Source organism: Cynocephalus volans, chromosome 10, assembly GCF_027409185.1.
Source record: "Cynocephalus volans isolate mCynVol1 chromosome 10, mCynVol1.pri, whole genome shotgun sequence".
Lineage (NCBI taxonomy): Eukaryota > Metazoa > Chordata > Mammalia > Dermoptera > Cynocephalidae > Cynocephalus > Cynocephalus volans.
The window spans coordinates 32,584,074-32,718,251 of NC_084469.1; the positions used below are offsets into that span (position 1 = coordinate 32,584,074).

Genomic DNA, 134,178 nt, shown 5'->3' on the forward strand with positions numbered 1-134,178 from the left:
TCCATCCAGCAACCTCAGAATATTCATTCTTCTGGGCCGAGCCCGTGGCGCACTTGGTAGAGTGCTGCGCTGGCAGTGCGGCGACGCTCCCGCCGCGGGTTCGGATCCTATATAGGACTGACCGGTGCACTCACTGGCTGAGTGCCGGTCACGAAAAAACGACAAAAAAAAAAAAAAAAAAAGAATATTCATTCTTCTCATCAGCACATGGATCATTCTCCAGGATAGACCACTTATTAGGTCACAAATCAAGTCTCAAAAAAGTTCAAAAAAATTGGAATTATCCCATGTATTTTCTCAAGCCACAATGGATTAAAACTAGAAATCAATAACAAATGAAATTCTGGAAACTATACAAACACATGGAAATTAAACAGCATTCTACTTAATGACATATGAGTCCAAGAAGAAATCAAGCAGGAAATCAAAAAATTTATTGAAACTAATGAAAATAATGATACATCATACCAAAACCTGTGGGATACTGCAAAAGCAGTATTAAGGGGGAAATTTATCGCATTAAACGCTCACCTCAGAAGAATGGAAAGATGGCAAGTGAACAACCTAACACTTCACCTTAAAGAACTAGAAAAAGAAGAACAATCCAAACCTAAAGTTAGCAGATGGAAAGAAATCCTTAAGATCAGAGCAGAACTTAATGAAATTGAAACCCAAAAAACAATACAAAAGATCAATGAATCAAAAAGTTGGTTTTTTGAAAAGAAAATAAAATTGACAAACCATTAGCATGGCTAACAAAAAAAAGAAGAGAGAAGATTCAAATAACAAAAATTAGAAATGAAAAAGGTGATATTACAACTGATTCATCTGAAATACAAGGAATCATTCGAGACTACTATAAACAACTATATGCCAACATATTTGAAAATCTGGAGGAAATGGATAAATTTCTGGACACACACATGCTCCCAAAACTGAGCCATGAAGATGTAGAAAATCTGAACAGACCAATAACAATAAAGGAGATTGAAGTTGTTATCAGAAGGCTCCCAACAAAGAAAAGCCCAGGACCAGATGGATTCGCAGCAGAATTTTACCAAACATTCAAAGAGGAATTGACACCAATTCTTTACAAACTATTCCAAAAGATTGAAACAGATGCAAATCTCCCAAACTTATTCTATGAAGCAAACATCATCCTGATACCAAAACCAGGTAAAGATATAACCAAAAAAGAAAACTACACGGTGATATCCTTGATGAATATAGACGCAAAATTCCTCACTAAAATACTAGCAAACAGAATACAGCAACACATACGTAAAATTATTCACCACGATGAAGTGGGATTCATCCCAAGTATCCAAGGTTGGTTCAACATATGCAAAACAATAAATGTGATACACCATATTAATAAAATCAAACACAAGGACCATATGATCATTTCTATAGATGGTGAAAAAGCATTTGATAAAATTCAACACTCATTCATGACAAAGACCCGCTATAAATTAGGTACAGATGGAAAGTATCTCAACATATTTAAAGCCATATATGATAAACCCACTGCCAATTTCATCCTGAATGGGGAAAAGCTGAAAGCTTTTCCTTTAAGAACAGGAACTAGACAAGGATGCCCACTCTCACCACTCCTATTCAACATAGTTTTGGAAGTACTAGGCAGAGCAATCAGAGAAGAGAAGGAAATAAAGGGCATCCAGATTGGAAAAGATGAAGTCAAACTGTCCCTGTTTGCAGATGACATGATCCTATATATCGAACAGCCTAAAGCCTCTACAAAAAAACTCTTGGAGTAGATAAATGATTTCAGCACAGTAGCAGGATACAAAATCAACACACAAAAATCAGTAGCATTTCTATTCTCCAATAGTGAACATGCAGAAAGAGAAATCAAGAAAGCCTGCCCATTTACAATAGCAACCAAAAAAATAAAATCCTTAGGAATTGAGTTAACCAAGGATGGGAAAAATCTCTATAATGAGAACTACAAAACACTGCTGAGAGAAATTAGAGAGGATACAAGAAGATGGAAAGATATCCCATGCTCTTGGATTGGAAGAATCAACATAGTGAAAATGTCCATACTACCCAAAGTGATATACAAATTCAATGCAATCCCCATCAAAATTCCAATGACATTTTTCTCAGAAATGGAAAGAACTATCCAGACATTTATATGGAATAACAAAAGACCATGCATAGCCAAAGCAATGCTGAGCAAAAAAAATAAAGCTGGAGGCATAACACTACCAGACTTTAAACTATACTACAAAGCTATAATAAGCAAAACAGTATGGTACTGGCATAAAAACAGACACACTGATCAATGGAATAGAATAGAGAATCCAGAAATCAACCCACACACCTACAGCCATCTGATCTTTGACAAAGGCACCAAGCCTATACACTGGGGAAGAGACTGCCTCTTTAGCCAATGGTGCTGTGAGAACTGGATATCAATATGCAGGAGAATGAAACTAGACCCATACCTTTCACCATACACTAAAGTCAACTCAAAATGGATTACAGATTTAAATATACACCCTGAAACAATAAAACTTCTTAAAGAAAGCATAGGAGAAACACTTCAGGAAATATTACTGGACATAGACTTCATGAATACGACCCCAAAAGCACGGGCAACCAAAGGAAAAATTAACAAATGGGATTATGTCAAACTAAAGAGCTTCTGCACAGCAAAAGAATCAATTAACAGAGTTAAAAGACAACCAACAGAGTGGGAGAAAATATTTGCAAAATATACATCTGACAAAGGATTAATATCCAGAACATACAAGGAACTCAAACAACTTTACAAGAAAAAAACAAGCAACCCAATTAAAAAATGGGCAAAAGAGCTAAGTAGGCATTTCTCTAAGGAAGATATACAAATGGCCAACAGACATATGAAAAAATGCTCAACATCACTCAGCATCCGGGAAATGCAAATTAAAACTACACTGAGATACCATCTCACCCCAGTTAGGATGGCTAAAATCCAAAAGACTCTGAATGATAAATGCTGGCGAGGTTGCAGAGAAAAAGGAACTCTCATACATTGTTGGTGGGACTGCAAAATGGTGCACCCTCTATGGAAAATGGTATGGAGGTTCCTCAAACAATTGCAGATAGATCTACCGTATGACCCAGCAATCCCACTGCTGGGAATATACCCAGAGGAAAGGAAATCATCAAGTCGAAGGCATACCTGTTCCCCACTGTTCGTCGCAGCACTGTGTACTATAGCCAAGAGTTGGAACCAGCCCAAATATCCATCATCGGATGAGTGGATACAGAAAATGTGGTATATCTACACAATGGAATACTACTCAGCTATAAAAACGAATGAAATACTGCCATTTGCAACAACATAGATGGACCTTGAGAGAATTATATTAAGTGAAACAAGTCAGGCACAGAAAGAGAAATACCACATGTTCTCACTTATTGGTAGGAGCTAAAAATAAATAAATAAATTCACACACACACAGAAAAAATGCCAAGTGGGGGAAAGAAGACATAACAACTACAATTCCTTGAAGTTGATACGACAAGCAAACAGAAAGGATATTGTTGGGTGGGAGGGAGGAGAGGGAGGAGGGAGGGAGGTTTCGGTAATGGGCCACAATAATCAACCACATTGTATATCCATAAAATAAAATTTAAAAAAAAAAACAAAAAGAAAAACCAAAACCCTGAGCTGCACAAAAAACCTTCCCTAGGGAAACTACAGCAAAGCAGCAATTTAGCTCAACCGCAGAGTTCAAGTACTGGTTCCCACAGGAAGTTCCCCAGTTTTAGAAGTAAGCAAAGGACAAAAAATTATTTCCAGCCCAGGCACACCACCAGTACCTTGGGACCTACCTGGGGACACAAGGCATGGATCTGGGGACTGGACCCCCCCTTCCACAACCAGGCACCCCACGTCAGCACCTCACGGCTTGCCTGGGAACCCAAGGCATGGAGAAGGGAACTGGATCCCTCTCCCACAACCAGGCACACTGCCAGCACCAAGGAGCATGCCACAAACATCACCTCCATGTGGATGGCCCATCACAGCCACCACAATAACATGGCAGCTGCAAAAGCGGCTAGATGCTACAACCACCACACAGATGGTCCACCAGCCACTGGACTGCATTGACACAAGGAGAGACACTAGCAGAGATAAAGAAAAGAAGAGGATGTCTCTCTCCACAAAGCCCATTTCAGAGTGACAGAAGAAGCATCTGCTCTATGATAATATTGGGGGACCTGATCATACCTCTCAGCATTGGACAGATCATCTAGGCAACAAATCAACAGAGTAACCATTATTCTTTCAGAAGGAGAGAAGAAATCTAGGGTAATTAGGCGGGTGGGGGGAGGGAGAAGGAGATGGGGAGAGATTGAACAAGGGGCATAAAGAATAATTATAGTAATATTGATTTGATCAACATGTCTCAATGTTGAACCCCCAAAATATGTATAATCAATTTTGATTCAATAAATAAAATAAATTTTTAAAAAAATTTTTTTCTTTAGGCTTCCAGTCAAAATGGTGGAATAGACGGTCCCCAGCGTCACTCTCTCCCACAAATCAACCAATTTACAACTATTAAAAAGCAACAACATCCAAGCTGGGGCCCCTAGAGCTCAGGGGAAGAGGAGGAGAGACCTACAGAGTGCATGAAGTCAGGAGAAGCCACAATGAGAGGAAGAAAAAACCACTCTGGCTGTTTTGTGCCCCAGCCACTTCCAGGCCAGAGTTGCTGAGCACATGGAGCAGGAGCCAGCAAAAGCCACAGCTGTGTCCTTCATATGAAGCTGCTTGGAGCTGACAGAGGAGAAGAGGGCCTTGGTGGCCCCCAGGCCAACAAGACCACTAATTGGGTTCCCATGGACCCACATAGGAGCGAAGAGCCACAACAACTGAAAAAAAAGGAGCCACTCATAGGCTGGTGAGTCATCGCACAGGACTGGTGCATGGCCTGTCCCGGGGAAGCGTTTGGAGCATGGGTAGTTGGGGAGACAGGCCCACTGGGACATAGTATGGACAACTGATCTGCACCCCAATCAGCATAGGACCACTCAGAGGAGACTGGTCAGGAATATAGAATTGCATGGGGTACAGTTTGATAAAAAGACTGAGGCCCAAACCAGAGCTTCTACACAACCCAGCTGTACCATATATCACTAGACCTGGAAGTACCTATAAAGTCAACCATTAAAATCTGAGCTAGACAAAAAGCCTTCCATAGGGAATCAGCAGCAAAGCAGCAATTAAGCTCAATCACAGAACTCAAGTACTGGTCCCCAGAGGAAGTTCCCCCATTTTAGAAGTAAGCAAAGGACAACAAATTAGTTCCAGTGCAGAGTTTAAGTCGTGGGAACAGCAAATAATCCAACAGAGAACTGAAAGAAAAAACAAAGTACTAGCAACCAGAGACAAAGCTTGATATTAAGTAATAGATATCTAATTTCACCAAAGAACACCTATAACACCTAGAAGGACTGCAAGTCCCCTGGACTACCAAGCCAGAAAGTAGGCTCAAACATGCCCCCTGACACCCATAACCAGTCCTGAGGGTGGGAGACGAGGGCCTCGGCCACACCCCCCTGACACACACAACCACCCCAGTGATGACCACCAAGCTACTGCAGGAAGTGCTGCAGCTCTCCCAAGCTGGGACCTTGGCCACGCCCCCCTTGACACCCACAACGCACCCAGCAGTGACCATCAGCCACCACAGGAAGTGCCCTGGGCTCTCCAGAGCCAGGGCAGAGGAGGGCCAAGCACCTCGGCCATGCCCCCTGATGTGCAACCAGTCCAGTGATGACCACCAAGCTGCAGCAAGAAGGGCCCTGGGTTTCTGAACTGGGGTGCTGAGGGGCAAGGGCTTTTGCCACATCCTTCAACATCTGCACCCAGCCCAGCAATTACCAAGCCACTGCTGGAAGCCTCCTGGTCTCAAATGCGGAGGGTGCCACAGGCCTCAATCCCACCCCTCCTCCTTCCTCCCTCTTCTATCACATTTCCTTCCCCTTTCTCTTCTCCCCCTCTGTCCCAACTGCTCTGCAACAACATCCTAGAATGTAGAAAAAATATATTAATAAAATTACATTTTCTTTAAGAATAAATAAATAAAACAAAGGTTGCTACTGAGGAAAATAAATAAATAAATATTTTCTTTAAACTTACATCCAGTTTTGTAACCAGATTTATAAAAATTATTCAGACTTATGCCAAGACTTCCCATTTTGAGGTTTTCATTTTACTTCATCTCTCCGTGAGCTAACATTATTTCAAAAAAAAGGAAGAGACACAGTGGTATTTGTAAATCAAAACATTCTCAGAAATGTAATTCTATTGCCCTTTGCACATAAAAATCAACTTGGACATGTGCACAGTAAGTGAGTGGTAAGTTTTTTGTTGTTGATATAGAGACAAGCTTTACTCCTTTGTTTTCTGGCATTTAGTATTGCAGGGAAGTCTCTGGCCAGACCAACTTTTGCTCCTTTCTAAGTAGCCCTTTTAATTCTGCCTAGATGTATTTCATCAGGATGCATCTAGGATCAATTGACTTTTAACATTTTACCTGAGAACAGTATACCTTTCAACCTGCTAACCCGAGTGGATCTAAGCTCAGTGAAGTGTTATCCTAGTGAAGATGTTTTAACTGCAGCGTCACCTCTGCCGGCTCTGTTCTTCTCTTTGGGAGCAGCCAGTTTCCTTACCCTAAATCTGTGTTCTCTCCCATCATCTATTATTTTCCCTCCCACTCTTTTCATTGCCCATCCTTTTTTCTCATCTTTTGGTCCTTTTCCTCTGAATTTGAGAGTTTTCTCAAGTTTGTCGTCTGTGTCCCTCATTCACTTTTCCCCAGTTTCAATTCTACTCTTTAGCGCTTCCTAATTCTCCTTGTGCATGTTGAGTTTCTGAGCAATTCTCTCTTCTCTCTCTCAAATACATGCTAGCACCTTTTCATCTCACCCTTTTCTTTTTTAAGGCACTCTGCTCTTCCTTCCAGGAGAATTCTAGTGATGTCACCAAAAACCTTCCTGAAAAAATCCTACAGTAAATATTTCTCCAGAGCTCTGTCTCTTTCTTTCAGTCTTTGGGACGATGTGCCCCTTCCCTTGTTTGGAGAAAAATTTTCAGAATTCCTATATTGTCCCTATAGTGTTAACATTATTATTATTTCATCCATACAGAGTTGTATAAAACTAACATAACGAGTACGTGTGGACCATCCCACACACACAGCTTTTTTTTCTCTTTACTTATCTTCAAAAAAAAAGTACCATTTCTCAGACTCAATATTGATCAGCTTGTGGACAAATACACAGCTTGTTCTTGGCCCCACTCTCTGTGCATTGGGACAGTGGCTGGATCCCCTCTTCAGGACTACAGTAAGAAGGCTCACTATTCAGGGCATGACATTTGCTCGGTAGTTCACCATTAGCACTGGTGATCCAACAGTACCTCCCACCATCGCCTCCATGAGGACCCAGACTCTCTGTCGCCACTTCCCAGTCCTCAAGCTTCTTCCTCCTGCACTGTTTCAGAATAACTGCTCTCTACAAAATTTCCCTAATGGGCTTCTGCTCATTTATGGTTTCAGTTTCCTCGTGGCCTTTGCTCACTCTCTCCTTTCGTACATCTCTCAGTTTGGGGCCACCCTACATTCTGATGATTCTCTTAGGTTGTCTCACAGACAAATTTCCCATGAATGAAGAGCCAACCATTGATCAGCCATCATTCAGTCACAGTCCTTCTGTGGTCAGAGCTCTCACCTCAAGCAACCTTATAGATCTCTGGCTACATGTCTGCCTTTGGGTCAGCTATTCATTCCTCCATCAATCAGCTGTGGCCTGAATAATAGGGTCTGTGTCAGGCAGCTATTGCTGTGTAACAAAAAAAACCCCCACAAAGTCTTAGTGAATTACAAATATATGCATTTATTTCATTCACACGTGTATGGGTTGCTTGGAGGTCAGCTGATCTAGGCTGGGATCCAATCTGGGACTTTTCCTTGATCTTACACCTTCCTTTTTCCAGTGGGTTAACACAGGCATGTTCTCCTCATAGCAATAATAGTGGCAAGTGGCAATATGCAATGCCTCTTAAGGCCAACGCTCAAAACTGGGGTATTGTCACTTCTGCCCATATTCCATTCTGCCCATATGGTGAGAGGTACATTCTATCTCTAGTGGGAGGGACTACAAAAATAGCATAGCAAAGAACATGAACACGGGGAGGACTGGAGAACTGGAACAAATAGTCCCATTTTTACGGCAGGATCATGTGGTCATATCATAGGCTTTACACGTGGTAAACTGTCTGCACAGAACCTCTCAAAGGAAGCTGCACAGATGATGACAGGCAGTCTGTGGCTTCTCAGAAACAGCAAGTGACAAGTTAAAGGATACTTCTGCAATACTTAAAAGTAACCACTACCACTACTAGGATTTGAAACACTCCTTCTAAAACACAGGAGAATGTTACAAATTATAAAGAAAAGGGACAGAAAAACATCAGAAGCAACATGGAAATATTTTTTAAAGCATTAAACAACCCAACATATGCAAACCCAATTTATCAGTTATCACAATAACTGTCCATGAATCAGAGGCAAACAGCTGGGGGAGGTTCAGAGTATTTTCTTTTTTCAGGCATCCTCTGATTCGAGAGGTAAATTCTTCACATATTTTTCCTCAATCCAGCTCCTCTGTCTTATGATTAGTAGGGATTCCTCCCAGATTCTGGCATCAATTTTGAGTGGTAAGTTCTCTCCGTTTTCTACGTCTCTGTAGTGGTTTGAGTGGGCTACTGGGAGAAGCTACATCTGAGGTCACTGGCTGGGCACCACTTTCCGTGTGACATCCTCATCACGTGCCCTTTGAAGTCCTGCAGCACTTCCTGCTACCCTCATCTCTTCCAAGGCACTGCTCCATCCTACTTGGGCTCGGGTTAACTCTGCAGGAGCCTTCACTCTCCTGTTTACTCCTGAGACTCACATCTGGGTCTCAGTCATACAACCGAATCCCTACAGTATCCAGCACAAGGCTCTGTCCATAGCAAGAACTTAATGAATGAATCTCTGTGTCAGAAAAGACTCTTCACAAGGTGGTTGAGAGAAACACAATTCAAACAGGTTCACATAGTCAAAACTTTCCAAAGAACGATCGGGCTTCAGGCATAGCTGGATCTGCAAATTCAAACAATGTCATCCAGACTTAGTCTCTTCCCATCTCTTGATTGTTCTTCCCTCTGGATTGACTTCCCTCTAGAACAGGTCGCCCTCCTTTGTGGTGACAACAGGCCACCAGCAACTTCAGCACCCCAACAAAAACAAGTTCTTTGACCTCAGAATACCAACAACAACAACAACAGCAAAAAACCCTGAATTTGACTCTCATGGGACTGGCTTGGATCACATGGCCATTGCTGAATCACACACTGAGTCAGAGGGATGAAATGCTCTAATCAATCAGGCCTTGGTCTCGAACCCACCCTGAGAAACAGGTCGTGGCTTCAACAGGAGGAGGATTCAATAAACAAAGAATGAAAAGGAATGAAAGGACAAGGAAAGGCCACCCTCGTCTTTCTACTTTCTCTCTAGGAAGAACTCTCCCTGTTGGACTAATGGTGACGATGAGGCCACCACACATCTGCTTAGAGCTTCTTACTTTACAAAATCCTTCCCACATTGTTGCATTTAATCCTCACAACCAGCCCACAAGGCAAGTGGCAACATTATACTCTTTACACAGATGAGGCAACTGAGACCATGGCATTAAGGGACTTGGCTAAGTCACAAAGCAGGTAAGGAACCAGCAGAGGGGCTGTGGAGAGGTGTGTGCAGAAAGGACAAAGGCACTGACTCCAGGCAACTTCCTTTGTGTGTCAAGCTCCCCCACGACATCCTCCCCGTCACCTCACAGGCTGCAGCCCCTCCGCCTCCTCCTCGGTACCTGCGTCCTGTGCCTCTCGCCCTTATCATTCTGATCATGCCAGTTTCTGCCACACCTCTTCCCCGACCTTTGCTCCCCTGGACCTGAGAACCTCCAGCTTGCTTTCACTTACTGCCTGTCCTTCCCAGCATCCTGCCATGTGCACAGGAAAGTGTGCCCGCTGTGTAGGGCTCTCCCTCATCCCCCTCTCCCTGGTCTGCATCCTGGCCAACACCCTCCTGCTGGTGCCTAATGGGAAGACCACCTGGACCAAGGAGAACCTCACCTCGCAAGTCTGGTACATGGCTGGCTTCATCGGCGGGGGCCTGATGGTGAGGGAGCAGGGGCCGGGGCCGGGGCCGGGGCACCACTCTAAGGGGTTCTGAACAGTAGGGAGAGGAAGAGAGGGAAAAGGACAGTTATCTGGGAAGGGATAGCAATGGCATGGTGGGGACAGCTAGGAGCTGGCCAACCTGCCCCCTACACGCTGACAATCCTGGAAGAACCCCAGGATCCTGAGCTGAATGTCTGAGGGGAACGGGAGGGAAGGGAGCCTCACTGCTCCCAACAGCTTCCCTTCTAGATAGGCAGCATGTCCTTCCTGCCCTTCCCCACCCCCACTGTTGTACAAATGCTGGAAACACCTCACTACAAGGGTCAAGGCAGAAGCAGCGGCTGGCTGTGTGCAAGGTTATTCAGGGCACGGTAACAATAGGCATGGGGGGAGGGGTGCAGTGGAAATATCTGGAGCCAGGGAGTGACATCACAGATCGGTCACTCTACCTATCAGCTCAGTGTTCCCCTCCACTGCCTCCACCTGTCTGGATGTCCACTCTGGGCTGGGAGCTAAGGACGAACTCAGAACCTAGGTCAGTAAGGCAGAGAAGGTGCCCCAAATCCTCCTAGAGACCAGGATGAGTCAGAAGAAGTGGGAGAAGGGGAGACCCAGATATCTTGGACTTCCTAATACCCATCCTCCAACTTCCTCCCCATTTAGAGGAACTTTTGGATGTTCAACCTAGTTTAACATCTTCATAGGAGAAAGACAAAATATCTACCCAGCACAGTTCCCCACTTCTTAGGATGGTTAACTAATGATATTCTCCAGGACAGGTCTCACCTTTGTCCCTTTTGCTGGTCACACCTCTATTAGCTAAATGGGGATAGCTCTCCTTTGACCAACAAATCCCCTCTTACCCTCTGGGGTCTTCCCTCCTACTCCCTTCCTCCTGCATGGATTCATGGCTGTTGGACTCCATCCATCTGACCTCTCTCTCTCTGAGATGTCACACTCCTCCCAGACTTACACACTTACCCAGTGTCACATCATGCCCCTTCTCCAGCCTAAACCATCCCCACCTGCCCACAGTCTTCCACCCAATCTAACCAGCCTGCTTCAAAGGAGAGCTCTGAGGCTGCCCTCTCAACATAATCATTCACAGCTGCCTTCCTTCCACCTCTGTGCCCAGAGTCACTCTCAAGAAGGACCACACTATGCCACAGGGACACAGACAAGGTCTCTGCTCCCCTTGAAGCTTGTATTTCCATTGGTGAGGCAAACAGAATCAAAGAAGCAAGACTGTAAGCCCCATGAGAATAAGGACTGCCTGTTTTATTGGCTGCTGTGCCCAGTGTCTAGACCAGTGCCTTGCACTTAACAGGCACTCGATTAATAGTGGCTGAATAAATGAAGCAAATAAACAGGCAAGAAAATTTCAGATAGGAGTTGGTACCATCCAAAAAATAAAGCAGAGTTCTACCATAAAGAGCTCCTATGGCAAGGTGAGGGGGTACTTTTTATAGCATTTTCAGAGAATGCCTGCATGAAGTGATGTCTGAACTGAGATCCACACAACAAAAAGAAGGTGTGAGCGCTGCAAACAGACAGCCGGTGCAGCTGAGGTTTAATGAGATGAGGTCTGAGGTGAGTAGAGGCCAGATTGTACATCCTTGAAAGCCACAGTGAATAATTTAAATTTTATTTTAAGTACAACAGAAAACTACTGAAGGACTTTTAAACTTTTTTTTTTTTTTAAAGATGACCAGTAAGGGGATCTTAACCCTTGACTTGGTGTTGTCAGCACCACGCTCAGCCACTGAGCTAACCAGCCATCCCTATATAGGGATCCGAACCCGTGGCCTTGGTGTTACCAGTACCGCACTCTCTCGAGTGAGCCACGAGCCAGCCCCTAAACTTTTTTTTTTTTTAAATATTTTAAAACTTTTAAAAAGTTTTTTATTTCAGCCATACAGACTAGTGTCCAGATCCTTAGTATACACAGCTTGATGAATTTTTACAAAGTGAGCACACCCACTGAACCCAAAAACAAGAAACAAGTACCCTGAACCCAAAACAAGAAACAGATCATTACCAGAATCCCAGACACACCTCTCGCCAGGCACTACCCTCCATCAACAAGGGAAACCACTATCCTGTCTTTTAACCCCGTAGACTAGTTTGGCCTGTTTAGTACTTCATATAAATGGAATCATACAGTGTGTGCTCCTTGTGCGTGACTGCTTGAGCACAATACTACATTTGTGAGAGCCATCCATATTATTATGTGAAGCAGTAGTTTTTTTATTTCTTGTGCATTCCATTGTATAAATATACCTCAATCTATTTAAACATTCTACTGCTGATGGACATTTGGATAGTTCCCAATTTGGATTTATTGCAAATAATGCTGCTATAAATATTCTTGTAGATGTCTTTAAGTGAATAGACATGTGTGTTTTTGTTGTTTACCCAGGAGTAAAATTGCTGATTCTTAAGGTGTGCAAATATTCAGTGCCAATAGATACTGCCAAACAGTTTTCCGAAGTTCTTGTACCAATTTCATTCCCATCAGCACAATGTGACAGTTCTTGTTGTTCCACGCCCCACTGGATTTAAGAAGATCCCTCTGGCCATTGTGTGGAGAATGGATAATAGGATGTCAGCAATTGATGCAGAAAGCCCAGACTGAGGTCACTGTAATTGTCCAGGAGAGATGATAGTGGCTTGGACTAGGCCAGTGGCCATGGAGGTGGAGAAAAGTGAGCAGATCGGAGCTATAAACTCATTGTTTCCTCCTGTGTTTATGATGCCCCTTTTCTTGTCATTAAGACAATTAGATGGCAGAGGCTGAGACAGAGAAGCTCAGACCACAAAGGGAAGTAAACACTTTGACCAAAAAAATAAAAATATGAAACAAGTAGGCCATTCAAAATTGATAAATCCAAAAGGTAATTAATTCTAGGTGTCTTTGGTTCCAGGCATCTCCCAGTTGGTGACCTAACCAGAGAGGCTAAGCAAGGGGGTTAGCACCGGCACTAAACCTGCCATGAGACAGGAAGAGGGGACAGTATCCGGTGGAAAGTCAGTTTAACTCAGCAGGTGTTTCTCTGAGGTTTCTCTGAATGATATAATAGAACAAAAACTCTCAGCCCCTTTCTCGTAGAACAAAATGTGGCCCTGTATGGTGTGTGCCAGACAATACGGAAGCAAAGATCAAGACAGCTGGGGAAGGGCTGGCCAGTTAGCTCAGTTGGTTAGAGTGCTGGCTTACAACACCAGGGTCAAGGGTTTGGATCCCCATAAAAGCTAGCTGCCAAAAAAAAAAAAAAAAAAAATAGACAACTGTGGAATTCCAGAGATGGGAGATGAGCAAAGAACTTGGCCTGATGCAACAAAGAAAAGATAAGGCTGGAGTTGGAGGGTGGAGCCTCAAATACCTTGCTAGAGTTCAGTCTTGATGGGCTGCTCTGTGAAGAGTCCCTAAAGATTTGAGCAGAAGAAAGACCAGTTGAAAGCTATGTTTAATCTGGTGGTGGCATGTAGGATAGAGTGTGGGGTGGCATGGGACAAGAGCTATGGGAATTTCATAGGAATGCTGAGAAAATTATCCTCATGGGAGCTGATGAGGGATTGCATGTGGGGAAGAAGGAAAGAGGACTGACATTCAGCAGTCATTTAAGGAAAAGTCGAAAAGACTTGATGTCTGGCTGGGCATAGGAGGACTAAAGTTTTCTAGCCTGGGTGACCTGGAAGATGATATTTTTCCACTGATGGAGAAAAGACAGTCAAAGGGAGGTGGATTTGGGGAATATTGGGAGGTCAGTAAGAGGCTGGCTGAATTCGAGCTAAAATCAAGACTCACGTGAACATATCCTTCAGGCAGTTAGGTTTGGATTTGGAGGCATCACTTTTGGAGGTGATTATTGGCGGATGAAAAAGCTGATTCCCTGGAAGGGGATGGGCTTTGTGAGGAAGACCACAGAGAGAAAAAAAGAATAGGGACCAAATCTTGAGAAATCCTGCATCCACATCATAATATCCACTAACATACTCTTCCACATCCCACCATAATCCCAGCTCACAAGACACTCCAACACCAATATTCCTTCCTGATGCTGAGGGAATTTATAGTTATTGAGCATTTACTCCGAGCCAGTCTTGACACGAAGTAAACCTGCTATCTCATTAAATCCTGAGAACATCCCTGTGAGGTGGGTCTTGCAGACCCATTTTACGTAGGACAAAACTGAGACCCACAGAAAAGAATCAATTCAAAAAATGTGAGGTAGTGCAGGGTTGGCCTTAAATCCAGATCTCCTGACTCCCATTCAGGTAGACATCTACTAAGTGTCAAGATTTACGGGGAATATAATGATATGGGACCCTATACTTCAGAAGGCTACATAGTGATAAATTAAGATAGAGTCCCACAGTGCTCCAGGAGAAGCACAGACCAGGTCTTCCTATAGTCCAAAGGGCTGAGAGGAGATAAGCACTGATGCCAGTAAGGCCTTAAGGATCTGGGGGGACGCACTATGACACTGACTCTTGTCCCACAGGTACTGTGTCCGGGAATTGCAGCCGTTCGGGCAGGGGGCAAGGGCTGTTGTGGTGTAGGCTGTTGTGGAAATCGCTGCAGGGTAAGATCCAAATCAACAAGGGATTCAAGACTAGGTTTCTGAAAGTGTCCTCTCAGAGCCACAGCACCCTCTGTAGAATTTCTAGCTACAAGAGCCCCTCTGCAGAGTTCCAGGCTCTACGTCACCCCGCCCTCGCACCCGCACATTTTAGGTCTCACCGAACCCGACCAGAGGGGACTACAACCCCCATGAATCTCAGCGGCCTCTGGCTCTGAGGGTTAGCCTAATTCCAAGCCCCGGGGGTTTCATGGGAAATGTATTTTTAACCAGACTCAATCAGAGCGCGGTAAATGGGGGCGGGCGGGGAGGAGCTAGGTGCCGTCGGCCCGAGAGTGGGGAAGGAGCGCCCCCACTCAGCTCCCCTTCCCCACCGCATCCAGATGCTGCGCTCGGTCTTCTCCTCGGCGTTCGGGGTGCTCGGGGCCATCTACTGCCTGGCGGTGTCGGGAGCCGCGCTCCAAATTGGACCCAAATGCTTCATGAACGGGAAGTGGGACTACCACTTCAAAGGGACCTCGTAAGACCTTGTGCCCCCAATGTGCCGCCTCTCCCCACCAGCCCTCCCCACGTGGACCTGGAAACTTGAGCGGGACTCGACTTCGGAAGAGCTGCCTCCACGTGGGCCCAACAAGCCTTTTGCAAATCCCCTTCGACGGGGGCGGGGGGTGGGGACACGCCGCGTGGCCTCCTTTTCTCAAGTGACCCTGCCCCACCCACAGAGGCGCTTACTTGCGCAACCAGAGCCAGTGGGATCTGTGCGAGGAACCGCCTCACGTGGTCGCTTGGAATGTGACGCTGTTCTCGCTGCTGGTGGCCGCCTCGTGCCTGGAGATCGTGCTGTGTGGGATACAGCTGGTGAACGGGACCCTTGGTGTCTTCTGTGGGGACTGCAGGGAAAAGGAGGTAGGACAGCGTGGGGTGGACTTGGAGAGGGAACCTGCTCGCTCTTGGCTGCTTCCTCGATTTCTCTTCTCCGCAGGGCGCCCCTCACTGAGGCTCCACTGACCGCCCCGCATCCGCCTGCTCGCTCCTGCCCGTGCCCTGGACGGCTGGAATAAACTGCTCTGAGCTCTTCCTCGTCTCAGATTGTGCCTCGTGCGAGAAGGAGTGTGTGAGGTTCTCCACGTACACCGGGGCTTGGTGTAAAGCCACTCTTGTGCTTGGGGCCCCCCGCGCCGCTGCTTGTTATTTTCTTAACAAATAGTTATTGAACTGTCAGGTTGCACTGGAAACACAGTGGTGAACAAGACAGGCAAGTTCAAAGAACTTAGCATCCTAGAGGTGGGAGATGGGCAATTTTTAAAAAGAGGCAAAAAATTATTTCAATTGGTGATAAACGCTTTTAGAAAACACGTTGGTAATGGATAGATATTGATTGATGGAGGTACTAATTTTTACGATAGGAAGAGGCTGAGAAAGTGAATTTTGAGCTGAAATCGGGTGGACGCGCTGACCATCGAGATACCTGGGGGACTCCAGGGAGAGAGGACAGCAAGAACAAAGGTCCTAAACGGGAATCCGAATTTAGACAAGCCATTGTTTGCGTTTTGTAGGGGGGTGGGGGGGGAGTGGAAACTATGGAAAAGGGCCGAGCCCGTGGCGCACTCGGGAGAGTGCGGCGCTGGGAGCGCAGCGACGTTCCCGCCGCGGGTTCGGATCCTATGTAGGAATGGCCGGTGCACTCACTGGCTGAGTGCCGGAAAAAAAAAAAAAAAAAAACTATGGAAAAGACACGTTAGCCTCAAGCTCTAGCGTGAAAGGCGATGTAGCATTGTCGCCTCCTAATTTGGTCGAAGTTTTAAAATCTTAAGTTACTGGTGGTTCAGTAAGGAAAGAACCTGGCTCTTCACGGGGGCGGAGTGTCTGCAGACGGCCTCGGAAAGCCAGGGACTTCCTTTACTTGTCCGAAAAATGACGTTTACGTGCGTTTTTCAGGACTATGCGTCCGTCACTTTCAGCAGTCTGCCGAGGACCCCTGAGACCAAACCCGAATGTAGGCCTGGTTCAATGCCAGTTTAGGAGGGAAACAGGGAGACGCAGTTTTCCATCCCCCAAACAAGCGACATCAAAGCCAAGACAGAGCAGCTTTAATAGCCGGAGGTGCGACTGGCCTCCGGGCGGGGCAGCCGGCGGCGGTGGCGGTGGCGGTGGCGTCAGCTGCGGCAGCAGAATAGGCGCGCGTCGTTAAGCGCAGTGTCGTCGCGGAGGCCTCTGGGCCGCTCGATCTTGGTCTGCAAGCCGCACGCGCCTTTGGGGCACTCGTCGCTCCAGTCTCCAAAGTCTCCCCAGCCCAGGCCAGGCCCCTCCAGCTCCGCGCCGTCTGAGCAGCGGAAGCGTACGTTGTTCGCCGCCGTGTTGTCTCCGGGGGTCATGGGTGCCTCCACGCGAAGCGAGAAAGCCACTAGGAAGCCGCCGCCGGGACACCACAGCGGCTCAGTCCACGCGCCCCACCTGCAAGCGAGCGGGAGGCGTGCTGGCTCCGCTGGCGCCCCCTACCCACCTCTAGGCCTCCCCAGCCCTTGGAACTTTCGAAGCCACTTGCTATACGACCCGGATGGGTTGGGTCTAACCACCCATCGCCACCGAGGTGCGGAGGGGTCTTCCATACACCTCCCAGCTAAACAGCCCCATAGCTCTGAGGAGCCCGCCTGCAGAGAGGGGGGACGTGTAACAGAGGGTAGAGAACATACCCTCACCCTAGGGTACCCTGTTTGCCTCCCACCTTCCAGACTGGGATTCCACCACGTGCGTGTTGCGCTCAGCGTTCCCCCGCGCGCAGTGCAGCCGAATCCCATTCAGAGCCGTGTCGTCACCAGGAATGCCTTGGGGGGGCTCCACCTGGGTGGCGAGGAGAGGAGTTAAGACGAGTCAGGGGTCTGCCATTCTCTGCTCCGCGGTCTGGTGCCTCTCCGCCCCCTCCAGGACCTAGGCCTGAGCCCCCACCTTGAGCGAGAACCCGCTGGCGAAGAATCCGTTCGGACACATCTCAGGCCAGGCCCAGTCGCCCCAGGGACCCCCGTTGGTCACTTCAATGACCAACGTGTAGCCGCTGGGTCCGTCTGCGCACGCATGTCTGCAGCAGGTCGCCCACAGTAACAGCAGCAGCAGCAGCAGCTTGCCTCCGGAGCCCCGCTCCATCCTGTAGCGTCTGTGAGCCAGGCCTCTTACGTGGGTTTATACTAGCACAGTCCCTACAAGAGCTCTGATTGCGGAAGGACCTGCGGATTAAGTGAAACCCAAAACTAATCCGCTCCCGGAACTCGGCAGACTCGATTCAGTGCTCCGGAAGACAGAGGCTCCCAGCGCTACGGGAGGAGGGGACAGTGACAGGAGAAATGAAATAACCACCTGCTGAACGTTTACTATAGACCATGGAGTGTGGTTAGCGCATTGCAGACGTATTTTATTTAATCCTCACAACAATTTTAGGAGGTGGGAATTACCCTTCCTATTTTGTAGATGAGAGAACTGGGGCTCAGATATAATCAGGGAAGGTGACAGCAAGCAAGCTGGGAAACACGCCAGCACTGGGAGCAGAGACCAGGGGTAGGCATCAGGTGATCTCACGGGAATCCCCCTAGAGACGGGATTGGTCTGGAGCAGCCCAGAGACCTGAAGGATGCGAGGGGGTATCAGAGTGAGGATAGGGCAAGAATCCACAAACTGTAGGAGCTGGGGTCTTCTTAAAGATGGGGCCTTGACTCCTTAAGAATCTGGGACACCTCTCCCCATCCCAGAAGAAAATATACACTGAGAGACAGGAACAATTCCTAAGAAGTTTATGGACAGGGGACTGAGAACCCCTAGGAACAGATGACACTTCTTCCATTGATTCCTGTATCCTTGTATCCTTTCCCGGAATGCCTTGACACCCCATGACCGTCAGGTGGACTACTAATTTGCAAAACAAAAAACAAGCAAACAAAAAAACCTGACTAAATTCGTTGGGGGGCACCACCACTCCTGTGATTTGCCTGCCCTTATACACATTCCTTTGTTTATTCAATAGTATTTATTTAGCAATAATGTATTTTGGCCCAAGCAATATTCTAAGCGCTGTAGGCGACCAAGAAAAACAGGGGCCTTGTCTTCATTAGAGCTCACATTCCTGTGGGGGAACCAAATAATAAATTCTCTCCCAATGGAACCTGAGCTCTGTGAAGGCACTTTTGTATTCTAGAGGCCTCGTACAGAGCCCGGCATGCGGAAGTAGTTACTATTTTTCTTTTATTTCCTTTTTCTCTATTGTTTTGTCTTGTTTTTCTTTTTTGGAAGTAGTTAATAAGGTTGGTTTGATGAATGAGGAGCCAATTTGGAGTTTAAAAAGTTAAACCACAAAAATGTAAAAGGATAAAGCCTAAAGAATATGATTGAGAGGTTGTGTACCCAGATCAAGACAAGGTCCCCTGGGGATAGGATAGAGAATTTAGGAGTGGGTGTTCCCCGGTTCCCAGAGGCCCCTCAGGGTGCTCGAATCTAATGAGTAAGATTTATGAGGCAATTATGGTCAGCTTTTCCATTTACAGTGTTTTCACATACATTATCATTTAATCCCCACATGAGGCTTGCAAAGTACCTATTATAGTCCTCAATTTACAGTGGAAAGAACTCAAGCCCAGAGTTAATTTAGGGCCCACACCATTGCTCAGAGGAGCTGGTTCTGACCCCAGCTTCTCTTCCGAGTACCTCGGCTGCCACAAACTACGACCCGGCCCTACGGGGAATAGAAATATTGAGAGGTGTCATCGCCGCCACATCCCCCATATTCCCTTCATCTGATCCCGAACCATAGGTTAGCTGCCCTCTGGGGCAAAGGGCACAGGGGAGGAGGACTCAGTAGGCTAATTATTAACCCTTTCCGCCGTAAGGCACCGCGGGCTTCTCTCGCCTCCTGGGGGCGGAGCGACAGGGGCTAGCTAGGGGCTGGTGAGAGGGCGGTGGTCCCAGCAGCAGCCAAGGTGGTCGTGCTCCCCGCGGCGCTGTTTCCGCCACGCAATTCCTCAATCAACCTTCGCTCTGCTGCTGCTTTTTTCTCAGTGCTCGGAGCCCTTCACCTGCTCTGGGAGGAACCCAGGAGTCCAGGCCCTCGGGACCCAAGCCCCCTTCTCGAGCCCTTGCCGCTCCGCTTCTCTTCTCCCCGGGAGCCTTATCAGGCTTCAGATCCGGGACACAGGGACGCACTCCGGAGGGACTGCCGCCCTTCCAAGTACGCTCGGGGCAGGGCTGGGCCTAAGGATCTGGTGAAGGGCAGGTCCTCTCTCTCGTCTCCCCTCTCCCGCCAGAAGTTGGTAGTACAGAGAGACACCAGCTAGACTTCAGAAAGAGTTTCTTCGGGCTGATCCCGTGGCGCACTCGGGAGAGTGCAGCGCTGGGAGCGCTCCCGCCGCGGGTTCGGATCCTAGATAGGGATGGCCGGTGCGCTCACTGGCTGAGCGCGGTGCGGCTGGTCACAAAAAAGACAAAAAAAAAAAGAAAAGAAAAGAAAAAAGAAAGAGTTTCTTCAGAGCCCCACTGGGCTGCTTGCTCAGTAGGTCCAGCAGGCTAGGGGTTCTGCTCCCGCCCCTTCCCTCATGTCTACCCCCCCAGGTCCGGCAAGAGTCGGGCCCCCTGATCGCCCCTGGGCGGGAAGAGTCCCCGTGTCTGGGCCCTCAGGGGATACTGGGCCTCGTGATGCGGCGGATCCGCGCCAGCGTGAACCCCTAAAGGAGATGCGGACTTGTCGCAGTACGTGGCAGGATGGAGGGAGCTAGGTCAGGCGAGTGGTCTCCCTCCCCCAAGCCAGTCCCGCCTCCTTGTGGTTCCATCGCCCTCTCTCAAATCATCTCCCCCATCCCACCACCAAACACACAGGTTCCTAACTCTCCTCGGCTCCATCTTCGCCTACGCCACAAGCGAGGCCTTCACCAAGGTGGCAGCCCTCGAGGCTCGGGTGCGGGCGGCCCTGGAGGCGTGGGAGCGGCGCGCGGGCGGAGCTGCTGGAGCGGCCCGGGACCATCCCCCGGACTCGGCCCGGTCCTCGGGCTCACGGACGCTGCTCTTGCTGCACCGTGCGCTGCGCTGGTCCCAGGTCTGCCTCCACCGGGAAGCCCGGACGCCGGCGTGCAGTGCGGCGGCGCCTACCGCACGGTCCTGGCCCCGCACCACCCCCGGCTCCTCCGTCAGGCAGCCCGCCTCGCATTCCTCGCCTTCCCGGGACGCGGCCGCTGGCTCGAGCAGGAGTGTCTGGGAACAGAGAGGCGGAGGCGCGGGCCGCCGGCACCCTGAGGATGTCTACGACCGCACCCGGGGACTGCTGGCCGAACGCGATCTGCTCCAGCCGGCCTAAGGAATGAGGCGGCCGGGGACAGACCGGGAAGGCAAAGCCCTGGGACAGGCTTAGCGCAACCCAAGACCACGCCTCGGGCGCTCCCCCGGGACTCCAGGGGGCGGGCCGCCTCGATGTCCCGCCTCTCGGTGACGTCATCGCAGCTAAGGCACGCCCACGGCGGGGATGGTTTTGAGCTCCTTCCTCTATCCTCAGTCTCTGGAAGATGGGAAGGGCCGTGAGGAATCAGAAGTATTCTTAAGCAGCTGTCGATGTAGGGCATTCTGTGTGATGACGGCAGGAGCTTAAGGGAAATGAATATGTGGCTGGTGCGATGGTAGTGGGTTATCAGAACTTATTAACATTAGTGTCACTAAAGTTGGTATGCCACGCCCCACTGCTAAATTTGACTGACTTTTTAAAAAAAGAAGAAAAAAAGAAATGAATGTGAGAAGATGTGTTATCCACGCTCCCCCTGGCCTATCTCGACTATTCCCGTGCCAACTGCACCGCCAAGTCTCCAGCCCAGACCTGTTCTCTCAGCTCCAGCCCTATACAGCCAACTCTATCCTGGACACTTCCACAAACGCCGCAAACACCAACGCATCCAGCGCGGATTCCACCACCTTTCCCCCAAAGCTGCATCTCCTGCTGTGTTCTCTGTCTCCGTGAATAAATGGCACCCTCTCCCTTCAACTACCCGACCCTAAAACCTGTGCATCATGCCTCACTCCAAAAAGGTGCTCAGCTCGGCAATGCATATTTGTTAAATGACTCCTTGGCCACTCCCACAACAATAGTGACCATGAAAGAACTTGACCATTTCATACACTGATAACTCCCAAATTATAACTCTAATCCACTTTCTCCTGGATGCCAAAATATTATATATTTTTTGTTTGGCAGCTGGCGGATAAGGGGATCCCAATCCTTGACCATGATGTTACAGGGCTGCCAAAATACTTTACATATACAACTGCCTATTCGACATTTCCACATGGATGTCAACTAGGCATAGAAAACCTAACATGTCCAGACCTTAGCTTCTAATATCCCTTCCTCCCAAAATACTCCCTTCATAGTCTTTGCTTGCTCAGTAAATAACAACTCATTCTTCCAGATCCTTAAACCAAAAACCTTGTCATCCTGACTCTTCGGTTCCTCTTCACCTCATCATCCAATCTGAGAATCTGACCATTTCCCACTTTCTCTTTCTCCACTGCTACTGCACTTACCCAAGCCATCCTTAAATATCACTTGGATTATTACAATAGTCTCTTAATTGTCTCTCTGTCCATCCTTTCCCTTCTAACAGTGTATTTACAATAGAGCAGGCAAAGTGATCTTTATTTATTTATTTATTTATTTATTTTAAAGATGACCGGTAAGGGGATCTTAACCCTTGACTTGGTGTTGTCAGCACCAGGCTCACCCAGTGAGCTAAGCGGCCATCCCTATATAGGGATCCAAACCCATGGCTTTGGTGATATCAGCACCGCACTCTCCCGAGTGAGCCACGGGCCGACCCCAAAGTGATTCTTTAAAATGTAGATCATATCATGTCACCTTTCTGCTCAAAATCTTCCACTGGCTTCCTATTACTCTCAAACTAAAATTTTTAAAAATTTATTTTATGTGCATTTTTTTTGTTTGTTGTTGTTGCTGTTGTTGTTTGTTTGCTTTGTTTGGGTTTTTTGTGGCTGGCTGGTCCAGGGATCCAAACCCTTGACCTTGGTATTATAACACCATGCTCTAACCAACTGAACTAAAAGGCCACCCCAATTTTTTAAAGTTTAAGCAGGAGATTTTCTAGATCATGTTTTCAGTGAGAATGACGTAAAGTTTTGTAAAAGTCCTACACTTGCCAAATTGACCTAAATATTCATTAAATATGTCAGGCAGGGTCTTGCCTCAGTACCTTTGCACTTGCTGTTCCCTCTGTCCAAAATGCTTTTTCCCCTAGTTGACAAATGGCTTCCTTCCTTAAACTAGTAAAGGAAGAGCAAACTAAATCTAAAGAAAACAGAAGGACAGAAATAATAAAGATTAAACTAGAGATAGACAAAACAGAGAACAGAAAATCAATAGAGAAAATCAATAAAACCAAAAGTTAGTTCTTTGAAAATATCAACGAAATTGACAAACTTCTTTAAAAGTTTTTTTTTACAAATTTTATTTACACAGTAATTGTTTTGATGGGTTTTAGTGAATTCCTTGTATTTACATTTTATATACACATTTTACTTGAAAGGTGAAGAAACTGTACAATACAAAATAAAAAGAAGGGCCGACCCCGAGGCTCACTGGGGGAGTGCAGCACTAGTAGCGCCGAGGGCGCGGGTTCAGATCCTATATAGGGATGGCCGGTGTGCTCACTGGCTGAGCGTGGTGCGGAGGACACCGTGCCGAGGGTTACGATCCCCTTACCGGTCAGGAAAAAAAGAAAGAAAAAGAAATAAAGTAACTTGGGTCCAACTCAGGAAACAAATACATAAAAGTAAGATTAAATTTTTGCAGGTAATATAACCTCAATGAGATTACTGCCAGAGGTTACAGTCCCTCTACCAGGGACACCAGTACCAAGGAAGTAGTTACCAGAGTTAAAAGGTCATCCTAAAACCTATTAAAGATCCTCAATATTTTATTTAACCTATTAAAGACCCTCAATATTTTATTACATTATCAGTTTCCACTAAGCAAGCCCTGTGACAGGAGTTAACTTCTGAGGGTTCCACAAGTAGACCCTCAACTAGAATGACCCATGGGGTAAAAATATATGGTCATCCTCTGGTCCCATACTCCTAAAGAGGCAGTCACTACATTAACAAGGATCTCAAGCTTGTTAGTCTGAAGACTACCATTAACAAAAATAGTGTGCTTAAGAGTTGTTTCAAACCAAACGGCAACATAAAAAACACACTATAAATCTAATTATTAACCAAATAGCATGTTATACAGATATCACTAATAATACTCAAGTGATTTAGTTTAGGTTCAAAAGTTAAACACAGTATAATAAATTTAATGTCAATTTACCAATGATTAATGCTTCCTTTATCCACAATGCCATCAAAGTTAGACTCAGAAAAAAGTTAATTTTACCTTTTTATTTTACTCTTATTTCCACTGGTTAGAAAAAATTATGCGTGGTGTTTTACAAGTCATGGACTTAGCTATGTATTAAGATTTCATTTTTATTTATTTATTTTATTTTTTTTTTTAATTTTTTTTTTTTTAAATGACCGGTAAGGGGATCTTAACCCTTGACTTGGTGTGGTCAGCACCACGCTCACCCAGTGAGCGAACTGGCCATCCGTATATGGGATCCGAACCCGGGGCCTTGGTGTTATTAGCACCGCACTCTCCCGAGTGAGCCACAGGCCGGCCCAAGATTTCAAATTTTAAACAGAAATTAACAAATTTTATTTCTACAGACAGTGGAGGTTTTTTTGTTTGTTTTTGGTGGCTGGCCAGTAGGGGAATCCTAACCCTTGACCCTGGTGTGATGACATCACGCTCTAACTATCTGAGCTAACCGGCCAGCCCCTAATGGAGTTACTTTAACTAAAAAATTTAAAGTCTTGCCAAGTAGAATACTATTTAAGAACTCTCAGGATTCATTACTTTTAACTCTTACCAGTGAAAAATCTCATTTATATTTTTGGGCTCACTCTCAACGTCAAGTCTTCAGTCCATTAAAGTGCAAAGAACTTTCCTTCTACCAGTTATTTACTTTTCTTAATGTTAAATTACTAGATGAACAATTTGTTAGTCTAGAAACAGAAAGGTTAAAATTCTTTAAGTGACAGGAACTCCTTAAGGAGGAGAAAGAATTTCCCTTCAAAAACAATAGACACAATACTGTGGACAAACATCAAAACAATAATCTCCAACCAATATTTCCAGTTCCCAGGTAACCCAAATTTGCCCAACCTATGAATGAAGTTACATGACATCTTCAGTGACTTAATTACAATCAGAGTGCTTATTCTTGGTATCTTCAAAAGGTTAGAACTGGAGATAATATCTGTACTATAGTATTTTAGAGGTTAAATTAGTATTTAACAATCCTACTCTGACCTCCAAAGTACCTTTGTGATAATTATTTTTTAAAAAAGATGTAAAAATTTGGAATATCTCCAAAGCTATTTTAAAAATTTATTGCATTAAATTGTTCACTCCAAATTATGGAGTATGAACTAGCCATTGAAACTTTTTCCTTTGAAAAATGGCTCTACTTACAAAAAAAAATTGACAAACTTTAGATGGACTAAGAAAAAAAATAAAGAAGACACAAATTACTAAAATCAAGAATGAAAGAGAATCCCTGTACCAGCCAGGCACCAAAAGGAAAAAGAAAAAAAAAAGTAAAGAAAGAAAGGAAAAGGAAGAATGAAAGAAGGGACATTACTACCAAACTTACAGAAATAAAAAGGATTATAATGGAATACTATACAAAATTATAGTCTGACAAATTAGTTAACCTAGATGAAATGGACAAATTCCTAGAAAGACATAAACTAACAAAATGGACTCAAGAATAATAGAAAATCTGACTAGACCTATAACAAATAGAGACTGAAATAGTAACAATAATAATATAAACTTCCCACAAAGAAAAACCAAGAATGAAATGGCATCACTAGTAAATTCTATCAAACACTTAAAGAATTAATGACCATCCTTTACAAACTCTTCCAAAACAAGAGAAAGGAAGACCTCCTTACTCATTTTATGATGCCAGTATTACCCTGATATCAAAGCTAAAACAAACAAAAACTACAGACCAATATATTTTATAAATGTAGATGCAAGAAATCCTCAACAAAATACTAGCAAACTGCATATAAAAAAATTACACCCCGTGACTGTAGTGGATCGAATTATGTCCCCCCAAAACTCACTGAAGCTTGAATTGTGCCTCCAGGTTTCATATATTAGGAACTTGGCCCCCACTGTGACTGTTAAGAGGGTGGGGCTTTGAAGAGGTGATTAGATTATAGAATCACACCCTAGTGAATGAATTAAAAATGGCGGTCATGGGCATGGTTTGGAGGGCTTTTAAAAGGGGAGCATGAAGAATCTGTCTCTCTGCTCTCTCTACGCCATCATTTTGCAGTGGGATACCATGCCATCACTGTCACCACCATCACCACCACCAAGGCCTTCACCAGCTATGTTCTCTGGACTTTGGACTTCCGAGCTCCGGAAACTGTAAGGAATAAACTTCATTTTCTTTATAAATCACCTAGTTTCAGGTATTTTGTTATAAGCAACAGAAACAGACGAATACAATGACCAAGTGGGAAACAAAATTGGTTCAACACATGAAAATCAATATAATATGCCATATACATAGAATAAAGGGGGGAAAAACCCATGATCATCTCAACAGACTCAGCAAAGCATTTGACAAAATTCAACATTCTTTCACGATAAAAAAAAATCAACAAACTAAGAATAGAAGGGAACTTACTCAAACTGATAAAGGGTATCTATGAAAATCCCACAGCTAACATCATACTCGATGGCGAAAGATTTTTCCCTAAGCTTTCCCCTAAGCTTTTCCCCTAAAATCAAGAATAAGACAAAGATGTCTATTCTGGACATTATATTCAACATAGTACTGAAGTTTCTAGCCAGGGAAAATAGGCAAGAAAATGAAATAAAAGGCATCCAGATTGGGAAGAAAGACATCTCTATTTGCAGATGACATGATCATTTCTATGGAAAAGAACATATACATAGAAACTACCTTTTTGGCCGCTGGCGGGAACAGGGACCTGAACCCTTGACCTTGGCGTTACAAGAACACACTCTAACCAACTGAGCTAACCCACCATCCCTTTTCCCTCACCCACACACACAAAGCAGAGCTAATAAATGGTTCACCGAAGTTGCAAGACACAAGATCAATATAGTAAAATCAGTTGTATTTCTATATACTAGCAATGAACAATCCGAAAGTGAAATTAAGAAAACAATCTCATTTATAGTAGCATCAAAAAGAAAAAATACTTGGGAATAAATTTAACCGAAGTAGTGCAAGACCTGTACACTGAAAACTACAAAACATTGTTAAATGAAATTAAAGAAGACCTAAATAAATGGAAAAACATTCCATGTTCATTAATTGAAAGACTTGTTAAGATGGCAATACTCCCCAAATTGATCTACAAATTCAATGCAATCCCTATCAAAATTCCAACAGCCTTTTATGCATAAATGGACAAGCTAATTCTAAATTTCATATGAAATAGCAAGGGGCCTAGAATAGCCAAAACAATCCTAAAAAGGAAGAACAAATTTGGAGGATTCATGCTTCCAGATTTCAGAAATTACTACATTCAGGAAATACATAGTGACAATGATTGCACAACATTTTGTATGTACTAAATGTCACTGAAATTGGGTTTCAATTTCTTGGGTATGACTCCAAAAGCACAACCAACCAAATGAAAAATGGATAAATTGGACTTCATCAAAATTTAAAACTGTGCTTCAAAGGACACCAATGAAGGAAGCAAAAAGACAGTCCAAAGGGAGAAAAATATTTACAAATCATATATCTGATGTTTCTAGTACTCAGAATATAAAGAGAACTCTTACAACAATAAAAAGACAAATAACCCAATTTTAAAATGTGTAAAAGGGCTGGTCGGTTTGCCCACTTGGGAGACTGTGGTGCTGATAACGCCAAGGTCAAGAGTTCAGATTCCCGTACCGGCCAGCAGACGAAATATTAAAAAATACACAATTAGGACATGGAAATATGCTCAACATCACTAATCATTAGGGAAAAGCAAATAAAAAAGATGCACAATAACAAGTATTGGTGAGGATGTGGAACCCTCATGTTACCGGACTCAGGTCCAGCTGCCCGCCCCTTTGAAAAGGAGAGAAAAAAAACCTCAGAAGTCAAATGGTTGGTGATAGAAAAGCAGATGTATTCAGCTGAAGGAGATGGTAGGGTATCCCATCTCAAAGATTTACATTTACTGAGGGGTTTTTAAAGGAAGATTGAAGGAATGGAAAGGGGGAGGAGAAAAGCAGCGGAGAAGGAGACATGAGCTACAAGCGGTCCGTATCTGTGAGCCAGGTACGAGGTCTCACCAAGGCCTCATCTGGTTTCTGTCCTCATCTTCGTTGTTATCTCAGGACCCTGCAAGATTTTGATTTTCGCCAGTGTACTTGGCTAGTGCCCAAGGTCAGCTTCCAGTCGTTTGGCCTTGATCATTTCTCAAAACTCTACAAATCTCAAAGAAAGAACTGTTAGCTTTGCAAAGTACTAATTAGTTTCTTGACCTTGTTTTCCTACTTAGTGAGCAAGATAAGAAAGTCAGGGGACAGGAAGCAAGAGTGGAGAGAAAAAAACTGTCCTTTTAAAATTCCTCCCCCTCTCCGCAGCCCAGGCAGCTTTAGATCCCAACATGGCTTCAGTCCTGCTCACTCCAACACTCATACGTGCCTGGTGGGAATGTAAAACGGTGTAGCTGCCGTGGAAACGTTGTTGGTTCCTTAAAATAGTAAACATAGACTTACCATGGACCCAGCAATTACATTCCTAGCATATACCCCTAGGTGTACAAGAGAAATGAAAACATAGCGTGGTCATTCTAGCACAGAGACTCTCTAGTCCATCTTGTGGGCCCTTTGAACTACAGCTCCAATCAGATACATCAGTCCTATCAGGATAATAAGACTTTTTGAGGTCTTTTGCAGACTGTCTTTTGCTTCGTTTGTTGCCTGCCGCACTGCCATCAAGTGCTCACTGTCGCAAAAGGAGTCCCTATACGATTTCTTTTCCCTTCTGCCGTAAACCGAGGTGCAGCTTCGCTTCCGAGAAGCTCAGAGCGCGACTGAAGAGCGTGACAGTGCGTTTTACGGCAGTTGCTTTGTGGCAGCACCGGAGGAGGAAGATGGCGGCCACCTTAGCAGCTGCTAGAGAAACCCGGCCGGCACCGGCCTGGGGGCCGGAGGCCATTGCTCCAGACTGGGAAAACCGGGAAGTCTCTACAGGGGTGAGATAGGAGTCGGGGTTCAGGAGATGTGCACAAGGCCTGACGCGATGGAGGGACAAAACCCTGAGTGGGGTTGGAAGAGCTGGGGACGGAGAGGGAGGAGGGGAGGTGGACCGTGTTATGTTCTGGGCCGGGGGAGAGGTGTCCTGAGGATGCAGGAGTAGGGTGATGCGCTAGTGGTGGGAGGTGGAGGGTGGGCTGAAGCGTGGAATCCTGGAATCCTGAGGGGTCAGTGAAGTCCCTGGGCTTAAGACCGGGGTGGGTGTTTTGGGATTTGAGGGTTAGAATTACGGTATTCTGCGAGGTATTGAGGCCCTCATGAGATTTGAAAACGGGTCGGTGGCGCGCGAATTTTGTATTCTTGGAACTGGGTAGAGCAGTCATTGAAGTATGCAAAAGCTAGAAACTGTAAACGGGGGCTGGCAGGTTAGCTCTCAGTTGGTTAGAGCGCAGCCTTGTAACACCAATATCACGGGTTCGGATCTCCACGCCGGCCAGCCACCAAAAAACAAAAAGTAAAAGAAAATGTGTAAAGGCCTACACTCACGTCTTTTTCCCTTTTTGCAGACTACTATCATGGCCGTGCAATTTGAGGGGGGCGTGGTTCTGGGGGCCGACTCCAGAACAACCACTGGGTGAGCTCAGGACAGTTTTGTAAAAGATCTTCCCATCTTTCCCTTCCTTCCCTACCTGCCAGCCCGTCCTTATCCTCCACAGACCACTGTGGGAAGAGAGGTTTCTCCCCTCCCTGGAGATAAGGATTTGTTCCAGCTTCTACCACTTCCAGTTTCCCTCATCATTTGGTGAAATTCTTACACAAGCCTGTTCTGCATCCAGCCTGATTCCGTTTGGATGAGAACTACTGGACAATACTGGAATTCCTGTCGCTGATCCCTGAGGGAGTGGAGAGTGGTGGCATGGAGTTGGGAGGCATTTGGGGTCCTTCCCTCACTAGTCTGCCATCTTGCAGGTCCTACATCGCCAATCGAGTGACTGACAAGCTGACTCCTATTCATGATTACATTTTCTGCTGCCGCTCAGGCTCAGCAGCTGATACCCAGGCAGTAGCTGACGCTGTTACTTATCAGCTTGGTTTCCACAGGTGCTTGTGGGCAGGGGAGGAATAAGTATCTGAAGGGAGTTGGGACCTGAGGAGTTAAATGCCCTGACTCCCAGATCCTGACACCGCTTTCCCTGTGACTCCCCTCATCTAGCATTGAACTGAATGAGCCTCCACTGGTACACACAGCAGCCAGCCTCTTTAAGGAGATGTGTTACCGATACCGGGAAGACTTGATGGCAGGAATCATCATCGCGGGTTGGGACCCTCAAGAAGGAGGGCAGGTCAGACCCTCTTCCCCTCCAGAGCACTGGAGCCATGCCTTTTATATTCTCCTCACCTCAGCCATTTTCTATTCTCTTTCCGTCTTTACATCACTTACTCTTAGTATTAACTCCTCAGACCAATCTCTAAATGGACAGGTGAATGTACATGTGTTGTGGGGAGGGTACAACTGGTGACTCTTCTCCCTCCATCTGGCAGGTGTACTCAGTGCCCATGGGGGGTATGATGGTAAGGCAGTCCTTTGCCATTGGAGGCTCTGGGAGCTCCTATATCTATGGCTATGTCGATGCTACCTACCGAGAAGGCATGACCAAAGAAGAGTGTCTGCAGTTCACTGCCAATGGTGAGAACTTGGGCTTCTGGGCCTGCAAGCTTCAACACCAACCCCTCCCACCCCATCCATGCCAACATACCTCACTCCTTGCAGAGATCCCAGCATCTAACTCTGAACCCACTTTCTCCTTTTATCCATAGCTCTCGCTTTGGCCATGGAGCGCGATGGCTCCAGTGGTGGGGTGATCCGCCTGGCAGCCATTGCAGAGTCGGGGGTAGAACGGCAGGTACTTTTGGGAGACCAGATACCCAAATTCTCCATTGCCACTTTACCACCCCCCTGAATCCTGGGATTCTAGGATATGAGAGAGACCCCATACCAATGCAAAATTTAATAAACAGTTTGTCAGAGAATCTTTGTGCTTTGGGGTTCTTTTCTTGATCTCAAGCCTGAACTTGTCTGGCCCATACCTGTTTGTGCAAACCACTGCACTGAGTTCAGAGGGAGTTGGAGAGGTGACAAAGAGTTTATGAATGCCCCATTTCTCACTAAGCCTTTGCATGGACAGTTTCCAAACCTCCAGACCACCTTGCCCCACACTTTCTTCCCCCGACCATATCCAGGTCCTTGAGCTACCAGTTTTGTTGATGTGGGGGCTGTCAGCAATACTCCTTCCCTGTTCGAGCCTGGGTGGAACTCAGAATTCTCACTGAGAGTGGGCTCACTTTCTCCCACTCTCCCTTCCGCCAGTCATTATGGGTGACTACTGGCCCTAAGGCCAGGAGTACTCTCCTCCCACCCCAGCTTCATGGGTAAAGCAGTCTATAGCCCTTTGGGTGGGAGGCTTAGAATAGACGCTCTGAAGCTGTCCCCACTCAAGCCAGGGACGAAATGCAACTCAGTGGTGATCATTGACAGTGACACAGTCTGTCTTCCCTCAGTCTTCTCTTCTCCAGTCTGTGGATCAGAGAACCATGGAAACAATATTTGAAAACCTTATTGTGAAGCATAATCTTGTCCCGGAGGGTTTTGAAAAATAGGAAGAAGGTGTTCTGAGAAGATAGGGAGATCCTGGATTAAGTGAGGAAGAGCAGAGAAGGATCTCTGACCCCAAACATATGTACCTCAACCTTAAAATAACTTAAATAAAATGCAGAACTTTGCCAACACCTGTTTTCCCAGTCCTCCCTTTTTCAAGGTGTCATCTTTGATTCCTCTCTCCCTTGCACTCTACATGCAGTCTAATCTGGAATCCATCTACCCCTCACTATCTCCACACCACTGTCCTGTTCAAGCCACCATTATCTCTTGCCTGGAAGATGGCAACAACCTCTTAAATGGCCTTGCTGCTTCCACACTTGCATAGTCTTGTCCCCATATAGCAAACAAAGTGATCTTTATAAATGTTTCCATGCTCAACATTCTTTAATGTCTTATCATTCCACCTAGAATAACAGTTTGACTCCTTCCCATGGTCTGGAAGGTACCATGGCTAGGAGGTACCAACAGGTACCCTAACCATGACACTCTAGTCACTGTCTTTTTTTCTATTTCCTAGAACCTCTGGGATTTTGCATGTACACTTGCTGTTTTTTTCTGCCAGGGACTGCTATTCCATCATTTTTTTCTAATAAACTATTTTTGTGTGTGTGTGTGTGTGTGACTGGTAAGGGTATTGCAACACTTGGCTTGGTTGGTGTGAGCGCACCGGCCATCCCTATATAGGATCCAAACCTGTGGCCTCAGCGCTCCCAGCGCCGCACTATCCCGAGTGAGCCATGGGTTCGGCCCTCTAATAAACTATTTTTTAGAGCAGTTTAGGTTCGCAGCAAAATTAAATGGAAAATACGGAGATTTCCCATATACCTGTCCCCCCCACACATGCAATAGCCTCTGCCACTGTCAACATCCTGTGCCAGAATACCATTCTGGTTAGAGTCAGGGAGCCTACACTGACGCATAATCTCCCAGTTTTCACATGGCTATACTCATCACCCAGGTCTCAGCTCAGATGTCACCTCATCAGAAAGGCCTTTCCTGACCACCTGAAACTGAAGAGATGCCATCCTTCCCATCCCTCTTGCATTACCCTGCTTAATTTTCTTCATAGCAGCACTTAACCACTATCTTGCATTATGCTTATTTGTTTACTTGTTTATTGTCTCCCTCCCCCAGGGAATTCTTTCTTCCTGGTTTATTGATAAATCCTCAGTGCCTGGCATGGGGTAGACACTCCATGTTTATTGAATGAATATATTCCCTAACCCCATCTGCTGTCCTACCCAGCCCCCAACCTCCCCAAACTGCTCTTACCACATTCAACTCTGAAGCTAGGCTTCAGTAATCTCTTACTTTCCTGCTAGTCACTACTGAGCTCTGCATTAGATCAGCTGCCTCATATTCATCATTTCTGTGTCCCTACTCACACCCCATGCTATGTGTGTCCCACCTCAGCCCCATAACCCAGCCCTAGTGCCTTGGCCCCCATCTACTCCCCTTCCCCCCACAACTCCCCCCCCACACACACACACATACACACACTACTTGGCAACTGAACATATTTAATGAGAACGTAATGAGGGACTTGGGGGAGTTGGACACTGGGATCAGTGAGAAGTTGGGGGAAGGAAAGTTGCCAAGGCTTCCTGGAGATTCAGCCCCTGATAGTCCCCTTCAGATGGTGGAGTCATTGGCCGATGCTATGTCATGCAGCTGGTGGCGGAAGGAGAGTCGGGCTTTCCTGCTGAAGTAGGCACCAGCCCCTGGGGAGGGTATCCCTCCCTCAGCCACAATGGGGGCTACAGCTGGGCTGGGATCTGGAGGGACAGCAGGATTCCTGCCTAAAAGGGAAATTGGAGGAGGAAGAAGGAAGTTATAGGTCAGTGTTCAACTCCCCCAATTCCTGACCCAGGGTTGAGGAGGAAAGAAACTAGGAAAGATGCCGGGGGACCTTGGGGGAGCGGTGGTGAGGAGAGACAGTGGCAGCAGCAGGAATAGTGATAGGGGATGTGGAGAGAGCAGGGCTGGATTCACAAGCGTGCACCCTGACAGTTGCACAGGCATGTGCACCCCCAGAAGGGCCCTGTGCTTAGTGTGGTACTCTACTGTCACCACCTTGAAATTATTTTTAACAAGGGGCCCCACTTTTTCATTTTGCACTGGGCCCTACAAAGTATTTAGCCAGTCTTGTGAGGACATGAGGGATCCACTTACCACCTAGGGAGACATGGTCCTTTCCCCGTCACTGGTTTGAACGTTTATCTTTCTCCCCAGTGCAGTTGTCTATCTGTGTCTTTCTTGTCTGTCTGTCTGCCTGACAGCCCCCCTTTTCCCTCAGTCTGCCCTCATACCTGCTCCTCTTTCAGTCCCCCGCTGTCTCCGGCACCCACACCATGGGAAACACCATGCCCCCTTCAGACCCATCGCAACAATGGAGGAGACAGGATGCTGGAAATGGCCAGGAGGGCCCCAGGGGGAGGGGTGTGGTTTCCAAGCCCCCCCACCGTGGGCAAAACTACTACTTAGTCTCAGACCGCCTGGTGATTATAGGCGCCAGGGGGTGGAATGGGGAGAGGGGGGAGAGGGAAGGAGTGGGGGGGATACTCCCATTCAAACACCTATTGTTTTGTGCACCCTTAATTTGGGGGTTCTCTTTGATCTCCATGGAGAAGCAGAAGGAGATTGGAAGGGATGGCATGGCAGAGACAGAGGTAGAGGTGCTGTGACAGACAGATGCAGTAAAAATTCAGTTCAGCAGTGCCCGGCGACTTGGTGCCAGGCTGGACACTGCTAGGATTTCAGTTTTGTGTGCCCGAGATGTAGAATTTTAAAGGACATTCCATTTTTTTAGGACAAGAAACTTTACTACTCAGGGAAATGTTATGTTCTCATTACATGGTCTGGTAGCTCTTGTCCCCTTTTATGCAGATAGTTGTAATTGGTTAATTATGCTGTGCAAGGTCAGTACTAGGGACTTTTATATGTTATCTCATCTCATTTCATAATGTCAATGATCTTTTGAAGCAAGTATTATTACTATAATGATTTCACAGATGAGGAAAGGAAATCACCAAGAGATAAGGTAATTTGCCCAGGGTCACACAAGTAGTTAGCAGCAGAGCAGGAACCATGCACCACCACCCCCAACTCTACTCTGAGTCAGTCTGACCCCAGACTCCACTCTGTTAACTAGCACACTGAGCTTCCCAAGCATGTCCACAGGCTTTGATGCCCTCAGCAAGGTCTGGGGTGGCCAGACCCAGGCTGGGAGACTTGGGTCCAGAGCACCCTAGCCAGGGACTCTTAAGTGCCCTGGAGTGAAGCTGTGCAAATGTTCTACCATCATTCCCTAAGGATGCCATGATGTGGAAAAGGTTAGGAAGCACTGCTGACTATACTGTACTGCCTACTTAGACAGAAATCCATTTGCTTTTTATTTTTTAAATGAACTTTATTGAAGTAAAAATGTACATACAATTTAAAGCACACATCTTAATGTACAGTTCCAGGAGTCTTGACAAGTGTACACAACCATGTAATCACCATCCCAATCAAAATATAGGACATTTCCATCACCCCAGAAAGTTCCCTTGTATGCCCCTTTACAGACAATCTTTTCCCCATGCCCTGCCACAGGCAACTACTGATCTAATTTCCATTACTATAGATTGATTTTCCTTGTTTTAGAACTGTACATAAACAGAATCACATAGCAGTATTCTGTTGCGCTAGCTTCTTTCAGCACAATGGTTTTGAAGTTCATCCATGTCATATGTATTAAGTTTGTGCGTTTTTAAAAATAGCTTTATTGAAATATAATTCACACTCCATAAAATTAGCCCTTTTAAAGTATACAAGTCAGTGTTTTTTACTATATTCACAGAGTTGTGCAACCATCACAACTAATTTTATAATATTTTCATCACCCCTAAAAGAAACCTTTGTACACATTAGCAATCATTCCCTGTTCCCCCTTCTCATCAGCCTCTGGCAAGCAATAATCTACTTTCTGTCTCTATGGATTTGCTTATTCTGGACATCTTACAGAAATAGAATTTTACAATATGTGCTATTTTGTGTCTGGCTTCTTTCACTTAGCATAATGTTTACAAGATTCATCCATGCTGGTAGTAGGATGTATCAGTACAGTACTTAGTTTCTTTTTATGGCTGAATAATATTTCATTGTATGAATATACCACAGTTTATTTATCCATTCATGAGTTGGTGGACATATGTTTTCAATTCTCTTGGGTGTCTATCTAGGAGTAGAATTGCTGGATCGTATGGTAACTATGTTTAACATTTTGAAGAAATGTTTTCTAAGGTAGCTGCATGATTTTACACTTTATTCATTTTTATTGCTGAGTAATATTCTATTAGAATATAACACAAATTAATCAAAATAAAAAACTGCTCTTCAAAAGGCACTATTATTAAAGAAATGAAAAGATGAGCCACATTCTGGGAGAAAATATTTGCAATATATATATCTTGTAAATGACTTGTGTCCAAAATACAAGGAGACTTCAAAAAGTTTGTGGAAAATGAAGTTAAAATATAAAATAAAAGATATAAACTTTATTTCTCAACATAAGCTCCATCAAGCTCAAATGATGTACCAGCTGTTTAGTCCATCCCTAAAGAACTGAGGGTCCTGGAAATTTAACCGTGTCAATGCAGTCTTTTTTACATTTCTAACTGAAGAAAAATGGGTGTCTTTTAAAGATTTTTTAAGATTAGGAAACAAAAAGAAGTCAGAAGGAGCCAAATCAAGACTTTCAGGTGGATGCTTAATGATTTCCCATTGAAATTCTCACAAAATTGCCCTTGCTTGATAAGAGACATGAGCAGGAGCATTGTCATGGTGGAGAAAGATTCTCTGGCAAAGTTTTCCCGGGTGTTTTTCTGCTAAAGCTTTGGCTAACATTCTCAAAACATTCTCATAATAAGCATATGTTACCTTTCTTTGGCCCTCCAGAAAGTCAACAAGAAAATACCTTGAGCTTCCATAAAACTGTTGCCATAATCTTTGCTCTCAATCAGTGCACTTTTGCTTTGACTGGTTCACTTCCGCCTCTTAGTAGCCATGGCTTTGATTATGGTTTGTCTTCAGGATCATACGTGTAAAATCATGTTTCATCTTCTGTTACAATTCTTCAAAGAAATGCTTCAGGATCTTGATCCCACTTGTTTAAAATTTCCATTGAAAGCTCTGCTCTCGTCTGCAGCTGTTCTGGGCACAACAGTTTTGGCACCCATTCAGCAGAAAGCCATCAAGTGGAAAGTTTGCTCAAATTTAATTTTTCAGTCAGAATTGTGTGAGCTGAACCAACTGAGATGTCTGTGGTACAGTCTGTCATTTCTGCTGTTGATCGTTGGTCCTCTTCAATTAGGGCACGAACAAGATTAATTTTTTCCTCACCAATTGTGGATGGTCTGCTGCTGCAGGCTTTTTCTTCAACCTCATCTAGACCCTTCTTAAAACAAATTATCTATTTGTAAACTGCTGATTTGGGGGCGGCATTATTCCCATAAACTTTTCGTAAAGCACCAATGATTTCATCTTTCTTCCACCAAGCGTCACCATCAATTTGATGTCTGTTCTTGCTTCAATTTTAGCAGAATTCCTGTTCTGATAGGGGTTGTTTTCAAACTGATGTCTTATTCTTAGCGCCTCAAACTAGATACTGATCAGACAAGTTATAACAAGTTAGTACATTTATTTTGGTGCAAAGAATTTTCAAATTCATGCATATTTTTTCGTAATATGCATTTTCCATGAACATTTTGAAGACTCCTCATATATAGAGAACTCATAATAATAAGACAAATAGCATGATTTCTAAAAAATTACCAGAAGACTTGAATGGACACTTTACAAAAAGCAGCTATACAAATGGCCATTAAGGACATGAAACATAGTTGTATTAGTCCATTTTTGTTGCTTATAACAAAATACCCGAAACTGGATAATTTGTAACAAAACAAAATTTATTGCTTACAGTATCAGAAGCTGAGAAGTCCAAAATCCAGGGAACACATCTGGTGAGGTGACTACAGTAATGCAGGGTGTCACATGATGAGAATGGCGCAGAGTAGAGGGAGTTCCTCATGTGCCCTCCTTTTAAAGTCCTCAGAACCATCTTTAACCACCGTTAAACCATTTATTTATTCATCTATTTACTAGGGCATGGTCCTCACAATCCAATCCCCTCTCTAAGGACTTTCAACTACCATAATAGGATTTCCCATCCGCAACTGTCACAGTGGGGGCATTCAATCTACAGCAATGGTCAACATCATTAATCTCCAGAGAAATGCAAATAAAATTGCAGTAATGTGCCTGTTACACCTATCAGAATGGCTAACACTAATGATTGACAGCATCAAATGTCAGCCATGCTGTGGAACTACCAAACACTGATTTTGGTGTTTTTTTCCCCAACGCTTGACCTTGGTGTTACAAGGTTGTGCTCTAACCAGCTGAGCTAACCAGCCAGCCCAACTGGCATTGATTTTGAAAATGTAAAACGAAACAACCACTTTGGAGAAGAGTTTGGCAGTTTCTTTTCTTTCTCTCTCTCTTTTTTTTAATGGAGCTTCACGAATTTACGTGTTATCCTTGCGCAGGGGACATGCTTGTCTTCTCTACTGTTGCAATTTTAGCGTATGTACTGCCGACACGAGCACTTGGCAGTTTCCTATAAGTTAAACATACACTTATATGACCCTGCAACTCCACGCCTAGCTAGATACCCAAGGGAAAAGAAAATATATATCCACAGAGAGGCTTTTACAGTAATGTTTACTGGAGCTGTATTCAAACGGACAAAACTAGAAACAACCCAAACGCCTATCAAAAGAAGAAAGAAATCTGCTTTAAAAAAAAAAAAAAAAAAAAGTATCTTGTCTTTTAGTACCTGAACAAATTTCCTGTTTCCCCAAGACTGCAAGTTCCGGGACAGCAGGGTACATGTCTTTTGTACGCTCAGTGTCTGGCACAGAGCAAGTGCGCAATGGGGCTGTTTGGTGAACGAATGAAAGAATGCAAGTATTCACACATTAATTAAACATGTAGCCACCCTCTCCCGGGCCTTTTCTTCCTTCATTACTTCCATCTACATACGCTGTCTGGAGTAGGCCCTCTGTGGTTTGCAGCGGGCCCGGAAAGGGGGCACCAAGAGGTCCCCGCCAAGGAGGCGCGTCCCGCCTGTGTCCGAGGCAGCTCCAGCCGCTGGCGAGGCCCGGGGCCCGAGCGGAGGAATGCGGACAGCGTCGACCGCACACTGGTGGCGTCAGGGCACGCCCGGACCGACGGCGCGGGACGCACGGACAGACCGGCGGATAGCGCCCGCCCGACGCGCCGAGCGGGGCGCGCGGCTCCACAGCGCGGAGGGCGGCCCCGGGGGCCAAGGGCGGCGCACGGGATGGCAGGGTGGGCCGAGGGCGGCGGGGGGCGGGACAGGACGGACGAGAATCCCGCGGAGGTGAGGCCGGGGGCCGTCCCGCCCCCGAGGGCAGGCCCCGAGTCCCGGCCCCGCCCCGGCCCGCTGGGGTGTGGGCTCTGGCTCGGGCTCGGGCTCAGGGCTGCTCCCTCTGCTCGCGAACCCGCGCGGGCGCCGGTGCCGGGCTGCCAGGGTGAGGGGGCCGGGGAGGGGGCGCCGCGGGGGGCTCCGGGCCCCGGAAATCGGGCGGGGACGGGAAGGGGCTCGGGCTGTGGGGCCTCCTGACTCAGCCGCGCGCTCAGATTTCGGGGTTTCTTTCCCGGGCGGGAGAGCGCGTGACTTCCTCATTCCCGCCTGGACCCCCCGCTCCCAGCCGGCCTGGCCTGGCTTGAGCCCCGGCGGCCCGGGGCTCTCTCGACCACTCGGGGTCCCTTCCCCTGACTTCTGCGCTGCCCCACTTCGGGGCCATCCGGGCCTGGCTGGAGCTCCCCCGGGCCTTGGTTACGGGACTTGGGGTGGGGCAGAGGGATTCTGGATGAAGGTCTGAGGTAGAGGACGGAGCTGGGCAGGGGGGGGCGGCAGGGCCGGGGGTCGCGTTGCAGACCGATGGGGCTGTCATCAGAGAGAGAGGTGGGTGGGGAAGATGACCCCTCACGGTGTGGAGATGCAGGACCGTGAGGGGTGAGGAGGAAGGTAAGGTTCTGCAGGGCACATCGTCTCCCTGAGGCCTCCCCCTGTTCCTAGGATGACGGCGATCCCAGAGAGCCTCTTCTCCTCTGGGGACGAGCTGGACTCCAGCCAGTTACAGATGGAGTCCGATGAGGTGGACACGCTGAGAGAGGGAGAGGACCCAGGTACACAGGGAGTACGCCTTCGGGGAGGGGAGGACAAGGGGACTGGGGCCTCCTGGGGTCTACACTCTTCGGTTTTCTTTCCTCCCAGCTGACCGAATGCACCCTTTTCTGGCCATCTATGACCTTCAGCCTCTGAAAGTGCACCCCTTGGTGTTTGCCCCTGGGGTCCCTGTCACAGCCCACGTGGTGGGCACTGAAAGATACACCAGTGGATCCAAGGTGGCTGGGCTGGCACCAGGAAGGGGGGGTAAACGGAGGGCTGGCCAGAGTGGGGAGAAGGGACCCAATCAGGGGACATCGATTCAGTTCCTCACACCCCCCAGGTGGGAACCTGTACTCTCTATTCTGTCCGCTTGACTCATGGTGACTTTACCTGGACAACCAAGAAGAAGTTCCGTCATTTCCAGGATCTGCATCGGGACCTCCTGAAACACAAAGTCTTGATGAGTCTGCTCCCCCTGGCCCGGTGAGAGGAACAGGACTGCTTCCTGTGAAGGGCAGGGCCCCTTACCCTGTGACAGCCATCACTCCTTTCTGCCTGTCTCACCCCCAGGCCACAACTTTTCCTCCCCAGGCACTTTTCTCCCTCCCAGCTCTGGCCACTGGGCCCCCTCCCCTGACCTCAATTACCAGGAAACTTTCCCTGCTCAGCTCTCCCTGTCTGTGGTTCTGTGCCAGTATCCCAGCCGGGCTGAATGCCCAAAATGCCCTTGGCAGCCTCTCTGCTTCTCATGTCTCCATTCCCAGAGTTGGGGGCCTTTCTTCTGCCAGCCTCCTCCCCTCCTCCAAGACCCCATCTCCAGTGTTTCAGGAACCTGGGCACCAGCCTTCCAGCTCTTACCTGACCTCACCCCATCCCTTTCTTAGCTTTGCCGTTGCCTATTCTCCAGCCCGAGAGGCAGCCAACAGAGAAATGCCCTCTCTACCCCGAGCAGGTCCTGAGGGCTCCACCAGACGTGCAGCCAGCAAACAGGTGCGAGCAGACACCAAGTCCTCTGGGAAGGCATTTGGTGTGCAAATGGCTGTGGTCCGATCTATCTCTTTCTCTCCCCACAATCCCCACTTCAGAAATATTTGGAGAATTACCTCAACCGCCTCCTGACCATGTCTTTCTACCGCAACTACCATGCCATGGTAAGGTCCAGGAACTGGATGCCTGGGTCTTTGGAGGTAGAGCAGGGTAATCAGACAACCCCTAAGGGGGCAGAAGGCCAGGGTCGGTAGGGTCTGAGGGGCTGAAAGCCACGTCTCACCTCTGAGCCTTTGTCTTCCTGTGCAGACAGAATTCCTGGAAGTGAGTCAGCTGTCCTTTATCCCAGACCTGGGCTGCAAAGGACTGTGAGTGTCTGACACCCCTCACCAGCCTTTTACTCTCAATCTGTCACTGCCTGAAAATGGGGCAAGCAGTACAGGGTGGATTGGGGACCTGGAATCTTCATCCAGCCTCTCTTCCTTATTGTCCCTACAGGGAGGGGGTGATCCGGAAGCGCTCAGGTGGCCACCGTGTTCCTGGCTTCACCTGCTGTGGCCGAGACCAAGTTTGTTATCGCTGGTCCAAGAGGTGAGGGCTGGGGCCGAGCAGCTGGGCAGTGGGTGGGGGTGAGGAAGGAGATCTCAAGGGCAGGTAGGAATGCACGGAGCCCTTCCTCTCCAGGTGGCTGGTGGTGAAGGACTCCTTCCTGCTGTACATGTGCCTCGAGACCGGCGTCATCTCATTTGTTCAGCTCTTCGACTCTGCCTTCGAGGTGCAGGTGGGGAATAGGAACACAGAGACACGGTATGGGGTGCGGATCGATACCTCCCACAGGTAAGGCCTCTCCTGTGTGAGAGACACTTGGAGAATAGAGAGTCAGCCATGAGGGGAGTTGAGTAGGAGAGACCACTGGAGAAAGGAAGTCTTTGCCACCCCCCTGGATTCGGCCACAGTTTTGTATGTTGTTTTGTTTTGTTTTGGTCTTGGTTTTTGTGGCTGGCCAGTAAAGGGGTCCAAACCCTTGACCTTGGTGATATCAGTACCATGTTCTACCCAAGTGAGCTAACCGGCCAGCCCTCGGCCATAGTTTTGAACCGGGGAACTGGTCCAGCCAGATGCTTGGGACTACTCTTAGAGTCTGGGCCCAGAGAGAGGAGGTTAGTATAAGGCTGGGAAATGGGCTCCCAATATCAAAGAAAAGGAACCCCATTTATTCATTCAACAAACCTGAGTGCCTGGTACAATTCTAGTTGCTGGGACCCAACTGTGAATAAGGCAGTTACATGCCTTGTCCCTATGGAGTGATTAGGGACTAAGGGAGGAAGAGGAAAAGAGGTAATAGCCTAAGGGGAGAGGTCTCTGGACAAGACCATAGATTTGAAGGGAAAGGATTAGAGATCCATCTCATTGTTCCTGTCCAGGTCCCTGATTCTCAAGTGTAGCAGTTACCGGCAGGCACGGTGGTGGGGCCAAGAGATCACTGAGCTGGCCCAGGGACCTGGCAGAGACTTCCTACAGCTGCACCGGCATGACAGCTATGCCCCACCCCGGCCTGGGACCTTGTCCCGGTGGTGAGACACTGACGTCTCTTCTGAGCTTGTCTGTGGCCTTCTTGACCTGTTGGTATTTTCCGAGTCCTTGATCCTCTTTTTTATCTCCTCTGACCTCTTATGACCTCAATGATCTCCCCCACTTTGACTTTCTAACCTCCTTAACCCCCAATCTTTTAATCACATTGATCTCCATTCCCCTTCTGATCTTTCTGAACTTTCTGAACTAACCCCCAAACTTGATAATCTCTGACCCCTGACCTCTCTGACCTCCTGTGAACTTTTTAACCCCCTTTACCACACTGACCCTCTCTATGTCCTCTATGATCTCAAATTTCTCTGATTTATTCCTTCATTTACTAAACATTTTCTAAGCACCTACGACGTGCCAGGCCCAGTGCTGGCAATAAGACACAGGCTTCTCTGGTTTATGGAAGTAGGTGACCTAACCATGAAACTATGTGAACTTGACATCCTGGTGATAGATACAGGGTAACGAGCACAGAGGTGTCCATCTGCCCCAGTGTGGGAATGTCAGGACTGGCTTCCAGGAGGCGGTAGCCCCAAGGTTTGCCTTAGCAAGATAATGAAAATGGAGAGAGGCAGTCCAGGCCAGGAAGATAGAAATAGCCTGGTGTGTTTGGGAACCACCAGGACTGATTATTGTTGCAGAGTGAGGATAAGCAGTCAGAGAAGAGTCTGGGAGTCTCCCCTGCATTTGTTCTTCCAGGGTCCAGCATGCTAAGCTGAGGAGGTTCAACTTTATCATAAGTGGAGGGGAGTCATGAAAGGAATGTTTCTTGGAGTTAGTGTTGAGATTTTTTTTTTTAACATAAGAACTAATAATAGCTAATACTTATGTAGCATTTACTATGTGCCGGGAGCTAAGTGTTTTACATGTATTAACCTATTGGATCCGCACAACAACTCTATGAGACAGATATAGCAGATATCTCCATTTTACAGATGAGAAAACTGAGGGAAGGAGAGGTTAAGTAACTTGCCCAAGAACACATACCTTGTAAACAGTAGAAATAGGATTCAAATCCAGGCAGTCTGGATCAAGACTCTGCTCTTAACCACCATACTAGACTGTTAGTTATTTAAAAAGTCAAAGAATACAATAACACATTAAGTAAAAAACTGAAGTCCCTACTCATTACACAACTCTTTGTCCCCTCTTCTACTTTCCCCACGCCCCCTCCCCACAATCTCATTTCTCTTCCCAGAAGTAACCCTGGCAACAGTTTGATATTTATCCTCCTAGATCTCTTCTTGCATATTTTCATATGTACATGCAAATGTTACTTTTTGATTTAACATAAATGAGATCATGCGTCCTCCTCTGTGACTTATTTTTTCACTTAATAAATGTGTTAGAGATTAGACATTTAGGCTATTTTCCATTTTTCACTCTTACAAACAATGCTGTGATGAACACAGTCTTTGTCTAAGCATTTTATAGGATGTATTCTTAGACATAGAATTACTATATGTATTTACTGGTTTTGAAGGGTATGGCATTAAATGTTTTGGCAGATACTGCCAAATTGTCTTCTAAAAGTTCTATATAACCAATATATATTCCCATAGTCTATGAGAATACCTACTTCCCCATAGGCCAAAAGTGAAAGTTACCAATGATTTTAATTTTTGCCAATCTAATGGATTTTTTAAAATGTTATTTCATTTTAATTTCAATTTTCTTGTTTACTAGTGAAACTGAACATCATTTCCTATGATTGACAATTTTAACTTCCTCTGTGAACTGTCAGTTCTTATTCTTTACTAATTTTTAGTTGGCTTATATGTCTTTTTCTTATTGATTTGTTGGAGCTCTTTATGTATGATGTACTAATGCTCCCAGTCTTTAGTCAATTTCTTTAGTTTATTATGTCTTTTGTGATTTTTATTTTTACTTAGCTCATACTGGCAAATCATACTGACAAACCCCACTTTGATATATCTGATACCATCTGTCCTCTCTGATCATTCCTGGTCTTTGGCTCTGGTGTCACCTCTGACCCGTGACTGTCCTCCGGTCTTCACTCTCCAGAGCTTTCTGGCTTCTGACTCCCCTGACCTCCTTGGCTTGGCCTCCCCCCAGGTTTGTGAATGGGGCAGGTTACTTTGCTGCTGTTGCAGATGCCATCGTGCAAGCTCGAGAGGAGATTTTCATCACAGACTGGTGGTGAGTGGGGAAAGGCTCAAACAAGGAGGGGCAGGATAGGGCCTGTGGCAGATCAGTGTATAGGTCAGAGGAGGGAGTAGAAAGGGAAGAATGGCTGGTTGTCGGGGGCTTAGCTTGCCCCTCACCCTGTGCCCTGAATCCCAGGTTGAGTCCTGAGGTTTACCTGAAGCGTCCAGCCCATTCAGACGACTGGAGACTGGACATAATGCTCAAGAGAAAGGCGGTGAGGAGAGTGGTCAGGCTGGAGGGCAGGGGTGGTGGGGGTTGCCTGTGGGTGGAGATTGATCAGAGGAATGGTAGCGCGGGGCAAGGTAGAGAATTTGAGGCTTCAGGAGAAGGAAACATGCCAATTCTATCTCAGTGTCTGTCAAACATCACCTCCTCCTGGCTTCCTCTTCCCTAAGGAGAACTGACACCTTGCTCTTCAAGCTCCCTTCCACCTGACATGAACTTCTCTCCCAGTGTCATTACACTTTATTGTGTTGCCTGGGGTGTGCGGGTCTCTCTCTCTCTCACTGGTTGGTATCACTAGTTCCAGTACAAGACACAGTGCCTGCCAGGTAGGGGCATCCATGGATGCCAATAGGCAGGAGGAAGGATACATGGATGATGGAGAGTGGGTGGGAAAGTGGAAGACAGGTGATGGAAGGGAAATGGATGGAAGGATATGAGTTGGAAAGGTGGAGGGACAGCAGGGTGGATGGGTAGATGGATGAATAACAAATGGTAGATAAGGGGATGAGTAAATGGCTGGGAAGATGGAGAGAGAGACAGTGAAGGGCAGGTGGGGAGGTGTGTGGATGGATGAGTGGGTGAGCAGATAGATGACATTCAATGTAAGTTTGCTGCAAGCATCAAAGCAGGGTGTATATGGCAAAGCATCTAGGATCTCCAGGCAGGGTGGAGGGACGTACAGGAATCCTGTGCATGGGGAAGGGTTTGGGAGGGTAGAAAGGGACCACTCTGGGAGAGGCACTAGGACCTGATTCCCCCACTCATCACCAGGAGGAGGGTGTCCGTGTGTCTGTACTGCTGTTCAAGGAAGTGGAATTGGCCTTGGGTATCAACAGTGGCTATAGCAAGAGGGCTCTGATGCTGCTGCACCCCAACATAAAGGTGACTCTGGGGCCTCAAAGACACCTCCCACACCACGGCCCTCCTCACCACACTTCCCCATCCCCCCATCCCTCCTCTACCTGAAGTCCTCATCCTCCCATCTTTCCATTCTCCCTCCCAATGCCTCCTCAGTCTTCCCTCACCTCAACCCACCTTCATGAACTCCTCCATACCTGCCCCAGGTGATGCGCCACCCAAATCAGGTGACATTGTGGGCCCATCATGAGAAGCTCCTGGTGGTGGACCAAGTAGTTGCCTTCTTGGGGGGGCTGGACCTCGCCTATGGCCGCTGGGATGACCTGCACTACCGACTGACTGACCTTGGGGACTCCTCTGAATCAGCCACCTCACAGGTAATTCTCCCAAGGCCTTGCTGAGCTCCCCAAACTCAGGTGACCTAAATCCACACCCCTTCCCAGCTCCAGCCTTCCCCCTCCAGTCATCCCAGGCACTTCCCACCCTCAGAGTTCCTCAGCCTTTCTGGGACCCTACGAACCCACTTTGAAAATACTATATAACGCAATCCTTCCCCATTCCTCTAAGGACATCAGATGCAGCTGAAGGAGAGGGCTGGGGAATCATACCCTCTCTGTTTCATTCTTGCTCTCTCTGTCTCTCTCACGCTCTTGCAGTGCTCTTATCTTCTCTTTGGCCCTGGCTCTGCATGGCCCCCATGACCTCTCCTTGCCCCTGGCTTGGGTGTGTTCCCCCTACAGCCTCCCACCCTGTGCCCAGACTCTCCAGCCACCCCAGACCTCTCTCAAAACCAATTCTTCTGGCTGGGCAAGGACTACAGCAATCTTATCACCAAGGACTGGGTGCAGCTGGACCGGCCTTTTGAAGGTGAGGCCTCTCTCTCCAAAGCCTCTGAGAGCTGGAAGTGGGGGGCAGAGTTGGGGCTGGGACTGAGAATGGGATGAGATGGGTCGAGGATAGTGTAGCCTTCCCTCTGGCAGGCTCCTCTCCTCCCTGCCTCAGGTATTCCCAAGAGACCAGCCCTGTCTTCTCCCCTGACTCTCCGGACCCCCAGATTTCATTGACAGGGAAACCACACCCCGGATGCCATGGCGGGATGTTGGGGTGGTTGTCCACGGCCTGCCTGCCCGGGACCTTGCCCGGCACTTCATCCAGCGCTGGAACTTCACCAAGGTGCTCACTCCCTCCAGTGGGGGCTGGAGGGAGGGAGAGAGGGAGGCAAGGACAGTTTTCCACCTTCTGCTAACTCTGCCATCCCACCACCTCAGACCACCAAGGCCAAGTACAAGATACCCATGTACCCCTACTTGCTGCCCAAGTCCACCAGCACTGCAAACCAGCTCCCCTTCACGCTCCCCGGGGGTCAGTCCACCACTGTGCAGGTGAGGCATCTGGCTTCGGCCATCCCCTCCTTCCCTTTCCTTCAGCCCAGTACCCCAGCCCACTCTCCTTGATGTGACAGCGTCCTGCACTCCTCCTCTCCTGGGGACAGGCACCACACCATATTCACCATCCCTATAGGTCTTGCGCTCAGTGGACCGCTGGTCAGCAGGGACTTTGGAGAACTCCATCCTCAGTGCCTACCTGCACACCATAAGGGAGAGCCAGCACTTCCTCTACATCGAGGTCTGATTGGGGTGAGGGTGGGGGAGAGATTGGGATGTCAGTGGGATCAATAATTGAGGGCTGGTGTAGATTCTCCTGGAGCAAAAACAGAAGTCTGGGGCCAGGATCTAGGCTGAGACCTGGAGTCTGAGTGGGGGCTGGGGGTGGGAGCTGAGGGCAGGGGCAAAGCCCAGGCTACTGATGTCTGTCTTTGGTCCCTGCCCCAGAATCAGTTCTTCATTAGCTGCTCAGATGGGCGGATGGTCCTGAACAACGTCGGCGATGAGATTGTGGAGAGAATCCTGAAGGCCCACAAGTAAGGTGGACTGTCAGGAAGGTGGGGACTGTGGGCGAAGTTTAAGCCCAACCAGAGGGAGCGGGGCTTTAAGGACCTGTCACACATCTTACTCCACCCCTCTTCCCAGACAGGGGCAGTGTTTCCGAGTCTACGTGCTTTTGCCCTTGCTCCCTGGCTTTGAGGGGGACATCTCCACAGGTGGTGGTAACTCCATCCAGGCCATTCTGCACTTCACTTACAGGTGATCCCTCAGCCAGACTCGATGGTCCCACCCCACCTGTGCCCCCTCCTGACTCTGTCCTGATTCCTTTCTGCTGGACCTTTGAGGTCCACCTCTCTCCTGACGTCCTCCTCTCTGCTCCCCCAGCCTCTACCTCCCTCAATCTTTCTTTTCTCTCAGGACCCTGTGTCGTGGGGAGTATTCAGTCCTACACCGCCTCAAAGCAGCCAGTGAGTGCTGGGGGCTAGGGGTTCAAGCCCTGGACCCCTGGGGAAAGGGAGTCTGGGGAGCTGGAGGGCAGGCAGTGGGGGAAGGAGGCCGTCATTCCTGCGTGCCTCTGAGGCTGCTCAGACCACAGGTGGCCTCTCACTGCAGGGAGAGGCGTATAGAGTAGACTCTGGCGGGGCTCTGAAGTGAGGAGAGAGGTGCACAGAGAGGGCACCTCTGACCACACTCCCCTCTCCCCCAACTCTCTTGCACACAGTGGGGACAGCATGGCGGGACTATATATCCATTTGTGGGCTTCGCACACACGGAGAGCTGGGCGGGCACCCGGTCTCAGAGCTCATCTACATCCACAGCAAGATGCTCATTGCGGATGACCGGACAGTCATCATTGGTCAGTGCTGGACCTGGTCCCTGGCAGAGAGAGGAGGGTGGGGAGGGGCAAAGGGAAGAGGGGGAGGGATGACAGAGACTGCAGCTGAGGCTCAAGTGGGGATGGAGATCAAAGATGGGTTGCCCACAGGCTGGTGTTCTGGTAGAGGTGATGGGTTGTTGTTGGGGTCCCCCTGGGCTCAGGCAGACACAGTGTGCCCTGCACTCACCCCAGGTTCTGCAAACATCAATGACCGGAGCTTGCTGGGGAAACGGGACAGTGAGCTGGCCGTGCTGATCGAGGACACAGAGATGGAGCCATCCCTCATGGACGGGGTGGAGTATCAGGCGGGCAGGTTTGCCTTGAGTTTGCGGAAGCACTGCTTCAGGTAGAGCCAGGGTGGGGTGCCGTGAAGTGGAGGTGGGGGGCAATGGGGAGGGGTTGGCTTTTGAGCCAGATGTGTGAGGGCTGCCTAGAGGTAGTACTGGATTTCCCAATAAGAAGACTAATCCAGTTTAGGGTATCAGCAAAGTAGGAACCCCCAAAAAAATGAGAAAAATATTTTTTAAATAATTTTTTTTTTTTTTTTTTTTTTTTAAAGATGACCAGTAAGGGGATCTCAACCCTTGGCTTGGTGTTGTCAGCACCACGCTCAGCCAGTGAGCAAACCGGCCATCCCTATATAGGATCCGAACCCGTGGCCTTGGTGTTATCAGCACCGCACTCTACCGAGTGAGCCATGGGCCTGCCCTAAAATAATTTTTTTTAAAGCCTCAAAGTAATCGCCAAAGTAGAGATAAATTGGGCTGGCCTGTTAGCTCAGTTGGTTAGAGTGCAGTATTATAACACCAAAGTTGATGGCTCGGATCCCCATACTGGCCAGCCACCAAAAAAATAGTAGAGATAAATTAAAGCACTGTTGGATTTGTTTCCACTTATTTTATTGTTTAATATTGCATCTAATTTGAATGACCTGGGTAGGGACAATATAAGTCTTCTGGTACTCAGGTTCCCAAAAGATTTTAATGTGGCCCTGCTATTACCTCTTTCTCTTATAGCGTGATTCTTGGGGCAGATGCCCGGCCAGACCTGGATCTCCGAGACCCTGTCTGTGACGACTTCTTCCAGTTGTGGCAAGAGACAGCTGAGAGCAATGCCAACATCTATGAGCAGGTGGGAGTTGAGGGGGGCTGGCCTGGGGAAATTTATGAATTATCCTGCTCAGGATGGGAGGGAGAGAAGCCCCACCAGACGACATTCTCAGAATGGGGATGAGGGTCTGGGCGGCATTTACTATCAAGGGATTCAGTGGCCCAGAGTCAGTGTGGAGGATGTTGACAGATGGTATAGCCAGTGGGGGAGTCCAGTCCAGTTGAGCTTGGACTCCTGGGAGAGATTCCCCAAGCCTTATGGGCTTCCTGCCTCCACCCACAGATCTTCCGTTGCCTGCCATCCAATGCCACACGTTCCCTGCGGACACTGCGGGAGTACGTGTCTGTGGAGCCCCTGGCTGTGGTCAGCCCTCCCTTGGCCCGGTCTGAGCTCACCCAGGTCCAGGGCCACCTGGTCCACTTCCCTCTCAAGTTCCTGGAGGATGAGTCTTTGCTGCCCCCACTGGGTAGCAAGGAGAGCATGATACCCCTAGAAGTGTGGACATAGCCAAGGCTCCAGACAAAGAGAAGTCACTGGCTGCAGGGCTCTACCATGTCTGGCTCCCTGCCCCTCAACCCTGAGGACTGAGGGCAGTGCCCTTCGAGATCTGGGGAGGCAGGCATCCCTGAAGGGGACTAGAGAAGTCACAGAGGACCCTTACTTGACAAGTAGCCAAAGAGGCACTCCTAATCCTGGGCTGGGGAGGCAGGAGAAGGTCCTAGAGATGTTCATCCTCCCTGCTGCTCAGTTCAAACCACTGTTGCTGAAGAGAAGCGGAACTCCTTCCAGGAAGCCTGGGGCCAAGCCTCTTATTGCAGGAGGGGGCTCTGCCCTGGACCTTCCCCATCTCTTCCTTCCTCCTTCTGCCCTTAAGATCCCTCCCTGCCCCAGGGCCTCTCCCAGCCCGTTGCTGCCAAGGTGGAGGGAAGGGTGAAGCCACTTCTGGCTTTAGCCCCTGCAGAGGGTGGGGAGGAGGGCACACTAACTCCCCCCACCAGCCTGCTGACAGACACTAACTTTGTATCAGTGCAATAAGTATTTCATAAATAAAAGTGTAGAAAAGGCCCATGCCTCTTCCTTGGAGGAACTGAGTGCTTGTCTCAGGCCCTGCCCCCTGGCTAGGCACAGCACCAGTCCCTGTCGCCTTTTCTCCACCCCACTCCTTTCTTCTTTGGCCTCTCCATCCCTGCTCCACTTGTCTGTGGCTTCGGGAGCTCAGTCACCTGGCTCTTTTGAAGAGAAGGTGTCCACACGGTGCTGCCTGGGTAGAAGGAAGGGCAAGGTCAAAGCAGGACACATGGAGAACTGTGGAACTGACCCTGCAGCTGCAGATGAGGGAGGGGCAAGTGACAGCACTGGGAGAGGCTTAATGAAGCTCCTTTGGGAGTGGCGAAGGAAAACTGGGCCCAAATCTTGGACAGTCACATCATTTCTGTGGACCTCAGTGGTCTCAACTGGGAAATGGGAATAATACTTACATGACTGGCTTGCTGTAAAGACTTAAATATTTCCTGAGCATCTGCCAGGCTCTGTTCTAGACTCACAGAAGTAAGTACCACAAAATCCCCACCCTTGTGGTGCTTATGTTCCAGAGCTTCACTGTCCAGTAAGCAACCACTAGCCACATTTGACAATTTCAATTTAAACGAATCAAAATGAGAAAGAATTAAAAATATAGTCCTTCACTCACACTAGTCACATTTCAAGTGCTCAATAGCCACTTGCTGCTAGTGGCTAACAATTGGACAGTGTAGGTATAGACTATTCCCATCACTGCACAAAGTTCTACTGGACGGTACTACTCCTGAGGAAAGAGATAGAATCAACGGCACAGTCTGTGGAAGAGTATAACATACACCGAATTGAGGACAGTTACCTCCCAGGAGGAGTATACAGAGAGAGCTTCAACTCAATTGGTAACTTTTATTTATTAAACTGAGTGGTAAGTATATGGATTACCTGGAATATATATATATATATACACACACACACACACACACACACACACACACAGAGTGTACACACATATACATATTCATTACTTTTTGTATGTCTGAAATATTTTACAGTTAGAAAAAAGTTCAGCACACATCTCGGCTCTTGCCCTTCATTCCCTCAGCCTCACTCCCCGGTCTCAGAATTGACCACAGAAGCAGGAAGAACCAAGGAGAGTAGAGTGAAGAGTTTAGGAAGCCTTCCTGGAAGAGGGGTGTGCTGGGGGTGATGGCATGAAGAGAGGGGATGATGTTGCTCTGCCCCAGCCTCTCTTTTGAGTCCAGCCCTCCAATTCTCTCAAGAAGCCATTTCCAAGCAAGAAATTCCACACATAGCGGTCTCCTGGCACTAATTGGCATTCTGTTAATTAGCCTCATTGTCAGTACTAAGTGCCTCTTTCCCTTGGGGAACCATTACCTGTTAATAGTGGAATGGGGTGGAGGCAGCAGCTGCCCACAGCTGGGCCAGGGGCTAGGTAGGCTTCCGCTTCACACTATCTGCCCTCCCCTCCTTAGTCCTGGAGTTTCTTGAATGGAGGCCCACCAAGATGCAGGGAGCCAAAGCAGAGGGCTCAGAATCAGAAGAATTGGCTCTAGACCCAGAATGGAGAAAGAGCCCAGTCTTCCAAGGTGGGCGGGAGGCCCTGAGGGCAACTGGGCCTGTGCAAAGTGTTCATTTATCCTCCAGGTGTCCTATAATTAGTGTTATTTTTCATATTTTAACTTTTCTTGATGCCTGGTCCAGAGCTCCGGACCTCCACCATATTGTCTGTTTTAAAGTTTTTATTATGGGCAACTTCAAATACATACAAAAGTAGAGAATAGGATAAAGAACCCTCATGTATCCATGTATATCCATGTCTCCATACTCCAGCTTCAATAATTATCAGCACAGGGCCAATCTTGTTTTCTTCCCTCCTCACGCCCCAGATTACATTGCCTCTTGAGGCTTGGGTGGCCATTTATTCCATCCCTGTCATCTTGATTTGCTCATTCATTCATTTAGTATCTATTAAACACTCTTATGAGTCAGCCATCAGTAAACTTATTGAGTACCTAGTATATGCCAAGTGCTTTACATACATAATTTTATTTTATCCTAACCTCCCTATTATTATTATCTCTGTTTTACAGACAGAATTGAACCTCAGAGAGAGGTTAGTGATTTGCCTAAAGTGCTAATTTCAAATTTGATGTGTTTTCCTACTATCCCAAGGTCTTGACCTTGAACAAGTGCAGTGCCTACCCAGACAACAGATGCCTTCATTAACTTTAGTGTTACTAATCTCTAGTGGGTGCCAGACCCTGTGCTGAACAAGACTGACATCATTCTTGTCTTTAAGGAAAGTCAACGGATATTTACAAAGTCAGGCAACTAAAACAGAAGAGCCAAACTCAGCCTTAGCGGGTCAAGGAAGGCTTCATGGAGGAGGTGGCTTAGACAAGCAGGACAAAGCAAAGAGCAGTGGGAGTGAGTATCGATGGGCTGGGGAATATTTTAGGGAGAAGAAACAGTTAAGTGCAAAGGTTGGGGGGAAAGTATGTTGAGTTCTGGGAACTGTGAGTAGAGGATTTTAGTATGGCTGGAACATGTGAGGTTGAACAGTGGAGTGATGAAAAATAAGGCAACGAAAGTCAAGGGTTTGTATCCCCTTACCGGTCGGCCGCCAACCAAAAAAAGAAAAGAAAAAGAAGGCAGGGGAAGCGGCCAGAATCTTGAAGGGCCTTTGATGCCACACTTTAGACTCTACCCAGAAGACAGTGGGAGCCAGCAAAGGACCTGAAACAGGTGAGTGACATCAAATTTGAGTTTCAGAAAAGTCACTCTGGGTATAGAGAACTAACTTGAGGGGGTCAGGCAGAGAAGCCAAGTAGGAGGATAAGGGTCATGGAGGTGAGTGAGAACAGTGATTCGGACAGGGAAAATGGCAAGGTAATGGGTTGGCAGTAACAGTAGGAGAGCAAGACAGGATGTGCATCCAAATGTGCTGAGGAGAAGGGCCCAGAAAGCAGGACTTTTCGTTCAAATTCTAACTGAAGTTTGTATGAAGGCTGGTAGTGGAGACTTTCAGAGGTAGTGTTGGTGCTGGAAGAGGTCTTGAGGATCATACAGGCTCCCCTCTCAACTTCGCAGTGAAAGTAAAGCCCAGAGAAGCAAAGCAACCTGCTCAAGGTCACACAGCACGTCAGTGGCAGAAGATGACCTTATTCTTACACAGTTATTACCCAGTCTCCAGTGAGGCTAATGGCTGGGAGTGCTGTGTCAACATGACTAGATCTAAGGTGACCCAAGCAAGGTTTGAAGGGATTGGACACAGATTCCTCCTCTTTCCCTCCACCACCTCTTCCCTCATGGGTGACTCCAGTGATCACTTAATGAATTGTTGAAACAGTTCCTTTGTGTAGCGGTATAGGTCTGCAGTAGGATTCCCTATTCTAAGATCCCCTCCTCAGTACCCCCCAACTCCATCTGGGGAAAGGAGTAAAGGGCCTTCTGGTGTCCCCCTCCACCCACTAACTCCCGCCTGGTTTTTCCAGCCAAGTTCTCACGGAGAGGCCCCTCCCTCAGCGGCTCCACTGTTGCCATGGCATTTGGGTGGGTGGACAGCCCGCCCTATCTAGAGGCTACCCAGCCTTCGCGTGGGGAGTTACCATAACAACCCCCCTAGCAATAGAGGGGGTTGGGTCCCGCCCCCATCCCCCGCAAATAGAGAGGTGGGTGGCTTGATTGGCAGCTGGGCACACGAAAGAAGGAGGGAAAGGGAAAGAGAGGCGTCAAAGGAGATCTAAGAAGGAAACAGGGGAGAGAAAACGCAAAAAATAGGTAAAAGGAAGGAAACACGTGTGCGCAAGCGCGCCAGCTGGTGGGCGCGCTCCGCGGCCGCCTCGGCCACCGCCCACTTCTTTCACGCCAAGCTCGCGCGGTCGCTCAGTCCTCGCGCGCGCCTTTCGCCCGCTCTGCTGCGCCTGCGCGCAGGTGTCGGCGCTTAGGGGGAGGGGGAAGCCGGCGCGCTCGCGTCACGTTCCCTCTTCCACCCTCCCGGTGCACGGCCGCTCCGCGCCTGCGCAGGAGAGTCGGGCGGCTCGGGTTGCAGGCTCCGGGGCGATAGCTCCTGTCAGTCGGTGGGTCGGTCCTCCCGCCGGCCCTTCCCCCTCCCTGTTCTCCGGGGGAGGCGCGGCGGAGTCCGCCCCCAGGGTCCCCCGATGGGGGAGAAGCGGCGACGGCGGCAGTGGAATAACCGAGCCGGAGCGTGAGCGGCCCCGGGGCCCCGTTCCCCGCGGAGGCCATGGGCGACCCAGCCCCCGCCCGCAGCCTGGACGACATCGACCTGTCCGCCCTGCGGGTGAGCGCGCCGCCCCCAGCCTCGCCCTGCTTCCTGTCCCCGCCGCAGCGGAGGGAGCGGGGTGGCTGCATGCCTCACGTGCTCCCTGGGCGCCCCCACTACCAGCCCCGTTCCCCTCGGCGACCCCTGCCCTTTTCCCGGGCTCCCGCCGCTGCTGGGCCCCCGCCCTCTACTACCCTTCTCTCTCCACTCGCTGCAGATTCTGGGAGCCAGTTCAGTCCCCACCCTGTGGTGCCCCGCCCCCACACTTCCTTGCCACCCTACCTTTACTCTGGGGGTTCGGGACCCCCTACATGCAAGGTGTTGGAGGGTCGCTCTCTGGTTTTCCTAAACTTAGGCCCCCCCCATCATCTGCAGAATCTTTATTGTGGCCCCTCACCTCCTCTTGGCCCTCTTTCCACCCTTGCCTTTACTTAAATCTCCTTCCTCCACCTCCTCTTTCCCGACTTCTCGAATTTTGACTTTGCAACTGTCTTGACAGCCTCCCCCTCATCCCTCTTTTATCTTCCTCGCCCACCCCTGAATTGCATGTCTTCCCTGGTCGGAATTCCAGCCTCCCCACTCCACTCCACCCCACCCCTCCCCTCCTACCGTCTCCGTCAATCCCACGTTCGGTTTTCCCTATCCCCGCTCTCCTGTTTCAAGTGCAGCAGTCCAGAACCAGGCATTTCCGGTCTCAGGGTCCCTGAATATTCCATTACCAACTCTGCAGCAGTGTGGGGCTGGGAGGGCAGACAAGTGCACTCGAAGAGCAGGGGAAGCATTCGTTCTCTTCAGAACTCCAGCAGGGCTGGGAAGAGGATGCTTATGTATGTGTACACACACAAAACACATGCTGCATGTGGTCAGTCCGGAGGTTCGGAAAAGCGGTGGGTATTTGTAAATTCGCAAGTGGAGCTCTCTCAAGGGAGGGGCTCACTGGGAAAGGGGCTGAGAGGAAACAACTGCAGCAGGAATTTCTTCGAAATACTCGTTTATTATCCCTCGTGGGGCACATACACGCTCTCGTTTAGGAGCTTTCAGTAGCACTTATGTATTTTTCTTCAGCAGAGAGCTTTGGCTTAAGGCGTGGCTTAGTGATTTCAAGGTGAACACTCCATACTACCACCCAGGTGGTGCTTCCATCCTGTGCCCTTCCAGCTTTCTCAACAGGCCAAGGCATGCAAAGAGCAGGATTTCCCATCTCTAGGTTAGCTTCTCTGGAGACCCTTGTTCATATTGTCTTCTGGCTTTTGAGGTAGCCAGGGAACATGGCCAGTAGCAGGAAAAGGCGGTCAGCCACACAGGTGCCCCGGATATGACTGGAGGGGAGAGGGAAATTGAAGAGAGCAGAGTCATGTTGTTAATTGGGTTTCTCTAGGTGACACAGTTTTTTTCTTGCCATTCAGGTCATAAGTTGTTTGGCGCAATATTGGGCTATGAGACCTGACTTGCCGGAGAGAAGGTGATAAGTTGGTGGGGAGAGAGACTGAGCACAGAATTTTTGTGTGTGTGTTTGTGTGTGTGGATGGGGAGAGGGTCCGAAGGCTTTAGGATGGAGATTCTTTAGGTCCTTTTAGCCAGTGTATAAACTGGCATGCTCAAGTCAGTTGGGATTTAAGATGGAAATCCAGGCTCTAGGGAGATGTCCCTTAATGTGCTCCACTCTGGGGTGAACCCCTGCCTTCCCTTCCCACCTTGATTGTTGATTAACTCTGGCTACAGGTTCCTTTGCCTGTGGTGAAATACAGTAAGAAATGGGTGATCACTTGCAAGAGCACATGGTGAAACAAATACAATAAGAAATGGGTGATCACTTGCAAGAGCACACAATGAAAAAAAAATGGGTTGGTCCAAAGCATGACCTTTGGTTTTAACCTTGTGGGACTCCGCTTGAGCTTCTTTTTTCTTTTACTCTCTTCTGGTAGTTTGGCCTGGACCCTCAACCTGGGATTTCCAGCAATTCTGCAAATACCCTCTGACCTTGGATGTGATATTTCCCTTCTGGATTTCTGTGCATGAAGCAATGTTAGCCTCCTTCCTCAGTTGCTCCTGCTTTACTCTCCTCTCCTGCTCCTCAGGAGAGCCGGGTGACCTGCTCCCAGTTTTTCTGTCTGTCCTGCCTTATGCTTCTTAAGAAAGCAGTCAGCTTTCCCGTCTACCACCCTAGTACTCTAGAGCTTGAGGGAGAGCTGTAGTTTCTTTGAAATAGGGCTGCAGAGGGCCTGCTTTCTCCTTGCTGCTGACCTTTTCTCAGAACCTGTTCCCTCTACTCCACCTCAGAAAGCTGCTGAGGCACTGTTGAGCAGCTTGCTCAGTCATCTCTTCTTCTGGTCCTGTCTGTTGTCCAGTGAGAAACGTTAACCTGGAGAATTAGCAACAAAGCATGTCTCCCTTTACTACTTCATTTTGTGGTGGGGGTGGGGGTGGAGGTGGGGGATGGGAGAGGTGTTCCAGCATTTATTAGCTGGCCTTAAAGCCCAAGGTGTCTTTCTCCTCTGGCTTTAAGATAAGGCTTGGTTTTCAGGAAGTGATAAGAGTAATAGTCCGATATTAGGGAAGATTGAATTGCATTAATCTCTTAGCCATGTGTGGGGAAGCCAGATGGACCTGCCACTTTGTGACTACAGCCACATGATCTCTTTGAGGCTCCATTTCTCCACCAGCATGGTAGGGAGAAGCATGGGTGGAATTGTATTCCTAAGATCAAGTCCTGGCTTCCTCACTTACTGTGTAACCTTGGCCTTGCTCCCCTGTCTCACTTGACTCCCCTTACTGCAGATTCTGCAAAAAGCCTTACCTCTCTAAGCTCCATTTTCTCATCTCTGTAGTGGGGATGGTAATGGTACTGAACTCAGAGCTGCTGAGGATGAAATACTGCATGTTAAGTACTTAGTCTAGTTCCTGGCACATAGTGACCATATATGTGGTGCCCCTTATTGTTGTTACTGCTATCAAATGGCAATCAGAGAAGCCTTTTTTTGTTTTGTTTTGTTTTTTAAAGATGACTGATAAGGGGATCTTAATCCTTGACTTGGTGCTGTCAGCACCACGCTCTCCCAAGTGAGCTAACCGGCCGTCCCTATATGGGATCCAAACCCATGGCCTTGGTGTTAATCAGCACCACACTCTCCCAAGTGAGCCACGGGCCGGCCCTAAGAATATATCTTTTCTGAGATGTTTTTGGAATCAGACTTTGTCTTGTGGTAAACAGAGTTCTGGAAGCCTCCATTTGAATGATTCCCTTGAAGTAAAGTTAGGATCATCCAAGAGAAAATTTGGGCCTTTTGTTTCAAACCTTTTATGTGTCCAACCTTGGTTATATTCCAAAAGAATCTTCTGACTTGGAACTCTTGGCTTCTCACAAAGGATAAGTATCAGCGGAAATGGATAGGACATGGAGGGGGCAGACCCCAGCCTGACCTCTCTCTCTTCACACTGTTCATTTTGGTTGACCCACTTCATAAATCAAACAACTTCTCCTTACTGCCCAACCAGCTAGAAGTTTTAGACTGCAGTGTCCTTGAAACTGTAAAGTTGTGTTCAGGGTTGCTGTATTGAAATTATATCATGGAGCACATTCAAGAGAGACTTGTTGCTAGGTGGTAGTTACTGACAGCAATGTTCTTTTTCAAATGATTTTGTGTTGTTGTGTCTGTTTTTTTGAGAAGTCTCTTCTCCTTCCTTTTCTTTTCATGCGGCTGTGGATCCAGCACCACTTGGAAAGCTGGCAGTTCTGGGCATGTATTTCTAGGCTGCTGAGCAACGTGGGACTGTTACTGTTTTCTGATGTGCTAGCTGTCCAAATGTTGAGGACAGATGCCTTAGGCAGGAGAATGGGAAGACTGACCTCCTGCAGCAGAAATAAAGGCATTAAGTAGTGACTTTTTTTCTCTCTAAAGAACTTCAAAGGGGGAGCGGGGCCCTTTGAGGAATTCCTGGCATTTGGAATGAAGTGAAATGCAGCTTTAGCAAAATGATGGAAGGAAGATTACAGAGAACTTTGCTGGAGCTAGATGTTCAGCCATTCCTCAAACACCACCCTTTATGCTATGGGATAGGACAGATCACCATAGCTCTTAGTCATACACGGAGGGGAGATTCTCTGGAAGAGTGAGGTTTTGACAGTTAAGATAACAGTAAGGGGCCGAGCCCGTGGCGCACTTGGTAGAGTGCTGCGCTGGGAGCGCGGCAACGCTCCCGCCGCGGGTTCGGATCCTATATAGGACTGACCAGTGCACTCACTGGCTGAGTGCCGGTCACGAAAAAACGACAAAAAAAAAAAAAAAAAAAAAAAAAAAAGATAACAGTAAGAAGGTCACCAAGAGAGCCAGCTGGTTCACCCTCTCACTCTTGCCCTAAGAGCTCAGTTAACACTATGTTCCCTAGAATCCTGATTTCACGTCTGGCATCCATTCCTCTCAGCATTGAACTGTGTGCCTAAGACAGGGTAACACACAACTTGGATATGTAGAGCATCCTTGCTTGTCATTTAGGGGACAAGATGGGAGGAAGTGAGCAACTGCTCTTGACAAGCTTGTGTTCTGGCATGGGTCTATAAATAAAGAATGCAGTAACTTCTAAGCCCAGAAACATAATACAATTCTGGGACTAAAAAGCATCTCCAGAAGCCATCTGATAGTCTGCCTGCCTAATCTTTCTGTCTCCAGACAAAGTTGAATCAGAGAAAGTTATCAATAATATCCTTTCCTGCATCAGTCACCAAGCATTGTCAGTCTACTGTGTCAAAAATCAGGTTCTAGATACTATGGGAAGGATGTAACACTGTGTGTGCTCTGGGAAGCTACTGTTATTGCTTTCCTCAATATCTTAGAACTCTCAAGGTAGGGACAATTTTGTTAAATTTGACTGCAAAGAATTACACTCATTTTCTGTTGTCCAGTGGTCAGTCATCTTGAAATCTGATATTCAATTTCCACCCCCTTCAGCACCCAATTTATACCATTATCCCTCTCACTCTTTTCTTTCCTAGGTTGAAGAAATAGAACAAAAAGTAATCAGGCTATTAAGTCCATTCTGAAAGCATTTCTTGAATTCCCACACTGTATAGGAAAATGGAGAAATGTTACTTGGTAAAAGACTTGGACCCTGTCCACAGCTCACATTCCTTCTGTCCTCTCTCCAGTTCTTCTTGCCATTTTCCTCCCAACCACCTAGTCCTTGACTTGAGTGTGGGATTCTCTCATCTATAGAAAGCTCCTCTAAAGGGTAATTGGAAAGGTACTTGAGGCTCTTTGTTCTTGTTAAGGGTAGGGAATAGTGGAGGGAGGAGAGAAGAAAGGGGTAGGATTGTAGTGATCCAAGTGAACCTCTGGATATTTTGTCCAGTGGCCAGACAGCCTGATGTCCTTGCTAATTGTGTGTGGGCATGGGGAGGGTGGTAGGATTTCGTGTTCTGTTTGAGGAAAGTTCTAGAACTAGGCACAGAGGAAACAGTGGTGAACAAGCCAGACCTGGGTCTTCTACAGTCTAGTAATAGGGAGAGACATTACTCACATAATCATATGTATACAATACATATATTATAAATATATAATTGCAAGCCATGGTAAGGACTGTAGCAGAAAACTTTAGCATGCTATTATTATGTATAACAAGAATTGTTTTTACTTTTTACAAGACAAAAATATTTGGTTGGCTTATTGAGAGAGACATAAATTACATCAGAAAGCCAAGCTGGCATTACTACAGAAAGGATAGAGGTGAACCAGCAGGTAGAGTTTGGTGATGGCCAAAATAGGTAGACCCTGGAATGGGGCCATTTTTAGAGTGGAGCATTTGGTAAGCAGCCAAGGGCCAGGAGTCTGAGGATGGAGTGGAAACTCCAGGCTTAACTTCCAAAAGGATTTCTTCTGAACCTTCCTATAGGAGGGAAAAAATAGTGTATTTGTTTGAAAAGGTAAAGGCTTGTATATGGAAAGGGTGTATGACTCCCTTTTTTGTTCATTGGGGGAGGGTCTTTGAGTACTGGGTCTGTGGACTCACATGTGGTTCTGCAGAGGGTGGGTTGAGTGTGCACGTTGCCTAGAGCTGGTGTATGAGGCAGAAGGGTGCATCACTAGATGTTATTAGCCTAAGTGGTGGCTAGGGTTTGGAAGGTAGGTAAAGCCTCATGGAAATAGAAACAAGTAGGTCCGGCGTTAGGTTAGTTCCTGTGGTCTGTGGGAAGTGGTATTCTTCCTAACATTAGAAGATACTGTATATAAATACATGAGACTCTCAATTTACATTGTATACAAGTAAAAGATGAGTGGGCTGTGGAGGGGGAGTGTTACTGATTTTGCATGTTTGAAATGAAATAGGGTTGGAGAAGCCACAAGTCTTGAGCTCTTAGAGGAGCCAGACTCCAGGAGCAGCTTGAATGTCAGGAAGATAGCATCACATGAGATGGTGGGATGAGCTATGAGAAGTAGTTGTTGGTGCAGCTTGTGGGAGGAACCTGAGTGGCTGGAGAGAGATGAATGGAGCAAATGGGTACTATTTGCCTAAGAAAAATGGTGATGATTGGTGAGGCAGGAGGCAAGAAGACCTTTGACAGAGTAGGTAGGTAAGACCTCAAACTATCTGAGAAGTTCATGTCCTCATAGCAGGAGACTCTTGCAAGGCCAAAGGTGTATGGCGTTTCTGTAGTCACAGCAGGGAACCCCTGCACTCAAAGTCTGTGACTAAGTATACGTGGCAGTGAATGCTTTTTGGTTCTGTTTGGGCATCTCCGCTTTGCCTTTGGGATGAGAAGTTCTCCTTATAGCAGGCCTGATATTGGCTGGTCCTCTGAGGGAGAATGGGAAAATTTTTCCACCCTTTTCTACCAGGAATCTTTTTTTTTTAAAGATGACCGACCGGTAAGGGGATCAGCATCCCACTCAGCCAGTAAGGGAGCCGGCCATCCTAATATAGGAGCCGAACCCATGGCCTTGGTGTTATTAGCACCGCACGCTCCCGAGTGAGCCACGGGCCAACCCCTACCAGGAACCATTTGAGGATGGGATTTGAAGGGCTTGGACTGCCGAACTGCTCTTGGAAGCACAGATTGAGAGGAGTTTTCCATGAACAGCAGTCCTTGCAGGGCAGATTGAGGATTAGTAGGGCTGAGTGAAGAAAATTCCACCTCCTTCAAGGGCCACCTCAACTATTTTTTTCCACAAAGCCTCCCCTTACTGTGCCAACCTTGCTGATCACATCATTCTCTTTCTCGCAGACCTGATGATTTAGCATTTGATTACATGTTGCCTTATATTGAATAATGTTTTATGGTCTTGTTTTTCCTACCACTTCCTTATGTTTAAGGACTGTGATCCATATCTCCTATTGATCCCTTACCATGCCTATAAAAATGCTGAGCACGAAGTAGGGGTTCAGTAATTACTCGGTGAGAGATGTGGATCTAAGTATTCCCGTAACTTGTCCTTTTCTATTAGATTCAGTCCACAAGCAATAAAGGGTGCCTAGGACATACTGGGCACTGTGAGAAAAAAGCAGTACAGGTGCTTACTCAGTGATTCTCAACCAGGGTGGCACTGCTCTCCAGGGGGTGTTTGGAAATGTTGGGGAAGGAGGTTTAATTGTGACTGTCTTGGGAGCTCTAACAGCATTTAGTATGTGAGGATCAGGGATGTTAACCATCCTGCAATGTCAAAGACAGTGATTTAAGAATTTTTTTTCCCACCCATATTGCCACTAGTGAACTAGTTATGGACATGGGAGAGGCCAGGGGAAGAACTAGACAGGTTTCTTCCATAAAGTAGGGAGTAGTTCTTAAGTCCCCTTGTTTATTTCTTTCTGGGTGGAGAGAGGAAGGTAGGCTCTAAATTCTTTGTGTGTATGGCACATATCTCCCCTAACAGCTTTTATCTATGTGCCAGCACACCTCTGAAGTTAAAATGGGTAGGCTCCAAGCCAGGCTGTAAGGAAGATTTTCATGTTCTCTCTTCACCACCCACCCACTCTTTCTTTAAAGCCACATTTGTAAGAAAGTGGCTGAAGCATGCAGTACTTGGTCTTTTAATTCCAAGTGGTTCAGGAAAGAGTCTTCAGGAAAACAAGTGGACAGGGTGCCCCAAAGCCTAAGCAGCCAGAGGCAGAGTTTGAAAGAGGGGCATCATATTTGTCCCTTCTCTTGGGTCTTTTCATCCTACAGTTGTCCCTTTTGCAGGGCAGTGACCAGAGGGTAGAAGGCATCTTGCCCAAGTGGATCCTCTGGGGGCAGGTGAGCGGTTGGGAATAGAACAGCTGATCTGGTCAAGCTGGAGCTGTGCAGCAAGCTGCCTTGCCCTTCTCACTATCTCCAAGCCTGAGTTAGGAGGGCAGAACTTGATAGGCCCCTGGCCTTGTTCAGCTGAGGTTTGGAGCAGCTGAAGAAACTCCTCTAACCTTAACAAGGTCACTCATGGTGCAGACTACCTGAGCCTCACATGTTGAGGCAGGGTTGGGAAGAATAGGCACTATATGAATCAGAAGTCTGTTGGTTCTGTATCCTTTTAGACCTCTACTAAGCCCTTCTTTTTCTGTCTGTCTTCAGTTCCAAACAAAGATTGCTCTTATATAAGTCATTTATATTGCAACGTGGATTCCTTTCAGAAGGGGGGATTTGGGGTTGGAATAAGAACAATAATGAGCACTTACTATGCAGTAGGTTCTTTCCTTATGTAATCTCATTATCCCTCACAATAACCCTTTGAGATTGGTGATATTAGCCTCTTTTTTTTCTTTTTTTTTTTTTTGCTGCTGCCAGTGCAGGGGTCGAACCCTAGACCTTGGTGTTATCAGCACCACACTCTAACCAACTGAGCTAACTAACTAGCCAGCCCTTATCCTCATTTTCAAAATGAAGAAGCCAAGGCTTAGAGAAGTTAACTTGGAAGATAAATAACTTGCCTAAGTTTGGACAGCCAGTAAGTTGCAGAGCCCAGATTCAGACTCAAGTCTGGTCACTCCAAAACATGAGCTTGTGTTCACCCCTGTGCAGTTAGAGGCCTGCTCCCAGGTGTCAGGGTACATGTGTGTGTGGGTGCTGAGGGGAGGGCAGGAGAGGGCAGTGTATAGCTGGCATTCTAGACCAGTATCGTTTTCCACTTGAGTTAATTGTAAACGTGTAATATTCTGTGACCTGTGGTAAACAGGCTCTGTGGGCTTGCTGAGGGATTAATGTTTCTTGGTAAAGTGTTTGGAGAAATATAGCCTGTTTCATGGATTGGAGACAAACTATATGAGAAATAGTTACTGCCCTCCAGTAGCACATGGTCTTGATCTGTGTCTTGGTAGAGGACAGGTTTTGCTTGTATACCTGGGACTTTTTTGAAAAAGAGGAGGAAGTAAGTGACTTTAGCTTGAGCCTTTGGGAACTGCTGGGGAGTTGGCATTGGTGGGCACATGCTGGAAATACAAAGCTCTGTGGGCCTGTGCCCAGAACTGATAGAGATTTCTGGATGTTCGGCTACTGGGCAGAACACTTTAAAGACTGGAAGAGAAGGACATGCAAAAGAATTCAGAAGATTTAGTCTGGAGGAAAGAGATGAGTAATTCAGAAGTCCTGTTCTTCAGAGGGAGGAAAGAAAGGCTGTCTCATTTCAGCACACCCTTAAAAAAAATTTTTTTTGTGTGGTAAAATATACATAAGACTTACCATTTTAATCATTTTTAAGTGTGCAGTTCTCTGGCATTAAGTACATTCACGCTGTTGTGCTACCGTCACCGCCGTCCATCTCCAGAACTTTTCCATCACCGCAACTGAAACTCTGTGCTCATTAAACCCTAACTCTCCGTTCCCTCCTCCCCAGCCCCTGGCAGCCACCATTCTACATCTCATCCTCCCGTGTGTGTGCAGAGTTGGGCAGAGGGCCTGACGTGCTTAACATCTGTTGAGTCAGGTGAGGTGAACTGTCTCAGAAGTTCACATGTCATCAGCCAGCCCAGAGCACTTCTCTTCCTCTCGGCTCTAATGCAGGAGGATAGGCCTCTGGAAGGGATTATAAATGAAACAGCTGCATAGAATCACAAGCGGATCAAGCAGAGGAAAGAGAAGTTAAGGGTTTCTCTTCCGTATTCAGCTCCTGTTGATAGCAACTTACTTTCAGGTTTTGTTTTTATGCTTATATTCATCATTTTGCGTGTTCTCAACCTCTTACGTCATCTCATCCTGTGGGTCTAGTGGGTAGGGGCAAGAGGAAGTGGGAAAGAAGGTCACTTAGGGGATTAAAATAGTAAAATTTAACAGCATTTCTGCATTTGTGTGTGAGGGGGTACATATGTTAAAGGAGAGTCACCCTCCTGGGCCTCCAGGCCTAGACAGTTTAGAGCCAGGTCAGGCTCTGTATCCATCTGTGGTGTCCGCACCGCTGGACAGACCCAGAGCATGACCTAGAATTGAGTCGAGTCTCTTAGAAACAGGGTGATCAATTCAGTGGCCTGCCCAGCCTCCTCACTTTCCCCATCCACACCATTTAAAGTTTCTACATTGGCCTTATGGGAGGAAGAGAGAAAAAGAAGGGAGTGACAGGGGTGTGTTCAAGTTACGCCAGTAGAGAGGGCAGGAGAGCCACCCTAGAGAGGACTGTCTTAGAAGTCAAAATCCAGGCCACAGAGGCCTCTAGGTGGTAGATTGGGGTGGTAGCTATATTAGGCCATTTCTGTTGCTTATAAAAATATACTTGGAACTGGGCAGTTTTAAGAAAATGAAATTTATTGCTTACAGTTTCAGAGGCTGGGAAGTCCAAAGTCCAGGGAATACATCTGGTGAGGGTCTTCATTGGTGGTGGCTTTACAGCAACTCAGGGGTCTCACATGGCAGAAAATGACAGAGCAGAGAGAGAGAGAGAGAGACTCAGGTGCTCTCCTTTTAAAGCCCTCAGAACTACACCCAGGGCTACCATTAAACCATCAACTTGATCACCTCTTCAAGGCCCCACCTTTCAATTACTGTAATAGGATTTCCCACCGTCAACAGTTACAATGGGGATTAAGTTTTGGGGGGACATTCAACCCAAGGCAGTGTCTTAGGGAGCGCTGTTCAGAGCTGTGCTTTTAGTTTACCAGACAAGAGCCTGCAGTACATGAGACCTCTGTGTTTCCTCAAAATAGTGTGGGATCCCAAGGATTGAGTATTTATAAGGTCTTTTTCTCTGTCTGTTGTATACAGGCGTAGAGAACATCTTTTCCAGGGGCTGCCCAATACCGAATGGCCCTTCTCACCAGTTCTTCTCCCTGCAATCTAAAGCCTACTTTTTTCTTAGATTGAACCAAGTATGAATTGGGACCGATTGTTTTCCTTGGACTGAGCCTAGACTACCCAACCCTGGTGATCAAATTTTGAATGAAGGAATGTTCCAATCGCTAACTCCTAGAAACACTATCTTCTTTAGATGTTATCCTATATTCTGGCATTATGCACTGCCTGGATATTGTTATCATCACCACCAGTAATAAAATTAAAAAGTGATTTAAGTGCTTGTGTTTAAAGCAGAGACTCTACAGGCCATCTTCCATTTTAAAAGGTGTCAGCCATAAACCAATGTCTCAGAGCTAGTTAGAGCTGACTTCCTATACTCACATGCTAATCACTCCGCTGTATTGGCCCAGTTCTCACCAGAAAGGAAGAGCTCATGTGATTGGTCAGCCTGGGGTCCAGGGTGTGGTCTTTGCAGATGAAGTATGTTTCACAAGTTAAAGGTAAATGCCCCTGCTACTACTCAGATTCCCTGCTCTGGTCTCCTAACCTCAGATTGGGTAAAATTGACCATCTCTAGAGAGCTCCCAGTGGAGGCCTGCCGACACAAGGGGCCTTTCCAGCTTGGGTAGCTGCCTTTGAGGCAACATGATCCATGGAGTGAGCATGGCATCAGGAGCTGGGCGACATGGCTCTAGTTTCAGTTCCATTTCTAGCTCACATCTCTCTGGGACTCGGTTTCCTCACCTGCGAGACGAAGGGATAGGGACTGGGCCTTTTAAGCAGAGAGGCTCAGTCAGAATCACCTGGATAGCCTTTAAACCTGCATATACCCAGGCTCTGCCCCCGTCCCCCCAGGTGATTCAGTCAGTCCAGGGTGGGGCCCTGGTATGTGCGCTTTCCCAAGTGAGTTGATGCAGGTTTCCTGCTGAGAACTACAGGACCAGGTGATCCCTAAAGTCCCTCCAAAGCCAGGGGTCCTTGTTTCCTCCCTCCCTTCCTAAAAATCTGAGTGCCTACTATGTGGCATGCTCTGTTCTTAATACTGACTTAAACATATGACTAGATCAGAGGTGTGATTGCATACACTATACAGAAGAAAAGGTGCACTTATGCGGTAGTGATTGTGTGTGTTAAACTGGGCAAAGGAGAAGTTGAGACAAACAATATGGAGGGTGGAGGTGGCCAGGGTGGGATGGTGTCTCAGGGATGGTCTGGGAAACATCAGTACTTTCTTTGTAGAGATCTAGGGTGTGTTGGAGTGTGGGTGTGGGACTGAGCATCTATGGGAGGGACACAAAATAAAGGGAAGTTTCAAAAAAGGTCTGAAGAACTATTAGAAGTATGACTTCAGAACATGTACAGTCTAGAGACTGTTTCCTGAGTCTGTTAGTGCCGAGGGGACGAGCAGTCAGAACCATGTGAGAGGACTGACTTGGGAAGACAGAGAATTTTTACTTGGTTTTTTAAAAAATAAATTTATTTATTTATTGTTTTACTGGGGTTTTTTTTGTTTTTTTTGGGGGGGGTCAGTTGGCTGGTAACAGGGATCGAACCCTGGACCTTAGTGTTACCAACACCATGCTCTAACCAACTGAGCTAACCAGCCAGCCCTTTACTTGGATTTTGAGGATAGGGAGGGACATGGAATAGGTGGGGCCTTCCCATCATCACTTACCCCCCAACAACATAGGCCTTGGAGACAGACTTGATTCAAATCCCAGATCTGTCACTTACTGTGTGATCTTTGGCAAGTAATTCCCCTATGCCTCATTTTCATCCTTTGTAAAGTGAGGGTAACAAGATCCACCTAATAGGGGTATTGAGAGGATTAAGTAAAAGTGGTATAAAGTGCTTAGCCTGACAAATGCTCATGAGACAGGTAGTGGCTGCCTGTCTTCTCTTATTGAAAAAAGTGCCCAGAAAGGGTGTCTCCTGGGATTCTGTTAACATTCTTCTCCTCCAGACTTAGTGTTTTAAAAAAGACAGAACTACCCAGTCCATTGATTCCAATCTTAATGGCTGTGGGTGAGTCATCGAGCCCCAGGTATAGGCCTGGAATTCTGTGAGCCTGCTCCCCTTTCCCTGGCTTAGAGCCTTCTACTACCTCCTGAAAGTCTTCCAGCATTACTGGAAGAAGGAGTAGCTGCAAAGTCTTATATCTGAACACGAGAAACTCCTGCTTGTCCTGCCCTCTGAGTCAGGAATTCTGGCAATCATTGGGCAGTCACTCCTGCCCTGCCATGCTTTGTATAAAAGCTGTGGACCCACCCACCGGAATCACTGCCTGAGCCTGAGGGGGAAACCTGTGCCTCAACCGTGGGGACATTCTGACGGGGATACGTGGCTTTGTTGGGATGTGAGAGACAAGACAATTGTACAAAAATGTGTGAAGAGCTTTACGGAAAGGCACAGATTCAAGGCTGGGTGGTGAAGGGTGCTTGACTCCTCACACCGCCTTGCCTGGATGTTTAAGGCTCTTTCCTGCCTAAGAGCCTCTGTGCTTTCCCCACCTCCTGACCTTTGCTTGGTTAACTTACCTTCTTTTGGTCTCAGCTATCACTTCCTTAGCAGGCCTTTCCTGGCCCCCCGTCCCCATCATGACCTCCCTTTAATCTTTCTGATAGTGGTCCATACTTCTTCAGAGTCTTTCACGGTTGTTGTGTAATTATATCTCTAATGTCTGCTTTCTCGATTAGACTGTGAGCTCGATGAAGGAGGGGACTGTTTCTGTTTTGTTCATTGCCACATCCTAGTATCTGCAGTGCCTGGGACAGAGCAGGCACTTAATATTTGTTGCATGAATGCATGAACTGGTTTGCCAGACCCTAGAGTTGGCATGAAAGGAGTCAGGGAAGGTTTTTTAGGAGAAAGAGGAGAGACAGCCTGGCAAAAAGTTGAGTGAAGATGTTTGCTCCATCCTGCTGGTCAGGAAGTTCCTCTTTCTGTCTCGCCTACATTCGTTTGGCTATAATTTATTCTGGGTTGGTCTTTGGTGGAGCCAGAGAATACATGGTCTCCACCCTTTGGAGAGTAACCCTGGTCTTCCTTTCTAAGTGTGTGATTCAGACCGACCTTCTTTCCCCTCCCTGCTGGCTCCACCCTCCACCTGCTCTTCTTCCAACTGACTCAGCTTTGTACCCTTTACCCTTCCTTCCAGGGGCTCTTTTCAGAGTTCGCTTGTCTTTCGTACATTCTCTTTCATAACATCTGATTGGTCTTCTGGAATTAGAAGCCATATGGGGTAAGAAAAGTCACAGATTTTCTTGGTCATGAAGCTTCCCCAGTCTCTTCCCTTGGATTTGTGGACACCTGACTCCCCTAGAAGGAGGTTGGCAATAAGGAATAATGATTTGTTTGTGCTACAATTGAAAACCAGCAGTGAGAAGCCTTATTATTATCCAACCCCTGATTACTAGTGTGGTTCTCCTCCGTTAGCTTGCTTTGTGCCAGCCTGCATGGGCCTGGCATCTCCCTCCTCCTCCTGCCTCCATGCCCCGCCCTTCCTTGCTCTCTGGCGGCTGCTTCCCAGGGCCTGCCCTTCCTCCCTGCCCCTTGCAGCCCTGCCTCCAGGGCCACAGATCTCTTTTTCTCCCTTCTCTCTCATCTGCCCTCTTCCCAATTTTACTTTTTTATCTTGTTTCTTTTCTCCTGAGCTGCCACTCTTCATTCTAAGGTTCAATAATGCCAACTTTTTTTTTTTTTTTTTAAAGATGACCGGTAAGGGGATCTTAACCCTTGACTTGGTGTTGTCAGCACCACGCTCTCCCGAGTGAGCCACAGGCTGGCCCCCCAACAGTCTTATTAAATCACCTTTTGCCACAGGTTTTCTTTGCTCTTTGGGAGCCAATTTCTTTGTAATGACTATATGCAAATTTGTAGCACTTTATGGATTTCATAATGTTTTCACAACCGTGAATTCTTGTGAGATGGGTACATAAGGAAAAGAGGCTTCTAGAGGTTAAATGATTCGCTGATTTACAGAAGTTGCGTAAAAGAATCAGAAGCAGTGCCTGGGCCTTCTGATTCTTATTGTAGCAAAAACACTAACCATCCCCTGTTATTTCATCTCACTACACTCCTGCTTCCTTTTGCTTCAGCCTAGAAAACCTGCCTCTGAGTTATCCTCTTACACTGTTGAACCTTCCTATAAGCTGTCCTTTAACTGCGGTGGGACCTTCTTGCGCCCTTCTCACCCAACCCAGCCCCAGCACATTTCTTTCTCCTTTCCAAAATGCATGCCTCTCTCCTCCAGGAAGCCTTCCCTTCATCCCTTCTTGTCCCGATGCCTCCTGTGGTCTTTGGGCCCTGATTAGTGTTCCCGTTTGGTTTTTGCCAGCTGTCAAAGGACAAAATTACAACAAATTTAAAAATCTTCATTGGCTTTATGCAATTCTAGAATCAGGCAACACTTCATCCCATAAAAAAGAATAAGTGTTCCAGTGAGCTGAGCAGAAAAGGTTGGTTTTATAGATAGAAAAGGCTGAAGAAAGCAGAAACAAAGAACAAAAAGTGGGTTGGTCATTTCAAAGTTACTTTCCTTGTAAGGTGGAGACAGAGAGAAAGAACAATAGAAAAGCTGATTATTTAATATCAGGTTACATCAGGCTATTCTTTTTGTGTAGAGATTAAAGCAGAGGGAACTTCATTATCATGGCTATTGAAGATTTAAACTGGATTGTTTGGGAAATTGTCTATTATCTCTCTCTCCTGATTTTTTGGAAGGTCAGACCACAGTTTAGTTTAGATTTGGTGACATGGAACTTAGCGGTGACTCCATTTTGATTTTTAGTCTGGTCTTTTGGGACCTAGTGCAGGAACTTAGTCCCAAACAATGGTCTCCTATAATTTTTATTTCACATGGCCATATAGTTGATTTAAGAAAGTCCACTTTCTGGTAATACATATTTACCAAGCATGTAAATTATGGGGTTTGATTTACATGACAAAAAGAGTATTGACTTTTAGTAGCTGCCCTGGTGCACTGCACTTAAGTGAATATTCAAGGATCATTTTGAGAGGATGCAGGTAACCCAACACTTAGTGCATTGAGGGCCGGCCTGTGGCTCACTCGGGAGAGTGCGGTGCTGATAACACCACGGCCACGGGTTCGGATCCCATGTAGGGATGGCCGGTTAGCTCACTGGGTGAGCGTGGTGCTGACAACACCAAGTCAAGGGTTAAGATCCCCTTACCAGTCATCTTTTAGAAAAAAAAAAAAAAAGAAAGAAACCACTGCATTGAGGAGTGAGGAAGGATTTTCTACAAGACACCAACTTTCTTTTATTTCTATATTTATTTATTCAACAGACAGGTATTAAGTGCAGCCTTGACCTCTAAGAACTTAGTCTAGCAGAGGAAACAGACAATTAGAGAATCAATCACAAGAATGTCACTGGTGTCCTGAAAGGAGCAGTGGAGGGTTCTGTGGGAGCAGGGGATGGTCAGGGGCACTTCCTGGAGGTGGAGACGTCTAAGCTGAGGTCTGGAGGGATGAGCATGAGGCATCCAGGTAAAGAGGAGGGAAGGGATGAACTTGGAAGAGTGAACAGCATGTGCAAAGACCCAGAGGTGAAAAAGGAGAATCCAGTAGAATGCAGGCTCCTGCCCCTCTGCCTTGTCCCCACACCAGTAAGAAACAAAACAACTCCAAGATGGGAGTAGGCAGGTCTCCAGGTAAACCATACTTGGGACAGTCCACTGGAAGGCAGTCATAACTGAGCCTGAGGAAGAACCTCTTGGGCTGTTAGATGGCAAATGGAATCAAGCTGGTGGCAGGGCCATGTGATATACCATCAGAAGACTAAACAGGCTTGAGTTCTAGCCACACCTTGACAGACACTTAACTCATCAGAGCCTTGTTTTTCTCATCTGTGAAATGGGATAATAATTCTTGCCCAGCTTCCCTACAGGTCTGAGGCATAAATGAGATAATGACCATGAAAGCACCCTGTAGACTGTACAGTGCTGAGCAATTGGGTAATGGCTGCAGTAGCAGCAGCTGGGAGGTGCTGAAATCGATTCTACTGACCATGGACCGAAACTGATTCTTGTGGGAGAGACAGAACCAAACTGTATTGACAGCTTGTAACATTTTAAAAGCTAAGGTCTTACTTACCTTAGGTGAGACTTGGGAAGACATGCTGGGGAGGTAAAGGCAAGACACCACTTCAGCTGCCTAGAAGACTTTGTAAGATCTTCCAACTGGGGACAGAGGGATGGCTAGAATGACCTTCTCAGGCCCGAGGCTAGGGACTGGCCTCCGAAGCCTGCAGTTCTCTATTTTCCTTTAGAAGGTTCTAGAGGCAGGCGGAACCTCAGAAGCAAGCTGTTTATCTTTTAGGTTTTTCAGTTTATTTTTAAATTTCTGACTGCGATGGTGTTTATTTTTTCCTTTTCCCTTTCCCCACTTCCTCAGCTCAGCATCAGAATGGAACCATCTGTCCCTTGCCTTGCCTGCGGCCATTTTAGAACCAGCACAAGGCTGCCTGAATTCTGGTCCCTCTTCTCCTTCCCTCCCTCTTCTATCTCCCTCCATGTGTCAGCTACACACCTCGTGTGGGCCTCTCCATCTGTGAAGAACTCTAGACTGGATCAAGCCATCAGCCCAGGGCCCCTGTCTGGGGCAGCCAGGTCTGCGGGGAACCTAGACACTGAGGCAGCAAAATCAACTCATGGAAGGAGGAGGGTAGTTATTCCCAACCTCCTCGCTCCAGACAGGGCCCCGCTCTGCTCTGACTGGATTCTGATGAGAACGGTGTGAGCATTTGCGTTCGTGGATGTGTCGTGTCATAACTTGTTTCTGCCGCTGCATGTATCTGCAAGTCTGTGTGCGTGTGTGTGTGCGTTTCACACGTTCTTCTGTCATAGAGACCCAGGAGGAGTGAATTATAAACCACCCCTTCTCCCAGGACATACATATGTTTCCTGGTTTCTATTTCTCCCCTCTACTCCTAGAGCCTACTTGATTTCCTCCCCTCCTGTGCTTCATTCCCATCAAAACACTTCAGAACATGGATAGCAGCTGATAAACAGAGGACCAGTACTTCACAGTGTGGAATCAGAATAAAAGGATCTTGGCTGGCCAGTTAGCTCAGTCGGTTAGAGTGCAGTGTTTGTAACACCGAGGTCAAGGGTTCAGATCCCCGTGCTGGCCAGCTGCAAAAAAAAAAAAAAGGGAGCTGATTGAGTTCTACAGCGTGAGAGGTAGAGTTAGCGAGAGGAGAGTCAGTTTTAGAGAGGGAGGAAAGCTGGGAAAAGGAGGGTTTTGAAGGCTTCATTAAAGAGTCTGGTTTGTTATGGGACATGATGGACAGTAGGGAATTGAGGGTTTCAACCTTCCTTGTCTTCTCTCTCCCTTTCAGTTTATTGGCTCAAGGAAGAGGCGCTCTGGTGATCCGATCCCCCTCCATCTACTGACTCTCTCACTGTAGGAATATTAAGTCTGTCTCATGCTTTGACTTTGGGCCGCTTTCCACACTGAGCCTTCTGGGGAGGAATGGGGGTCATGCTGCGTACTTCCCCCGGCTGGCTTTGGGGTAGATGGAGACTTACTCAGGCCTTGGAGGGTCCTTGGGGGCTGTGTCTGGTTTCTCTGCAGGGGTAGCAAGGAGCAAGTGATCTCATGAGACTTTTCCTGCCACTTCCTACCCCCAGCCCACACACCCACTCCCATTCTCTCTCTCTTACACACACACACACCCTTCTATATTTTTTTTCTCATGCACACACACATCCTTTAGCTACTCGTATCTAATTGAAGGATGTCTAAGATTGCACCACCTCCACCAGAATGCTTGCCCCTCCTTTCATGTTTCTGCCAGTACTGTGTCCTTGTGGGACTTGAATTGTTGAGGAAACCCTAGTTGCCCCCAGCTCTCAGGCCCTCGGCACCCACCGCTCCCCACCAGCAGTGGCTTCCTAAGGTCTCCTGTAAAGAGGATTTAACAATCTGGTTGGTGGTGGACTGACGGATGGGTTTTAAAGCAATATTTGCATGGCTGGTACTGTTTTAGTACTTAGATTGTTGGTGTTTTGGGTGGCTTTGAGAAAGCTGATGAATTTATGGGCGATTGGAAGCCCCTCCCCCAAGCCGTCCCTTGGTACCACCACTGCCTTAGCCCCCCTCTTCCTCTGTGTGGGCCTTCTGGATTACAGGAAGAGCTCAGGAAAACAGGCCTATTGTTTTCATCCAGGAGGGAGGGGAGGGACTCTCAGCCCAGCTGAGTCTTAGTCTCCTCTGAAATGGTACCAGATAAATAGAGACGCCACAGGCCCGGGCAGCTCGCTCTTCCAGGGCAAGGGAGTTATTTGGCTTGGGACTTTATTATGCCAACTCTAGTTGCTTCCCTCTTTAGACCGCAAGTTCCCATTCTCTTTCCCATAGTTCTTTTTACCCCTTTCCCCATCTGTTTTTCTCTATCACAGGTTACCTGAGTCTCTCCTGTCCCCTGTGTTGTCCCAGTGTGGCTGTTGATAGGAGTAAGCCTGCCTCCTATAAGTGTGAGGAGGTGGGACTGTGGCCAGGAGAGTAGGGGTCTCCCCTCCCCAGCCCCACAGTTGGGTACCTTGTCCTTCTGTCCCCCCACACCCTGTGGCAGCCCTGCCTCCTGGCGCGGTTCCCCTGTCAAGTAGGATGGCACCTTGCCTGGGTTTGGGAACAGCACTGGCTGAAGCAGCAAGACCTGCCAGGGCATATCTGAATGAATAATCATTGCTGGGCTTGAAGCACAGGAGAGACCAGTCCTTCCCTTGTCTCCACTGGGCATTTTGGGGTGGAGGCGGGGGACGCAGCTGGCCAGTAGCAGGAATCGGACCCTGGACCTTGGTGTTATCAACACCGTGCTCTAACCAATTGAGTTAACCAGACAGCCCTCCACTAGGCTTTTTTATGTTTCTTTTCCAAGGACTTCTATCCCTTCCCCAGGCTTTATGGTTCCAGTTCTTTCTACCGTTCTACCAGCTGCCTAAAATCTCCTGGAATTCCTAACAGACCTGTCCATCTCTTAAATTCTGTAGTTATGAGACTCAGGGTCAGCAAAAAAGTGGGGGATATTTTCCTATCCCACCTGCTTCTCTGACAGTTCACAAACAGACTTCACAGTCTTACACTTTATATTTTAGCATATGTAACTCTTTCCAGAATGTTAATTTTCTTCTCTTTGTTTTGGTGTCTAACTTATAAGCACCCAGAAGGTAGAGCTGGGATTTAAGAAGGCACTCTTTTATAACTGTACAATCAATACATGTCATAAATATGTATAATCAATACATGTCAATTAAAAAAAGCTCTCCCCAAAAAAGACAATAAAATCAAATGGATTTTAGTTTTTAAAAAAGAACTTGGCTGTGCAAAAATAGAGTTTAAGAAACCTAGTCAGGGGCCGGCCCGTGGCTCACTGGGGAGAGTGTGGTGCTGATAACACCAAGGCCACGGGTTCGGATCCTGTATAGGTTTGCTCACTGGGTGAGCGTGGTGCTGACAACACCAAGTCAAGGGTTAAGATCCCCTTAACCCTTACCAGTCATCTTTAAAAAAAAAACAAAGAAAGAAAGAAAAAAAGAAACCTAGTCATTTGGAGCAGGAAAAAAAAAAACTTTCTTGACCTACAGGGGAAAAAAAAGGCATTCTTTGACAGGAACTTAATAAAGATGTAGGCTACTATTGATAATAATAGTTTGCCTTTGTTAAAGTACTTAAAAAAGAAAAACGCTTTACCCCTCAAGGGATTTTATCTACAGGCAACGCGGACACAGCAGGCGTTACTTTTCCCTTTGGAAAGAGATGGGCAGTCTGGAGTACAAAGGTAGGGGTATACTGTTAGGGTGGGTATGGTTAGTGGAATGAGGACGGGCAGCCAGAATTCTAACCTGCCAACTCTGGGCCACTTCCAAGGAATTTCATGACAAATCTCAGGCATTTACCTCCTTTTGCTCACTCTGTCACCCACCCCTTTCATCCTGGATCCCACCATGAGTCCAGACCTGTCCAGTACATTTCTAGGTATCCACACGCTAATTGTGAGGGAGTCATTGGGAATTTTCCTTCTCTCCTTCCCTTGTCCTACAGCCTTGGCTCATGCTTCCTGGTTGTTGAGCTTCAGGTCGATTCCCCACCACCATCCCATCTCAGCCTCTGAACAAGACTGCATTTCGGTAGTCCCGAAACAATTTATACATAAACCCTTTTGCATTTTCTCTTGGTAATAGTCCAAGCCTTTATTTCTAACCTAATCTCAATCTGTCCTACTACTGCATTAAAATGACTTCTTGGTTTCAGGGTAAGGAAAGGAAAATGTCGGTGGATGCTGGGCCCCCAGCATCAGAATAAGACCATGCTTGCCATTTCCCACTTGGTCTTTCTCCAGAAGTGAGCTGAGGGAAGACTCCAGGGAGCCCCTTGAGGGTCAGCAGAGCAAGGAAGGAAGAGCTCAAGGCCAGTTTGTGCCTGGTTCTCACCTGGGCAGTTCTGGCGAGCAGAGCCCCTGGTGAAGGTGGGAGTTGGCATCTGGGGAAGGATCAAAGTGCCGTGCCTGATGGCTGTTCAGCACCTCTCCCGTGACAAATGCTGGGGAGATTCCGAAGGCCAAAGCAGTACCTTCACGAGGTTTTGGGCTGTAGCTGGGGAGGCTAACACGCTTGAAATCATTAAAGAGGGATTTAAGACAGAGGAGCAGAGTCTGAGGTGCCATCTGGTGCCCCCCTGCGCCCCGCAGGCTGTATGTTTCCTTGTTACCCACTTAGCTTTGTGCCGCTTCTCTCCCTCCGACCCTTCATCCTCAGCTTCTTCCAAAAAGCTCCCCTTGCCCAAAGTCGTCTCTACCTTGCTCTGTCTAGCATTTAAACATTAAATCAACAAGCATTTGAGTACCTCACTATACTCGGAAACGTACCTGGAGCCTGAGGAAAACGGAATGGATGACAGGTAGTTCCTGAGTCATACAGGGTACCATTCTGAAGGAACTGCATGTCACTTAGTATACGCTGGTCAAGATTAAATATGTGTGTGTCAGACACAGTCCCTTGTATTGCACATGGAGTTTCATCTAGAGAGTTTTTGCAGTTAACTTCACTGTTGTCTTTTCATATCTGAACAAAGCAATGTATATAGTTACACATTATAAACGACATCCTACAGTGTAAAGCACAGTGCCACTAACCTATCTCTGTTTTAACCCACACAAGGGGGTCTGTTGGTTGTCTCAGAGCCCTACCCTTCGATAATCGAGTCCAACACTTTTGTGATGTACCTTCCACAGCCTCTCCACCTTCTAAAGGCTTTACAAAATTTTAATATATGTACACCATGGGAGGATAAGAAATGCTTAGTAATATGAGATCTAGTGAGTGAAAAAGCAGCCACAGACTGTTACTCCACATGCTTACTAGGCAACAAAAGCAGTTTTGTGTATGCTACAGATTTAGAGCTCATGGATAAAAGACTGCTGTTACTTTTCATTCACCTGTGTCAGTACAAGTCTACTAACTCTCATACTATGCAATACCCAGGTACCACCTAAACATGGTTCCTGCCCTTAAAGATCTCCTGTTCTGCTTGGGGAGATGGGACATTACCATGTGAAAAGCCGAATAGCAAGGAGCCTGCTCTAGCTAGGTTACAGCTAAAGGGATCTTCGTGGCATAGACTCTGGAGTCAGGCTACATGCATAGCCGTTTGATCTTGGACAAGTTACTTACCTTCTCTGAGCCTCATCTGCAAAGTGAGTTGCCTCATCTGCAAAGTGAGTTTCCTCATCCGCAAAATGAGAGTAATAATAGTGTCTAACTCATGGAGTTATGTGAGAATTAAATTAGTTGGAATGTATAAAACACTTAGCACAGTGCCTAGCTATCAATGTTATTTTTTATTTAAGGTCAAGAATCTCATTGGAATTTGAGCACCAGAGCTGCAGCATAGACAGTTCCTTGGAACTGGGACCACAGGGGGGTTCTGGATTCATGATAGCACCAGGACCTAGCTAGAATTAGTCAGTCACTCTTCCGTCTCCTTCTCTGCAGCTCTCATTCCCTCTCCCTCCATGTCTGCTTTGTTTTCGGTTTACAGTCTGGCTCTCTGCTTACTAACAGCCTCTGCTTTCCTTTACCTGAGATAGTGGCCTCTCCAGCCCTGACTCTGTAGGTACTATCTGGCATCTCCCCTCTTAGTTGGAATGGCTGAGGGGAAATTGGCCCTAGGTCATCTTTTCCCTTCAGTCTTCGACTGGCTATCTTGGGTCAGGGGCCCATCTCTTAGAAGACTTTTCCCTTGCAAGAAAGGGGACCAAATGGTTGAAAACATGGTCCCTTAGGCAACAGGAGCTTTGTCAGGCAGAGCACACTGCAGGCTTTGAATTCAACTTGATTGGATCAGATCTTGGCTCCACCACTTCCTAGCTGTGTGTAACCCTAGGCAATTCATTTAATTGCTCTAAACTTCCTTCATCTGTGACATGAGTATAATAACAGTATTGGCTGGCTGGTTAGCTCTATTGGTTAGAGCGCAGTGTTATAACACCATGGTGAAGAGTTCAGATCCCCCTATTGGCCAGCCACATTAAGCAAGCGCTCTCTCTCTCTCTCTCTCTCTCTCTCTCTCTCTCTCTCTCTCTCTCTCTCTCTCACACACACACACACACACACACACACACTCTCTCTCTCTCTCTCTCTCTCTCTCTCTTCTCTCTCTCTCTCTCTCTCTGTAATATCTACTCCAAAGTTTGTCATGAGATTATACTTCTTAGAAGTACCAGGAACAAAGAAAATGCTCAAAGATTGCTAGCTATTATTATTGTCAATGGGCTATGGGGAGAGCAGGCAATGAGAGTGATCTCCGAGACAACCAAATGGGAGACCTCATAAGGTAGTAAAGATAAGGGTTGGAAGGATGGGACGGATGACAGCACTCATTGTTCAGAGGAGGGTGCAGGGAAGGCTTTCAGACCACAGCTTAAATGTGTCTTCTTTAGAGGAGCCTTTCCCCTGATTCCCCAGACTTGGTCAAGTTTGTTCTCTTAGCTCCCTGTACTTCTCCACAGCATGTGAGACTCACCACAGCTGTAATTAAATACTTAATTGTGGAGTTGTTTAACATCTGTGTCCCCCATCACAATGTAAACATCGATATGGCAGGGACTGCCCCATTTTATTCACTGTTCTATTCCCCAGGCTAGCACAGTTTTGGCACACAGTAAAAAAGGAATAAACAGTCATTAGGTTGGCAGCTTCACAGAGTGTGGACTTGAGCATTTGGAATCATAGAGTTAGGACCGGTAGGTTTTCTTGTCTTGTTGAAAGGGAACCCAAAGAGGTTAAGTGACTTGCCCCCAAACACACAGCCTGTCTGCAGCAGAGCCAAGAATAGAAACCAATGTCTAACTCTTAATCAGATGAGTTACTATATTTTATTATTTTCCTTTTTTTTTTTTTTTGTCTTTTTGTGACCGGCCGCACCGCGCTCAGCCAGTGAGCGCACGGCCATCCTTATATAGGATCCGAACACGCGGCTAGAGCACTGCTGCGCTCCCAGCGCCGCACTCTCCCGAGTGCGCCACGGGGTCAGTCCTATTTTATTATTTTCTATGCTTGTCTCAGGACTTCCTCATATGTGTTATTAGACCAGAAACGCTTCAAGGGTTCCCCTTTCATGTTAGTAGGGTAGCTTTCTTATAGTAGAAACTCATTAATCTACAGTAATTTATTGCACACTATGGTAGGTGCCGTTAGGATTATTTTTAATAACAGCTTTATTGAGATATTATTCACATACCATAAAATTCACCCTTTTAATATATGTTAAAGTGGTTTTTAGTATATCCACTTGTGCAACATCACGACTATCTAATTTCAGAATATTTTCATCAGCCCCAAATGAAACCCAGTACCCATTAGCAGTCACTACCCGTTCTCCCCTTAACCCAGCCCCTGGCAACCACTAATCTACTTTCCGTCTCTATGGACTTGCCTGTTCTGAACATTACACATAAATGGAGTCATACTATATGTGGCCTTTGTTTTTTCTTTGTTTGTTGCTTTTTCTGTGGCTGGCCTGTACGGGAATCCAAACCCCTGATCTTAGTGTTGTAACACCGCACTCTAACCAGCTGAGCTAACCAGCCCACCCAATATGTGGACTTTGCAACTGGCTTTTTTCATTTAGCGTAATATTTTCAAGTTCATCCATGTTGCAACATCTAGCAGTACTTTATTCCTTTTTATTGCCAAGGAATGCTGTTCCTTTTTACTCCATTGTGTAAATATGCCACATTTATCCATTTATCAGTTGGACATTTGGGTGGTTTCTACTTTTTGGCTATTATAAATAATGCTGCTGTGAGCATTCATGTACAGATTTTCACTTAGACATGTTTTCAGCTCTCTTGAATGTCTGTCTAGGAGTGGAATTGCCAGGTCATATGGTACCTCTGTTGAACATTTGAGGAACTGCCTAACTTTTCCGAAGTGGCTGCTCCGTTTTACCTTCCCACCAGCAATGTATGAGGGTTCCAACTTCTCCACATCCTTGCCAACATTTGTTATTGTCTCTTCTGTCAATTATAGCCGTCCTAGGGGGTGTGAAGTGGTATTTCATTGAGGTTTAATTTGCATTTCCCTGATGACTAATGATGCTGAGCGTCTTCTAAGATGCTTATTGGCCACTGTATATCTTCTTTGTAGAAATGTGTATTCAGATCCTTTGTCCATTTTTAAATTGGGTTGTCTTTATTGCTGAGTTGTAGTGATCCTTTTTATATTCTTGATAGAAGTCCCTTATCAAATATATAATTTGCAAGTATTTTTTCCCATTCTGTTGATTGCCTTTTTACTTTCTTGAGGGCATCTTTTCAAGCACAAAAGTTTTAAATTTTGATGAAGTCCAATTTATTTATTTTTTCTTTTTTTTGGCTTTTCCTTTTGGTGTCATATGAAAGAAACCATTACCTGATCCAGAGTCATGAAGGTTTACTCTTATGTTTTCTTTTAAGATTTTTATGGTTTTAGCTCTTACATTTTTAGGTCTATCGCCCATTTTGAGTTAGGTTTTGGGTATAGTATGAGATAGGGGTTTAATGTATTCTTTTGCATGTGGATATCCAGTTGTCCCAGCACCATTTGTTGAAGACCATTGAATGGTATTGGCATTGTTGTTGAAAATCTATTGAATATAAATGTAAGAATTTATTTGTGAGTCCTCAATTCTATTCCTTTGATCTATCTGTTATTATGCCAGTATCACACTGTCTTGATTATTGTAGCTTTGTAGTAAGTTTTGCAATTCAAAAGTGTGAGTTCCTCAACTTTGTTCTTTGTTTTCAAGATTGTTTGTCTATTATGGGTCCCTTGTACTTCCATATGAATTTTTTTTTTTTTTTTTTTTTAAAGATGACCAGTAAGGAGATCTTAACCCTTGACTTGGTGTTGTCAGCACCACGCTCTCCCAAGTGAGTTAACCGGCCATCCCTATTTAGGGATCTGAACCTGTGGCCTTGGTGTTATCAGTACCACACTCTCCCAAGTGAGCCACAGGCCGGCCCTTCCATATGATTTTTAGAGTAAGCTTATCAATTTCTGGAAAAAAAAGCTGAGATTTTGATAGAAGTGCATTGAATCTACTGATCTTAACAATGTTGTCTTCTGATACATGAACATGGGATATCTTTCCATTTATGTAGGTCTTTAATTTCAAAATTGTTTTAGTTGTTTTCAGTGTACAAGTCTAAAACTTCTTTGGTTAAACTTATTCTTTTTGATACTATTGTAAACGGAATTGTTTTCTTAATTTCATCTTTGGGTTATTTGTTGTAGTGTGTAGAAATACAGTGGATTTTTGTACGTTAATCTTGTATCCTGCAACCTTCCTGAACTCATTTGTTAGTCCTAATAGATTTTTAAGGGATTCCTTAGGATTTTCTACATACAAGATCATGTTTTCTGCATAGAGATATAAATTTTTCCTTTCTAATCTGGGTGCCTTTTATTTATTTTTCTTGTCTAATCACCTTAGCTAGAACCTCTGGTACAATATTAAACAGAAGAGGACATTTTTTTTTTTTTTTTGAAGATGACCTGTAAGGAGATCTTAACCCTTGGCTTGGTGTTGTCAGCACCATGCTCAGCCAGTGAGTGAACCAGCCATCCCTATATAGGGATCTGAACCCATGGCCTTGTTGTTATCAGCACCACACTCTCCCGAGTGAGCCACAGGCCAGCCCCAGAAGAGGACATTCTTGTCTTGTTCTTAGATTATTTAAAAAATATGTATTTACTTATTTCTATTCTTGAGAAACTTAAACTCATGGTGGGGATGAAATTAATATGTAAAATTGAGGTTGAAATTCATCGATGGGATAGCTTGTGACAAGCTAGAGTAGCTAGGGAAGATTTCCTGGGGAAAAAAACCTTGAGATTTGGCTTGGCTGACAGGAGAGAGGTCATTTTTAAGCAGGGCTGGGCACATGAACGTAGAAAAGAGTGGGCACGAGTTGTGTGCCTGGGAAGGGAGTCAGTGAGGACAGAGATGCTATAGAGATATAAGGGAGAGCAGTACTTGATCACCCAGTGTGCTGCAGGTCGCCCTACCACTCAGGCTGCCTGACTTCATGCAGATCCCTAGTGCTCCCAGATAGTCCTACACTTTCCATGCACCTGCTAGTAACTCCCTAAGCAGTGCTTTTCGAAGTGGGTCCACTGACCCTCTGCATTAGAGTCACCCAAGGTATCTGTTAAATATACAGATTCCTGCTCCTCACCCCAGACCTGTGGTGCTCAATCAGAATCTCTGGAGACAGATCGTAGGAGTCTGCTTCCCAAGTGGTTCTTACGTATCCTATAGTTTGAGAACTACTACCCTAAGTTACCCTGTGTAGCGTCTGTCCCCAAGCTTTCCCACCTCATTCAGGCGCCCCTCCTACTGAGTAGGTGATCTTCCGTCCAACTTAATCATTAAAGTCAAGGTCATTGAATATTTATTGAGCTCCCTCATCTTTCCTCCTCTTTATGTCAACAGGCCACTGTCTCTTCTCTTCTCATTTCTTCCTGTCCTTCTCTCTCTCTCTTGTCTCATTATTTACCCATGCCCTTGATATATCCCTTCCCACCTTCCAGTAGTTGGATAGACAAGAACCAGACTGCTGCTGGCTGGTTAACTCAGTTGGCTAGACTGCGGTGTTATAACACCAAGGTGAAGGATTCAGATACCCTTACTGGCCAGCCACAAAAAAAAAAAAAAAAAAAAAAAAAAACAGACTGCTGAGAACAAAGAATTTGAGTATCATGAGAAAGGGCTGGAGAAGGCCTATAGCAACAAAACAGCAGCATATTACAAAGCTGTACCAGTGTGCCAGGGGCAAGCCAGGACTGTCTGGTGGCTTCACAGGAGCAGAGCACCTCCCTCTGGAGGCTGCTCTTCTGGGTCACCTTCAGGGTGACCAAGAACATAGGCAGGCATAGTCTTTGAAGGGCCCACATTTGTAGCCAAATCAGTGCACACATCGTATTTGATCTGTGTTGTACATCTCTGGGCATTCTGAATCTTAGATATGCGTATGAGAGAGAAATAGGCACTGTTCTATTTTATCACTGCTGTAAACCAGTGGGAGATACAGTTTGTATACTATGGAATAAAAGCATACATATACACGTGTACATATGTATTACTAAAAAAAATCAGTTCCTCCAACATCCTCCTTTTTTGGCTTCTTCCCTTCCACAGACATGAGAGGTCTTCCCTATTCTGAAGACTTTTGTCTGACCCTGCCACCTCCTCTAGCTGTCATCTGATTTCCCCTTTCTCTCAAAGTTAAATTTCTCTGGAGAGGGCGCTGCCCCCATAGCTCGACTTCCTGATCACACTCCCCGCCGCCCCTGCCGTCTGCCTTCTTCTCTTACAGCTGCAGTTCTTTCAATGGTTCCCAGTGGTTTAGTAGGTGCTAAGGCCAGTGGTGTTTTTTCAGTGCCCTCTGACTGCAGCGTGACGGTCTCCTCTCTGGTGTCTGTTCTCCTTCTGTTCTCTGTGTGCGACGTGGCCATCTCTCAGAGGCTGGCGTGGCTCTTTTATCTCACACCCATGACTCTCTCTAACTTGTACTTCCAGATCCTTGTTTCTAACTTCCTGACAGACATGTCCTTCTGCGTATCCCCTAACACCTCAAACTCAGCATCCAAACCCAAAGTGCTGGCCCTCAGCAGGGCATGGCCTTCTCTGTTCTTAAATTCCTGTCACCACTTGTAACTTACTCAGCCCCCAAAGCCCAGCTCAAACACCATCTCCTTCAGGTAGCCTGCCTGAGATTCCCAACCAGAATTTAATTCTGTCCCCTGAAACCATAGAACAGATCTTTTACCCAATCCAACTCCCTCTCACTTGGTGGGAGGAAAAGGAGGCCTCAAACAATTAAGTACTTGCTGAGGAACACACAGCCAATGCCAGAGTTCTCACTAGAAGGCCACTTGCAGTGCTCTTTCTACTCTACCAAGCCAAGTTTTTTCGTGGCTTTAGTGCTCTCAGTTACTCCTGTGACATATAATCATATACTGCTGCATATCCATATTTGGGTGCTTGGCCTGTCTATAAAATGATAAGGTTATGTGTTTCTCATATATTGTTGAGCTCTCCATTGTGCCCAATTCAGGAGTTGTCACATAATTAGTGCCCAATAAATATTTACTAGATGAATGAAATAAGGTTGCCTTTTAGGAAGATACTTCAGAAAGTTTGTGGGGAGGCTGGCTGATTAGCTCAGTTGGTTAGAGCTCCAGTGTTGTAACACCAAGGTCAAGGGTTCTGATCCACTTACTGGCCAGCCAAAAAAAAAAAAGTTTGTGGAAAAGTAGAATTGAAAGACAATACGAATATCTCCATGAACTTTCTGAAGTATCCTCGTGGACTTCCCCTGGTTAGGGCCTAGCCCAGTGCAGGGCAGATGTAGGCACTCAGAAAATACTTGTGGGTTGGTTAATGAGGGGCAGCTTTAAATATCAGGCTGATGTGTTTGGACTTTCTCCTCTAAGCAGAGGGGAGCCATGCCGGTTCTGGTCCAGAAAGGTCAGATAAGGAAAGCACTGTTTTAGAGGGTTAAACCAGGCAGTGGCAGCAGGAGGAAGATGTGTGGAGAGGACAGAAGGGATTGGTTTGAGGTAGCAGCTTCAGGACCTGAGAGGAAGAGACAAACCAGGGACATTGTGAAGGGAGAAAGGACAGATGACTGTGATGTGGAGAGGGAAGAAGGAGGGACAGAGGATGGTGCAGAGGCGGGATTTTTGTGGGGAAAATGGTGTTGGTAATGAAAAACAAAGAGTCAGGGGTTCAGGTCCCTGTACCGGCCAGCTGCCAAAAAAAAAAAAAGAAGAAGAAAAGCACAGAGGGATCGGCCCACGGGAGCATCTTCTGTGGAGGTGGCAAGGCACCGTGACCACTGTGGCTCACACATGAGCTCAACTCCATTCTCCCAGTCACCCTTCAAGTGACTATGGTCAGGAAATGGGCTTGAAACCCATGAATATAAATAGTGAACCCAGTGTGACTGATCTCAGAGCTTAGTCTTTCAGCCCTCAGTGCCTCCCAAACATATGCGAAGGAGAAAGATTGAGAAGTAAGATTGCAAAACCAAAATGTATTTGTAGTGATCTGAGGTGATGGTGGCATATAATCGTGACTCTAAGAGGCCCGTCATATTTTCCCTCTTAGATTAGGAACATCGAGAACATGGTGACGTAAGTCTTTTCTCCCTCCTTCTCAGAAAGAACTAAAGTTAGATTCAAGAAAGGACTTCCCAACAACAGAGTTAAGAGGCTCCAGAATGGGCGTGCTCTTCTCTTGGGGAGATCTTTAGGGAGCTGTGTTCTCTTCAAGCCTCCAAGTCTAGAATTGCAGACAGACAGGATGACTTTTCAAGGTCCCTTGAAGCTCTTGGTCTCAGGCCTCTCACTAGTCCCCACACTGCAGCAATAGTGCCCCCCTTTCCTATGGGTCCTCCTGTTTCTTTAAACCTGTTAAAGATTTTTTAGTAACTTTAGCTGGTGATAAATAATTGAACATAGACCCACGAAGTTCTTAGTCTGAGCAGCCCAGCCCTCATCAGAGCACATAGGAGGGTCCCTTCACCAACTTCTGTCAGGTCTTGCCCCAGAGCAGTTGCGGACGTTCTCTCAGGCTGCTGTGTGCCAGGCCTGGCCTGGGTGCTGGACGTGCTGGGTGAGCAAGGAGGGAATTCACAGACAGGTGGATATACAGTCACAGTGCGTGCACCGATAGGGCATGCATGGGGAGCCACGGGTGCATTTCCTATCCTCCAGCTCCTCTCTGAAGAAGCAAAGACAGTGCACAGCAAGGACGAGCTTAAAAAGCCTGGGGTGGGTGTCTTCCTGGTCGCCAGCATGCCCACAACATGTTCCAAATGCTTATTACTTCAGTGGATGAAGGGGTTTTTTGACTTGCTTGCAGGGGGTTTTTGGTGTGTGTAATGTATTTTTTTGCCTTTTGTTTTTTCTGGAAACTGTATTCGTTTTCAAAATCAGGGAGAAAGGAGTGTGAGATTCTTTACTTTTAGGGTTACCAGCACAGAGCCCGAAGCGTGCCTGGAGAGTTTATGCCTAAGTGTCCCCTCACTTTCTGCCTCCCCTCGAGTCCCTGAAGTCGGTGGGGAGGGGCCTTTCATCCTGCTGGAGGTGCAGGGGTGTGGACAGCTCCACCTCCTAACTTCTTTCTGTCTGGAGAAAGTTCTGCCAGGGGTGTGGGTGGTCTCCCAACAGAGCTGTGTTGCTCAGGGGCCAAGCCTGCCTGCGCCTGGCCCAGCGGGAGAGTGATCCTCTTTAGAGGCTTTGTTCAAGCCCTTCAGGCCCTCTCCTGGCACTGCTTGGCTTAGAAAAGTAGGAACAGAAAGTTCTCCCTTCTCACCTGCCCCTCCCAGAAGCCCTTTCTCACTATCACCTGCTGTCTCCCTCCCTGGAGGTCCCTTCTACTGCCCCCAAGTGCCTCAGACCCTGGCCTGGAAGCCCTGCGTCTCAGGAGTACTGGGAAGGGCAGAAAAGGACAAAAGGATGGTAACTCTCAAACCCCAGCTCCCTGCTAGCTCTCCTCATCCCTGCTTAAAATGACAATAAAGACAGATAACTTTTATTGAGCACACGCACTGAGCCAGGCACCATCGTAAGCATTTTGTGAGTACTGCCTCACAATTTACATCAGCCCCATAGGTAGGCCCTCAGGCATCCTCATTTTACAGATGAGGATACAGACACACAGAGACTGTTAGTGAGTTTGAAATTGGGAACATGTCTTTGAAAAGCCATCTGGGCTCTGACTTCCACATTCTTCCACCTCCTTCTGACTTTTCTCATAGAACATTAACTAAACCAATCCAGGGAAAGAGCAACTGGCCACCAGAGTTCCCCCTATGTAGTATATACTTGTAATATACTAGTATTCACTCTCATGTCCTGACTGAATACCACTTTTCTCCCCTCTAACTTCATCATCCTCTTCTGAAGCCCTGACACCTATTCTTTCTGTCTCCCTCCTCTCAGGACCCTGCTGGGATCTTTGAGCTGGTGGAGGTGGTCGGCAATGGAACCTACGGACAGGTGTACAAGGTGAGACTTGATGGTGCAGAAGTGTGACTCCCACATCCATGGGGCCCTCTTGAGAGGAGTGGAAGAAGAAGGAGGTTCCAGGGCTGGAGATTTGAGGGGGGCTGTGGGAGATGACAGAGGCTGGGGGCCCTGGAAAGGGAAGAAAAGACCTGGGAGAGAGAGGAGAGGAAGGAGAACAGCCAAAGGGGGCACTTTTGCTGGCCTGTGCCTCTGAGGTTAGTAGCAGTCCTGTGAGTGGCAGGAGCAGGTCTGCAGCTGGGTGGGGTGTGGCACAGGGAAGTAGGGGTGCATCCTGGAGCAGAAGGGCAGCAGGGAGGGCATGGGGACATGTGTGTCAGAGCTCACCTAGGAATTCAGAGCAGAGCTAAGGCCAAAGTGTAGGTTTGGCTCCTCTCAAGATCACAAAAGAGACTTAATAGGTGGCCTTCTGCAGAGGAGAAGTGGCTTTCTTGAGCTCCCGCAGCTGGCCTGCAGCAGAGCTGGAGCCAGAGTGCAGGCCTTCAGCTTTTGAGGCTGCCTCGTCTCTCCTTCCCCGCTCCCCCAGAAATGGCATTTTCTCGGCCACTGATTGTAGCTTTTAGCATGGCCAGCCCAGCCTTCTCACATGGCCTGACACTGCTCACACTTGAATGGAGGGAAACAGCCACAGCAGGGAGTGGGGGTGTTCGAGGTGGATGTGCTCCTGAGCTGGGGGCCCCCCGGGACACACAGCCTGCTTCTTCATCTCCAGACACAGTGCCTGGTATTTGCACAGGTCTCCTCTACATCTCTGTGGCCCTGTGTTTCCTGGGTCACTGGGACCACCTGCCTTTCTCTTACCCTCCTTCCCTTGTAAGCTTTGGGGAAAAAGTCACACTCCCTCTTCCATTTCTGCCCAGTTGTTGCCATGGAAATAGTAGCTCTGTGTGCTCCTGCTTCTCTGGGCTTGGGGTCTTGAATGGCAGCTGAAGATAAAAATAACCCATGGGCTGGCAATACCCATGTGCATCCCCATGAGGGATGCCTTCCCCGCACCCTGCTCTTCCCCAGGAAGCCTTGGACGTTCCTGTGCAAGCGTTAGATGGCTCCAGCTAGGGGGGTGGTGGAGGAGGAGGGGAGAATGGCTGGGACACACTCAAGAAGGAAAGTTCTTCTCATTAGGACTGGTGATGGGGGCACCGGCATGTGTCATCTGGCCACTCCATGTTTCCCCAGTTCCTTAAAATCTGAGCTTTGTCTTGATTTGTCCCCTATTGACAATAAAAAGCCTTGAGAGTGGGGCTCGTTCTGGGAGGGGCCTCCCGTCTAGAGTGGGTGGGTCAGGAAAGCACCCACACAACTTGTCTTGCACAGGAGGTAAGAGAGCAGCAAAAGCCCCTCCCTCCCTAGTACTCTCCTCCCGTGCCCTCCAGCCTGCATTGGGATGAAGAAGTCTCTCCCACTCCCTGCTCTAACTTTCAACGGTAGCAAGTCCAAGCCAGAGAGGCTAGAACAGAACAGAAATGTCTCACTCAACTACTGAGTTTTTTGGGGGAGGAGACCCTTCATCTTTATTAAGCTTATAGCTTAGAAGTCCAGTCTAGGGTCCTTCTTCTGTCAGACGTGATGGCTCAGAACTCTCTCTCTCTCTCTGTACACTCCCATGGCCAACACATAGACCGAGGTGTCTAGCCATAATGATGGGCACTTGCTGAGATAGAAAACAGCTGAAAGATGTGGCCTCTCCCAGAACCCAGCCCCATCTCCTGTTCTGCTCCTTGAGTGTAGACCAGGATCCCTCCATGTCCGGTTCTCTGTCCTGCAGGGTCGGCATGTCAAGACCGGGCAGCTGGCTGCCATCAAGGTCATGGATGTCACAGAGGTAGGGAGCAGAGCCGGCCAGAGGGAGGGTCAGAGCTCTGAGAAGGGATGTGGGGGGAGTTTCAGGGCTCACCTCCTCCCATTTGCGTAGGATGAGGAGGAAGAGATCAAGCAGGAGATCAACATGTTGAAAAAATACTCTCACCACCGCAACATTGCCACCTACTACGGGGCCTTCATCAAGAAGAGCCCCCCCGGAAATGATGACCAGCTCTGGGTGAGAAATACCCCTTTCCCTGCCCTCGCCTGCCTCCAGCCACTCATGGGAACTCAGCGGTGGTGCCAAGTCCCTTCCTGCAGCCCTCCCTGGAATCTCTACATACTCTCCTGTCTCTGGATCCAGAGGGGCTTAATGAGGCCTAAGAACCTCCCCTACACACACACACTGCAGCCTCTGGTCCTGTGAGTGGGGTGGCCAGGGTCCTCCTTGGCGCTTGCCCCTACCTTTGCCCTGACCAGCACCTGACACTGAGTCTGGCAGGCACTTAATAAATAGTGAGCAGAATATAATCCCAGGACGAACTAGAGGAGACAACTGGCAAGTTCATTCATCAGTTCTCCTGCCTTTGAGCACAGCTCCTGGGAAAGCAACACAACCAAAATATTTGTGCTCCCCACCAGCCAGCTGCCCACACCCCTCTCCCCCAGGATATATTTGTGGGAGGCGACAGGGCTCAGACCCCTCCCAGCAGTGTACAAGCCCTTCTGGATGATTATTCAAACCAGAGCCTGCTGTAGCTCTTTTGAGCTTCCCCCAAGTTCCTCCTGGCCCAGAAAATTCCTAAGAGTCATTCCCCTCCCTAGCAAGGGCTCTGGTGCCTACAATTCTTCCAGCCTCACCCTTTGTGGTCCTGAGCCCAGCCCCCTAAGAGACAGCAGCAGGAAACATGCCAATGGCTACCAGGAGCTTTGGAGCTCATGCCTGGTCCCCTCTCCCAGCAGTAAGCCAGACAACAAGTGCTTATTAAGCACCTTCTGTATACCCTGCACAGGTGAGCATGAACCATGGTCCCGGCCTCCAGGTTCCTTAGGCTTTTTGGGAAGAAACACAAAAACACACACACGTTATGCACATACATACTCATACACACAAAGAAAGGTGAGCTACAGATAGGTTTACCTGCCAGGTGTGTGTAGGAGGAGATCACTGAGGACTAGAGTCTGACAACTGGGCGCCCTCTTCTGGACCTGTTGGGCATGGTCTTCCCCTCCTCCCACTGTGCTCTGCAGGCCCAGACTAGGGGGACGTGCAAAGTACCTTATTGCATATACAAATATACGTGTCCCATCCAGCCTTTTCCTGCATTGGGTGTGGCTTTTAATGAAAACATGGGCAGGCATGCCGATTCCCAGGGGGGCTGGCTGGGGCTCTCTTCCCATTTGGTTCCTGCCTCTGACTCTTAGCAGCTCTTCCCTAGAGGTGCAGAGCAGGAGCTCTCCGTGGCTCTCACCTTGGCACTCTCTGTGTTTGAGGAGTTTCTCCCAAGGTCTTCCCAGGTCCCTTCTGCAGCTCTCCGGGTGGACCCCCCTGCACTGTTTTTGTCTGTAGGAGACCTGGAGAGTCGCTGATTGTTAGCCCCTTTCTTGCCTCTGAGTCAGGGATTGCCGAACCTTTTCTGTGAAGGGTCAGATGGTAAATATTTCAGGCTTTGCAGGTCATATTTGTTCTGTTATAATTTCTCACTTCTGCTGTCGTGCCATCAAAGAAGCAATAGACAAATACATAAACGAATGAGTGTGGCTGTATCTTGCCAAAAAGTCTTTATTTAGCTCATCAAAATTTGAATTTCATATCATTTTCATGTATCGCGAAATATGATTCTTTTGACTTTTGTTTTCCAACCATTTAAGAACATGAAAACCTAGGGCCGGCCAATGGCTCACTTGGGAGAGTGTGGTGCTGATAACACCAAGGCCACGGGTTCGGATCCCTATACAGGGTTGGCCATTTAACTCACTTGGGAGAACATGGTGCTGACAACACCAAGTCAAGGGTTAAGATCCCCTTCTGGTCATCTTTTTTTAAAAAATAAATAAATAAAAATGTGGAAACCATTCTTAGCTCGCTGGCCCTACAAAGGCAGGCCTTGGCCAGCTGTGCTTTGCCAACCCCTGCTCCAGAGCAGTCGGTCTTAACTGTTTGGGGTTCTCGGTCCCAGTGAGAAGCTCATGACAGCACTGGACCCTTAGGGAGAACAGATACCCCACATCCTTTTGTCTGCAATTTCAGGAGTTCCTTGAACTCCTGCTCTGGACCCAGCTCCACTGCCAGTTCCTTCTGCTGCTTTCTCTCTTCCTTTCTCTCCTAATCCCAGGAGTCCTGTGCCCTTTGTCAGGGGTCCTGCAGCCCCTGCTCTCCAGCTCAGCTCATCCAGTTGTAGCCCCAAGGCCTCTGGTCCCCCTCCAGGGGTCTGGCAGGGGGTGGATGCTGTGCCTGACCGATGCTTTCCCTTCTGGTGCCTTGCTGGGACTACAGCTGGTGATGGAGTTCTGTGGTGCTGGCTCAGTGACCGACCTGGTGAAGAACACAAAAGGAAATGCCCTGAAGGAGGACTGCATTGCCTACATCTGCCGGGAGATTCTCAGGGTGAGCTCGGGGCCCCTCCCCCATCTCCTCCTATGCCCCCCTGGCTGGAGCCTCTGCCTGGACATAGCCCTTCCCACACTGGGGAGGAGATGCAACTGCCCTCTTTAAAGAGCAGCTAGCCTGATGGGGGAGGGGGCAGAGACAGAGTGCCATCCTGGGGGTCACTCAGGAGGAGACCTGCCTGTCTATTTCCGAGCTACTCTCCACTTGTAGCCCTGCAGCCACTGGGGTTTCACAGAGAGCCACCACTGTGAGGAAGCCCCCCACCTGTACTTGGGCTCCAGGTGGGGAGGGTCTGCACCTTCAGCTCAGCCTTGTCTAGACTGATCGCTCCCCTCCCTCAACTCAGTTCCACCTCCTGGCTCTTTCCCTCCTCCTCTGACACCATGGCTGAGTTTTCCCGTCCTCCTGTCCCAGGGTCTGGCCCATCTTCACGCCCACAAGGTGATCCATCGAGACATCAAGGGGCAGAATGTGCTGCTGACAGAGAATGCTGAGGTCAAGCTAGGTGCGTTGGTGCCTTCTGAGGCCAACGGAGCCCTCTCACCTACAGGACACAGAATAAGGGACCCATTTTCCCTCTGGTGGCTCAGGTCCAACTTCCTATACACTGGGGTGGCTCACTCCCTGCCCTTTCCCATCTCCTTCCCTGGGATGCCCTGCTTCCCGCTTCAAGAAGCTTTTTGCCTGCTCCCTGTTACGGGCAGGTGCGATGTAGGTCCGTCTGGGAAGATGAGATATTATGACCCTTCCTGTGTGGGATGCTGTCCCTTGGTCCTTTCACCTTGGTTTTTCCCCAAGAGGGAGGAAGACAGTCAGGTTCTTCAGGATGTTGATCAGGTGGAAGCAGGTGCTGAGGGTGTCTGGGCAGGGCCAGGACCTGGGCTGCCTCAGGTGAGGCAGGCACATGTGTGCAGGGGCATGAGGCCAGGGAGCCGGCGTGGCTCCCCATGATGACCCCTCCACGTCTTCACAGTGGATTTTGGGGTGAGTGCTCAGCTGGACCGCACCGTGGGCAGGCGGAACACTTTCATTGGGACCCCCTACTGGATGGCCCCGGAGGTCATCGCATGTGACGAGAACCCCGATGCCACCTACGATTACAGGGTATGAAGTGGGAGGTCAGGAGCAGGAAGCGAGATGGGGATGCTGCAGCTCGAGCAGGCTGGGAACAGAGTAAAGGTCTGATGACATGTTAGCGGGGAGGGTTGGGGAGTGTTTTGTGGCAAGAAAAGTGGGATGGGATGAGTTGGAGGGCGGTGCACGGTTGGAGGAGGGGGCCTCAGGCGCCACTGTGGCCCAACAAGGGGTCCCGAAGAGGCCGGGCATGATGGGTAAAGAGAGGTTACTGATGAGAGTTGTTGGGAACATTGACCTTGTCTCTTCTCTCCCCTCCACAGAGTGACATTTGGTCTCTAGGAATCACAGCCATCGAGATGGCAGAGGGAGCCCCCCGTAAGTACCGATTCTGGCAGCGGTAGGATGAGACAGAAGGGGGGGCCCAGAGAGAGGCCGTAGGGAGGAGGCCATCATGGGAGGCTGTAGAAGGAGGGGTCTTTTAGGCCCTCAGCATGGCAAAAAGGACTGATGGCATCTCTTGTGTGTCCCAGCTCTGTGTGACATGCACCCCATGCGAGCCCTCTTCCTCATCCCTCGGAACCCTCCACCCAGGCTCAAATCCAAGAAATGGTAGGTCTCTGGGAGTTTGGTATCTGGGAAGGAAGGTCTGTGGAAAAGGCCACCCCACCTTAATACCTCTCTGTGTTCAGGCTTGGATCTGCACCACAGAGGAGGTGTTGGGAGGGAGGGCTACTGGTGTTGGGTCTGGAGGAGACAGGAGGGAAGTCAAGGTGACTTTTGGATGAATGATCCACCATCTTCCTCCTGCAACCCACCCCTCTTCTGAGAGGGGTCCTCCCAGTGTGAGCTGCCACTGTTTCCAGGTCTAAGAAGTTCATTGACTTCATTGACACGTGTCTCATCAAGACGTACCTGAGCCGCCCACCAACGGAGCAGCTACTGAAGTTTCCCTTCATCCGAGACCAGCCCACGGAGCGGCAGGTCCGCATCCAGCTCAAGGACCACATTGACCGATCCCGGAAGAAGCGGGGTGAGAAAGGTCAGTGGGCAGGGTGGGAGGTGTTGGGTCTTAGGAGACACTCAGCCTCTGCTCCTCTCCTCTAGCCTGGACTCCCCCTGTGCTCTCCTCCCAGGCCCCAGCTCTCCCTGTCCTAGGAGATCTCCCACCCTTTCATATCCTCACAGAAACCTCTCACTGAACACATTAAGTGTGTGCATACATTCTACCACGTCCTGCCTGCACTGTGATCTAGTCCCAGTCTCTGTCCAGGCCCATGCCTGAGACCCACTGTCTTCCCATTGCTCCAAGGAGGTGGGAGGGATCCTCCTACTTGATCATCCAGAGAGACCTCATTGGTTATCCCCATCTAAGGTTTTCCTAGCCCAGGGTGGGGACTAGGGCACTGGGTGAAGAAACAGCAGTGATCTCCCCCTGCAGAGGAGACAGAATATGAGTACAGTGGCAGTGAAGAAGAAGATGACAGCCATGGAGAAGAAGGAGAGCCAAGGTGGGCTTGGCAGATGGAGGTGGGAGGTTGGGGCCATCACTTACAGTCTGAGGGGACAACAGTGCTCCTCGGCTTTGGGGACTCTCAGTCTGGGGTGGTGGGCACAGAGAGGAAGAGATCCATATGAGCCAAATCCCTGAATGCTGACAAGGGGAAGGGATGGATGAGCAAGAGGTGGGAAGAGGGAGTGCAGGCTGGAATATTAGAGGAGGACAGGGTCAAAGACTGGGCAGAAGGGAGGAAAATCCCCTAGCCACCTGGGAGTGGCCAGAGGCAGATCATCTGGTCCAGTTAAAGCATCTACTCAGGTGGGCCCCCCAGGGAGGAGAGTGGGAACCAGCAGGTTGTGACCCCAGTGCTTCTTTGTGCCACCCTCCCAGCTCTATCATGAATGTGCCCGGGGAGTCCACCCTGCGCCGGGAATTTCTCCGGCTCCAGCAGGAGAATAAGAGCAACTCTGAGGCTTTAAAGCAGCAGCAGCAGCTGCAGCAACAGCAACAGCGAGACCCTGAGGCGCACATCAAACACCTGCTGCACCAGCGGCAGCGGCGCATAGAGGAGCAGAAGGAGGAGCGGCGGCGGGTTGAGGAGGTGGGTCTGTCCTGGCAGGGCCCAGGCCTGGCTCAGCCTCTGCTGCTCTGCCCCCGTCCCAGCCCTGGTTCCTTCAGCCGCAGAGAGAACAGGGAATGTGCTGGGCCTTCCTACCCCCTCTTCTCTCAGACTATTCTGGAAAGGCTCTTTTATTAGAGGCTCAGCCCCCAGGCACTGGTACCCCCACCCAGCCCTGTGTGGACGGTTGTCATCAGCGTCCCTCTGGAGCAGAGCCATTTCTGAAAACCCATGTCCATTCCCCAGGATAAGACTATCCCCATTTTTGTTTCTGCATATAAACCTCCACTTTGGGCTTATCTAGCTCCACTTACCTTCAGTCTCAGGCAGCTAAGGATCTGTGTACAGACACTTCAGTGCACCTGCCCATCTGGCTGTCAAGCAGCTATCTAGTTTGAACATGAAAAAGATCCTTTAAAAGACCCCTTTTTACTTTTGGTTATTTTGGCTTAGATTTTTTGTAAAGTGCAATCTTGTGAGTTTGGACTAATTAGATGTGGGTGGGGATATTTTTAAATAAGTGCCGTTTTCTTTTTCTTTTTTTTATAAATGCATTTTAAAAAATATATACATCTATAATTTTAATCTATTTTTCAGGGTGGCATGGTGGGAAAAGAGAGATATACATTGATTTAAAAATGCCTTGGGGGGCCGGCCCCGTGGCTCACTCGGGAGAGTGTGGTGCTGGTAGTACCGAGGCCAGGCCGCGGGTTCGGATCCTATATAGGGATGGCTGGTGCACTCACAGGCTCAGCGTGGTGCAGACCACACTGTTCTGAGGGTTGCGATCTCCTTACCGGTCAAAATAAAAAAATAAAAATAAAAGTGCCTTGGGGCCGACCAGTTAGCTTAGTTGGTTAAGAGTATGGTGCTGATAACACCAAGGTCCCAGGTTCAATCCCTGTACTGACCAGCTGCTAAAAAAAAGTAAAAACAAAACAAAATAAAAATGCTTTGAGTGAATGGTATTTTTCTTGAAGCAATTACGTGATTTCAAAATTCATGAGCTGGACTTAAATTTGTCTAAATAATAGGTGATAGACTGCAGCACCTACACTGTCCATTTGCTGCTCCCCAAAGCTGGCACCTCTCTGTTGAACAAAAAATAATTTGCAAGAAAAAACAGTAATAATAATTTGCAAGAAGCCCTGCTACTAAATAGCCTTGTGCAGTTTTCTTTTAATAAATATAGTGTTAAGGTAGCAGAGTAGCAGAAAATCATGTCTAGCAAGGTTAGACCCGCCAGAAACTTTGTCGAAGAAATAGGCATAAGTTTCCTCAAGAGTAAGGGCTTGGGGGCCGGCCCGTGGCTCACTCGGGAGAGTACGGTGCTGATAACACCAAGGCCCCGGGTTCGGATCCCATATACGGATGGCCGGTTCGCTCACTGGCTGAGCGTGGTGCTCACAACACCAAGTCAAGGGTTAAGATCCCCTTACCAGTCATCTTTTAAAAAAAAAAAAAAAAAAAGAGTAAGGGCTTGGGCTTAACTTTTATATTGTTCTTTGTGGGGCAGGGGCAGACTCTTTGGTCAGAAAGGCTATGAAAGTTAAGTGCAACCTGGGCTACCAATGTTTGTCAAGGAGTGGGCCACGTCCCTGTAAGTTTCCTTAAATCCAAAGGTTGCTTTTCTGTACCCGGGCGCCTCTTGCCCTCTTGTGGCCAAAGGCTCTCACTACAGCTCATTCTCTTCGGATCTCCAGGCAAAGGTTGATTTGGGAGGCCAGGAGTGTGTCTGGGGTTGTTGGTGCTGGCTCTTGGTTTTGTTTGTTGCCTGCTGGGGGAGTGGGCAGAGGAAGGTGTTATGCAGTTCAGCCCACTGCAAGGGCAGTAGTCAGCTTTGCCACCTCCCTCGTCCCGTGCCCACAGCTACCTTAATCCAGCCAATTTCCCCAAGCCACGTCCCTGTGGGCTCTTGAGTAGACACAGGGAGGTAATATCTGCAGAAACCAGCGGAAGCCGTTCTCTCTTGCCACCACGACACGTGAGCTAGGAGACCTGCCCTGGCTGTCTGTGGAGGGGTCCCCCTTCCAGGGTTGTGCTAACTTAGTGTCTGCTTCAGCCCTTAAGCGCACTTTCCTGTTGGCCCACAGCAACAGCGGCGGGAGCGGGAGCAGCGGAAGCTGCAGGAGAAGGAGCAGCAGCGGCGGCTGGAGGACATGCAGGCCCTGCGGCGGGAGGAGGAGAGGCGGCAGGCGGAGCGCGAGCAGGTAGAGCAGCCCCGGCCCCACCGCGCACACCCTGACCCCCGCCCCCTTCCTCCCGCTCCTGCTGCCTGCCTCCCCCGCTCCCCAGTGCCCTTTCCCTTCTCTCCCCTACCCCAGGATTCCTCTTTTCTTTTCTAGCTTCACTCTTTCTCTCTGTTTTCTCCCACCCTTCAACCCCCAACCCTGGCTCCCTGCCCTCCTCCTGTCTCTGTGCCTTCATTCCCATCTCTTTACCCCTCCCCTGACTCCTCATGGTTCCCCACCCGGCCTCTTCCCCATCTGTGCCATGTTGTCCCCTTCGGGGGGGCTCATCCCATCCCCGTCCTCTCTCTTACTCTTCCGCTGCTCCCCTCATCCCTTCCTCCTCCAACTCCTTCGCCGCTGCTGCTGCCCCTTCTCCTCCGCCTCTTCCTCTTTCCCTGCCCTGTGCCCCCACCCTACCCCTGCCCCCCAGGAATATATCCGTCACAGGCTAGAGGAGGAGCAGCGACAGCTCGAGATCCTTCAGCAACAGCTGCTCCAGGAACAGGCCCTACTGCTGGTAACGGGGTCCCTCAGCTTCCTCTGGGAAGATGCTGTTCAGAACTTCTTTGCTGGAATGGGATGGAACACTTCAGGGGAAGGGGTTCACCCAAGACATTGAGGGAAAACGTCGCCTCTTTAGGCAGTTGGAGAAAAGAAGGGGCATGCCTGCTCTAACTTCCAGGGCCACACCCTGCTGAGCCCTCTCTCCCTACCCTTGGGCCCAGGAATACAAGCGGAAGCAGCTGGAGGAGCAGCGGCAGTCAGAGCGTCTCCAGAGGCAGCTGCAGCAGGAGCACGCCTACCTCAAGTCCCTGCAGCAACAACAGCAGCAGCAGCAGCAGCTTCAGAAACAGCAGCAGCAGCAGCAGATCCTGCCTGGGGACAGGAAGCCCCTTTATCATTATGGTCGGGGCATTAATCCCGCTGACAAACCAGCCTGGGCCCGAGAGGTACTCACCACCTCCTTGGTCTCCCAGGACTCCATCTTCCCAACCCCACTTCCTGAGGCCTGGAGAGATGCGAGAAGCAGTTGTTCTGCAGTAGCAGGCACTGAGAAGGGAGAGGAGCACACAGCCAGGCTGTGGGGCTGCAGTGGGTGGGGCAGCTGGGAACCTAAAATTGGAAAGTAGGGAGCAAGAGCCAGCCTGCTTGACATCCCTCTGCATCACAGGTAGAAGAAAGGACGAGGATGAACAAGCAGCAGAACTCTCCCTTGGCCAAGACCAAGCCAAGCAGCACAGGGCCTGAGCCCCCCATCCCTCAGTCCTCTCCTGGTCCCCCAGGACCCCTGTCCCAAACTCCTCCTATGCAGAGGCCAGTAGAGCCCCAGGAGGGACCACACAAGGTGAGTCTCTTCCCATTCCTGTCTTGACACAGACAGCACAGGTACACACACATGTCCACATCCCTATGTCCATACGTGTGCATGCACGTGCACACGCACATATGCTCACGCACGTGCTCACACTCACTCATTTAACTCTTAGCCAGGGTCATAGACTACAGGATACATGGACAGAGACAGTCACCCACTTGCTGCTGCATGTACTCGCTTTTACTTCTTACCCATCCTCAGGCTCTAGGAACCCCGTATACTTCTACGGAGGAAGGAGCAAGTAATGCCCCTCCCCAGCCTAGCCTCGGCTTGCAAATGGGGGTGTACCACGGAGCGGGCAGCCCACCCTCCCTGGTCTCTCCCTGCAGAGCCTGGTGGCACACCGGGTCCCACTGAAGCCATATGCAGCACCTGTACCCCGATCCCAGTCCCTGCAGGACCAGCCCACGAGAAACTTGGCTGCCTTCCCAGCCTCCCACGACCCTGACCCGGCCGTCCCCACACCCACTGCCACGCCCAGTGCCCGAGGAGCTGTTATCCGCCAGAATTCAGATCCCACCTCTGAAGGGCCCGGCCCCAGCCCGAGTCCCCCAACCTGGGTCCGGCCAGATAATGAGACCCCGCCCAAGGTAAGGACAGCCCTATGGGGCCAGGAAAAAGCAGAGACTTAGTAAAGGGAGGAAAAGGAGGGAGCACAAGGGGCAGGCAAGGTGGAGATGGAGGTCAGGGTGGCAAGGGCAGAAGACAAGGCCCTGCAGGTTTACCGTCCGGCAGCTGGGAAAGGCACAGGACATTGCTCCCAGGGTGAGTGTGGGGATGGAAAAATGCCCAGTGTTCGCAGCACTAGGGGCAGCCTTTCTGGGTTGGGATCCCAGCTCTGCCGTTTCCATCTTCATAACCTTAGACATACTTGTTAACTTTCTTGGGCCTTGGTTGGCTTATCCCGGAAAAACTGGGGAGTCACCTTTCAGAGCTGTGGTGAGGACTAGATGTTTGTGGAGCACCCAGCACAGTGACAGAGCACACCTTCTCCCCTCAGGTACCTCAGAGGACCTCATCTATCGCCACTGCCCTTAACACCAGTGGGGCCGGAGGGTCCCGGCCAGCTCAGGCTGTCCGTGCCAGGTAACACCTGGGTGGGTTCAGGTTCGGGCCTAGGGAGTAGGGAGACATAGGGGAGTTTCCCAGGTTGCCCACTTGGGGGTGGGCAATCCTAACCCAGTCACCTCAGCCCCCCTCCCTGCCCCCCCGGCACCCCTGTGCTCCCTCCACAGACCTCGCAGCAACTCCGCCTGGCAAATCTATCTGCAGAGGCGGGCAGAGCGGGGCACCCCCAAGCCTCCGGGGCCCCCTGCCCAGCCCCCTGGCCCACCCAACGCCTCTAGGTAATGGAGTTGTCCCCCCCAGTCACTCTCAGCTCTCACTTCTGCCACCTACTTCTCTTGATGATGGCTCCCTCTGCAGTGCAGCTCGTTACCCCAGGGAGGGGAGCACTCTGTCTCCCTGACCCTGACTCTGCGCCCCACACCTCCACTCCCCACAGTAACCCTGACCTCAGGAGGAGCGACCCTGGCTGGGAGCGCTCAGACAGTGTCCTCCCAGCCTCCCACGGGCACCTCCCCCAGGCTGGCTCGTTGGAGCGGAACCGTGTGGGAGGTACGTGAGCCAGGGGCTGGCCTGCTCTGGGCCTGCACAGTCTTGGTGAGAATGGATTCTGCCTTTGGGGGGTTTGGACTGGGACACCGACAGGGGCAGGGGGGACCTGGGTGGGCACAGAACATGGCACTGATCTCTGGGCTCCAGGCCAAGAGGTCAGCCAATGTGTGGGCTTGAAGCCATTCCCTGCCCTGTGCCAGTGACCTTCTTTCTCCCACCATTTTATGTCCAGCCTCTTCCAAACTGGACAGCTCCCCAGTGCTGTCCCCTGGGAACAAAGCCAAGCCTGATGACCACCGCTCCCGGCCAGGCCGGCCCGCAGTGAGTCATCTGGTGGCAGGCATGGCCCTGCCTTTTTCTGGTTCAGGGCTTGGGGGCAGGCTGTGGAGCCTCTAGAGCCCTGGGGAGCTGGGTGTTCAGGGGGGCCTTCACTAACCTACTGAGACGAGGGACATGGGGAAGGTGGGACTGGCGCCTCTCCTGTTACTAACTCTCTTCCCCTCTCTCCTGCCTCCTCCTGGCTGCCTTTCTTCCCCTGCGGCCCCTCCCAGAGCTATAAGCGAGCGATCGGTGAGGTTAGTGCGATGGGGCCTGCTCACCCTGCCTGGGCCTCCTGGCACCTCTGCACCACCTCCACCTGCACCCGCCTCCTGCCCTCATGCCTCTCCTCCCCTGCAGGACTTTGTGCTGCTGAAGGAGCGGACCCTGGACGAGGCCCCCCGGCCTCCCAAGAAGGCCATGGATTACTCATCGTCCAGTGAGGAGGTGGACAGCAGTGAAGAGGATGAGGAGGAGGGTGAAGGCGAGCCATCGGAGGGGAGCAGAGACACCCCTGGGGGCCGGTATGAGGGGTCCTGGGGCAGGGGCGGGGGGGAGGGGGCAAGCAATGGTGCAGCTCCGAGGGAACGTGGTTCACTTTCTGTAGACAGTGGGGGCAGGGTGCTGCTGTTCCGCTCTCTCCCGCCATCCTGCCACTTGTTGGGTGGTCCTTGTCAGGAACCTCTCTCTCTCTGCACCAGCCTGGCCTGAGTGCCCTGCAGGGAGCATCTAACAGTGGAGCAGAGCTGCCCAGTGAGGGCTGAGCAGGTCCTACTTTAAAGAGAGATGGAGCCATTGTCTTGGGCTGCCATCCTGTGGCCCTTGCGGGACAGGCAGCACCTGGAGGGCCCCACCTTCCTCTCTCCCACAGCAGCGATGGAGACACAGACAGTGTCAGCACCATGGTGGTCCATGACGTGGAGGAGATGAGCGGGACCCAGCCACCATACGGGGGTGGCACCATGGTGGTCCAGCGCGTGAGTGGCTCCCCCACCCCACCCGGTGCCTGCTGCGCACCCTCTCTGGCCCACCTCCAAGCCCTTCCCTCTGTTCTATAGACACCTGAAGAGGAGCGAAGCCTGCTTCATGCTGACAGCAACGGTTACACGAACCTGCCCGATGTGGTCCAGCCCAGCCACTCCCCCACTGAGAACAGCAAAAGTCAAAGCCCACCCTCAAAGGACGGAGGCAGTGATGTAAGTGGGCTGGAGGCAAGTCTGTAGGGCGAGAGAGCAGCCTGGCAGTGAGCAGGATATCCAGGGGTGCTGGGTGGCACTGCGGTGGGGGCAGTGAGCACTGTCAGGTGGCCGGGGTTTCCTAAGTCTGGGACAATTGCAGGGGGAGGGCCACAGGCTGGGGTCATGCCTATCTGACTGACTGTCCCCCCTCACCCCCCCCCCACAGTACCAGTCTCGTGGGCTGGTAAAGGCCTCTGGCAAGAGCTCATTCACGATGTTCGTGGATCTAGGCATCTACCAGCCCGGAGGCAGTGGGGACACCATCCCCATCACAGGTGAGGACAGGAGTGCAGATCTGCAATGAGTCTGGAGTCCAGCGATGGCCTGGAGGAAGCCCAAGGGGTCCCCTGAGGATGCGGCTTTACAGAGCATGGGCATAGGCCGTCTCCAGTGGGCCTTTGCCCCTGCCCTGGGACAGAGGCAAGGAAGGGTTTCTGAGACACCTTGACAGACAAGGAAAAATGCCCAGAGTGGCCAAAGGACCTGGGCAGAAGTTCAGAGCTAATGAGTGACAGGGCTAGGACTTGAGCCAGGCCTTTTGACCTCAAGTCCAGTGCTCTCTCTTCTATTCTGAGTACCCCTCTGTTCTCCAGTCTTTCCCTTCCCTTCTGAATACTGTGAGGCACCAAGACCAGATGTAGGGGAGGGGAGTAAAGGGAGACAGAGAGGACTATGGCCCATCCTCCTCCTCTTCTCTCTCCTCTTGCCAGCCCTGGTGGGTGGAGAGGGCAGTCGGCTTGATCAGCTGCAGTACGATGTGAGGAAGGGCTCTGTGGTCAACGTGAATCCCACCAACACCCGGGCCCACAGTGAAACCCCTGAGATTCGGAAGTACAAGAAGCGATTCAATTCTGAGATCCTCTGTGCTGCCCTTTGGGGTAAGCCAGGGCCAGGAGGGCTCAGGGGTCTGGCGCACCTCCCATGCTGCTGGTCAGCTGAGGACCAGCTCTGCCTCTGACCTGCCCCCGGGCTCCTGCTTCAGGGGTCAACCTGCTGGTGGGCACAGAGAATGGGCTGATGTTGCTGGACCGAAGTGGGCAGGGCAAGGTGTACGGACTCATCGGGCGGCGACGCTTCCAGCAAATGGATGTGCTGGAGGGGCTCAACTTGCTCATCACCATCTCAGGTATGTGTGCATAGCACAGGGGCGCAGAGGAAGGGCTCGGCTCCTTGGCTCTCTGTCACCATCTTCAGCCTGGGAGGAGGGCAGCCTTGCCTTGGTCCAGCAGCCGAAAGGTGGGGCCATGCTTTCTCACCCCTTGTGGTATGCGGACAGGGTGACGGGGAGGTAGCAGCTGGGCCTCCAGTGAGGACGGGAGTGTGTGTGTGCGTATGTGTGTCTGTCTCTCAGGGAAAAGGAACAAACTGCGGGTGTATTACCTGTCCTGGCTCCGGAACAAGATTCTGCACAATGACCCAGAAGTGGAGAAGAAGCAAGGCTGGACCACTGTGGGGGACATGGAGGGCTGCGGGCACTACCGCGTTGGTGAGGATGTCACCACAGAGCGGCCAGGGCACATAAAAGAACAGAGAGAGGAGGGCCTGGACTTAATGTCTAAGAAAGCCTTAAAGCCGGAGACTTGGGGCCTAGGGTTGGGGTGGGGTCATGGCAGACCTATGGGAAGGGGCCAGCCGTCCAGGACTGCCCCTGCATCTGTCTTCTCTCCTGCCCCCAGTGAAGTACGAGCGTATTAAGTTCCTGGTCATTGCTCTAAAGAACTCCGTGGAGGTGTATGCCTGGGCCCCCAAACCCTACCACAAATTCATGGCCTTCAAGGTAATCCCAGCCTCAGCTTCCCAATACTGTTCCAGGGAGCAGCTCCTCCACCTGTGTCTCCTGAGCCCTTCTCTCCTCCACAGTCCTTTGCGGACCTCCCACACCGCCCTCTGCTGGTTGACCTGACAGTAGAGGAGGGTCAGCGGCTCAAGGTCATCTATGGCTCCAGTGCCGGCTTCCATGCTGTGGATGTCGATTCGGGAAACAGCTATGATATCTACATCCCTGTGCACGTGAGCACGGTGGGGCTGCAGGGAGAGTGGGACCACGCTGTCTGAGCACCAGACATGGGGACTCCAGCCCACCCTCTCCACCCCAGATCCAGAGCCAGATCACGCCCCATGCCATCATCTTCCTCCCCAACACCGATGGCATGGAGATGCTGCTGTGCTACGAGGACGAAGGCGTGTACGTCAACACGTATGGGCGGATCATTAAGGATGTGGTGCTGCAGTGGGGAGAGATGCCCACCTCTGTGGGTGAGTGAGGTGCCCCGCCCCTGAACCACGTGCCCAGTGTGGCCCAGGAGTGTGGCCTGCTTACCACCTGCAACTGCCTTCTCCCCATAGCCTACATCTGCTCCAACCAGATAATGGGCTGGGGTGAGAAAGCCATTGAGATCCGCTCTGTGGAGACGGGCCACCTGGATGGGGTCTTCATGCACAAACGAGCTCAGAGGCTCAAGTTCCTGTGTGAGCGGAATGACAAGGTGTGCTGGGCTGGCTCTGTGACCCGATGCTCTTGAGCAGGGTTCCGGGAGGGGATGGTCGTGGCGTCTTCCTGAAAGGGGACCCCTCTGGGAGTACCATGTGCAGTCACAACCTCTGCCCTTATCTGCCTTTCAGTTTCTGAGAGCTTTCCAGATTCCTTCACCCCACGGGTCTGGTGGCATGCCCTCTTCCCCAAACATTTCTGCCTTTCATCAGGGATGGGTCCACTGTGAGAGTCTCATTCCATTCTGCAGTTTCTCTCTTGCTCCCTGCCACCCTCATCTCTCTCTCTCTCTCCCCCCTCCTTCCCCTCTGCCGGTTGAGAGCCCCATCCCCCACTCCAGCCCTTGGTGACTTCTTCTCCTACCCCACCCAGGTGTTTTTTGCCTCAGTCCGCTCTGGGGGCAGCAGCCAAGTTTACTTCATGACTCTGAACCGTAACTGCATCATGAACTGGTGATGGGGCCCTGGGCTGGACTGTCCTACACTAGACCCAGCTCTCCCCCTACAGCCAGACTTCCCAGGCCGCCCCTCTTTCCCCTCCCTGGGCTTTTGCTTTTACTGGTTTGATTCACTGGAGCCTGCTGGGAACGTGACCTCCGACCCCCAATGCTTTTGTGATCACGTGACCATCCTCTTCCTCAACATGTTCTCCTCCCAAAACTGTGCCTGTCCCCAACTTCTGGGGAGGGACACATATTCCCCTTACCAGGAATTGAGTGGGCCTAGCCCCTCCTCCCCTTTTCTCTACTTAAGAGGAGAGTGCTTGGGGCTCAGACCCCTAACCCCACTGCTGCTGACTGGGCAGGGCCCTGGACCCCTTTATTTGCACGTCAGGGGAGCCGGCTCCCCCCCTGAATGTACCAGACCCTGGGGGGGGTCACTGGGCCCTAGGTTTTAGGGGGGTCACCAGCCATTCCAGGGGCAGGGACCATTTCCTCATTTTCTGAAAGCACTTTAATGATTCCCCTCCCCCCAAACCCCAGGGAATGGAGGGGGGACCCCGCCAGCCAAAACATTCCCCCCTTTCCAGCCCCTATCTCCCCTTCTAGCCTCTGCCCTTCCCTGGTGGAGGGAGGGAGCAGGGAGCTCTCATCCTCCACGCCCCCTTGCTTGCATCTGTATATAGTGTGAGCATCAAGTAGCCCTTCTCCCTCGCCCACCCTTCCTCAATGTAGTGGCCTTGGATATCCCGTTTGTTAATAAAGACAATTCAACCAGCTCCCATCATTTCAGGCCCCATTTTATTCTGTTTCTCTCACAATCCTGGATACCAGCCTGCAAAGAGCCTGCAGAGTTGGGATGAAGGAGGCAGGGTGGGGTGGAATCAGCAATGAGTGAGGCTTTATGGGGGTTGGGGGGACAGTGCTAGGCCAAAAAAAGCTAGAAGGAAGGACTGAGGGAGGGCCAGGGCATCCTCAGCCATAAACCTGTGGGCCCACGAGCAGCCTGCAGTGAGGGTATGTGGTCCCCACCCACTCTAACAGAACCAGGCCAGAGAAGGCCAGGGCTCTCTGGCTCCAGCCTCCCTATGTGCAAGTTCTGCAGAGGGGTCCCTCCTGTTTAGCGATCAAATGGATAAAGCTTAGAAGCTCGTAGGCCTCCCAAGTCACCTGGGGCTGAGCCTGAGCAAGGCTGACTTGAGCAATCCTCGCTTTCTGGAGGATTGGCACCCAAGAGCCCGCCTGAACCGTCTGCCCCCTACTTCTGACCCCAGGACCGAGCCAGACCCACACACATGGGTACATGCAGTTCCTCTTGGGAAGTTCACAAAACACAGATTTTATTATCAGTACTGGGAGAGGACCATAATACAGTGGTGGTGGCAGGCTCTTTTTTCAAAATCTATTTGCTACTGGAGAAAGGTGGGGAAGTCGGGGTCGGTGTGGACTCTGGTCAGATACAAGGCGGGTAAGGGAGATCAGGCACTTGGTTGAAGTAGCCGCCGAGGAAGATGAGGCCAGAGCCGACGCTGAAGAGCACCAGAGCGGCCCAGAAGCAGACGTTGTCCAGGGCCTTCCCCATGCGCACCCAGTCAGACACCTCCTGGGGAAGGGACGGCACAAGCTGAGGCCGTAAAGGGGCGTCTGCAGGAGCCAGCGGCGCGGGAGATGGGGGGCCTCTGAAGCTCTCCACCCGCCTCTCTGGCTCTTGCCCCACCTCGCCAGCGGCCTCCTGGTCTCGCGTGTTCTCAGCCACGAAGTTCACGGCGTCCACACAGCAGCGGATCTCGGGGGCGGCGGCGCCCAGGCTCCGGCAGAGGGCTGCTGCGGGGCAACACCGGGGATGCGTCATTACGCGCCTCCCCGCTACGGGCGCACCGCTGCCCGCGGTAGCCACTGTGCTCACCGGTCCAGGTCCCGTGCCGGTGCCTCTGCCCCTCAAACACGAGCTCGCTGCGCGGCTTTTTCAGTATCAGCTCCTCCGCGCGGAGCAGTATGCCCACGGACGACGCCCGCCTAGGGGGCGCCGCGGCCCGCGGGGTCTCGGGGGGCGAGCCCGAGCCCAGGAGGCGCGGCAGCAGCTCCAACAAAACCTGGGGGCGGGGCGGGGCGGGGGCGGGGCTTAGCGCGAAGCCCCTCCTCCCGCTCCGGCGCCCACCCCGTTCCCCTGCGCTTACGTGGCGCAGCCGCGGGGACGTGGCGTGAGTGGTGGGCGTCCGCAAAGACACGTTGAGCACGATGACGCAATTCATGACAATGAGCGTGGCCACCACCATGACGAAAATAAGGTACCTGAAGAGCCCGGGATGCGGGACGTCGCAGCCTCCGCAGTACCCCCCAGCCACAGATGGCACCGCCGGTCCTCTGACCTCACAAACACACCTCTCTCCGCAAGGGGTGGACACGCCCCCTAACGGCTCCCCTCGGCGAGGCCGGCGCGTCCTCCGGCCCTTCTGACCCTCCTACCACCTGTGGCGGCCATGAGGGGGACCCCCAGCTCCCTGGACACCCTGCTGTGGGTCTACCACTTCCACAGCTCCACGCAGGTGAGGCTACACCCACAGTGCCGCCCTCGAGACCCTCCGGGCAGTTCTCCAGCGCCCCCCAACTGCGACTCCTGCCCTATGACCATGCCCCTGCTCCTTCTCTAGGTGGCCCTCCAGCCCCCGCTTCTGTCTTCCCTGGAACTCGCTGCAGCCGCAGCCCATGACTATCTGGAGCAGAGGTTCAGAGAGCTGAAGTCCCTGGAGCCGCAGAAGCCCGAGAAACCGTCCTCCCCGAAGCCCACACTGGGGCTGGTGCTAAGAGAAGCCGCGGCCAGCATCATGAGCTTCGGGACCACCTTGTTAGAGGTGGGGCGCTTAGGAGGAGAGGGGGACAAGGGGCCGAGGAAGGGGGATAGGGCAGCGGGAGCAGGGCCCTCTGTGTCCACGCTAACCCCTGGGACCGCCATGCAGATCTCAGCCCTGTGGCTGCAGCAGGAGGCGCGGCGTCTAGACGGCGGCGACGGCAGCCCTGGCCCAGCCGCAGAGGCCGGGGATCCGGGTGGCGCACTGGCCCGGGTAGCCCAGGCCGCCGGGCAGGGGGCTTGGCAAGCTGGGGTTGCGGCGGGGGCGAGCGCACGACTCCTCGCCCAGGGGGCGTGGCTGTGCCTGTGTGGACGGGGTCTGCAGGGGTCCGCCTCATTCCTGCAACAGTGGCGACGGCAGCTGGGCTTCGGCATCCCCGGGGAGTCGGTGAGCTCGGGATGGAGGGTGAGTTTGGGGCCAGAGGCGGCAGGGCCTGGGAAGCACTGAGCCCGACCGTCTCCCAGCAGAGACACTCGGGAGACCTCAAGGTGGCGTCCAGCAGCAGTGCGGAGGACGGGGGACCAGAGAATCCATAACCGTCCCACCCCCCACCCCCCGGTCCAAATAAAGCCCAGGAAGGGACGAGACACCCAAAGCTTCTCCCAGAGTCGCTTGGTTTGGGTCGCGCCCCGTGCCGGGCCGACCTTCTTGGCTCCGCCCCATGCTTGTCTGGCTCCGCCCCTCGTGTTGGCCACGCCTCCCACGGGCACTGCTGGGACCCGCTCTGCCCTCACCTGCCCAGCAGGGGCACGCTCAGAGACGTTTCTGGGATTTTCTGGGCAATTAGGAACAAGAAGACGGTCTGGGCGAGCAGGACGTTGATGGAGACGGTGCATTTCTGGCCGCCGGCTGGAAGGAGCAGCGGGTGAGAGCCGGCCCCGCCCCCGAGGAGCGCGGCCGCGTTAAGGTTGGGGCGAGCGCCCACCCTGCGCCGGCAGGAAGTAGGCGAGCAGCACGAGGCCCGAGATGAGCACGCAGGGCACGATGATGTTGATGACGTAGAAGAGCGGCTTGCGGCGGATGATGAGCGTGTAGATGACGTCGGTTTCCCCCGGGCCGTCGGCGGGGCCACCGTGGTGGCGGCGGATCTCCCCGGGGCAGAAGTCGATGGCCCACTCGCCGTTCTCTGCAGGACGGGAGGCTCGGTCAGCCCGCTCTCGGAGGGCCGCACACCCGACCGCGGAAACCTGTAGCTCCGGGGCCAGGACGGGAGGCCGCTATGGGCCAGAGTGAACGGGTTGCAGTATGGGCCGTCAGACTGGGGTCCGGCGGAAAAGGCCATTCCTGGGGAGGGTGTGGAAAGACCGCAAGCGAGGAGGCAGGACTAGTGTGACAGTCGAGAATGACTTCAGGAAAGAGGCAAGCTAGAGTCCGGCTGCCGAAGCCAGTCCTTGGTGTCTCCGGTCTGGCCACCCTCCCCCTGAACGACCCCTCTCTGGACCCTGTCTAGAAGCGGGTTTTTCGGAGCAGGAGGGTGCTTCACCGGTAAAGGCCTCAGTGTCAATGTCCATCTTGTTGACGGGCTCGCCGCTGTCCTCAGCGAAGACGATCGCCACCTCTTCGGCGCTGTACGTCTGAGAGCTGCGGAGCCGGGGCCCGGGCCCCCACCTCAGGCCCCGCCCTGGAGTCTTGGGTCTTGCGGTGTAATGAGGCTCCACCCGGTGACCCCGGCGCTGCCTGCACGCCTCGGCTCCCACCGAACCCGTCCGGAACGGCTCCCCCCAGGCCAACACCTGGCTCCGCCCCCAGCGCAAAGCCCCGCCCCAGGGATGCACTCTCCCGCCTGGCCCCGCCCCCTGTGCCGGCTCCTCCCGTAATCGTCCAGGCCTCTGAGTAACTTTTCCCACCGGAAAACAAGCGAGCAGTTCTGCCAGTCGAAGGGGAAGTAGGTGACCTCCACTGCGCACGTGCTGCGGTAGATGGCCGGGGGCAGCCAGCTCACGTAGCCGCCCTCAAAGACCCTCACGTTGGCGTCGTAGGCCACACCGAACTGGCCGTCAATGCTGTGGGCTCAGGGAAACCGAGCTCTTGAACGGGTCTGCGCACCCCTGCAAGCACCCCCGCCCCCCAAGGTGAGTCCAGCCCTCCGGGCCGGCTTCCCTCCGGCCTGGCGTCAGGCCCGGTCCTCACTTGTTTTCCAGCACAATCTCTGGTAGCCATACGAGTTCTGAAGGGACCCGCAGGGTGTGTAGGCCCCCAAAGTCGTCCTTGCTGTAGTTGAGTCGGTAATCATGCCAATCCTAAAGGGTGGAGGGCGGAAGGATGTGCACCCTGGATCTCCCACCTGATGCTGCCTGGAAGGAGTTTGGAAGAAAGGAGTGCCCTGGGCAAGACCTCACACTGTCCCCCTGATCTGACTCACGATTCCAATCCAGACGCTGGTAGTGAGGGTCTCCTCTTTCTCGTTCTGCAGACAGGAGGTTGGGGCGATTGATGTGGGATTTCAGGGCCAGGCGTGAGCTTTAGGACAGAGCTGAGCGGTTGGGGCCATAAGTGGGATTTTAGGCTCAGGACGGGGGTGGGGGTATCTTACCAGTGAGATGAGGTTGGTCAGAGTGACCTTGAGGGTGATGGTGACAGTATCCTCAGGCTCCCTCACTGGCCGGCTTTCTCGGTCATAGTTGTCGAAGAGATGGTGATAGAGACGCAGCTCCTCATTCTTCCCCTGGCCTCTGCCTGGGATGGGATCGAGAAGGAAGGGTCACTGGAGATGAAGAGGCTGGGGGGCCTTTCCTCTCTGTCTCCTCTGGGCCTCTGAGGCTATTTTTCCGTGTCTCCCGAACCAGCGATACTGTGCCCGGGAACCAAATATCACATGTCTATGTCTTGACCTGTGTCTTTGCCCTTTGTGTCAGTACCCTTGTGCGGGTCCAGTTGCCTCCCCTGACCCCTGTCCATACCAAGGAGCCCCAAGAGGAGCAGGGCACCGAGCAGAGCCCCTGCCATTCTGCTCTCTGGTTCTCAGGGTTATTCTGAGCTCTGACAGGCTTGCGGGGGGGGGGGGGGGGGGGGGGGGAGGCCAGGGTGCATGTGTCAGGGGGAGGAGGGTGTTAGTTCCGGGCTGGGTTAGGGGACTGTCACCTAATCCACTAACCACCCCTCCTATAGCTGGGAACATTTTGGCTGCTTCTAGACGCAGCTGCCCCATCCTGTGTTCTCTGTCCCCTGCCCCCACCCCATCCCAGCATCCTTTTTGCCTGGTCTTCAGCCAGGTTCCCAGCCACAGACCTGATCCTTTCATGAGAGGAGCAGGCTTTTAAAAGCACCTGGAACCATAAGCCTAGCAGCAGGGAACGGGATACCCTGTTTTCAACATGCACTGGTGTCCTTTGAGTTTGCTGCCTTGTATAAGTGACTCCGCCTGATGAACACATCTGGGGATGTGACAAACCCCTTGCCTTCCATACTTACTCATGCGGAACACACACTGTCACCACCCACAGTCCAACCAAAGTCAACACTAATGCAGCTCCTCCTGGCAGAGTTTAGCAAAAAGCAGTGTCTCCATAAAGACCTAGTGATGTGACCTGTGGTCACAGACCCAGGATTAGTCTGCAATAAGAGACTCCACCTGGCAAAGGAGACCATGCTGAAATACAGGCTCCACCTCCTTCCACAACCTGATCCTCATGTCTGCCCACCCCTGCCCCTCTGGGTGTGATCACCTGCCAGAGACTCCTGTTTCTCTTTGCCTTTCCCTGCTGCCTCCTTTTGGCCACAGATGATAGTACTGTCTTCACCCCACCCTCTGAAACACCCATACACACTTTAATCGATTCTTTCAGTGTTCAAGTCTTCTTGAACCACTCTAATCAAACACTTGTGGTGCTTATTTAAAGTGTAGATTCCAGCGCCGGCCAGTGGCTCACTTGGGAGAGTGTGATGCTGATAACACCAAGGCCACGGGTTCGGATCTCTATATAGGGATGGCCGGTTAGCTCTCATGGGTGAGCGTGGTGCTGACAACACCAAGTCAAGGGTTAAGATCCCCTTACCGGTCATCTTTTAAAAATAAATAAATAAATAAAAATAAAGTGCAGATTCCTAGGTTCCATCCCCAAGGAATCCTGATTTAGGAATATGGGAGAGATGGGGTGCCAGGAATCTTTATTTTCAAGACACTATCCAGGTGTAGGAGGTGCTGCACTAAGCACTTTTTATGCCCTGCACCTGTCTTCCTCACGCCAATCCAGCAAAGCAATTACCATTTATAACCAAAAAAATTGCTCTGACCAGGTCAGCTAAATTATAGTGCCTTGGGGAATCTGGGATAAGTCAATAGTCACATCTATCTGCCCTGAAAAATGTTGTCATAAGACCATTTTTACTTAGAAGCAGATGGGAAGGCACCAAAAAGCCATAAAATAACCTAGAACGCTTCTTATTACCATTACCCCAGATCCCTGCGTGTAACCTAGTAACAATCCCAAATCTATACATCATGTAGTGCCAGTAGAAAGCCTGATGAAGGAATTAGATGGGCTACCTTTTTCTCTCTCTCCTTTGACCCTTCCCCCTTCTTGTGATTATAAACTGCTAAGCACTGCCAGCCCTCTTCGTAACACGTTTCTCAGGGCAAACTGACTGCATCAGCCTGGCTGCAGTTGTCATATTGGCACAATAAATCCTTGCTATGTGTATTTGGCCTCAGTTTCTTTTTAGGTCAACACCAAAGTCCTGAGTGCATGAAAGAGAACTCTAGGTCAAAGTCCAAGCTTACACCAGTAAATTGGTAATAATGCATGAGGAATATCAATCAGCTATTGATCGTGTACACCTGTGTTCATTTTTTTCAGATTAGAAAAAATATGGAACGCTTCACAAATTTGCGTGTCATCCTTGTGCAGGGGCCATGCTAATCTTCTCTGTATTGTTCCGATTTTAGTATATGTGCTGCCAAAAGAAGCACCACTTGTGTTCGTTTGATGCTTAACAAAACACTTTCATGTCCATCATTTTGGGGTCTCCTTCCCCTACCTGTGAGGTCCCTCATCATTGCCTCCATGTTCCAAGTGAGGACACCAAAGACCAGAGTGTCTACATGGCTCCTTGTCCATTCCCCAAACACCCCGGAAGCATCCACTTCTAGTGATAATACCTTGTAATTCCATGTTTTCCACTTCAGACCCGAGAAAGGATCTGATTGACCCCACTCACCTCGTTGCCCATGCCTGGTACATATATTGACTAAAATCTGTGCCACTGCTTATTTCACAGCCACTGGCTTAGGGCCTAGGCCAAAAACTGTTGTGATAAATGCAGATATTTCTTCAAACATTAATGGGCACCAACAAGGTTCTCTACACAGGGCCAGATGCAGTGATTATAGACATGAATAACACATGGCTCAAAGAGTTGTCATCTAATGGGGAAGACCAATAAACAGTGTCACCAGAATTATGAAAAGAGTAAAAAGCAGGAGCTACAGGTAGGATGAATCAGATCCACTCAGCTCTGTCTTAAGAAAAGCAAGGGTTCCCGTAGGCTTCCTGTAGGCTTACACATGGACTGGAGCACACTAGACCGGTGTCAGAGGCCAAGTGGCTCTGGGGACTGGCCACCCCCACCTCTCCTGTCTCTGCTGCTCTCTGCTCTGTGCTTCTTTCACCACTGACCAGCCTGCCTGTGCTCCCTGCTTTGTATACCCTGTTCTAAAGCTGTAGTTTCTGCTTTCTTGTAGCTTCTGCATCATTTCACCACAGTCTTGGCCCCAACTTGACTTCTTGGCTTCTCCCTGCAGATGCAGCCAATTCAGCCTTTCCTCTCATCACTACCACCAACCTGATGCCATGCAGCCTGGGGTTACGGACACCAAAGGGTCATGGGGTTGACCTAAGTGTGTCCCATTTACCAAGGGTGGTGGATGTGGTGGGCCCTATGACTGGCCATGTGTCTGGTGCCTTCCACCCCTTACCAACCCAGCCTGGTTCCTACATATTTAGTTCCCAAAACACCCTTTCATGATCCCATCCTCACTGCTACAACTGCAAATTCACTATATCCTCCCTAGCAGGATTGAAACTTGAAGTCTTGCTTCCTAAAGTGATTGGGGCAGGGGCCCTTCAAAGAACTCTCCACCCAGAATCCAGTGACCTGTGGTTTAAGTACAATCTCACCCGGGTGTGATTTCCATCCATTCTCCAAAGGACGGGCTAAATCCTCAATTTAACCACCAGCACTACATCATGTATAAACAATACACCTCTCACATCCTATAAAATACAATAGTTGACAAAACTACATTTGGATCAACACCCTGCATAGAGGAGAGTCATTCAGGGTTGAGGGAGAAACCCGTATATGGCAGTGTGGGCCGTTGGTCCCAGGCAGAGATGACATTCTACAGAGAGCACCTCACTGTAGTGGCCCCGGCTGCAGCCGCCGCTTGTGAGTGAAGGTCTTGTTCGGGCCAGTGAATTCCACGGGCATCAGCTTGCTGCCTCGCTTCTGCCGCAGAGTCAGCACTTCTGAAATCCTTCCCCTGGAGGGGTCTCCAGGAGGGCCTCTCACCTCTCCCACCCCAACAGCAGACCATTCCTACTCAGGAGCTGAACCACCAGCTTTTTCTCAGCTGGTTCGCTTAGATGAGGATTGCCTAAGGGACTGAGACTTCCTGCCGAGTTGGAGTCAGGCACAGGCCTGTTAGCCAGGCCTAGGTTTTGTATTTTCGTAATGAGAATTCCGCAGAATCTTAGTGGGCTGCCTGGCCATTTTTTTTTTTTTTTTTTTCTGGCAACGCCTTTACCAAAGGTCTCAGCTCAACAGGAAGCCACTCCCTTCACCTACTGGCTTTTGGCTGGCAACCCAGAACAGCTGCAGCTGCCCCACAGCAAGGCTGGCAGGCTGCTGCTGCTTAGCCATCAGTGCCCTCACAAGCTGGCCTGACGAGGGCCCTCTGCATTCAACACAAAGAGCTGCTCTTTCATTCTTTGGTGAAGAGGGGAAGTAGGTTTGGCTGAGCCAGGACAGGGAAGTATAGCAGACACTAATTTCTAGGCTGCCTCCCTCACTAGAACCCAAGCTGGTTGCTGAGACCTGGCCTGTTTACGTTCAAGGCACATAGTGCAGAGCCTGAAACATAACAGATGATTGATAGATATTTACTGAACAAATAAGAGAATACACGACTGAATGAGGGCTTTATCTTCTAGCACCCTCCCTTCTCCAATCATGTGGCCCCATAGGATCTGCCAGGTCCTTAGAGACCCCACCCTCTGGCCAGAGTTGATTGGCCCTGGGGAGGACACCTGAGAAAGCCAGGCCAAAGAAAGCCCTTCCTTGAGGATTTTGTCAAATATGAACTCAGGAAGGCAGCCTCTCTACTGCCATAAGAGACAACATGTAGATGCATGAGGCAGCCATGTCATTCCTTGTCTTTTACGTGGAGTGAGAGGGAATGCAGCCCATATGCAGAGACAAGGAGGGACAGGAAAGGGCTGTCAGCACTCCAGCCCCTGGGCCAGACATGCCAGAGGCCCAGCTGTGCCCGTCACCTCCTGCAGGCTGGCTGTCCAACACTTCCTTGGACTGAATGAGGTACCTCAGTCTCTTTCCAGTAAGTGCCCCTTTTCTTGGCTTAAAAATAGAAGGATTAAAAATAGTATAAAGAAAACAAAAAGTGTTCCATAACAATACCCAGAAAAACCCTTCTTCTTCTTTTTTTTTTTTAAATAAAAGATGACCGGTAAGGGGATCTTAACCCTTGACTTAGGGTTGTCAGCCCCACGTTCTCCCAAGTGAGCTAACCGGTCATCCCTATATAGGGATCCGAACCCGTGACCTTGGTGTTGTCAGTACCACACTCTCCCAAGTGAGCCATAGGCTGGCCCGAAAAACCCTTCTAATAAAAAAGTAACACGACACCACTAGAAAAATCGGAAAATGCAGAAAGATAAAATGAAAATCAAATGCTTTCCTATATCCACCCAGCTCCTCTCTCCAAAGATTAATAGCTTCTTGTAAATCTTCTAGACCCAAATCTGCAGCGTGTGTGTGTGTGCGTGTGTGTGTGTGTGTACAAAAAGCATTGGACTATGTTTACTATTCCCCAACTTTTGAAACAAGGCTTCCTCATTCTTTTTAAATGGCATCGTGCTCCATTATGTGCAGGTACGATAACTCCTTTTCCACTTCTCAATGGTCAGACATGTAAGATGCTAGCCATTTTGGGTTTGGCAACTCCATACTATGCAACAATGAACATATTTATGCATTTATCTTTGGCATAACGTTTGCAAATATATAGGGTAAATTCCTAGCTGTGGAATTGCTGAGACAAAGAGTTCATGCATTCTTTTTGTAAACCGTTGATCCCTATTTCCTCATTCTCTCTCCCCAGGACAGAATAGCGTCAAACTGTTTAAATTTGCCAAACAACAGGTGAAAACTGCGATCTCCTTATTTTGATTTACATGTCTTGACGGGAGAGGTTGAGCTTTTTCCCTCCAACAGATGAACTAGCCTGTATATGTATGCATGTCTTCTGAAAACTGCCTATTCATAGCAGCGGAACAAAATAATATTTGTTCCAGTATATGAGGATCGGCTAAACGATAAAGATGAAATATTACATCAATGTAGAAAATAAGGCTCAAGCAAAAAAATGTTGTTGGGACAACTAGAAAACCAATCATCAAAATAACCAGACCCTCATCTCTCTACTTCCAGTAGGTGGATCAAATATTTGAATGTAAGATGAAGCCGAGAAAGTCCCAGAGTAAAGCAAGGATCAAAGTGTTCATTATCTCAGAGGGAATAAATCCTTTCTTCTTCCCTTCCCTAGAACTCAAAATCAGAGAACATAAAGAAAAAGAATATATTTACAACTAATGTAGGGCCAAAATAAATGGCCAGCAAATGACAAACTGGGAGAGAACCTCAGCACCCAATGGCTTACCTTTTTTATTTATAAAGTGCTCATAGAAAGCCAAGAAAAGCTGATAAGCTGGTGAAGTAACTTGGGCTGCTGGGTCGCTCCTCAAAACTGAAACCTAGAAGTGGAGCGAATGTGACAGCGCTGCTGTGAAACGGAGAGGACCCTGGGGACAGGGGAGGTCGGGGTCACAGGCGAAGTGAGGCCGGTGCTACAGGCAAGAGATGTACGAAAATGATGAAAACTCATCATGAATAACTTCAAAAAGAGAGGGGCAAGCATGAGAGAGAGAGAGAGAGAGAGAGAGAGAGTGTGTGTGTGTGTGTGTGAGAGAGAGAGAGAGAGAGAGGTTGGAGAGGGAGGCTGGACAGTCCCCTTGGAGATCCTGCGACGCTGAGCTCAGAGCGCGGCCTGGCGGGGGGGAGTCAGGGCGCAGGGTGAAGTGCTGCCCTACCCAGGTGGCGATCTCTTTACCAACTTGGATAAAGAAGAGAGAAAACAAAAGTCCTTGAGACTTCAGAGAGTGAGAAGATGGTGGTGGAGAAGATGATGTGTCTATAGATGCAGTCGGGAAGATTCTGCTGATCTTGAAAGTCCAGGAGAAAAGGATTCAGAGTCCAAGAAAAACTGATAAGAAATCCCAGTTCCTAAATAGTTTGATGGGATGGGAATCCCTAAGCAAGAAGGATGCAAGAAGCGATCATAAAATGATGAGTGTTAGATCCAGTGGTTCATACTCCTAAATTCTTACGGACTTTTAATACTCTTGCTACTAATACTTAGTATTTATACTATAATATTAAAAGTAAGTGGAAGTGAATTTTTAAAAAAGAGTAAGTGGGAATGGAAAATGGACAACCACTTTGGAAAACTGGCAGTTTCTTATAATGTTATGTACACATTTCCCATATGATCCAGGAATTCACTCCTAGGTATTTATCTAAAAGTAAGGAAAACACATATCTGCAAAAGATTGCCCACAAATACTCATAGCGGTTTTACTGATCATAGCCAAAAACTAGAAATAACCCAAATATACACCAACAGAATAATGGATAAACTGTGGTAGACCCATGCAATTGCATACTACTCAGCAGTAAAAGGAACAGTGCATACTGTGGCACAAAGTACACACAAGGATGAATTTCAAAAACATTCTGCTAGTGAAAGCAGCCTGACCCAAAAGAGCACATACTGTATGATTCTATTTATGGGAAGTTCTAGAATAGGCAAAACTAATCTATGATGATAGAAATCAGATTGATGGTTGCTTGATTGGGGGACTGACTGGAAAGGGGCACAAGGGCATTTCCGGAAAGGGTGAGGGAGTGGACACATTTGTCAAAACTCATGGAACTGTCCACTTAAAATCTGTGTATTTCTCTGTATGTAAATTATTACTTGATGTATAAAAGTTTTTAGTTAAAAACAAAAGTAAGGCATATTGTTTAAATGCACCATGGAGGACTACTTATAGGGCATAGACCTTTTTGTATCATAATTCTTAAAGGCCATTTTAAATAATTACAAAGAGAGTTTACTGTCAGATGCCATGGGTTACACTTCCATGGTTATAACTATATCCATTTTTGTAAAGTATAACAGTTATATAAAATACAAAATAAATACAATTCCCATCTTCTTTTCATAATAGCATCTCACATTTTTACTCCTTCCAGTACAATTATGGGCAGCACATTAGTAACACAGGTAATGTTTTCTGAAATTTTTTTTGTCATAGCCAGTTTCATTTTTTTCTTGTCCTTTCATGTTTTCCTTATAAAAGTTTACTTGATACTGAAATGAGTGCATGAATAAACTCTTCCTTTAAATATTCTCTGTTAGAGTAGAACTATTTATGATAAATATTTCTCCTGGAAACAATATATACTAAGTTAATGATGGCAAAATGTTAGGTACTTAGTTAACAGGTAATGATTCTGTTGTATTCTTTTGAACAAAATCACCATGAAGGGCAGATACATACACACCTGTTAGGGCAGATAACCCTCTCACGTCTTTGGAAGCAGTCTTTGCATTGTTTGAATTATACAGCATGTTACGTTTTGATCAAATGTGAGTAGTTTTTACAGGAAAAATGTAATTATTTTTCCAGTCATTTGATCCTCTCTATTTAAGGATAGGCAAAACTGATTTTTTTTAAAAAATATGTGATCAAAGTTAAATTAATTTTTCCCCATGCTCTAAATACAGACAAAGCAGGTTCCCATATTTGATTATGATTTCTTTATTCCCATCTCCTACAGATGATGAAAGTCTTCGTTGAGCAATAATCTGAAGCAGGAAATTCATTTTGCTCCCAAGGCTGGGTTTCTTTATTCATTTGTTTACTAAAAAAGAAGCACTACTTTATATATACAAAAAAAGAGGGGAAATATCAATAAACTGAAGCAGAAAGACGTAGTTATAAAGAAGAGCCAGTGGTGAAATGATAGTCGAAGCTCCCTCCTTGCAGCAAACCCAGGCCCAGGTAGCTTTATGGACGAGTTCTACCAAACTTTCAAGGAACAGATTGTCTGTAATTCATATAAATTGTCCAGAAAATAAAAAAGAAGGCAAGGCACCTAATTTTATGATGTTTTCACTTCAGCTAAGGACAATACAAAATATTTAAAATATAGGCCCTTTCACTTGTGAACATAAATGTGAAAATCCTAAATGTAATATAGGCCAACCAAATAGAAGTTTATTGAAAAAGAAATTGTCCAACCTGATTTAGTCGAGTTTGTCCCAGAAATGCCACAGTCTTCCTCCTTGACAGAACCTCATCTTGTGGCATGTCTCCAGCACCAAGGGATGTCACAATTGGCCACAGACATCCCCTCGCCCTTTGCCAGGCACTCAGAATGTAAGCCTCCCTTGCAGCCAGAAGCAATAGTGTGATCCATTTCTGACCAATGAGGCGAGGACAAGTCTGCTGGGGGAAGGGACTTCTGGGAAAGTTTATCTTCTGCTGGTAAATGCAGTCACTTAAGGTAAAGCAGTTTTCTGCTTCTGCTTCTGCTCCTGCTCCCTCCCTTTCACCCCTAGATTTATGCCTTTGAATATGGCAGCCACCTTAAAACCATGAGGTGACTAGCATGAGGACAAAGAGCCACTGTGCTGAGGGTGGCAAAATAGCAGGATGGGTTCCTTGTACTGGATAACACCATGAAGCTGCTAGACCAACCTGTGATGACCCACCCCCAGAGTGTTTGTTAAGAAGTTAATGCCCTTAGATCTGAAGACACATTGCTGGTATTCTGTTACAGGCAGCTGAGATCATTTCTACCAATTCAAATGATTTTCCACCAGAAAATCGACCAATATTAGTATTATCAGAAAATCGACCAATATTAGTACTGCATTAAATCTACCAACATAACGTAATGCTAATTGCATTAGTGGATTAAAGGAGAAAAATACATGATTGTAGACTAGAAGTAGGGGAAAAAAATCTCATAGAGTGCAGTGCCTCATTTTAACTTTTAAAACTTCAGAAAACTAAGGATGGGCTGGCCTATTTGCTCAGTTGGTTAGAGCATGGTGCTGACAACACCAAGGTCTGGGCTTGATCCCTGTACCAGCCAGCTAATATACATATGAAAACTAGGAATAGAAACAACTTCTGAATGAATTAGTGACAGAAAGGGAAAGAAACCTGTTGTTACCTGTAGATGATATGATTGCCTACACAGAAAATCTATCAGAAGCAATAGACAAACTATTAGAACCAACGAAAGAATCAAGAACTTTGCTGGACACAAGAAAAACATCTTGTAGCCAATGTAAATATATATGTAAAAAAAAAAAAGGAAAGGAAAAGAAAAACGTATAAATACTAAGAGCCCCCCTTTCCATGCAGTAATCATCTAGAAAGTATAAAAAATAAGGGCCGGCCCGTGGCTCACTTGGGAGAGCCTGGTGCTGACAACACCAAGTCAAGGGTTAAGATCCCCTTACCAGTCATCTTTAAAAAAAAAAATTTTTTTTAGGGACTTGACAAACATTCTAGAACGTATATGACAACATAAGGGTCCACGAATAGCCATGTCAGTTTTGAAAAAGAAGAGAAAAGAGTAGGGAATCACCCTACCAGGTCTTAAAACATACCATAAAAGCCATAGCAGGGTGGGCCGGTTGACTCACTTGGTAAAATGTGGTGCTGACAACAGCAAGGGAAAGAGGACAGATCCCCATACCGGCCAGCCATTAAAAAAAAAAAAAAAAAAGCTATAGCAAACAAAAAACAAAACAAAAACACAACCCACAATGTCGTACTGCTTAGTAACTGACAAATAAAACAAGGAAACTGAGTAGAGAGTGCAGAAAGAGCCCACCTATATATGGAAGATTGATGTAGGATACAGTAGCATACATCTGTGGGAAAAATTAGATTAGCAGACAGAGTGAGCAGCAGCCTCGCTCTATGGAGAAAAAAGAAATAAAGCTGTATCCCTCCTTCACACCATATACAAAAGTAAACTCCAGATGAATTAAAAACTTTAAAACAAAAGGTAAAACTATAAAGACAACAGAAGAAAATGTAGGAGAGGATTTTTGTGATCTTGGTGTGAGATTCTTAAGGTATCAAAACCACAAACCATAAAAGGAAGCACTGATAAATTTTGAGTGCATTAAAATTAAGAATTCCTGCTCAACCAAGAACATCACAAACCCCTTCCTACTGTCATCTGCCTACTCTGCTTGCATTCGTTTATTTATTCAAAAAACAGTTATTAAGCACCATGTCGGGCACCAGAGCTAGAACAGTGAACAAGGTACACAACAGTGAGCACGATCCCTGTAGAAACACTCTGAGCTGGTGTTGAGTGAGAGCACAGGACAAAAGTGGCATCTTTACGACAAATGTGAAGGTAATATTTTGGCAGGATCATTGCTAAGACTATATAATACAAAGACATTAGAGGAGGCATATAAAAGTTAGACAAGACACATAGAGAAAGACCAAGAAAGTCCCTTATTTAACATTTTCAATCCTCTCTCAATCCATGGAGCAGCTTCTGCCGGTTAGAGAATGGGCTACGTTTCTGAGTGCCTGTGGTCCCAAAGTTTGCCATCTAGTGGGACAGATAGACATCGAAACAAAGTATCATAATAGCTTTGGCAGGGTGCTGTAGGAACTTATAATACAGTAACCAATCCAGTCTAGAAAGCTCAAAGTACAATTTCCATCCTGGAATCGATCCAGAGCTGGAGCCACCAATCCACCAAAGCCCCAGGGGCAGAGGGCCCATGTTAGAGCCCTTGCGATCCCAGGTAGCAGCTTAATTAGTGTCTTTGCCATGTAAACACTGAATAGAAACACTCCACTCCACCTGCTGAAACTTATTATTCTGACTCAGGATCAGTTCCATGAAATCCCACTTCTGATTCTAACTTTTGTTTTAGTTCGGCTCTTTTGTTTCTAAAGGAAAAGTAATAAACTTAAATCACCTAAGGAAAAAAGAAGAAAGTTTTCAGTTTCAAAAATCATGGCAGTAAATTGATTCAGGCAAGCATCATCAATGGATGCTGCAACTTAGAGGCCAAAGTTTAATTAGGAACAGGATATTTACATAGTATCAAAGTATCTCCCCACAAAAGCTCCTTAGCTACAAAAGGAAAAATAGAATCTTGACAGTGGAGAAGCATGGTGATTTCACCTTAACCAAGTGATCAAAATTAACAAACATTGCTGGCGGGCCGGCCCATGGCTCACTTGGGAGAGTGTGGTGCTGATAACACCAAGGCTGCGGGTTCAGATCCCTATATAGGGATGGCCGGTTAGCTCACTTGGGAGAGCGTAATGCTGACAACACCAAGTCAAGGGTTAAGATCCCCTTACCGGTCATCTTTAAAAAAAAAAAAAAAAAAATTAACATTGCTGGTAATGGGTCAAATGATATAATGTGTTTACTAATATGATGCACCAAGAAAGACACAACACCACTTATGTACCACTCCTGCCAGAAAAACAACCCAAATCCAATCTTGTGGAAACATCAGACAAATTGATATAGAATTACTGTAGTTTTCAAAAATGTCAAAGTCATGAAAAATAAAGACAGGCTAAGGAACTAGAGGAAACTAAAGAGATATGGTCCTGGATTGGATCCTGGAGAGGGAAAAAAACTATAAAGGACATTTTGGTCGAATTTTTTTTTTAAGTATATTTTGAGACAACTAGCAAAATGGGAATATGAACTACAGATTGGATAATAGTGCTGTATCAATATTAAATTTCCCGAACTTAAGGGCCGGCCCTTAGCTCACTTGGGAGAGTGTGGTGCTGATAACACCAAGGCCACGGGTTCGGATCCCTATATAGGGATGGCCGGTTGGCTCACTTGGGAGAGCCTGGTGCTGACAACAACAAGTCAAGGGTTAAGATCCCTGTACTGGTCATCTTTTAAAAATAAATAAATAAATAAATTTCCTGAACTTAATAACTGTACTGCAGTTATGTAAAGAAATGTCCTTGTTTTTAGGAAACACACACTGAAATATTCAGTGGTAAAGGGATGTGATGTTTCCAACTTACTCTCAAATTATTCAAGAAAAAACACCTGAGAGAGAGAGAAAACGACAAAGCAAATGAGATAAAATGTTAATAAATGGTGAATCTGGGTAAAGGGCATGCAGGAATTCTGTGTACTACTCTTGCATTTTTTCTGTGTTTTGAATTATATAAAAATAAAAACATATCAGAAATACTACCATCTGGGCCTCACCCTCTAGAGATTCTTATTTAACTGTGTGTTGGCGGGAGGAGGGTAGGGTAGGAGGTACATCTATCAACCCTAAAGAAATTTTTGCACATGTGCCCTGGGATACACGTAGAAAACTTTTCATAACACTATTATGTGTAACAGAAGAAGAAAAGTGGAAGCTGGCTGGGTAGCTCAGCTGGTTAGAGTTGGTGCTGATGACACCAAGGTCCAGGGTTCAATCCTTGTACTGGCCAGCCAAAAAAAAAAAAGTAGGTTTGCTGGCCAGTTAGCTCAGTTGGTTAGAGCATGATGCTGATAACACCAAGGTCCAGAGGGTTTGATCACTGTATCATCAAGGAAAAGAAAAAAAAAAGTGGAAACAATGCAAATTGTCCATAAATAGCAGAAAGGAAAAAATGTCATACATATTGAATACGATTCGGCAATGAGAATGAATGAACTACAGCTATAGGCACATCAGTCTGAATAAATCTCAGAAGCATAAAGTGGAGGTTGCTGCTCTTAGAAGCAGACCCCTCCAGCAGGCAGAGACCAGGTGGAGTTACCACCTCCCATCCCCAGATCAGAGGTGGTGTGGTCCTCAGGGCAAGCAGGAAAGCCTGACTAGAGAATCCCAGGTGAGAGGCCCTGGCTGCAAGGGAAGTACCAAGTGTCTGGTGCTTTCTCATTTTCTAGTGAGAGGTAAGATCTTGCTTATGATGTGAAGGGAATGGTGATCAGGTGCTGAGCAGCTGCAAGCAGTGACAAATGTGATCCCAGAATGCAGAGTAAGACATGAGATTCATGGAGCAACTGAGAGCAAAGGAACCAGCTAATTCACTGGTAAGTATAAGAGAGTTTTAATTGATGTTTTATTTTTTTATTTTTTTTATTATTATTTTTTTTCTTTTTTGTCGTTTTTTCGTGACCGGCACTCAGCCAGTGAGTGCACCGGTCAGTCCTATATAGGATCCGAACCCGCGGCGGGAGCGTCGCCGCGCTCCCAGCGCAGCACTCTACCAAGTGCGCCACGGGCTCGGCCCTTAATTGATGTTTTAAAATGAAAATAAAAACCTAGAATTTAAATTTCTGGTGATATCTCAGGAAAGATGAAGTGGTGGAGGGTAGAAAATTAAACATATTTGAAGACTCTCATCTTGTTTTGGAGGGCAGTTAATACAGATTAATGCTAGATTTTGGTTTAAAAATTGCATTCAAACTTTATGTTAAAAATAAATAAACGGGGCTGGCTGGTGGCTCATGTGGGAGAGCGTGGTGCTGATAACACCAAGGTCAAGGGTTTGGATCCCCATACTGGACAGTGGCAAAATAAATAATTAATAAATAATAAATGAATGAATGAATGAATACTGTATTAAAACGTAAGTGTAGTTCCTTGGAGGGTAATGACTGGTTGATTACACAAAGGGAACTTCTAGGTACTGCCAATGTTCCGTTTCTTGATCTGGGATCTGGTTACATGGGTGTATTCAGTTATGACATGTATACTTTTCTGTATATATATTATACATCACTAAAAGGTTTTTTAAATTTAAGGGTTACCTTAAATAGCAGAATATAAATAGAACATATATCTTCCTAGCCATTAGAAAATAAAAGAAAACTTCATCAGCCCAATAAAAGAGAAAACAGAAAAAAAGAATAAAATAACAGGAATGAGCCCAAACATATCTGAGAAAGACATAAGGCATTGGGTTGAACTCACCTCTATTAAAGCTCAGACTGCATTACAAAATAATCTGGCTATATGTTGTTTGCTAGAGAGACACCAAAAACAAATTGGTAAAAAGCTGGAAAACGAGAATAGAAAAATTACAGCATAGAAATGTAAAGAAAGCAGGGCACTAGAAAAATGTAAAGTGGCTCACTCGGCAAAGTGTGGTGCTGATAACACCAAGGCCACGGATTTGGATCCCATATAGGGATGGCCGGTTAGCTCACTGGCTGAGTGCGGTGCGGACGACACCAAGCCAAGGGTTACGATCCCCTTACCGGTCACAAAAACAACAACAAAAAAGAATAAATTGAAAAATCCACTATCAGGGTGCTTGATTTTAACATTCCTCTCTCAGAAATTGACAGATCAAGTGCACAAAAAAATAAGAAAAAGTATACAGGATTTGAGAATATTTATAATCTCAACAAAAAGTACATATTCTTTTTAAGTACACATGGAACATAAAGGAAATATCATTTTACAAATTCCAGAAAGCAAAAACTATATGTATTAGTCAGGGTTCTCTAGAGAAACAGAACCAGTAGAACATATTTAAACATGTACACACACACACACACATACACATGTGAGAGAGTGATTTATTTTAAAGAATTGGCTCACATGGTTCATGATTATGTGGGCTAGCAAGTTTGAAATCTCAACTAGCTGGCCTGCAGGCTAGAGACCCAGAGAAGAGTTGATACAGTCTTGGGTTCAAAAGCACTCTGGAGACAGAATTTTTTCCTTCTCAGGGTAACCTTAGTCTTTTCTCCTAAGGCCTTCCACTGATTGGATGAAGCCCACCCCCATTATGAAAAATAATCTGCTTTACTCAAAGTCTACTGATTTAAATATTAATCACATCTAAAATATACTTTCAGGGCCAGCCCGTGGCTCACTCAGGAGAGTGCGGTGCTGATAACACCAAGGCCACAGGTTTGGATCCCATATAAGGATGGCCGGTTAGCTCACTGGGTGAGCGTGGTGCTGACAACACCAAGTCAAGGGTTAAGATCCCCTTAATGGTCATCTTTTAAAAAAATTTAAAACATAAAATAAAATATACCTTCATAGCAACATCTAAACTGGTGTTTGATCAAACACCCGGACTCCACTATTAGCCTAGACAAGTTGACACATAAAATTAATCATCACCCCATACATTGGGATATTTATTGCCAACTGAAATAAGTTTAGAAATTTGCAATAAAAAGGTACAAAATTCATCTGAGAGACTTCTGCTTCTGGAAAGATGGAGTATATATACTTTTCCTTATTCCACCTTCTAAGTACAACTAAAACCCTGGACACTACATATAAAACAAACTTAAGAAGATGAAAGGTGACCCTGTACCACCAACTGCCAAAAAAAAAAGATGAAAAGTGGGAGTAGAAGACAGAAAGACTAAAGACCCTGGGACCCAAGGAACAACATGATAGTGAGTTCCCTGGATTTCCTTTTTGCCTTTCATGTTCCAGTCTTGGAAGTAAAGCAGCTGATAACCCAGAAACACCAATAAGCACAGATTAAAAAAAAAAGCCCCAACAAAAGCCTGCCATCTCTAACCAAAGGACCAGAAGAGGGGTAACCTAGCAAGACAGAAAACTTTTGACAATAGCCACTCTATTCCAGCCAAATACCACAGAAAAACTGTGGCCACACCCACAACTACACCAGCAAAAGTGGAGTGGAGAGCCTAGATTTCCATCTTTCCAAGGATGTAATATGGCAACCAACATTCCTGCTGTGGAGTTTCAGAGAAAGCCAAGTAGGGAGTGTGGACTTTCACCCCTGCATCTGGTAATGAGGTCTCCCGCACTGCAGGATTAGTGAGGACCGTGTAGGGAACTGGAACTCCCACCCTCACCCAGCAGTAAGGAGGATCACCCCCATCAATAGATGTCAACACAGGGTAAGTAGGGAACTAGGACTTTTACCTCCATCTGGCAGTACATCCTCTTTCCATGCCAGAGCAGTGCCAGAGAAAGCCAGCTAAAAAGGTTTAAATAAGATCCAGAGTCTCATAAAATAATACAAAAATGTCCACGTTTCCACTGAAAATTATTCATCATACCAAGAACCAGGAAGATCTCAAACTAAATGAAAAAGAAAAAAAAATCAATAGATGCCAACACCCAGAGGACAGGGATGTTAGAATTATCTGAAAAATCATTTAAAGCAGCCATAATAAAAATTCTTCAGCAAGAAATTATGAATATACTTGAGACAAATGAAAAAATATAAAACCACAGCAAAGAAACAGAAGTTATAAAGAAGAACCAAATGGAAATTTCAGAGCTGAAAAATATAACTGAAATTAATGCTTGATGATTGGGCTCAACAATAGAATGAAGGGAACAGAGAAAAGAATCAGTGAACTGGAAAATACAACAATAGAAAACGCTTAATCTGGCTGGCTGGTTATCTCATTTGGTTAGAGCATGGTGTTATAAGACCAAGGTCAAAGGTTCAGATCCCCATACCAGCCAGCCACCAAAATCATCATCATCATCACCACCCAATTAGAACAATAGAGGTAAAATAGGCTTAAAAAAAAAAGAGATAGAGAGAGAGAGACAGAGCGCCTCAGGGAACTGTGATACAATAACAAAAGACCTAACATTTGTATCATTAGAGTCCAAGAAACAAAGGAGAAAGGATTGGGCTTAAAAAGTACTCAGAGAAATAATGACTGAAAACCTACACATGCAAGAAGCTAAGCAAACCCCAAACAAGATAGATGCAAAGAAATCCGTGGCAAGACACATCATAATTATATTTTTAAAAACTAAAAATCTTAAACACAACCAGAGAAAAGTGACAGCTTACCTTCAGGATGGAAACAATTTAAACAACAGTGAATTTCTCACCAAGAACCAGGGGTTGGAGACCAGAGAAAGTGGCACATTATTTTTCAAGTGCTGAAAGAAAAGAACAGTCAACCCAGCATTCTATACCCAGCAAAAATATCCTCCAGGAATGAAGGGGAAATGAAGACAGTTTCAGATAAAGGAAAACTAAGAGAATATGTCACCATCAGACCTATCCTAAAAAAGAAAGAAAAAAAAAGATAAAGGAAGTTCTCTAAACAGAAAGGAAATAATAAAAGAAGAAACTTTGAAATATCAGGGAGGAAGATAGCAAATATATGGTAAATACAATGAGTTTTTGTTCTTCTTTTTTTTTTTTTTTTTTTTTAAGATGACCAGTAAGGGGATCTTAACCCTTGACTTGGTGTTGTCAGCACCACGCTCACCCAGTGAGCGAACCGGCCATCCGTATATGGGATCCGAACCCAGGGCCTTGGTGTTATCAGCACCGCACTCTCCCGAGTGAGCCACGGGCAGGCCCTGAGTTTTTCTTCTCCTCTTGAGTTTCTGAAATCATTTTTGATGGTTGAAACAAAACAACACTTTCTGCTGTTTTTCTAAATATATCTAGAGGAAATATTTAAGACCAATTATAAATGGAGGAGAATAAAGGAACATAAAAGAGGGTAAGGTTTCCACACTTTACTTGAATTGATAAAATGACAACACATATAGTGTGTGATAAGTTCTGTATATATAATATAATACCTAGATCAACCACTAAACACATTATACAAAGAAGACACATTCAAAAATACTATAAATAAATAGAAATTGAATTCTAAGAAATGTTCAAGTAACCCACAGAAAGGCAGGAACAAGAAAGCAAAGAAATGGAAAACAAAGAGAACAAACAGAAAACAAAAAAATAAAATGTCAGACTCAAGCTTAGCCTATCAATAATTATATTAAATGTAAATGGTCTAATATATAAACTAAAAGATACAGATTGACAAAGTGGATTAAAAAGCAAGACCCAACATATAGTGTCTACAAGAAACTCACTTCAAATATAATAATACATATAGGCAGGTTGAAAGTAAAAGGATGAGGGAAAAAAGATGTATCAGGCAAACATTAATCAAATGAAGGCAGAAGTACCTATATTAAAAGTACACTTCAGAGCAAAGAAAATTACCAGAGATAGAGAGGGTCATTATACAATAGATGGGTCAATCTGCCAAAAAGACATAGCAATCCTAAATGTGTAAGCACCAAACAATAGAGCTGCAGAATATGTAAAGCTAAATTCATAGAACTGAAATGCACAATAACAGTTGGCAATTTCATGAATCTATCAACAATTGTTAGAATAACTAGGCAGAAAACAAGGATATGTAAGAACTGAACAACACCATCAACCAACAGGATCTAATTGACATTTATAGAACACTCTTCCTACAACAGTAGAACAATCTTTTCAAGTGCTCACAGAAAAACAGGAATAGAGTAGAATTTCCTCAACTTGATAAAGAGTATCTACAAATATCCTACAGCTAACATTATACTTAATGATGAAAGACTGAATGCTTTCTCTGTAAAATCAGAAACTAGGCAAGAATGGCTGCTCTCACTGTTCTTGTTGTAGTATTTAAAATAGTACTGGAAGTTCTAGCCAGTATTTAACGCAGTACTTAGCATAGTACTTAACACAGTACTAGAAGTTCTAGCCAGTGCGATAAGCAAGAAAAGGAAATAAAGGGCATATAGGTCAGAAAGGAAAAAATAAAACTGTTCTTATTTGTAAATTAATGATTGTCTACATAGAAAATCTTAAGGTATATATATATACACACACACACACACACACACACACACACACACACACACACACACACACACACACACACACACACACACACACACACACACACATATATATAAAAACTCCTGGAAATAATAAATGAGTTCAGCAAGGATGCAAGGTACAAGGTAAACATACAAAAATCAATTGTATTTCTATATACTAGCAATGAACACATGAACACCAAAATAAGAAATGCAATACCATTTACAATTGTGGGGGAAAAAAAAGATAATACTTAGGTGTAAATCTAACAAAATATATTTAAGGCCTATATGCTGAAAACTATACAACACTGAAGAAAGAAATCAAAGAGGACCTAAATGAATGAAGAAACATATCATGTTCACGGATTGTAAGCCTCAACATAGCAAAGATGGCAATTCTCTCCAAATTGATATTCAAGTTTAACATAATTCCTATCAAAATCCTAAGATTTCTGAACATATGGATAAGATTATTTAAAACTTTATATGGAAAGGCAAAGGCACTAGAATAGCTAAAACAAGTTTTTAAAAGAAGAATGAAGTGGGAGGGATCAGTTTATCCGATTTCAAGACTTTTTATGTAGCTAGAGTAATCAAGACTGTGTGGTGTAGGTAGACAGACAGACATATACATCAACAGAACAGAACGGAGAACCCAGAAATAGACCCACACAATTATGGCCAACTGATTTTTGACGAAGGTACAAAAGCAAATCAATGGAGGGAAGATAGTCTGTATAACAAGTGGTGCTAGAGCAATTGAGCATTCATAGGCAAAAAGAAAAGAAAAAGAACCTTGATTTTAAATGTAAAATATAGAATGATAAAACTTTTACAAACAAAAAACATTAGAGAAGAATTTGGGGATCTAGAGTTAAGCAGAGTTTTTATTTTTATTTATTTTTATTTTTTATTTTTTATTTTTTCTTAAAAGATGACCGGTAAGGGGATCTTAACCCTTGACTTGGTGTTGTCAGCACCACGCTCACCCAGTGAGCAAACCGGCCATCCCTATATGGGATCCGAACCCGCAGCCTCGGCGCTCCCAGCGCCACACTCTCCCGAGTGAGCCACGGGCTCGGCCCTAAGCAGAGTTTTTAGAGTTGACACCAAAAGCACAATTCATAAAAGGAAATACTGATAAGCCAGACTTTGTCAAAATTTAAAACTTTTACTGCAAAAAGACTCCTAAGAAGGGCCGCACCGTGGCTCACTTGGGAGAGTGTGGTGTTGATAACACCAAGGCCGCGGGTTCGGATCCCTATATAGGGATGGCCGGTTTGCTCACTTCAGAGAGCGTGGTGCTGACAACACCAAGTCAAGGGTTAAGATCCCCTTATCAGTCATCTTTTTAAAAAAATAAATAAATAAATAAAAATAAAAAGACTCCTAAGATAATGAAAAGATAAGTTACAGACTTGGAGAAAATACTGTAAGCCACATATCCAATAAAGAACTAGTATCTAGACTATATAAAGAACTCTCCAAAATCAACAGTAAAAATGAACCATCCCATTAGAACCTGGGCAAAACATGAAGAGACATTTTACTAAAGAAGATGCAGAGAGGGTAATTGATGTAGTTTGGCTGTGTTTGTTTCCCCAAAGCTCATGTTGAAATCTGATCCCCAATGTGGCAATGTTGGGAGGTATTTGGGTTATGGGGGTGGATGCCTCAGGAACAGATTAATGCCTTCGGGCGGGGCCGGGGGGGTGTGAGGGGGTGGGAGTGACTTCTCCCTCCATCAAGGACCCTGGCACCTGCCCTCCCTCTCTCTCTTGCTTCCTCTCTCCCCATGGGACCTTACACCCGCCAGCTGCCTGCTGCTTTCCGCCATGAGTAGAAGCAGCCTGAAGCCTGCGCTAGATGCAGCTGTCCCAGAATCGTGAGCCAAATAAACCTTTTTAAAAATAAATTACCCGGTCTCAGATATTCTGTTACTAGCAACAGAAAAACAGACTAATACAGCAATTAAGAACATGAAAAAATATTCAACATCATTACCCACTAGGGAACTGCAAATTAAAGCCATAATGAAATATCACTACACACCTGTCAAAGTGACTAAAATGATGACAACACCAAACGCTGGCAAGGATGCAGAGAAACTGGATCGCTCATACATTGCTGGTGGGAATGTAAAATGTTACACCCACACTGGAAAATGCAACTACCATGAGACCCAGAAGTTGTACACTTGCGTGTTTTCCTAGAGAAACGAAGACATGTTCACACAAAGATCTGTACACTAATGTTTATAGCAGCTGTGTTTGTTAATAGCCAACACCTGGAATCAGCCTGCGTGTCCTTTAGTAGGTGAATGGTTAAAAAAAAACTGTGGTCCATCCATAATGCGGAATGTCACTCAGCAAAAAAAAAAAAAAAAAAAATGAACTACTTAGAAATGCAACAACCTGGATGAATCTCCAGAGAATTATGCCGAGTGAAAAAAGCCAATTCCTAAAGGTTACCTCCTGTATGATTCGATTTACATAACATTCTTGAAATGACAAAATTATGGAAATGAAGAACAGGTTAGTAGTTGCCAGGGGTAAGGAGAGGTAGGGGTGGAAAGGAAGTGGGTGTGGCTATAAAAGGGCAATTTAGGGGATCTTTGCAGTGATAGGAATGTTCTGTGTTTTGACAGAACAATGTCAGTTTTCTGGTTGTGACATTGTACTATAGTTTTGCAAAATGTTACCATTGGGGGAAACTGGGTAAAGAGAAATTATATGGGATCTCTCTGCATAACTTCTTGCAACTGCATGTGTTTAGAGTGATCTCAAAATAAAAAATATAATTTCAAAGAACACCTGAAATGTATTTATTTATTTATGTTTTTTGGCAGCTGGCTGGCAACCGATTGAACACTGGACCTTGGTATTATCAACACCACACTCTAACCAATTGAGCTAACCAGCCAGCCCTTGAAATTTAAAAAATATCTTTTTCAATAACTCCACTGAAAAAAATAAAAATTGACCTATGTCTGGGGTTCGATCCCTGTGCAGCCAGCCAAATAAATAAATAAATGAATAAATATAAAAATTGAAAATACAGTCTTTACTTCTGAAAGCTCATTATATTGAAAGTAACTACAATTCCAATACCAAACAGCTTTTATTTTATTTAATTATTTTTTTTTTTTTTCTGACTCGTAAGGGGATCGCAACCCTCCGCATGGTGTGGTCCACACCATGCTCAGCCAGTGAGCGCACCGGCCATCCCTATATAGGATCCGAACCCGCGGCCTCAGCACTACCAGCACCGCACTCTCCCGAGTGAGCCATGGGGCCGGCCCCAGCCCCCAACCAGCTTTTAAAAATAAAGGGAGTTTTGGCTCATTGAACTTCAGAATTGTCTGATACAGCCACCAAGAACCTGGTTTCTTTCCTTTACTTTTTTTCGTTTTATCTTCTCTGACATTAGCTTCATTCTAAGGCCAGATCCCCTTGTGATCACAAGATGGATGCCAACAGCTCACCTAGGATTATATATTTCCTTGTCCACATCCAGAGAAAGTTTGTATACCTCAACCATAAAACAAAAGTCTTGGATTTTGTTATGAAAGGACCAACTTACTTCCTGTTTCGGTCCCTAAACCAATCACTATGACCATGGGACTATCCCAGCCAGCTTATGTCAGGGTACTTGTTGGGGCCCTAAACTGTGTCAAAGAGAAGGGAGTCTATTGAGTGGCCTAGGTCCACTCATGCGGTCCACTCATGCAGCTGAGATAAAGTCAATGTCACCAAAAATCCTAAGGATGAGGTAGGAGTAGTATCTCCAAAGGAAAAAAAAAGGAAGGAAAAGGTGAATGTATCTTGGATAGGCCTCCAACTAATGTCTTCTACACAAATTCTTTAGAAATGAACCGCACTAGAGCACTGGATTAGGTTTCTTGGGATGCATGCAACAGAAATCAACTCTAGCTAACTTAATCGAACAGAGTCTTCTTAGAAAGAGATTCAGGGGCTCGTTGGATGCAAGAGAACACTGACAAGACAGGACTGCCCGGGAATCAGGTAGCTCTGGGGGACTTAGTAGCAGGAACAGCTCTACAGCTTTTCCTGAGCACTTTGCTGAAATGAATGAAGTCTGTTTCAATATTTTCTTCTCATGTCACCTCATTCACCATTTGAAATCTTAGGAGAAAGAGTGTAATTG

General features: G+C 47.8%; 9 protein-coding genes and 3 non-coding genes across 24 annotated transcripts; 6 read left to right on the top strand and 6 right to left on the bottom strand.

Moving 5' to 3' along the window:
- The first annotated feature begins 10,076 nt into the window (after positions 1 to 10,076).
- Positions 10,077 to 15,843, top strand: TM4SF5 (transmembrane 4 L six family member 5). The gene is made up of 4 exons (XM_063109825.1): positions 10,077 to 10,250; positions 14,758 to 14,838; positions 15,219 to 15,355; positions 15,558 to 15,843. The coding sequence occupies exons 1-4, from the start codon at positions 10,077 to 10,079 to the stop codon at positions 15,841 to 15,843; spliced, it is 678 nt and encodes a 225-aa protein (XP_062965895.1).
- A 1,148-nt stretch (positions 15,844 to 16,991) lies between these two features.
- Positions 16,992 to 17,976, bottom strand: VMO1 (vitelline membrane outer layer 1 homolog). The gene is made up of 3 exons (XM_063113294.1): positions 17,782 to 17,976; positions 17,561 to 17,676; positions 16,992 to 17,289 (listed from the first exon to the last, which is right to left on the bottom strand). Exons 1-3 carry the CDS (start codon positions 17,974 to 17,976, stop codon positions 16,992 to 16,994), a joined length of 609 nt encoding a protein of 202 aa, XP_062969364.1.
- Positions 17,977 to 19,039: 1,063 nt separating this feature from the next.
- GLTPD2 (glycolipid transfer protein domain containing 2) lies at positions 19,040 to 21,163 on the top strand. Its single transcript, XM_063109826.1, is given in 8 exon segments — positions 19,040 to 19,047; positions 19,876 to 20,044; positions 20,425 to 20,535; positions 20,537 to 20,583; positions 20,689 to 20,915; positions 20,918 to 21,058; positions 21,061 to 21,096; positions 21,099 to 21,163. Coding segments are annotated over 8 exon segments (804 nt in total).
- Positions 21,164 to 29,032: 7,869 nt separating this feature from the next.
- On the top strand, positions 29,033 to 31,195 carry PSMB6 (proteasome 20S subunit beta 6). The gene is made up of 6 exons (XM_063111629.1): positions 29,033 to 29,163; positions 29,731 to 29,798; positions 30,134 to 30,265; positions 30,378 to 30,507; positions 30,707 to 30,851; positions 30,983 to 31,195. The coding sequence occupies exons 1-6, from the start codon at positions 29,062 to 29,064 to the stop codon at positions 31,123 to 31,125; spliced, it is 720 nt and encodes a 239-aa protein (XP_062967699.1). The 5' UTR covers positions 29,033 to 29,061; the 3' UTR covers positions 31,126 to 31,195.
- A 2,260-nt stretch (positions 31,196 to 33,455) lies between these two features.
- Positions 33,456 to 34,205, bottom strand: C10H17orf114 (chromosome 10 C17orf114 homolog). Its single transcript, XM_063109422.1, has 2 exons — positions 34,133 to 34,205; positions 33,456 to 33,622 (listed from the first exon to the last, which is right to left on the bottom strand). The coding sequence occupies exons 1-2, from the start codon at positions 34,203 to 34,205 to the stop codon at positions 33,456 to 33,458; spliced, it is 240 nt and encodes a 79-aa protein (XP_062965492.1).
- A 4,163-nt stretch (positions 34,206 to 38,368) lies between these two features.
- On the bottom strand, positions 38,369 to 38,473 carry LOC134389811 (U6 spliceosomal RNA). The gene has a single exon (XR_010024779.1). It is a non-coding gene; the product is annotated as a U6 spliceosomal RNA (small nuclear RNA).
- An 873-nt stretch (positions 38,474 to 39,346) lies between these two features.
- PLD2 (phospholipase D2) lies at positions 39,347 to 50,809 on the top strand. Of its 3 annotated transcripts, XM_063109418.1 has the most exons (25): positions 39,347 to 39,421; positions 39,973 to 40,082; positions 40,171 to 40,301; positions 40,406 to 40,548; positions 40,950 to 41,055; positions 41,151 to 41,216; positions 41,362 to 41,420; positions 41,551 to 41,643; positions 41,737 to 41,889; positions 42,477 to 42,626; positions 44,713 to 44,796; positions 44,941 to 45,019; positions 45,802 to 45,912; positions 46,095 to 46,265; positions 46,629 to 46,755; positions 46,943 to 47,061; positions 47,157 to 47,270; positions 47,410 to 47,514; positions 47,721 to 47,809; positions 47,919 to 48,032; positions 48,192 to 48,241; positions 48,496 to 48,630; positions 48,844 to 48,997; positions 49,668 to 49,782; positions 50,044 to 50,809. In XM_063109418.1, exons 2-25 carry the CDS (start codon positions 39,974 to 39,976, stop codon positions 50,266 to 50,268), a joined length of 2,802 nt encoding a protein of 933 aa, XP_062965488.1. In that variant the 5' UTR covers positions 39,347 to 39,421; position 39,973; the 3' UTR covers positions 50,269 to 50,809. The 3 variants fall into 3 exon arrangements, with proteins under 3 accessions (XP_062965488.1, XP_062965489.1, XP_062965490.1); XM_063109419.1 differs by lacking the exons at positions 39,347 to 39,421; positions 40,171 to 40,301 and having other exon boundaries at positions 40,035 to 40,082; XM_063109420.1 differs by lacking the exons at positions 39,347 to 39,421; positions 39,973 to 40,082; positions 40,171 to 40,301 and having other exon boundaries at positions 40,474 to 40,548; positions 41,018 to 41,055.
- A 4,036-nt stretch (positions 50,810 to 54,845) lies between these two features.
- Positions 54,846 to 105,964, top strand: MINK1 (misshapen like kinase 1). 10 transcript variants are annotated; one of them, XM_063111358.1, is made up of 33 exons: positions 54,846 to 55,099; positions 87,780 to 87,845; positions 89,629 to 89,685; positions 89,776 to 89,901; positions 92,161 to 92,271; positions 92,689 to 92,779; positions 93,248 to 93,378; positions 93,672 to 93,726; positions 93,882 to 93,960; positions 94,215 to 94,390; positions 94,790 to 94,859; positions 95,240 to 95,450; positions 97,562 to 97,678; positions 98,130 to 98,216; positions 98,425 to 98,649; positions 98,871 to 99,044; positions 99,404 to 99,664; positions 100,075 to 100,160; positions 100,310 to 100,420; positions 100,579 to 100,691; positions 100,924 to 101,012; positions 101,370 to 101,533; positions 101,881 to 101,986; positions 102,068 to 102,205; positions 102,414 to 102,522; positions 102,958 to 103,125; positions 103,230 to 103,373; positions 103,599 to 103,733; positions 103,924 to 104,024; positions 104,108 to 104,257; positions 104,344 to 104,503; positions 104,594 to 104,733; positions 105,111 to 105,964. In XM_063111358.1, the coding sequence occupies exons 1-33, from the start codon at positions 55,043 to 55,045 to the stop codon at positions 105,192 to 105,194; spliced, it is 4,092 nt and encodes a 1,363-aa protein (XP_062967428.1). In that variant the 5' UTR covers positions 54,846 to 55,042; the 3' UTR covers positions 105,195 to 105,964. The 10 variants fall into 10 exon arrangements, with proteins under 10 accessions (XP_062967428.1, XP_062967429.1, XP_062967431.1 ...); XM_063111359.1 differs by having other exon boundaries at positions 101,884 to 101,986; XM_063111361.1 differs by having other exon boundaries at positions 99,464 to 99,664.
- On the bottom strand, positions 67,795 to 67,869 carry TRNAT-GGU (transfer RNA threonine (anticodon GGU)). Its single transcript has one exon. It is a non-coding gene; the product is annotated as a tRNA-Thr (tRNA).
- A 33-nt stretch (positions 105,965 to 105,997) lies between the features above and the next one.
- CHRNE (cholinergic receptor nicotinic epsilon subunit) lies at positions 105,998 to 110,983 on the bottom strand. 2 transcript variants are annotated; one of them, XM_063110637.1, is made up of 12 exons: positions 110,927 to 110,983; positions 110,560 to 110,702; positions 110,389 to 110,433; positions 110,157 to 110,266; positions 109,874 to 110,029; positions 109,510 to 109,607; positions 108,952 to 109,152; positions 108,761 to 108,875; positions 107,355 to 107,469; positions 107,084 to 107,270; positions 106,895 to 106,998; positions 105,998 to 106,780 (listed from the first exon to the last, which is right to left on the bottom strand). In XM_063110637.1, the coding sequence occupies exons 1-12, from the start codon at positions 110,970 to 110,972 to the stop codon at positions 106,631 to 106,633; spliced, it is 1,470 nt and encodes a 489-aa protein (XP_062966707.1). In that variant the 5' UTR covers positions 110,973 to 110,983; the 3' UTR covers positions 105,998 to 106,630. The 2 variants fall into 2 exon arrangements, with proteins under 2 accessions (XP_062966707.1, XP_062966706.1); XM_063110636.1 differs by having other exon boundaries at positions 106,895 to 107,001.
- C10H17orf107 (chromosome 10 C17orf107 homolog) lies at positions 107,658 to 108,562 on the top strand. The gene is made up of 4 exons (XM_063113083.1): positions 107,658 to 107,723; positions 107,829 to 108,029; positions 108,135 to 108,431; positions 108,494 to 108,562. The coding sequence occupies exons 1-4, from the start codon at positions 107,658 to 107,660 to the stop codon at positions 108,560 to 108,562; spliced, it is 633 nt and encodes a 210-aa protein (XP_062969153.1).
- Positions 110,984 to 112,828: 1,845 nt separating the features above from the next.
- On the bottom strand, positions 112,829 to 112,935 carry LOC134389743 (U6 spliceosomal RNA). The gene has a single exon (XR_010024721.1). It is a non-coding gene; the product is annotated as a U6 spliceosomal RNA (small nuclear RNA).
- Positions 112,936 to 134,178: the final 21,243 nt, after the last annotated feature.

Coding starts and splice junctions, on each gene's coding strand:
- TM4SF5 (XM_063109825.1), top strand. CDS start 10,077: ATGTGCACAGGAAAGTGTGCCCGCTGTGTAGGGCTCTCCCTCATCCCC. Junction 10,251..14,757: donor TCATCGGCGGGGGCCTGATG/GTGAGGGAGCAG, acceptor CTTGTCCCACAG/GTACTGTGTCCGGGAATTGC. Junction 14,839..15,218: donor GTTGTGGAAATCGCTGCAGG/GTAAGATCCAAA, acceptor CACCGCATCCAG/ATGCTGCGCTCGGTCTTCTC.
- VMO1 (XM_063113294.1), bottom strand. CDS start 17,976: ATGGAGCGGGGCTCCGGAGGCAAGCTGCTGCTGCTGCTGCTGTTACTG. Junction 17,677..17,781: donor CCAGCGGGTTCTCGCTCAAG/GTGGGGGCTCAG, acceptor CTCGCCACCCAG/GTGGAGCCCCCCCAAGGCAT. Junction 17,290..17,560: donor GTGGAATCCCAGTCTGGAAG/GTGGGAGGCAAA, acceptor GCTCGCTTGCAG/GTGGGGCGCGTGGACTGAGC.
- PSMB6 (XM_063111629.1), top strand. CDS start 29,062: ATGGCGGCCACCTTAGCAGCTGCTAGAGAAACCCGGCCGGCACCGGCC. Junction 30,266..30,377: donor TATCAGCTTGGTTTCCACAG/GTGCTTGTGGGC, acceptor CCCCTCATCTAG/CATTGAACTGAATGAGCCTC. Junction 30,852..30,982: donor TCTGCAGTTCACTGCCAATG/GTGAGAACTTGG, acceptor TTTTATCCATAG/CTCTCGCTTTGGCCATGGAG.
- C10H17orf114 (XM_063109422.1), bottom strand. CDS start 34,205: ATGGGTCTGAAGGGGGCATGGTGTTTCCCATGGTGTGGGTGCCGGAGA. Junction 33,623..34,132: donor GGGGACTGAAAGAGGAGCAG/GTATGAGGGCAG, acceptor TTTCCCTTTTAG/GCAGGAATCCTGCTGTCCCT.
- PLD2 (XM_063109418.1), top strand. CDS start 39,974: ATGACGGCGATCCCAGAGAGCCTCTTCTCCTCTGGGGACGAGCTGGAC. Junction 41,217..41,361: donor ACCGCAACTACCATGCCATG/GTAAGGTCCAGG, acceptor CTTCCTGTGCAG/ACAGAATTCCTGGAAGTGAG. Junction 47,810..47,918: donor AGAATCCTGAAGGCCCACAA/GTAAGGTGGACT, acceptor CCCTCTTCCCAG/ACAGGGGCAGTGTTTCCGAG.
- MINK1 (XM_063111358.1), top strand. CDS start 55,043: ATGGGCGACCCAGCCCCCGCCCGCAGCCTGGACGACATCGACCTGTCC. Junction 99,665..100,074: donor ATAATGAGACCCCGCCCAAG/GTAAGGACAGCC, acceptor TTCTCCCCTCAG/GTACCTCAGAGGACCTCATC. Junction 100,421..100,578: donor GGCCCACCCAACGCCTCTAG/GTAATGGAGTTG, acceptor CACTCCCCACAG/TAACCCTGACCTCAGGAGGA.
- C10H17orf107 (XM_063113083.1), top strand. CDS start 107,658: ATGAGGGGGACCCCCAGCTCCCTGGACACCCTGCTGTGGGTCTACCAC. Junction 107,724..107,828: donor ACTTCCACAGCTCCACGCAG/GTGAGGCTACAC, acceptor CTCCTTCTCTAG/GTGGCCCTCCAGCCCCCGCT. Junction 108,432..108,493: donor CGGTGAGCTCGGGATGGAGG/GTGAGTTTGGGG, acceptor GTCTCCCAGCAG/AGACACTCGGGAGACCTCAA.
- CHRNE (XM_063110636.1), bottom strand. CDS start 110,972: ATGGCAGGGGCTCTGCTCGGTGCCCTGCTCCTCTTGGGGCTCCTTG. Junction 108,876..108,951: donor CTACTTCCTGCCGGCGCAGG/GTGGGCGCTCGC, acceptor TGCTCCTTCCAG/CCGGCGGCCAGAAATGCACC. Junction 107,271..107,354: donor CGTCCCCGCGGCTGCGCCAC/GTAAGCGCAGGG, acceptor CCCCGCCCCCAG/GTTTTGTTGGAGCTGCTGCC.